The 112,000-nt window shown below is 59.7% G+C and overlaps 8 protein-coding genes, 1 long non-coding RNA gene and 2 pseudogenes across 17 annotated transcripts; 4 read left to right on the top strand and 7 right to left on the bottom strand.

Annotated features, from left to right (window-relative positions):
* Window positions 1-576: 576 nt before the first annotated feature.
* STAP2 (signal transducing adaptor family member 2) lies at window positions 577-8,462 on the top strand. 3 transcript variants are annotated; one of them, XM_043586201.1, is made up of 14 exons: window positions 577-955; window positions 2,987-3,067; window positions 3,214-3,285; window positions 3,436-3,558; window positions 4,515-4,571; window positions 5,062-5,162; window positions 5,360-5,494; window positions 6,331-6,400; window positions 6,494-6,596; window positions 6,728-6,802; window positions 7,596-7,751; window positions 7,840-7,941; window positions 8,019-8,093; window positions 8,329-8,462. In XM_043586201.1, exons 1-14 carry the CDS (start codon window positions 854-856, stop codon window positions 8,415-8,417), a joined length of 1,341 nt encoding a protein of 446 aa, XP_043442136.1. In that variant the 5' UTR covers window positions 577-853; the 3' UTR covers window positions 8,418-8,462. The 3 variants fall into 3 exon arrangements, with proteins under 3 accessions (XP_043442136.1, XP_043442139.1, XP_043442138.1); XM_043586204.1 differs by lacking the exon at window positions 2,987-3,067 and having other exon boundaries at window positions 578-955; XM_043586203.1 differs by lacking the exon at window positions 8,019-8,093 and having other exon boundaries at window positions 578-955.
* A 211-nt stretch (window positions 8,463-8,673) lies between these two features.
* On the bottom strand, window positions 8,674-20,346 carry FSD1 (fibronectin type III and SPRY domain containing 1). The gene is made up of 13 exons (XM_043586205.1): window positions 20,225-20,346; window positions 19,198-19,293; window positions 18,848-18,979; window positions 18,006-18,107; window positions 17,193-17,215; window positions 16,894-17,015; window positions 15,810-16,019; window positions 12,325-12,423; window positions 11,391-11,549; window positions 10,766-10,843; window positions 9,273-9,524; window positions 9,083-9,171; window positions 8,674-8,977 (listed from the first exon to the last, which is right to left on the bottom strand). The coding sequence occupies exons 1-13, from the start codon at window positions 20,237-20,239 to the stop codon at window positions 8,867-8,869; spliced, it is 1,488 nt and encodes a 495-aa protein (XP_043442140.1). The 5' UTR covers window positions 20,240-20,346; the 3' UTR covers window positions 8,674-8,866.
* Window positions 13,811-13,909, top strand: LOC122488833 (annotated as a pseudogene).
* Window positions 20,347-28,328: 7,982 nt separating the features above from the next.
* On the bottom strand, window positions 28,329-34,170 carry SHD (Src homology 2 domain containing transforming protein D). Its single transcript, XM_043586200.1, has 6 exons — window positions 33,125-34,170; window positions 32,050-32,155; window positions 31,773-31,961; window positions 30,649-30,772; window positions 29,650-29,769; window positions 28,329-28,716 (listed from the first exon to the last, which is right to left on the bottom strand). The coding sequence occupies exons 1-6, from the start codon at window positions 33,419-33,421 to the stop codon at window positions 28,530-28,532; spliced, it is 1,023 nt and encodes a 340-aa protein (XP_043442135.1). The 5' UTR covers window positions 33,422-34,170; the 3' UTR covers window positions 28,329-28,529.
* Window positions 34,171-40,252: 6,082 nt separating this feature from the next.
* YJU2 (YJU2 splicing factor homolog) lies at window positions 40,253-53,086 on the bottom strand. Its single transcript, XM_043586199.1, has 8 exons — window positions 52,956-53,086; window positions 51,060-51,160; window positions 49,219-49,363; window positions 47,174-47,308; window positions 44,957-45,138; window positions 43,650-43,773; window positions 41,102-41,246; window positions 40,253-40,945 (listed from the first exon to the last, which is right to left on the bottom strand). Exons 1-8 carry the CDS (start codon window positions 52,977-52,979, stop codon window positions 40,833-40,835), a joined length of 969 nt encoding a protein of 322 aa, XP_043442134.1. The 5' UTR covers window positions 52,980-53,086; the 3' UTR covers window positions 40,253-40,832.
* A 1,637-nt stretch (window positions 53,087-54,723) lies between these two features.
* EBI3 (Epstein-Barr virus induced 3) lies at window positions 54,724-61,473 on the bottom strand. Of its 2 annotated transcripts, none has more exons than XM_043586198.1 (5): window positions 60,611-61,473; window positions 59,667-59,787; window positions 58,423-58,601; window positions 57,311-57,468; window positions 54,724-55,107 (listed from the first exon to the last, which is right to left on the bottom strand). In XM_043586198.1, the coding sequence occupies exons 1-5, from the start codon at window positions 60,675-60,677 to the stop codon at window positions 54,955-54,957; spliced, it is 678 nt and encodes a 225-aa protein (XP_043442133.1). In that variant the 5' UTR covers window positions 60,678-61,473; the 3' UTR covers window positions 54,724-54,954. The 2 variants fall into 2 exon arrangements, with proteins under 2 accessions (XP_043442133.1, XP_043442132.1); XM_043586197.1 differs by having other exon boundaries at window positions 59,667-59,790; window positions 60,611-61,472.
* A 279-nt stretch (window positions 61,474-61,752) lies between these two features.
* ANKRD24 (ankyrin repeat domain 24) lies at window positions 61,753-77,817 on the bottom strand. Of its 4 annotated transcripts, XM_043586193.1 has the most exons (22): window positions 77,689-77,815; window positions 76,772-76,858; window positions 76,536-76,666; window positions 76,371-76,459; window positions 75,352-75,416; window positions 74,766-74,823; window positions 73,161-73,231; window positions 72,866-72,972; window positions 72,499-72,686; window positions 71,982-72,010; window positions 71,279-71,359; window positions 71,035-71,142; window positions 70,026-70,070; window positions 69,832-69,930; window positions 68,856-68,928; window positions 68,548-68,666; window positions 67,995-68,361; window positions 66,835-67,964; window positions 63,963-64,130; window positions 62,506-62,631; window positions 62,259-62,324; window positions 61,753-62,120 (listed from the first exon to the last, which is right to left on the bottom strand). In XM_043586193.1, exons 1-22 carry the CDS (start codon window positions 77,725-77,727, stop codon window positions 62,043-62,045), a joined length of 3,324 nt encoding a protein of 1,107 aa, XP_043442128.1. In that variant the 5' UTR covers window positions 77,728-77,815; the 3' UTR covers window positions 61,753-62,042. The 4 variants fall into 4 exon arrangements, with proteins under 4 accessions (XP_043442128.1, XP_043442126.1, XP_043442127.1 ...); XM_043586191.1 differs by having other exon boundaries at window positions 66,835-68,361; XM_043586192.1 differs by having other exon boundaries at window positions 66,835-68,361; window positions 68,877-68,928.
* Window positions 77,818-83,055: 5,238 nt separating this feature from the next.
* Window positions 83,056-86,257, bottom strand: LOC122486716. Its single transcript, XR_006298211.1, has 2 exons — window positions 85,908-86,257; window positions 83,056-84,369 (listed from the first exon to the last, which is right to left on the bottom strand). It is a non-coding gene; the product is annotated as an uncharacterized LOC122486716 (long non-coding RNA).
* A 63-nt stretch (window positions 86,258-86,320) lies between these two features.
* SIRT6 (sirtuin 6) lies at window positions 86,321-94,890 on the top strand. Its single transcript, XM_043586196.1, has 8 exons — window positions 86,321-86,756; window positions 88,526-88,653; window positions 89,019-89,201; window positions 91,376-91,435; window positions 92,967-93,062; window positions 93,145-93,225; window positions 93,731-93,854; window positions 93,972-94,890. The coding sequence occupies exons 1-8, from the start codon at window positions 86,532-86,534 to the stop codon at window positions 94,311-94,313; spliced, it is 1,239 nt and encodes a 412-aa protein (XP_043442131.1). The 5' UTR covers window positions 86,321-86,531; the 3' UTR covers window positions 94,314-94,890.
* A 686-nt stretch (window positions 94,891-95,576) lies between these two features.
* CREB3L3 (cAMP responsive element binding protein 3 like 3) lies at window positions 95,577-104,106 on the bottom strand. 3 transcript variants are annotated; one of them, XM_043586188.1, is made up of 10 exons: window positions 103,987-104,106; window positions 103,364-103,492; window positions 102,438-102,708; window positions 101,448-101,560; window positions 100,720-100,857; window positions 99,811-99,917; window positions 98,034-98,102; window positions 96,782-96,866; window positions 96,527-96,623; window positions 95,577-96,314 (listed from the first exon to the last, which is right to left on the bottom strand). In XM_043586188.1, the coding sequence occupies exons 1-10, from the start codon at window positions 104,011-104,013 to the stop codon at window positions 96,001-96,003; spliced, it is 1,350 nt and encodes a 449-aa protein (XP_043442123.1). In that variant the 5' UTR covers window positions 104,014-104,106; the 3' UTR covers window positions 95,577-96,000. The 3 variants fall into 3 exon arrangements, with proteins under 3 accessions (XP_043442123.1, XP_043442125.1, XP_043442124.1); XM_043586190.1 differs by having other exon boundaries at window positions 100,720-100,854; XM_043586189.1 differs by having other exon boundaries at window positions 102,438-102,705.
* Window positions 104,107-106,721: 2,615 nt separating this feature from the next.
* On the top strand, window positions 106,722-106,793 carry LOC122488823 (annotated as a pseudogene).
* Window positions 106,794-112,000: the final 5,207 nt, after the last annotated feature.

The raw sequence follows: 112,000 nt of genomic DNA, 5'->3' as shown, positions 1-112,000 counted from the left end.
CACCTGAAACTAATATTACTGAAATTTACATAAAAGCTTCAAAGAGTTTTTAAAATGTTTATTTGGGGGAGGGGGGCAGGGGCAAAGAGGGAGGGGAGGCAGAGGGTCCTAAGCGATCCTAAGCGGGCCCTGTGCTGACAGCAGAGAGCCAGACGCAGGGCTGGAACTCAGGAGCTGTGAGATCCTGACCTGAGCCTAAGTCCAAAGGTTAACCGACTGAGCCACCCAGGCGCCCCTTAATAGATATTAAGGCGCCCCTTAGATACATTTTTTTTAAAACTGGAGACGCCTGGGTGGCTCAGCAGTTGGTGGCTCAGTTGACTCTTGTCAAAGAGTTGACATCTCCTGTCTGCTCCCAGTGACACACAGGTGCGATTCCTATCAAAATCCCAGTAAGATTTTTTTTTTTTTTTTGGAGATTTAGGGAAGATTGGTATAGCAGGCAGGCAGCTTAAGGGGCACGCAGACCTTCATGCGATGTCCCTGTTGTGTCCTCTCTGGACACACGCACTGCCACGCGGGCACCAGGCTCCTCCCTTCTCACATCCAGACCTTTGCTTAGGCAGGTCCCTCCTCCCGGGGCGCCCTCTGCCCAGTCCCCGCTCAGCACTGAGAGCCTCCCAGTGGCTCCCTCCTCCCCAGCTCCAGCGGGCCTCCCAGACTCCTTGGGGAGACCAGAGAGGCTGGGATTTCCCTAGGACCTGCCTGGCCCAGCACCCGCCCAGCACCTGGCAGGGGAGGGAGCTGGGGAGCTGACAGAAGAAAAAATTCCCCTGGAACCGGTTTCTCTGCTTCCTGGCCCAGCTGGGGCACCCACCCCAGGGAGAGGCCAAGGCCAAAGACCCGGGCCACCATGGCCTCAGCCCTAAGCCCACCCCGGGTCCCCAAACCCAAAGGCGCTCTACCTTCACACTACTACGAGAACTTTCTGGAGAAGAAGGGACCCTGTGACCGGGTAAGGCACTGCTGGGCTCCTGGGTGGCTGCACTCACCTCTCTGAGCCTGGATCTTCACACCTGGCCGAGGGGGCGGGGTGGGTAGTGGCTGGGGCCGGGCGCCTGCTGGGGGTGCTGGAAAAGGTTCTGCCCACCCTCTGGCTGTCTCTGACTCTGGTCTATCTCTTTCTCTGTGTCTCTCCCTGCCTGTCTGCCTCCCTCTGTCTCCCTCTTGGTCTCTCTTCTCTTTCTCTTGGATACAAACAGATCGGGGACTTCCCCCAGGAAGTGGAAAACCTTCTGGCTCCCAGGTCCCAGCCCCACACTAACCTTGAGCCGAGCCTCAGCTGCGGGGGGGTCAAGGCCAGGAGAGATAGCTGAGGGGGCCGCATCTGGCAGGACCAGAGAGGGATGCAAGCCCAGTCCCTCCTTCCCTGAGGCGCCCCACCCCCCACACTTGTCTCATCTTCTGCTACAACCCCAAACACCCACCTACTGCGTTCCCTGGCCACCCCCACCGCCACTGCGGATTGCGGTCCCCTCCTCCTTTCCTTGTGCCTCCAAGTGCCCACCCCCCGCCGCCCCCCCTCAGGCCTACACACCATCTAGGCCACAGGGGTCCCCACGTCTTCCTGACTCCCAGGCCTTGTGCAAGGGACTCCCCATCGTTGTGCCTCGGTTTTCTCTATTACACAATGGGTATAGTAGGGCCGTAACCATGGTTACTGGAGAAGGGGTCTGGGGTCCTGACTCCGCAAGCACTGTTCACTGGTATTAACGCACCCAATTCTTTCAGCGGCCTCTGCGGTAGGTTCCTCTTTATCGCCATTTCATGGGTGGGGAAACTGAGGCACGGAGAGCTTAAATACCTTGTGCAATGGCGTATAGTGGGTACACGACAAAGCAGGTCTGACCTGCTGAGTTTAATCACTTACTGCTCTGCTCCCAGGGCCAAGCACATGGTCAGTCCTCAGTAAATGTCACTTAAATGTATCTACGGACAGATGGGTAGGTGGATGGATGGGTATGTCGATGGTTGGACAGACATAGAGATGGATGGGTGGCTGGGTAGATAAGTGGATGAACAGATGAATGGGCAGGCAGATGGACAGATGGATAGGTGGACTGATGATGGCTACTGGGCATCAATATGAAAACTATCCTCATTATCATTACGGACTAATGAAAGTACCTCCTCCTCCCGGAAGTCTTCCCGGATTTCCCAGTTGGAGGGCCTTTCTCCAGATCTCAAGGCCTAGGGTTTGTCCCTCTCGGGGTACTGATTACTCTTCCCTGGAAGATTTAGTATCTATGCTTTCTTTTTAGTTTTTAAACGTTTATTTATTTTTGAGAGACAGACAGTGTGTGAGTGGGGGAGGGGCAGAGAGAGAGAGAGGAGGGAGGCACAGAATCGGAAGCAGGCTCCAGGCTCCGAGGAGCTGTCAGCGCAGAGCCCGACGCGGGGCTCGAACCCACGAACTGTGAGATCGTGACCTGAGCTGAGGTTGGACGCTCAACCGACTGAGCCCCCCCAGGCGCCCGAGTATCTATGCTTTCTATATTCTTCTGGAAGACAACCTATTTAGAAACAGAAGCCATGTCCCAGGTCGTATTTAGCCTCTGCAACAGAACTGGGTGCAGAGCAGATGTTCAGGGAATATTTGCTGGGAAAAAACCAAACAAACCCATTCTCTTACCATCTGAGCTGTATCAGCCCCCTTGGACCACCAGAGAGTTAGGACATTTATAATTCAGAATCCTGGGGGCAAATCCTGAATCGGCAATAACTTCCAGAGTCCAGAACCTTGTGAAATTCTGAGACCGCAGACTCAGGCCCACAGGAGACCCCAATACATATTTACGGGGTGGACAAGGAGAAGGGGGTGTATGTGTGCGAAAATGGGTACATAGATGGGTGGGTGGGTGGACGGTTAGTTCAACTTACTCCTGGATCTCCTGCCTCTGTACACTGGCCAGGGGCGGGGCGGAGGCAGGGCGCTGCTCTGCATTCCCCATTCCATCAAGGAGGATTCTTTGGTCCTTTCTCAAAGAACAACAGATCCCCAGAAGTTGGGCCATGGATGGGGAGGGCCTCCCAGAGAAGGCGACGTTCGTTCAAAGACCCAAAGCAGGTGATGAAGGAAACTGATGATCTGGGGAAAGAGTCTCCAGGCAGAGGAAACGGCCAGTGCCAAGGTCCTGAGGCAGGAGTGGGTGCCATGGAGGTACCCGGATTTCCCTTCTCACCTCCTTCTCTTTCTCTACCTTTGGTCCCCAGGATTACAAGAAATTCTGGGCAGGCCTCAAGGGTTGCACTCTCTATTTCTATAATAGCAATCGGGACTCCCAGGTAAGGAGGGGAATGAGCTGGTCGCCCCCCCCTCCCCGCCCCCCTCCTTTGACCTCAGGGACCAAGCATAGAGGGCGGGTGTTTCGGCCAAGCCAGAGGGCCTGGGGAGCCACAAGCCTGGCGCTCAGACCCCTGCTTCCGGATCCCCAGCACGTGGAGAAGTTAGACCTAACGGCACTTGTGAAGCTCACAGATGACCCACCCTGGGGAAGCTCCCGAGACCCAGGCATCCATTTCAGCCTGGTCCTCCGGAACCAGGAGATCAGGTTCAAGGTAGGCCCCTCCCTCCTTGTCACACTTACCACTAACACACACTAGCATGGAGTCGCACGGAGGCTACCGCTGGGTTGGTGACACTGGCCGAGTCACTTGACTTCTCTAGGCCTTGGGTTCTTCGCCTGCAAAATGGGACAGTACATAGAGAGGAGCCAGAACAGCACGCCAGCCGCAAGGATGGACCCCCCCCCCCCTTCCCCGGCCATCGTTCAACCTTGCAGCTAAGGTTATCGAGCGCCTCCCGTGTGCCAGACATTCTCCCGGTTGCAGTGAACAGGACACTTAACACTCCTCCCCGTTGTGGAGTTTGCAGTCGAGCGGGGGAGGCACACAGTACACAATACGAGTGCGTAAAACGTATCTGGAGGGGCAGGCGGCAGGAGACGCTTGGAAAAAGCGCTAGGGAATGGACGCAGCGCGCTCAGGGTTACCATGTTAAACAGGGCGACCGGGGAAAGCCTCACCGAGACCCGCAGGTGAGGGAACCGGCTCGTAGATACCTGTGCAAAGGCTCGTGTGAGTCTGAAGAGCCGGGAGGAAGAAGAGGAGGGGGAGGGGGGAGGAGCGGGAGGCTGCTGGGCAGCGGGAGGGAGGGGAGAGACGGAGGGAGGAGGGCAGGGAGGGGACAGGGCGTGGGGTGCAGGGCTTTGTGGGCCCTAGGGAGGACTTGGGCTTTTACCCCAAAGCAGACGGGAGCCCGGGGAGGGTTTAGAGCATTGGAGATACAGGATCTGATTTGTATTGTTTTCAAACTTGACGCAGTAACATTAAAGAATTCTATCCCACTTTCCTGAGGACTTATGATGTCCAGACATCCTAAAGTAACCCGGGTCCCAACTCGTTTAATCTTCAAAAGAACCCTTGGAAAACAGTGGCTATTATTCCTCGTTCCCATTTCACAGATGAATTGACCGAGGCTCATCGCCATGGGCTCTTTTTCTGTCCCTCCGCAGGTAGAGAGCCTGGAGTCTCGGGAGATGTGGAAAGGCTTCATCCTGACGGTGGTAGAGGTAAGACTGGGTGCCTCCTCGGGGACCCTCTTTTCTCCTTCGACGCCACAGTCCTCAACCAGGCCCCCAGAGTCTCCTACAGGGGTCTCACGCTGGCGGCCTCTGAGCCCAACGCAGCCCGCAGCCCGCAACGGCTTCTGTTTTTGCCAACGGTGTTAAAACTGGGAAAGTGATCTGCCATTATTTAGGAGCCAGGAGTTTTTGTCAACATTCCTGATCTCTGCTTTAGTCCTTTGTCCCCTGTCTGGCCCCGCAGCCTGTAGAGTTTTGAGAGCCTACATTCGAGCATCTGATCTGTCCTTCGCCTCCCTGAAGTCTCTTCACCCCTGCCCTGAGGAGGCGCAGGGTCGCTCTGGAGCCCCCAGGCCCGGGTTCCCATCCTGGCTGCCTGGGCCCGCACCCCGACCTCAGGGTGTCCCCTCGGTGACGCGGGCACCAGCCGCCCGTGCCCTGACGTCCAGGCGCCCTCGGGTGCCTCATCGCCCCTCAGCTCCGCATCCCGTCCAACCTGACCCTGCTGCCCGGACACCTGTACATGATGGCCGAGGCCCTGGCCAAAGAGGAGGCGCGCCGCGCGCTCGAGGTGCCCTCGTGAGTGCCCCGCCGGGCCGCGCAGCCCCGGGACGGCGGCGGGCGGAGGCGCGGGGCCCGAGGGGCGGCCGGCGGGGTCTGCGGGGAATCCCGTCTTCCGGGACGAGGTCCACGTGCCGGGGGCGGGGCTCCGCGGGAGGGTGTGGCCGCGCCCCAGGGGCGGGGCCTGCGCGGAGTGAGGGACGCGTCCGCCCCAGCTGCTTCCTGAAGGTGAGCCGGCTGGAGGCGCAGCTGCTCCTGGAGCGCTACCCCGAGTGCGGAAACCTGCTGCTGCGGCCCAGCGGGGACGGAACGGGCGGCGTGTCGGTCACCACGCGCCAGACGCTCAATGGGTGCGCATGCGCGGCGCCGGGATGGGCGGAGGGACGCGGTCTCCGGGGGGCGGGGCCAGAGTTCGGTGGGGGGGGGTGGGATCCCGAGGCCGGCCCCTCCCCGGAATGGGGGGGTGGGGTCCACGCCTGGGGGCGGAGCCAAGGGCCGGACGGAGGACCCCTTTGGGGGAGTGGTTAGATCCTGAGGCGGGGGCGGGTCTCTATAGGTGAGGTCAGACCCTTGGGTGAGGATGGGCTCTTCGGGGCGGAATCGGGGCCGGGTCTGGACCTCCGGAGCAAGGAAGAAATCAAATCCAGGGGTGGTAACCAGCCCTTTGGGCGGAATCAGGACTTGTGGGTGGAGTCATAGGCCGGTCTTCCCCTTGAACCAGGGTGGTTGAATCAGGCTTTGGAGGTCCACTTTGGGGACGGATCAGAGCCTGGCCCTAAATCCTTCTTTGGGATAGCCAGGTGAAGGGTAGGGCCACATCGAAGGCGGAGTTAGAACCCACGGGCGGGGCCTCACGGAGGTGGAGCCATCAGGGAGTGGCCCTCCACATCGAAGGCGGAGTTAGAATCCATGGGGCGGGGCCAGAGGAGGGGCGGGGCCTCCCGGGGTGGCGCCATCAGGGCGCGGCCATCCTTAGGGGCAGTGCCAAGACAGCGGCGGGGTCTTCCTGGGGGGCGGGGGTGTGCAGTCAGTAGAGGGCCTGATTCTCCCGGGAGAGTCACGCCAGGTCGGGGCACGGTCACTGTGCGGAGGACCAGGTTAGCCCCTCCGTGGGGGCGGAGCCAGGACGAGGGGCGGGTTCCTCCTGGGCCTGCGCCAGCCCCCTCACTCACCACTTCCTGGGCAGGTCGTCGGTGGTCCGGCACTACAAGGTGAAGCACGAGGGCCCCAAGTATGTGATCGACGTGGAGGAGCCGGTGAGCGTTGGGCTGGGGTACTGGAAAACGCGGGGGGGGGGGGTCTGCGCCCCTTCCCCAGCAGCCCCGACTGCGACCTCTACCCGCCTCCAGTTCTCCTGCGACTCACTCGACGCAGTGGTCAACTATTTCGTGACACGCACCAAGAAATCGCTGGTGCCCTTCCTGCCAGACGAGGACTATGAGAAGGTGCTAGGTGAGTGCGGCCTCAGGGAACTCCGGGAACCCAGTACGTGCCTCTCCCTCCCCTGCCCCCCCCCCCCCACGGGGCACCCCTGGATCAACCCCCAGCCGCCGCGCCTCCTCTAGGACCACTCTCTGTTCCAGGCTACTTGGAGGCGGATAACGAGAACGGCGAGAGTGTGTGGGTGGCACGCGAGGCCCCCGCGCCCCGAGGCCCAGGTGATGCCCCCGCCCTGCAGCCACCGCTGGGCCATAGTGCAGAGAGACCTGGGACCCACATGGCGCCGCCCGTGTCCAGTCTTGGACCCAGAGTTACAAGGACCCAGAAGTTACCCAGACCCTGCCCTCCGGGTTGTGGAGCGGGGGACAGAGCTGGACACACTTCCAGCCCTGTGGGGTTGAACCTGGGGCTGAAGACAGCGGTGCCTAGAGTTGGGGAGAGAAAGGGGGGAGGCTTCCTGGAGGAGGCGCTGTTTGCTTAAGGCCTCAAAGGATTTCAGTAGGTTGAGATGGGCAATGGAGGGGATGGAGGGCTCACCTGGAGCGACATCTACCCAGAGATGGGAACCGGGGTGGCTATTGAGAAAGGGGTGGGGGGGGGGATCCCGTTTACAAGGCGGGAAGACGATGCTAGGAAGGCCTCTGGGCTGAGCAGACGCTGGGGGGCCCCTTGTGCACAGTGGGCACGAATGTGCACACATACACACACCTTAAGCCACAATCGCGTGTGTGGACACGAATGCTCACTGGCGAGCACAAATTTGGTCACGTATAGGCACGTGGGTGCACACGCTAACGCGGACAAATACTAGCACCCTCGCGGTGGCAGGCACGTATCCACGCATTCAGGTGCGCGTACAAACCCTCTGCCTGCATTCAACTGTGCAGATTCACTCGGTGTGCCAGATTATGCGACACAGGGACACAGACACCGACTCCTGGGTGAGCGTGTGTAAGAACCACGCACGCGCAGGGTCACACGCGTGAATCTGGCGACTGCGTTTCTCACCAGGTCCCGCACCCCCCTCGGGTGGCCCCAGGCAGCTGCCTCCCGTGCCCGTCACACCCGTGTCGAGCCCGAACAAGCTCACCCCACTCCCGAACGAGGATGAGAACTACGTGGTCCCCATCGCACACGCCCCAGCCGCCACCTACGTGAACGGGGACGGTAGGTGGGGGCGGGGGGGGGAGACGGGGACAGGGGAGGAGGCTGAAAGGTAGACGTGACGTGACGTGCCACACCTTTGTCCACACAGTGCCTTCCCCTAGTTGGCCGGTCATCCGGAAGCTCAAGAAGGTGGCCAAGGTTCAGGCAAAGCCTCCAAAGCTGCCAAAGCCACCCGTTGCGCCCAAGCCAGGTAGGGGTCCCGCCCCCAAGCCCTTCCCTTGTCCGGTGGAGAGCCGGCCTCAGTCCCTCCTCTGCCCCCTCCTCCAGAGCCCCAAGGCCTCAATGGCGGCCTGGCCAAGAAACCGGCGGGCAACTCAGCGCAGGCTTTCTTCCCCGCGACAGGTGAGGCGTTTGGGGGTCCGTGCGGCCGGTGACCCGTGCTGTCACGCGGGACCCACACTCCGAAGGGCCCCACGCTTGGCTTAACGCTGTGCGGTCTTGAAACCCCTCAAGGCTTTTGAATAGATTTTCATTTTTCACGGGGCCCACAGATTCTGCGGGTGGGGTGGGGGGACAGCGTGGGCTGGGGACCCCTGATGCGGCTGAAGTCCCCCCGCCCCCCCCCCCCCCCAACCAGGCCTGGCGGATTTGACCGCCGAGCTGGAAGAGAAGCTGCGGAGGAGACGGGCGCTGGAACACTCGGCCAGACACGCTGGGGACCTGTGAGCCAGAGAGGCAGACCCCCCCTCCCAGAATAAAAGCTCAAGTGACCCCAGGGCCTCTGCGTCTGGCCTGGGCGGGGGGGGGGGGCGGGAGGCAGTGGGGGTCTGGTAGACGTCTGCCCACAGCTGGCCCCTCTTAGCAAAACCTGCCACCCGGCCCTACAAGAGAAGCCCACTTTACAGCCAGGAAAGCCGAGGTCCAGAAAGGTTTGGGGCACACCCAGTGCCACCCAGCCCCAAAGAACCATCAGCACGGCCTGGCCAGTGATTGACCTTTATTAGGACGCGAGGTGGGGAGGAGGGCCCGCCCCGGGGCCCGCCGCTCCCCAGTGGTGACCCCCGCAGGAGTTAAGGCTCCAAGCAGCAAGAGAGGAGAGGGTGCTGGCTGAAACAACCGAGGCCTGGGAGGGCCCCCCCTCTGGATCAGCCGGGCGGGGTGGGCGGTCCAGGCGCCTAGGTGAGGCTAGTGTTAGAGCTGCTGGTGGCACTGCCCCGCTTCTGTAGGCAGCGCACGGAGCTGGGGACCTGCAGGCCCGTCGTCACCTGGAAACTACCGCACCACACCTGGGGCACAGGGGGAGGGGGGCAGGCGGGCTCAGGAGCAAAGCCGGCACCCGGCGCCACCACCCCCCCCCCCCCCCCCGATCCCCGCCACGGAAGGGTCCTCACCGTGAAAGCGGGCAGCAGTGGCTGTGTGAACTTGGCCTTGAAAGTGTGCAGCAGCTGTTTGGTCCGGGCATTGTAGAAGCACAGGAGGCCTGGGACGGAGGCAGAGCGACAGGGGGACCGATGAGGGGATCGTGGCAGAGGCGGGACGGGGAGAGGCGGCTAGAGACGCGGCCCGGGGCGCGGGGGTCACCTTGGTGGAAGTCACAGTGCACGCCCAGGCAGTCGGGCACGGGCGCATCCAGCACCTTGGCCTTGTTGGCGTGCTTGGCGGTGAAGCTGGCCTGTAACCAGTTGTTGACGTGCAGGCACCAGGACGCGGCTGTCTTGCCCAGCTGCTCGAAGCGGCCCAGGCTGCGGTACGCCACCCCCACGCCGAACGCCTTGCTGTCTGGCTCGAAGCGCACCTCCCAGTAATGCTCCCCGCCGTCGATCAGCGTGTCCCCTGTGGGGCGGGGTGGAGTCGGGTCCCGGGTGGCCTTGCGCCAGGGGGCGGCCACCTGGGTACTCCTCAGTCCTCGGCTACGGCTTCCGGGCCGTCCCCGGGCCTCATCCGCCTCCTCTAGATGCTCCGAGAGCCCGGATCCTCGCCAAGCCTCGGCTAATCCTTTCGGGTTCTCTGCCGGTCCAGGCTACCCGTTCCAGATACTTCCAGGCCTTAGAAGCTTCCTCCAAAGCAAACAATTCCTCCCCGTGTTCAGACACCCCTCGGTCCTCAGTTCTCTCCGACACTAGATCACCCCCAAACCCTTGCGCCTGGCGGACTCCCAAGTGTTCCCGCGGGCCTCGAATCCCACCGGAGCGCAGAGTCTCGCCGGCGTGCCGGGCCCCTCTCCTACCGCTCTGTGAATCTAGGGTCTCCCCGGACCCCCAGCCCCTGGTGGAGGCCAACTTCTTCCAGGCCCGACTGCACATCCTCTCCTGCCCCCGCCTCCCTCGCGGCCCACGGCCCTCTCCCGTCTCAGCTCCTCTCCGACCTCAGCTACTTTCCCAACCACAACCAGGCTCGTTCTTCCCAGAGGCCCCGTAGCCCCCTCTCAGGTGTCAGCCACTCTGCAGAACCCCCACCCCTCCCCCTGCTTCCTCCCCGGACCCCACCTCTCGCCAATCTCAGATGCTTTCGGGGAAAGCCCAGCTCCTCCACAGAACCCCAGCTTCTCCTCAGGTCTTGGCTTATCCCCAGGACGCGGCTACTCTCTAACCCCGCCCCTGCCCGGGTACTGCTGACCGCACTGACTCCTGCACCCCCCAGCCTCTTCTGGGAGCCCCCTTCTGGACAGCGACGATCCCCCTGAACCCTGGTTCCTCCGTGGGCCCCGTTCACTCCATCGCTAGCTGTCTCCCCACACCAGCGACTCTCTCTGGCTCCCCCACAAACCCGGCTGCCCCGTAGGTGACCATTCTTTCCAGCTAGTCCACAGACCCCAGGACGCCCCCTGGCCGACCTCCAGGCCACAGCCTCCACAAGTTCTGGCCCCCCACCCCCAGTAAGCCCACCCCCTCCCCCCTCCCCCCCGCCAGTCCTCAATTCCTCCAGCACCACATTATTGGAACCATTCCCAGAAAGCTTTGTTGGTGGCTGCCTCAGTTTCCTCAACCAAAGGAGTTCTCGCCATCCCCCACCCCCCACCATCAGGGCCCTGCCCAGAGTGTCCCCTCTGCCCTCCTGTCTTTGCCCCTCCTTACCCAGCACTGTGTAGGACTCGGCCGTGAAGCGATCCCGGCCCCCACGACCGGAGGGCATCCTCTTGGGAGACGGCACGCCTCTGTGAGTGACAGGGAGAAGGCTCAGCGCAGCCCTTACTGTCCCCACAGGAGGGTTTCCCTGGCGCCCCCCCGCCGGCTGCCGCGGTCTTCCTGTCAGTCCTTCCCAGGACTTGGTTCTTTTCACGCACTGGGCCCCTCCTTCCAGAACACGCCCAGATAGCCCTTCCTCGGCTGGAAAACTACTCAACTGTCAAAACCCAGTTAAAACTCTCTTCTTGGGGCGCCTGGGCTAGTCGGTTACGCATCTGACTTCGGTTCAGGTCGTGATCTCACGGTTCATGAGATCCAGCCCCGCGTCTGCTGTCCGCGCAGAGCCCGCTTCAGACCCTTTGTCTCCCTCTCTCTCTGCCCCTCCCCTACTTGCACGCACTCCCCTCCACCCCCCCCCCCGCCCCGAAAATAAATACACATTATAAAAACAAATCTCCTCTCCCTTCTCGGGCTCCCTCCTTCCACCCCAGCCTTGACCACGCTGGGCTCTGGGTGTCCCTGCCCCGTGGGATGTCCTCCGCCAGAAACTCAGGGAGGCCAGGGGGCAGGCTACCTGGCGGGGAGTTGACGGGAGACGCCGTGCGCCCCTTGCTGTCCTTCTCACGGGCCTTGATGTCCTGCACCTTCCCGCCCATGGCGTCCCACTCCACGGAGAGATCATCCACCCGCAGGTTCTGGTGAGATGTGGACGCGTCCAGGCGGAACATGAATGCTGGGGCCGGGCAGACGTGGGAGTCACAGAGATGGGGAAACCCGGAGAGACACAGAGAGAGAGACAGAGAGACAGACAGTGACCAAGACAAACCATGTGACAGGGACGGAGAGCAGAGAGCGACAGCAGGGACTAAGAGAAAACGAGAGAGGTTGCCGGGCTCAGAGACAGACGGATACAGAGCGACAGGCAGCAGGACGCCAAGAAAGACAAGACGGGGCAGAGCCGAGGGCCAAGGGAGTGAAGGCTGAGGGCTTGTTGCCTGAGGGTCCCCTAGGTCTGGAGCCATTTTCGAAGCACCGGTGGTGCTTCTGCTGGAGGGTAATCACAGGAAGGGGCCCGGGCTATAGCACGACAGTTAGGCCAGACTCTAGAAAGTCCTCCTCACAGAGCACACAAAGGTGTTGCTGCAAGAGAGTAAGCTCGGCCTTCACTACTGATATCCCATCCCCAATTCTAAGAGCGCTTATCTAGTTTTTAGGAGAGAGAAAGAGAGAGGGAGGGTGTGTGTGTGTGTGTGCGTGTGAAAGAGAGAGAGAGTATAAAACCCATCCAGTATAATGGGCTCAAGTGCAAAAGCAAAAAACCATGGCAGGTGTATATTAGACACTCAGGTTAAGGAAGCTACTGGGGACTAAGCTCCGAGCTTCCTGGCAGCCAGAGCAAAAAGAGTCACGGAGCCCTGATTAGAAGATGCTTATTACACACCAGTACCTGGGGCCCCAGGGCGAGGGGTTATGGAGTCACAGCCAGGGTAGGGGTGGGAACCAGTCACCTGGTGTCTCCAGGGTCACCGACTCGGAGAACTCGCCTGCAACTGCCTTATTACAGGCCTTCACACGGAAATTCATGTATTTCATGTCAAACTTGAGACCTAGGAGCAACAGAGGGATCTCAACGTGGCGTGCACTTTGAGCAAAAGGTTACAGGTCCCTGTGTCCCACGGTAGTCCCAGAACTCGTTCTAAGGAGCACCTTGCAAACGACATCTGATCCCTGAGACACCATCCTTGCCCGCATTTACCTGTGGTACTATGGGTACTTGGCTCCGCCTCCAATCCAGGCTGGCCAATCAGGATGCTTAGGGACACAGTAACAGCGATTGGTTCAGGAATGGGCACACGACCCAAACTGGCCAATCAGAAACTTCCCTGGGACTTTGGGCTGGTATTATAGGGAAGAGAGTTACTGTCTGAGGCTGGCCAGCCTGGAGGAAGCTCCTCTAGGAAAATCTGTCAGTGCATTTGGCAAGCCTCCTTCGGAATGTCGCATCCACACGCAACAAAGGCAGGGAACAAAGGCGATCGAGCCATTTGATTTGCTGGATCCCCTCGATCTCCCCATGCCTGGTTACTTAAAGATATTTCCTACTGCTAGGATATGTCCCCCGCTTTCTTTCTTTCCTTTTGGGTTCGTTTCTTCCAGTCTTCAAAAATAAAAAGCAGCTACCCAGTTGTCCTTCCCCTCAAGCTAAACCTCTTTGGAGAGCTGTCTACACCCTCACCCCTTCTCTGCTGCCTCGCTCACTCTCCCTCCTCTGGCCTTTGTCGGTCCCCCACCTCGCAGGACCTCCTGGCTGACTGACCACTCCTTCCCTCCTGGAACATTCTCTCCTTGGCAGCCACGGCACTGTCGTCTCTTGTCTCCCCCACTCTGTTTGTTCTCCCTAGGTCTTCTTTGCAGGCACTTCCATCCTCAACACCCTTAAATGTCAGGGTGACTCTGTCTGGGGCTCTTATTCGTGTCACCGTGCCCCTGTCCCCTTCTTGCACTTCAGACACCATCCGTCCACCAGAGCACCCACTGCCCAGCCCCTGGCTCAGACCGCATGCCCAGTTGCCTCCTGAGTGTTCCCCCTGGGATGCCCGTCCTCTGATCATCCCAAACAGTACTCAGCGCCCCCTGCTCTAAAACCTCCCATAGCTCCCCTTTGGCCCATTCTTCATCTCACTTCTCCCCACAGATGTTGTTCTGTCCGCAAACCTAACTTAGTTCCGGACACAAAGGTTCGCAGTGCTCGCTTCAGCAGCATGTAGACTAAAACTGGAATCACCCAGGGGCGCCTGGGTGGCTCAGTTGGTGCAACAGCTGACTCCTGACCTCGGCTCAGGTCATGATCTCACCGTGCGTGAGATCGAGCCCCGCGTCGGGCTCTGCACCGGCAGCGTGGAGCCTGCTTGGGGTTCTGTGTCTCCCTCCCTCTCTCTCTCTCTCTCTGCCCCTCCCCCACTTGCTTGAGCTCTCTGTCTCAAAATAAATAAGCTTTAGAAAAATAAAATAAAATTGGAACGATATAGAGAACGCTAGCATGGCCCCTGCAGAAGGGTGGCATGCAAATCCGGACATAAAAGGCTCAGCGCTCTGGCCTCTGAGCCCTAGATCAGGCTGTTCTGCCTAGAAGACTCTTCTCCACCCTCCCCTCCTCTGTCGGGCCTCAGCCTGGCTGCCACCTCTTCCAGATGCCCACCCAGACTGTCTCCCCCTTGTCCGGATCCCCTTCCCTGAGAGCCCAGTACATTACTCAGCCACACCACCTACTGCCCCAGAGCAGAGATTACCAACCAGAAGGCTCAGCTTCTGAAACCTGGAACCCACGTGCCTATGGGCGGTCTGGACTCACTGTGTGCCTCAGTTTCCTATTCTGCAAACTGGCAATCGCAATGCCAAATCCCAAGCAGGGGTCGCATGAGGACGCGATGAGTCGAGGCATGTACATACCAAACGCTAAACCAAACCCCTCCCGACTTGTCCAAGCAACGGAGACGACAAATGACGACACGGGTTCGATGCCTAGATGAGAGCATTCGATCCTATCGACATCACACACCTTTCAGTGGATTCAACGTCCTGCCCTGCGGAACGCACTCACTAGGAATGTTGCAAAAGGCAACAAGAGGGGGGTGGCGAGGGGGTGACGCATCAGGAAGCCTGGGATGCGACAGACCTCCACGCTGACCGTGGTGGCCGGTACCTGAACTTGCACACGGGACGAAACCGCATACGGGCGTACACACGCACGCGCACACACGGACGAAGGCACGCAACGCCAGCGAAACGCGGACCCACGAGGCTCCTGTCTGTTCCTTGGTTTAGATATCGAGCTACAGTGACGGAAGCGGCTACTGACGGATCCTGCTTCGGGTTCTGCGTCTCCTGCCCCTCCCCCACTTATGCGCTGCCTCTCTGTGTCTCTCCGGAATGAATAAGTGTTTAAAAAAATAGGGGCGCCTGGGTGGCAGAGTCGGTTAAGCGTCCGACTTCAGCCAGGTCACGATCTCGTGGTCCGTGAGTTCGAGCCCGGCGTCAGGCTCTGGGCTGATGGCTCAGACCCTGGAGCCTGTTTCTGATTCTGTGTCTCCCTCTCTCTCTGCCCCTCCCCCGTTCATGCTCTGTTCTCTCTGTCCCAAAAATAAATAAACGTTGAAAAAAAATTTTTTAAATAAAAAAAATAAATAAATAAATAAAATAAAAACAAAGCCTGGGGGAGGGGGTGGGGGGAGTGGGATATGTTTGTTTTGATTCCCCTGCAAGGGATAATAAACCAGTAGCTTCTCAGGCCCTTTTGCTGGCTGCTGGCTTTTCTTTCCTGCAATTAGCATGCTCATTAGTAACCATGCATGCTAATTACAGATAAAGAACAGGCTGATTACAGCCCAAGAGCTGTAGCGACAGTTATCTTGTGGGCACGGCTCTCCCCGCCACTGAGGATTTCCTCCGGCGCAGACGGCTGCTGAAACTCATCAGGGACCCCCGATTTTACCCTTCTGGAGACACTCCCCTTCCGGCTGGGGGGAATCCCCACGCTTTCTGCTGTCTGACGACTGCCAAGGAAATCCCCCAACACTGGGAGGATGCCAGCTCCAGGGCGGGACTGTCGCCAGTCTTGCTCACTAGGGCAAGGGCAGCACCGGCAGGCGCTCAATACCCGGAAATGAATGAATGAACGCTGCATAGGAGACGTGAGACGCCGATGGGGAACGCCTTGCCTCCCCGGGCCTCAGTCCTCTCATCTGTCAACTGGCGGTGAGACGCGTGTCCGTTGTTCGTTACGTGTGGGGCAAACATTTAGCACGGAGTAAGCCCTCCAGAAACGGCGCGGTGCCTGTCATCAATATCGTTTTTATTATTACCACTTCGTTACTCCTGATCAGCCCAGCGGGGCCCCCAGTTGACGGGGAAAAGGAGCCCGGAGGGGGCCGAGCCCAACGGGGCTGGGGGTAGGGGGCGGGGTGGGTGTCAGCAGCAGGGCTGAGCTGCTTACCGGTCAGGGTGTACTCCGTCTGCCGGATGCCCTCGATGACCATCCACGGCTGCTCCTCCTTGAGGCGGGGCGGGCCCTCGAAGTTGGTCCGCCTGTACTCCAGCACGTAGTGGTCGATCTTGCTGTCCTCGTCCGGCATGCGCCACACCAAGGTCACGCAGTTGTCTGCCACCAGGGACTCGGCCAGGTCAATCACAGGGGCGCCGGGCACTGTCCAGGACGGGGGGAGGGGGGGTCAGGTCCTTTGCCTGCAAGGGCGATCTTACAGAAACCTCACCCGCAATTGAGGCCTTCTTGGGGGCCTCCTCTGGAGCCCAACCTTGGGATCGGGGCCCCCTCCGGGCACTGGGGCCTGGGGGTGGAGCTTCCACAGGGTTTCACCAGAGTGGGGTGGTGGGGAAGAGCTTCCTCAGGGTTCAACCAACAAAGGCCTGGGCCTTCTCAGAATACCACCATTTCAGGATAACTTCTAGAATTCTCTCATAGGGGCATGGCCTTCATGGGAGGTGGGTAGGGCTTTTCAGGGCTGGGCCACCAGGAGCGGGCTTCCTCATGGCCCCCCCACCCCCCCCCACAGGCAGGGTATCCTCGTGGCCCCACTCCCGGGGGTGGGCCTCCTCGTGGCCCCACCCACACAGGCAGGCTATCATCGTGGCCCCACCTCCTGAGGCGGGCCTCCTTGTGGCCCCACCCACACAGGCCGGATATCCTCAAGCCCCCACCCCCAGGGGCAGGCCTCCTCGTGGCCCCACCCACACAGGCAGGGTATCCTCGTGGCCCCACCTCCTGGGGCGGGCCTCCTCGTGGCCCCACCCACACAGGCAGGGTATCCTCAAGGCCCCACCCATAGGGGCGGGCCTCCTCGTGGCCCCACCCACACAGGCAGGGTATCCTCAAGGCCCCACCTCCAGGGGCGGGCCTCCTCGTGGCCCCACCCACACAGGCAGGGTATCCTCGGGGCTCTACCTCCAGGAGCGGTGCCTTCGGGATTTCAACGCCAGGTTTACCCCAGCCTTTCTCAGGCTACCCTAGACTCCTGGGCCATTTCCCTGAAATCCAGGCCGGGAGAAAGCTCCCCTCTCACCAGGTAGGAACTTGAGTGCCTGTAGCATCCTGCGCTCCTGTGCAAAGTCCACCATGAGGTGACTCATGTTGTCGCTGACCTTGGCCTTCAATGACAGCCGGAAGGCAGGCGCCATCGTCACACTGCAGGGAGGAAGATGGAGGCAGCCTGCCGGCAGGCATCTCAAAAGGGCCCAGGCCTCTGAAGCGTGCGCGGGAGACCCAGTCCCCTTTGTTCTGGTTCAGTGCGCTGGGCCAAGGGACCCCACCTTCACACCAGGGACAGGGCACTGGGGTGGGAACCAGATCCCGGCATCTTACCCATCTTTGATTTGCTTGGCAGCCTAGAAAAAGGGACGGAATAAAATTCAAAGTGTTGTCTTCATTGAATCAGAAAGTCACTACACAGACAGGAAGACTGAGGCCCAGAGTGGGCCACTTGGCAAAGTCCCCCACCACTGGGGCAGAAACACTTGGCTGTGCCCCAAAGGGATAGGGGGCAAAGACAGGCTCCTACCCCCACCCCCAGTGCCCAGTATATACAGCCGGCCAACTTGGCAGATAAAAATGCAGGGTGCCCAGTTACCTCTGCGTTTCAGATAAACAAAATGATTTTTTAGTATAAATGGGCCCCATTCAATATTTGGGACATCTACTAAATATTTCATGGGATATATCATATTCAAAAATTATTCATTATTAAATTTAAATTTCAGATCAACCACAAATAAGTTAAAAAATTTTTTTTCCAGTTTATTTATTTTGAGAGAGGAGGGAGAGACAGAGCACAAGCAGGGGAGGGGCAGAGAGAAAGGGAGAGAGAGAATCCAAAGTAGGCTCTGCCCTCTCAGCACAGAGCCCGATGTGGGGCTTGAACCCACAAACCGGGAGATCATGACCTGAGCCGAAATGAAGAGTTGGATGCTCAACCCACTGAGCCCCCCAGGCGCCTTCAACCGCGAAGAATTTTTTAGTATAAGTGTGTCCCATGTGTTCTTTGGGACATACTTCTGAATGCTGCCCGGGCCACACTTATACTAAAAAGTCATTCATGGTTGATCTGAAATGCAAATTTAACCGCGTGTCCTATAGTTTAGCTTGTAGTCCCACCAGTATGGCTTCTGAGGCGCCCACCTGAGGGAAGTCGTCGCTCTCCGTGGCCTGCAGGGTCTGGTTGGCCGTCTCCAGAAGCTCCTCCGAGCTCTCCAGGGCCCGCGTGCAGGCAGCCAGCTGGTTCTACGAGTGGCATGGCATCGAGGGAAGAGACACCCCACCCCACTGCGTCAAACCCTCGCGGTCTCCCCCACTTTGCGGGATTGGGGACACCACACCTTTCTCCAACTCCGGGCTGCGGGGGGTGGGGAGGCTGCAGGGAAATCGGGGCTCACTCCCGGAAGCACAGCAGAATCACCTGGGGAATCCCTTTCTTGAAAACTCACACGCCCAGACCCCACCTGAGCCCTGGGGCCCCAACTTCTTCCACGCTGGGAAATCTGGGATGTTAGGAAGTTGTCCGGGAGGTTCTGATGCAGCCCCGGTGCCTCAGTTAGAGTCCTAGACCCCCTAGGGGCTGTACGTGGCAGGGGTGGGGGTGGGGGGTTGGCAAGAGGCGATGCTGTCGGATCTGGGGACCGGTGGGAAGGGCTGAGAAATCAGAGGCGTTGGGTGAGGACAGGAGGGGAGGAACAGCCAGACGTGGATGTGGTGAAGGAGAAGGGGGTGGGGGTGGGAGCAGGGACCGAGAGGGACAGCAGGTGGGTACAGGGATCACGGCCAGGGAAGGGGCAGAGAAGAGGCCAGGAAACAGAGGAGGTGAGGCCAAGGCCACTGGGGTGTCTGTTCTGGATCCGGGAGACACTCGGGGGCACCTCCAAGAGGCGGTGTGGGAGGTGTGGAGGGAGACCCTGAGGCCAGCCGGGCTCCGCTGAGTCTGAGGGGTGCAGTGGGGTTAGGAGCGCCCCCCCCCCCCGGCCCACCTGCAGCTCGTAGGTGCGGCTGGCACGGTCCTGCTTGATCTTCATCAACATGCCCTCCTTCAGCTCCTCCAGGAGGGAGAAGAGCGACTGGAACTCCGCCTCCAGGTCTTCCTGTACCTTGGTGGAGTTGGCCTTGGGGAGAGGTGGTGGGGTCAGGACGGCCAGGATCGGCCAAAGCCCAGGCTCAGACGGGGACACGGAGGCCTGGACGCGGCAGCCGGGCACAGTCCGACGGGCATCGGCAGCAACAGGCTGGCTAACTCCCCGCGGCTGCCCCCCCCCTCCCCAGCCCTTCTGGCCCACGAACTCCCCACCTCCTTCCGTCCCTCCTGCAGAGGGGACTTCCTCACCTCCACGTTCAGCAGCATTTGCTTGAGGGAGTAGATGAAGCTTTGAATCTCTTCATTCTTCACAGCCAGCGTGGTGATGATCTTCCGCAGAGCCTCCTGCCCCCACCCGAAGCAGGCACACGCCAAAGCCGGTAAGCCCCTTGGCCAGGCCCGGCACCCCCCCCCCCCGGCAAACTTGGGGCTCCCCACTCCGCCTTCCTGGGATCCAGGAGATGTGGGAGCCACCGTGCCAGTGAGCTTGGGCACCGCCGTGAGGCAGGCCCTGGGCGAAGCTCTGGCCCCACCTCCCCTCGCCTGGCACGTGCCCATTTGACAGGCGAGGAAACTGAGGCTCAAAAAGAGCCTCTGGGGAAGGCGCCCACCCTGGGCCGAGCCAGGTCGGCCTCAGCACAAAGCCTTCAACCTGAGGGCGGGGCGTGATCTGGGGTGAGGGGCCACCTTGGGAACAGGGATCGGGAAGAAGAAAGGAGGAACCTGGGAACGCGGGGCCAGAGGGCCCAGGCAACTGGGGAGCGGGGCAGGGAGGTCTGGGGGAGGGGACGGAGAGAAGAGAAGCCGCGTGGGAGGATCCCGCTGGGGCCTGGAGCCCTGACCCAGGCCTCCCACGGGAGGGACCCCCTCCTGGTCCCTCTTCTGGGGGTGCGGGATCGGTGGGATCACCTGTGCGGAGCCGGAGCAGCGTCCTCAGGGGCGGGGCGGGGCAGAGACCGGACACCTGGTCCGCAGTCCGCATGGAAGGCGTGGGGGATGGGTCAGGCTGGGGCTGGGATGCTGGGCGCCGGTGGGGGGCTTGGAGGGGATGCGCCTGGACCCGGGCCAAGATGATGAGAGGTCGGGGCGACGGCGGGGGGGTGGTGGGGTGCTGGGTCCCGCATCGGGGGGCTGGATCCCGGCGGGGTGGCGGCGGGGGTGGGGCCTCGGCCGCAGAGCAGCTGCGGGGGTGGGGGTGGGGGGCGCTGCGGCAGCACCTGGTCCCCTCCCCTGGTCCACCCCCGCCCCGCCCCGTCCCGCCCCGCCCCGCTCCTACCCTCTGGTCCTCCATGGCCGCGGCCCAGGTCGTCCCCGGCCCGGCCCGCGGGCCCCGCTCGCTCTTCTGGTCCTCAAGCCGCCTTTGCCGCGACCACGAGCCAATGGCCCGCCGAGCCCTCCCCGCCGCCGCCGCCGCCGCCGCCGCCGCCGCCGCGCCCCCCGTCAGCGCTCCATCACTGGCCGCAGCGCGCAGGCGCGCCCCCCGCGGCAGCCTGGGAAACGTAGTCCTGCGCTGGGGTCGCTGAGAGCCGGGGACCCCCCAGAGCCTGGGGCCGACGCCGGTCGCGATGACGGAGCTGGCGAGAGCCCGGGACTGGGAAGGAGGTTGCCTGGGTTCGACCACCCGGGTGGTGACCTCGAGCCCATCCTTCGTCCCTGTAGTGCCTCAGTCTCCGCACCCGGGCACCCACGCGATTTCGTGGCTGCTCCTCAAAGTGGAAGGCCACACCCACCCCTCCCGCGAGATCTGGCCCCTCACTGCTCACGCTCCTTGCGTCCGCTGGAAAGCCAAGGTCCAAGAGGATGGTCTCCTTCCAATGCCTTCTTTCTCTCTCCGAGAAAAATAGCCGAACTCCTATACATCCCGCAAAGCCCCGCATCGCACATCTCCGCCTCCAGCAGCCTCTCTGCCTGACCGGAATCCACAAGGCCAAGAATGTGTGTGTCCACCTTGGTCTTCCCGGCCAGCCCGGGGCCAGATCTCCCCAGGATCTCCAGCATTGCCTCTCAGCAGAGGGTGGGGGGAAGGGTAGAGTTTGAGAAAGTCCAAGGGAGGCTGGGACACTGTGTGTATCTGCTACGACAGTGTGGTCAGAGTGCCGCCGCCGCCGGGGGCCATCCTGTGGTTGACAGGAACGATTCTGGGGCGCACGCAGGCCCTCTTCTTTCCGGGTTTAAAAAGAGGTCACACTGTGGTCGGGAGCCAGACACTGAGGCCTAGGGCCTGTCCCCTCCTCCCACCCTGGCGAGTGACAGATGTAGGGCTGGGAGAAATTTCAGGGCTTATGAACCCCCTCAATTGGGCCCCCAAACTTCTCCGCAAGCTATGGGGACAGGGGAACCCCCCCCCCCGCCCTGTACCTGTTGGGGGACCTGGTACCCTCAGCACAAATCCATTCCTCTGAACCTCAAAGGACGACATTTTGGGGGCAAAATAATTGAAGCTGGGATTCTGATCTTCAATCCAGGCTCAGGCCTCTCCTGCCTGCTCCCTGCCCTCCCCCACCCCACCTGCCTCACCTAACCTTCCAACGTGTCCCCTCCCCCGGCTCAGGTGTGCTTATATAGAATCTCCCAGAAAGATTTCCATTCACTGGGACCCATTATCCCATTCACGTACCTGTGCTGCCTTTCAGATTATAAATAAATAAATAAATAACCAAACGAATCTTTGGGGAAACTGAGGCAACAGACGGGAGGAAGTGGAGCCCTTAGAAGCTTTGGTCAGCCGACTGACATCTACCGTCTGGCCTGGGCGTCACATCTGCCCCTGTGGCGGGGGCGGAGATTGTGGCCAGAGGTCTGTTGAATTGAATGGGGGGCGCGCACCAGCGAGGAGAAGGGGGGGGCCCTGATGGGCCAGGAATGGAGCCCCTCGGCACAGCGCTGGTCTTCCTGGTGCATTTCTGGGGTGAGGACGGGGGTCTCCCCCCCTCCCTCCTTCCTGTTGTCCATCACCCCCGCGGCCTGCCCTCTAGCCCAGAACCCCTGGAAACCTCTCCCTCTGCTCTGCTAGACACGGCCTGTTTCTCTCTGATACGCCGCAGAACCTTCCAAGGGTTGCAGGTTCGGGGCGACTGGGGGCTGTTGATTAAGCACCCGGCTCTCGATTTAGGCTCAGATCATGATCTCACTGTTCGTGGGATCAAGCCCCACTCATGCGCTGACAATGCGGAGCCTGCCTGGGATTGTCTCTCTCTGCCCCTCCACCCCCCTCTCAAAATACATGTATACATTTTAACAACAACAACAAAAAACGAACAAAAAAACATCACAAAACAAGGGTTGAAGGTTCTAGCAGGGATCCTCAGAGTGGGGCCCTAGGAGAACATTCACACCACGCCCTGCACACCAGTCTCTCAGCAACACGCTCCTGCGCGTTCTCTTTCTTGCCCTTGGCTGGCCTGCTGGCTTTTCTTTCTTTCTTTCTTTCTTTCTTTCTTTCTTTCTTTCTTTCTTTCTTTCTTTCTTTCTTCTTTCTTTCTTTCTTTCTTTCTTTCTTTCTTTCTTCCTTTTTTCCTTTCTTCCTTTCTTTCCCTTCCCAACATGCCCAGGTGGATCCCACCTCTGGGCCTTTGCACCTTCTGTTCCTTCCACCTGAAACACCTTTCCCCGGATTTCATCTCTCCAGCGTCAGCTGTCATGGCATCTCAAAGGCCAGGCACTTGATGCAAACGCACACATTCCGGGGGGGTCTGACGGGCACCTCACACTTCTCCTGGCCCCAAGCAAACCTTCTCTTCTCCTCCAGCCCTGCCTCTCCGCCAGTGTCCTCCATATTGGCCGAAAGCCACCTGATTCACACGGTCCCTGAGGCTAAAGCCTTGGCCATCGGCCACCTCGCCCTCTCTTGATTCAGTCCTTCTTCGGCCCTTCCGGGGGCAACCTTCAAAATCTACTCAGATTCTGTCTGCTTTTCCCCAGGGTCCAGATCCTGATGCCACTCTCCTGGGCCCTCGTCCGCAGCCAGCCCTGATCCTCCCAGCCCACACTCTGTCCTTAACCAGGGCAGTCAGGGCCACCTTTTTAACACTTAAATTGAACCCCGTTTCCTCCCTGCTCCCCGGCTTTCCCATCACACTCAGATTAAAAAGCAAACTGGAGCGCCCGGGTGGCACAGTCTGTTACATGTCCAACCTTTGATCTTGGCTCAGGTCATGATCTCATGTGGGTTCAAGTCCCGCATTGGGCTCCGTCCTGATGGCGCAGATCTGCTGGGGATTATGTCTTTCCTTCTCTCTGCCCCTCCCCTACTTGTACTCTCTCTCTCTCTCTCAAAATAAACTGTAAAAAAAAAAAAAAAAGATTAAAAAGCAAATTTCTCTGATTTCCGCATGCCCACCTGCCCACCTCAGCCAAACCCCACCTTGCGGCCTCCAAAGCCTTGTATGGGCCATCCCCTCTCTGATCCCACTTCTGCCCTGTCTCCCCCGCGCTCACTCTGTTCCGGCCACAAGGGCCTCTTCGCTCTTCCTTTAACCTCCCAGGAGTGATCGTGCCCCAGGACCTTTGCATGGACTGCGCCCTCTGCCTGGAGCGCTCTTCCTCCCTCTTTTCCTTTCTTCCCACACGACTGGCTACTTCTTACCATTCCAAACATCACCTCTTCCGAGACCACCCTCCACAACCAGATTCTCCCTCACCCCATCCTTATCCTCCATCGTGATTCTCACTGCACGACTTCCTGGGTCTCTCTCTCTGCACCCCCGAGACCGTCAGCTCCACCATGGCAGGAATGGTTGTCTGTCTCCGTCACCTCCGTGCCCGTGTCTGTGGTCTCCAGAACAGGACCCGGCACACACGGGGCAGGATTGGTGTGCCTCAGTGAGAAGTGACCTCGCAAAGATCACGTAGTGTCACCTGTGTGGGCTGAGAGAGTAAGTCCCATAAACACACACACACACACACACACACACACACAGAAAGGCCTTACTCACGCCTTGTGTCCCCTAGTCCTGCAAGGAACTGCAGGCCTCAGTGTGCAGCAGGGTCCCAAACTGCCGCAGGTGAGGGAGGACAGCCAGGTGACCTTGGCCCGCCAGGTGGTGCAGTCCCAAGCCTGGGGGCAGCAGCTCCGTGTCCGGTGGAAGAAGGACAGTGTCTTCTTGTGTGACTCACATGTCACCAAAGGCAGGTTCAGCCTGGGGGCTCTGCGGGCCCCGGTGGCAGCTTTCCTGGGAGTCGCGTGGCAACCTCAACCTGCGGGGACCTCGGGACCCTCAACGACAGCAGGGACCACACGGGCTGGGTGACCGTGGAGATTCCTGAGTTGGAGATGGCTCAGGGCAGTGGCACGAAGCGTGTGGCCGACAAAGATAGGAGAGCAAGTGAAGGGAAGACGTGGGCCCTTGGGACTTACAGCATCTTAAGGCTCTAGAATCTCAAACTCCTAGAAATCTAAATTCGAAATCCTCCAGATGGGATTCTTACAGAGATCTTGCAAACTCCAGAACATCAAATTCTAGAATCACAGAACCAAAGATATGCCGGAATGGATCATTCTAGACCAGGACTCAGAACACTTTCTGTCAAGGGCCACGGAATAATTATTTTCTGCCTTGTGGCGCTGACGTTCTCTGTTGCCCCCACTCCCGGCTGCTGTGGTAGCCGGAAAGCAGCCCTAGACTGGACATGCGTGAATGTGCGGGCCTAGGTTCCAATAAAACTTTATTTAAACACAAAAACAAAAACAGGCAGGGGGCCTAATTTGGTCCACAGTCTGCAGTTTGCTGAGCCCTCTTCCAGAATATCACAATCATAAAGACTCTTGAATATTTATAGTGCTGGAATTCAGATTAAAAACAGTCCCAGAATCTTTCTACAAATGTGTTATTAAAGTATATCCAACGTACAGATGGGGCGCCTGGCCGGTTCAGTCTGTGGTGCATGCGACTCTTTTTTTTTTTTTTTTTTTTTTTTAATTTTTAAAGTGTATTTATTTATTTTTGAGAGAGAGAGAGACAGCACGAGCGCCCCACGGAGCATGCAACTCTTGATCCTGGAGTTGTGAGTTCAAGCCCCACATTGGGCATAGAGATTACTTAATAAAAAAAATGAATAAAAATACAAGAGGGGCGCCTGGGTGGCTCAGTCGGTTGAGCATCCGACTTCGGCTCAGGTCACGATCTCACAGTTCGTGGGTTCGAGCCCCACATGGGGCTCTGTGCTGACAGTCCAGAGCCTGGAGCCTGCTTCGGATTCTGTGTCTCCTTCTCGCTCTCTGCCCCTCCCCCGCTCACGCTCTGTCTCTCAAAAGTAAATAAATGTTAAAAAAATTTATCAAGACAAATAAATAAACCTTAAAAATCAAAAATAAAAGCTCTTCAGGAAGCTGATAATGAAAACGGGTTGCGAAACACTGACATAAAGGAATAGACGATTCTGGAATCTTAGCACGGCAGTAGCTTAGATACTTTGCATAGGCTTTTAGGATTTTCCAGTCTCAGGGGGTGTAAGAGCAGGGAATTCTAGAATCCAGGTGGAAAACCATGGGCTCTCAAGGCTGGAAGGGACCTCGCAGATCAGTCAAGCCAGCTGCCTCTGGTCACAGAGGAGAAAACTGAGGCCCAGAGAAGGCTGACACACGTCCAGGCACGCGGAGCCAGCTTTCTGGAGAGCCCAGCGCATAGGCTCTCCCCACTCTGCAGGTCTCCTCGCTCTGGGCCAAGCCCTGCACGGGGCCGGGACGCTCAAGCTGACCCAGGGCTCCTGCTCTCCCGGCCTGCTCAGTTCCTGGCCCAATGCCCATTCCGCTCCCGTTGGCAGGAGGGCGGTACGTTAAGGCTGTCCTGCCTGTCCCCACCTTCTAGTAACGTGACGCCTGCGTCCAGCTCCCTACAGCCGGCTTCCCCACCCCGGAACAGCTTCTCGGCCGCCCGGAGGGACCAACACCAGTGTGAGAACACGCAAGATGAAGAGGTCAGGGGCACCGGGCCTCACGTTCATCGCAGCAACTTTGGCTGGAGTTCATATCAATTACACAGCCCTGGAAACATGGCCCCACTGGGCCGGTCACTTGCTGTGTGACCTTGGGCAGGTAACTTGACCCCTCTGTGCCTGATTCCTCAGCGATGGGTTAGGTGAGTTCGAAGTAATCATATCTACAGAGTTTATTACCGGGTCTGGAACATGATAAGTCCTCAGGAAACGTCAGCGATTATTTCGATCTGTTATGTTGATTACATTCGGCCAGACTCACAAGTTCAGGCCAGTGTAAGCTTTTTCTTTCGTTTCTTTCCTTTCTTTTTCTCTTCCCCCCCCCCCCGAAACAGAGAGAGAAAGGGGAGCTGAGGTGAGCAACACTTTTGCTCAAAGCGGGCCTGAGACCTAGTTCCCTTGTATGTAAAATAGGCTAGACACCAGGATTGAGCTCAAAACCCAGGAGTCGTGAGGGTGTCGGATCCCATCGCCGCCATGGTGGAACTCACGGTGGGGACGGTGGAGCTCACGACCAGGGGGATGGGGCTCATGGCGAGGAAAAAAAAAAAATCCATTTGGCGACTGTTTTGCAATAACCGAGCAAGACGGAGGTGGGTAGCCCCGTTTTTCAGAAGAGGAAACCGGTTCTGAGCGAGCACCTGCCCCGACTCCCGCAGCGCGGCAGGGGAGGAATCGTGAGGTCCCACGTGGGGTAGGGAGGCTGTGACCCTGAAGGGTGGAGGCTGGACCCGAAGGTGAGCACCCCCACCCCCACCCCCACCCCCGCGACACACAGGTTCCTCCTCTGCAGGCCGCCTGCTGCCCAACGCGAACCACACCTCCAGCCACCCAGGTGAGCCCCCGCCGCGAGTCCCGCCTCCAGCCCCGCCCCCTGCGCCCCCCCCGCCCCCCCATCAGGACTCCTGGTCGCGCCGCCGGTGGCAGGGGCCGTGGCCGTGGCCGCCGTCGCGCCGAGGGCCCGTGTCCGGAGCGGCCGTGGCCGCGGGCGCGGGGACTCAGGTAACCGCGCAGGTAGCCGGGAGGACGGCGGGCGGTTTCCGCCGGCGACCCTGCCCCCGCGTGGCGGAGGCGGGAACTGCAGCTACTTGGCGAGGCCGCGGCGGGCGCCCCGCCTGCCCCTTCTGGAAGGTGCGCGGGTGGGGCTGCGGGGTTGGGGGGAGAGAAGGAGAATGAAGGGAGAAGTCTGGCCCCAACACTCGCGTTCTGCAGAAGCGGAGGAAGGCTGGAGAAAGGCAGGCGGTCTCCTGTGATCTTCCCCTCTTAGTCTGTGGCATCCCTCCCCCCCCCCCCCACACCCGTGCAGGGGATCCTCTCTAGGGTAACGTCCTCTACCAGCCCCGGGGGCGCCCAGAGAAGACTGAGGCGTGGCCAGTGGAGGGGAAGGTGCTGGACATCCCCACGGAGGTCCAGACGGGTCTATTCGATCTCTTTCCCGCAGACCCCCAGACCCCCAGCCACGTTTGGCCCAGAAGCCTTGCCCCAGCCCCAGCCCCAGCCCGGGTCCCCCCCGTCTCTACAGTCGGTGTCTCCCCTGACCCACGCCCCTCTGGGCAGCAGAAGCCAAGAGGGCTCCTCGAAGCGGGAAGAGGGATCGGAACCCAGAAAACACGCCCCCCCCCCTCCGCCAGTGGCCACGTGAAAATGTGACTGATTTCCAGAAGGGGTCGGGGAGCCCAGCCGCCCAGCCCAAGACCCGTGTAGTCCTCACCATGAGGCTGGAGTCCTCCCTCGCCCTCTGGGCACTCAAAGGCTCATAAAGAAAGGAAAGGCAGATTTTGTGGTGACTTGGGGAGCGTTAAAGATATCGGAGGGGTCGTCTGGGGGCCCCTGAGCCCCAGGACGCCTGGAGGGGCCCGCTATGGTGAGGAGGCTCTGTGATGACAGGCCAGCTCCCTCCTCTTATCCTTGGAGGGTCACGTCCAATTAGCAGAGAAGTGATGCCCCCAACCTCTACCGGGCGCCTTGAGCTGGAGGCACCGCCCTCCCTGGGTAGGCTTGGAGATGGATGGCGAGGCGGGACATGGGGGTCCCTGGAATTTATCAGCCCCCGGGGGCTCTGGCTCCACCATCACCTTGAAGTGACACCAGCTGGGACCGGCTCCCCTCCCCCATTTCTGCTGTTTCCATGGGGACAGATGTCCATTCGCAGCAGCATCCGGGCCACGGCTGCCCGCCCCGGCGGAAAGGAGGGGCCGGGTGGGGGCAGGGCTGGCCCGAGAGCCTCCCCCCCTCCCTCGGTTTCTCCATCTTTGTATCTGCGCGGCATCGGCTCTCTCCGGGTTTTCATCTGACTTCATACTCACTCTCCCTGTTTCCCTCAAGCCCTCTTAGTTGTGGGCCATCCTTGTGAGCAATGCAGGCTTCACCCCCAGCCGGGGTGGGGGACACCCGTCCCCCTTCTTTCCCTGGGGCCGGGATCCCCGCCTCCCAGAAAGGACACTTGAAACGCACAATAACTTATTTATTTTCCGGGCCAGAGGAGGGCTGGGAGACGCAGTTCTGTACCCTAGAACCCGGGAGAGGGCCAAGAAGCAGCCCCGATGAAGGCCCAGGGCTTGGAGGGGCAGCGAGCGTCTCCCTCCGGCTTCCCTCCATCAGCGACTCTGGGCCCTCGCGGTGCAGGGCAGGGGCTGAAGCTCCCGGGCTCAGGGCGTCTGCACGACCACCGGGTACAGTAGGGCCAGGTGCTCCGCGCCCTGCACCGGCAGCGGCCGGGAGCTGTAATGCAGGACCAGCTCCGGGACGCTGGCGAAGGGGCCGCTGTGCTGACCCAGCACGAACTGGTTCTCACGGGTCCGTGCGAACTTCAGGTGCAGGAAGCCCTGGCTGCCCCTGGGGGACAGGCATCGCAGAGCGCCTTGATCACCCCAGACCTGCTCAGGCTCTGCGAGCCTAAAGGCAGGCTGGAACACAGGCTGCGCTTTTTCTCCAAACCTTCTGAGCCCGTGCCCTACCCTTCCGGGGCTCCCCACCGGTTAACCTTCAGTCCGGGGTCCCTCTCCTTTCTAAACTGTCTGCCCAATGGAATGACCTTGAACCTCAGAATCATTGTATCCTTAGCATGAAGGAAGCGCCCGTGGCAGGGGCAGGATTGAAACCTATTCTCCGAGCTCTCTTCAACCTTGTTCTTTTAGGGATCTCACCCTCGGATGCCCAGCAGAGTTTGGGGGCTTGTTCTAATCCGACACACTGAGAATCTTAGACACGCGCGTCGAGTCGGGATCTCCAACCGAAATGCCCATAAGGGCCACTGGGAGAGTCTGGCCCCGATGGACACAAACGGATACAATTCAACTTTTGGACTGGAGGAGTTGGAAGGAAAGGTCTGGGGGCGCCCGGGGGGCCCAGGCGGTTGAGCTGCAAGTCGATTTCGGCTCAGGTCGTGATCTCACAGCTCGTGAGCTCGAGCCCCTCGTTGGAGCCTGCTTGGGATTCTCTCATTTTTCTCTCTCTGCCCCTCCCCCGCGTGCTCTCTCTCTCTCTCTCTCTCTCTCAAAATAAATAAACTTAAAAAAAATAAAGGAAACCTCTCACCCACGCCCTCGATCTACTGGAGACCACGCCCTCTGGCCCCACAAGGCCCGCCCCACTGGTCCTATAAATCCCCTCCACTTTCCTGAATCCCGCCCTCCCCCACCCGCCACAGCCCCGAAAGCCCCGCCCACTGGCTGCTGGCGCCAGGCTTGGCTGCCACCGAATTAACCCGAAAGCCAGAGGCGGGCAGTTCTGCGACGCTCGGTCCCTCCAGGGGGGCTGGGGTCTCACCTGAGGGACAGGGAGCAGTCTTGGGGACTGGTCTCGCTGAGCCGCACGAGGTAGCTGCCTTCCTTGCAGAGCGACAGGAGGCTCTCAGCATCGGCCCGGCTCAGTGGGCCGTGGAACCACCTAGGGGGTGGGGACAGATGTCTCCTCAAGGGCCATCCCCCTTCGAACGCACCCTGGGGCCTGGTGCAGGCACAGCCGATTCAGGGACTCGTGACCTCCAGGCAAACAAGTGACAAAAACTCCCCCCGGGGTTTCTCAGGGTTAGGGTTAGGGTTAGGCAGCTGAGCCCAGGTCCACGTGGAGCCGCTCCCCCCAGTTCAACAGATACACCTGACCTTGATCCCTACAGCCTCCCCAGGCGAGGTCCCCAGTGTCCTGTGTCCCCTTCCCTAATCCCTCAAACTGAAACCACTTGCGTGGGGCTTTCACGAGACTTGCCACATCCCGTATCCCCACCCACCTGTAGCATCCTTTCTCGAATATTTCCCTGTAATGTGCTCAGGGAGAGGTTAGCGGTTGCGAGCGGGGGGCTCAAAGGCAGACGAGCGCCCAACAGACTCGGCGGTTGTTTGCATGGAAAGACCCTCCTCCCCCGGTGCCCCCTTCTTCACCAGTCAGTTCTGTGTCACGGTTTGGGAACAACCGTGATAGACACACAGGCTGGTGGCGCCCTCAGGGCTGGACTCGGCGGGCTGTTAGGGACTTCCCGGAGGAACCGCTAGGCTGGAGAGGCACGGAAAGGACCCGGACTCCCCCAGCTTGCGCGCCTAGAGGTTAAGCGACTTGCCCAAAGCTGCACAGCCAAGAGACGCAGGGCAGAGATGTGAACCCAGAATCTGATGCCAGGGGAATGACCTAGCTAGGTGTCTGTCACAGGGGCAGGCTCCGGTCCCCAGCGAAGATGGGCAGAGGAAAGAACTGAAGTGAACGAATGAGTCCTAGGAATCTGCAGCTGGTACGGGATGGGGAGGGTCCTCCAGCTGGAGCTTTCCCACTCACGGCTGTTTCTCCAGGGGCAGGGCCGGGTCCACGCGCTCTGCGGGCTGGGGGCTTCTGGATGCGGGTTTCCGGAGCTCTTTGGCTGAGCCCGGGGTCCTTTCCCACTCCGGGCCGTCAAACTGCACTGGAGGGGGGAGGGGGAGGGTTAGAGAGGAAACGGTTAAGCCCAACCCCACCCGGGAGGGGCGGGACCGGGGCAAGCCAATGCACTCTCAGTAGGGAGGCGGTGCCAGCTTGGGCAACCTATCAGAGTCCCCAGTGGGTGGGGCCGGGCTTAAGGGCTGGGGCAGGATTGGCACAGGAGCAACCAATCGGCCTTCAGAAGAAAGGGGTGTGGTCACCCAGGTGTGCCGGCTTGCAGGGGCGGGGCAGCTCCACGAGGGACCAATCCGAGAGCAAGGGGCGGGGCTAGAGGGGAGGGGTGGTCATTCTGCAGACTCTGGCCAAGTCCTGGAGCCTAGAGCCCCGCCCCCACCCAGACAGGGACAGGTAGAGTGAGGCACTGAGCCCCAGCGTCCCTCCAGGTCACACAACTTCTGGGGCCAAGCTGGGTTTGCACAACGCTCTCTGGCCCACGTTATTTTATTTCTTAAAACTGACCGTACGGTTACCCTCTTTACAGAAGAGGAAACTGAGGTCAGAGACTTGGCCATGCTTCCCCCACTCAGGACCTGACCCCAAGCCCACCTGATGACAGTTACTAAGAAACGCTACCCTCTCCCCCAAAAGCACTTTCTACCACTCGCTTCGCACGCACCCTGTTCTGTAGGTGCTAGAATGACCCCCGTTTGAGGGGTAAGGCAACTGAGACTGAAAGATAAAGTCTCAACTGAGTGACATAAACCCAGGCCTAGCCTATCCCTGCACAACACTGAGGATAAAGAGTCGGTTCCATCGCCCTCTAATGGTGTTTCTGCTCCCAAGGAAGATACAAGTTCCCCTAGGAAGAGAAATGTATGGTTATCAGTCCTTCACACTTCAGTGAGAATGAGCAAACTAGCACGGTGGCAGGCGACTGGGGTCTATTTTGTACGTGGAAACAGGGGGAAAAGACCAGATCAAGAAATGGAAGGGTGAGGACATTCAGGGCCCGTGGAAGGTCAAGGCCTGGGTCGGAGGGGCACCTGCAAACGCCTTGGAGATGTGGTCTTTCTTCCACTCCCAGGGCTGGTCATACTCATCCGCTGGCCGCTCATCCTCCTGAGGCAGCCGGCTCTGGCGAGGTCTCCTTCCAGAAGGCGGCCCATCTCCTGGCTCTCGGTCCTGCTCCTCATAGGGGGTGTCATACAGCTGCACCCCCTTGCACGGCAGTTCTGGGAGGCCGAGAACACTGGTCAGTGCCCACACCCACCAGGGATCCTGCCACCTGCCCCCCAAACTCTCACCCCCCCCCCCACTCACCGCTCACGGCCCTCTGGGCATCGTAGGGCTCCATGTAGCCATCATCTGAAGGTGGCGGATGAGGCTGGGCATCGAAGGGGTCTGAGTACTCGGTGTCGAGTTCCGACTGGAGAGAGAAGTAAGGAAGTGGCCCGAGGGGAGTGGGGAGACTGAGCCCAGCGGCGGAACCCCCTCCGGAGGGATGGCGCCCCTCTCTGAATCACCTAACCCTTCCGCTCCACGCGGCTCATTTTCGCCGGGGTTGGGAGTCCTCTCCGCCTACCCACCAGGATTTGTGCACAGACGCCAGCTTCTCCTCCTCTCTGCCTCCGTGCAGTTCTGACTCTGACACACAGCCCTGCCTCCCTCCTTCAATAATTGTTAATGCTTGTCAGATGAGGAAAGCAAGGCACAGAGAGGGTAAGTGACTTGCTAAGGGTCACACAGCAGCCGAGTAGGAAGCAGGGTTGCAGCCCAGGCTGTCGGCTTCCCGGAATCCCCGCCTCCTCCTTCCTCTCTCTTAAACCCCTGGGCTCTTCACACAGTCTCTGGCAACCCTCCTCAAATCCTCTGTCTCCACGGAGGGTTTGGGTCGGCTCCCTCATCCTCTAGGGAAAATACTGAAAAAAACATGGGCATTGGAGGCAGGTCTGGGTCAAGTTCTACTGAGCTAGGGCCCTGCAACCTTGGGCCAGATGCTTCTGTGAGCCTCAGTGTCCACTTCTGTGAAATGGGAATAATAGCGGAGGAGGGGCACTTATAGTGGTGAGGAGGTCCCAGGGCTCGGCAGGGCGGTACGGCGGTGATCCCCTCGGATCTGTTTGGGGAGCTGGGGGGGAGAGGACGAGAGGTGTGAGCAGGGGACAGGAGGACAGGGGGACAAAGCGGGGCCAGAGAGGCAGTGGGACCACCAGCGCCGTGCACCGGAAAGGGACAGATACCAAACTCCACTCAGCAGGTGGAGGACTGAGGAGGGCCTGGCTGGGGCCCTGGCCTCCCCATGAAACAAGCTTCCCCAAATCCAGGCAGCCCAGCCCGGCCCTCCCGGCCACCCGGTCTCCTGGGGCCACCCCACCTCTGGGACTCAGCCACGCACCTCTTCCCCAGGGCTGCCCAGCAAGACCTTGGCTCTGGCCATGTCTGCAGCTTCCACCTTGATGAGCCGGTGCTTGGGAGAGTCGTACTTGGCGTCTCCGAGGCCCTTCGAGTCCCCGGCGCCGGCGGGGTCCGACTCCAGGCGGCTCTCCGAGTCCTCATAGGGGTCCTCGAAGTCCAGATTCTTCTGTTCCCGGTAGGCCCTCAGGATGTCGCTCTCCGTGTAGTCGGGGGTGGGCGGCTGCGGAGGGGGCCTCCGACCGCCAAAGCTCAGGTAGTCGCGTAGCCACTTGGCCATTTGTGCGTGTGCCACGCCAAACCTGGCCACCGTCAGAGGGGGACCCACATGCCCCCTTTCTCCGAAGAGTTCCCGGGGAGGATGGGGGAGGAGACGGGTGGGGGGGAGGAGGAGGAAGAGGAGGAAGGAGAGCAAAAGTCCACCTTAGCCCGGCTCCGCAAGGACGGCGCGGAAAGGGGGCGCCCCGCAGGGCCCTGAACGCCGAGCGCCGGGTGGCCGGGCCAGGGCGAGGGGCATCCGCGGAAGCGCGCGGAGTTTCCGCGGGAAGCGCGGTTCCCGTGCGCCGCTCGGCCGCCCGCCGCCTCCGGGAAGCTCCGGGATTCCCTTCTGGGGTCTGGGGTCGGGGCAAGCGCCGCCCGCGGGCGCCCCCAGCCCCGGCTCAGCCCGGACGCCTGGGTGCTCAGCGCAGCGGGCGGGCTCCCCCGGGGCGCGGGCGCCGCGCGCAAAGTTGGGCCACGGGGACGGTGACCTCCGCGCGGCGCATCCTTTGTTGCGCTCGTCTCCGCTCCGGGGGGAGCCCGGGTCCCGCGGCCCCCGGCCCGGCCGCCTCGATCCCACCCCAGCCGCCGGCACAAAGGGAAATAAAACCTCCTCCAATCCCCCTTCACGCTTTCGGAGAGACTTTACCCGCCGCGGCCGGGAGGTGGGACTTTGGGGAGGGGGCGCGCGGGCGGACGCCCCAGCGCCTGCCGGCCCCCGGCCGCGTCCCGGGCAGCGACGTCAAGGCTTCCCCGCCTCCCCCTCCGCGGCTTCCCCCGCCCCCTCCGCTCCCCCTGCGCCCCCCTCGGAGGTGACTGAGACCTTCAGCTGTTCTGGGAGGGGAGGGGAGCCGCTGCCCGCGCTGGGAGGGGGGATGCGGGGCGGGAGTCGCGGGGCCGAGGCCGCGGCAGCTGGACACTGACCCGGAGGACCGCGGCTGGCAGGAGCGAGCGTGGAGCGCGGGAGGTGGGAACAGACGGGACTGACCTTGCTCACGAGAGCGAGAGGTGCAGAGGCGGGGGACGGGGCGGGGAGGGGGGGGCGCGGAGAGGAGGCGAGGTGGAAATTGGCCTGGAGATGGGGGTCTGGATTTGGCCGCGAGAAGGGGTGAAACTGACCGGCAGAGGGGGTGAGAGCCACCACTGTTGAGGGTTGAAATTGAGCCAGCCTCTGGCGGCGCAACTGACCAGCAGACTGTTCCAGAGGTCACTGGCTAAAATTGATATTGATGCTGCGGAAGCAGGCGAGGGGCGACGGGAAGGGACGGGGGCCTGGCGTCCCCCTCCCAAGAGGACGCTTCTCTGCACCCCCCACCCCAGGGGACCAATTGCAGCATGGGGGAAGGGGGCTGGGGCAGCTGGCCGTGGGAAGGGAGATGCTATCTGTGCCTGGCGCGTGTCCTCAGCATCTGTCCCTTTGTGGCTTCTGGGGGTGGAGGCGGGGAGGGGGACGCAGACGAGAGGGGTCTCGCCTGGCCTGGCCGCCTGTTGGCAGCTGCGGCTGTCGGGGGCCGGGAGGGGGGGTGCGGGGCGGGGGGGGGGTCGGTGAGGACGCTAAGAGGTCTGGGGCAACGGGAGCGGAGAGGTGCGCTGGCCAATTCCAGAGCAAACAGGCCTTTTCTTTCCTCACAAGGGGGCTTGCTCAGCTCCCGCTCATGGTGAAGGGAGGGGTGATCGGGAAGAACAGGACTCCGGGTTCCCTTCTCCCAGTGCCCCCCTCCCCCAGGGCGGGCAGGTGCCTGTGGCTGGGAGGGGGGTGGGGAGGATCAGAGAGAAGTCCGGAGCTGACAGTGAAAATGCCCCTGGGGAACGACAGTGGGTCGGGCAAGGTCTATGCTGTCTGCGCCTTGCTTTCCTGGTTTGAAAAGTGGGGCTTCTAACAGGAAACCCCCCAGGGAGCTCAAGGAAGGCTTGCGGGGAAAGGAGTTATTTCTTCCCCCATGGGGAAACCGAGGCACAGAGAGGGAGGGGGAGGACTTGCTCAGAGCCAGCCCGCAAGCTCATTGCCTGATTTGGTTTGGCCGGGGTGGCACTCGAGACCCAGCAGAGTGTCTTTGTGGAATTAGTGGTTCCCCATCTCCCGCCCCCATGCACACTGTTAGCCCCATTCTGCAGGCCAAGAAACTGAGATCCAGAGCTGACGAGGCAAAGCCTCTCAGCGCAGCAGAGGCCCCCAGGCATGGACCTTCCTCTTTTCTGCTTTGGCCGTGTCGCCCACATGAACCTGTTGAACTCGGTCCTCCTCCTGCAGCCCATCCGGATGCCCCCACCCCACCCCGCCCCGCCCTCTCCGATCAGCGACAAGGCAGCATCCCCCCCCAGGGACTGCCGGGGAGCACGGCGGGTAATTGTCCTGTTTTCTGTCAGCCACGAGGCAATTCCCAGCTCGGGGACGAGCCGTTGACAGATCTCATCAAATCCGAGCCCTCTCCCGGTCGGATAAATACGAGCCGTCTGAGGTATAAATATTTGAAAGGGGCCTTCTAATTACAGCGTGTGTCAGAAATAGCAATTAGAGGCCCCGGAGGCAGAATCAAACGGCGTTTGACTTTCCTGCGCTTCTGAGCTGGCTGCTCCTGGGGCCGGCCCCCGCCTCGTCCTAAGGAGAGGAGCGGGGAAGGGGTGCTGGGAGGAGGGAGGAGCGGGAGACAGTGGATGCCCACAGCCAGGCTGGGGGTCTGGCGACCTTGCGGCGTGCCCTTGAAGAGCCACATAAACTCTCAGGTTTCCGCTTTTGACTGGGAGAGGAGGGGGCCCGCTGTGTGGACAGTGGGGAGCAGGTGGGGTGGTCTGGGGGTGCCTCCCTTCCCCCAGCACCCGTGGTCCCCGAGGCAGTGTATCAGGGGCGTCTCCTGGGTGTGGCCTAGTGTCTGGAATCCCAGCCCTTCTGACCTTGGGTGGTGACCTCAACTGTTTTCCCGTCTCTGAGATGGGACAATGACCTCTGTTGAGCGCTTTCGGGACGCCGTTGGTGGCACCTTGTTTTTTTTTTTTTTTTTTTTCCTTTTGAGATACAGTTCACATACCTACGGTTTACCCACTTGGCGTGTGCGTTTCAGTTTGGGCATGTTCTCAAGATCGTGCAACCGCCAGCACGAATTCCAGAACATTCCCATCACCCCCGAAAGGAACCCCATCCCCATCAGCAGCCTCTGCCTATTCTCACCACTTCTCCGGCCCCGGCACCTCTAATGCACTTTCTGTTCCTGGGGGTGAACTGCCCTGGACATTTCACGCACAAGGAATCACACACTATGTGGCTTTTTGTGTCTGCGTCACGTTTTCAAGGCCCATCCACGTTGTAGCAGGTGTGAGCGCCTCGCTCGTCTTATGGCCAAATAATACTCTATTGCATGGCACACAGTAGGTGCTCAGTATATGCTTTAGGGGGATGGGATCTTAAGAAGCAGCCAGATGGGGCCTGGCTGGGAGCTGTCCCGTCACTCGTCTCATGGAGCAGCCAGCCTGGAGGCGGGAAGGGAGCCAAGGCACCAGGATAAGAAAGGACCCTTGGGGATGGCTCATGGGGAGGCCTAAACACTCCTACCTCAGAAGACTCAGTCTGATGGAGGATAGGTGCCTGCCTAATAGGCTCCCAGTCTGATAGGGGAGGCATGATCTGACGCTCTGAAACATTCAATCTGATGGAGGAGGTATGGCTCCGACCTCAGGGGCTTCTACTCTGATGTGAGAGACGTGGCCCTGCTTTTAGGTGCCCCTAGTCTAATGGAGGAGACAGGAGCCTGTCTTTAGGAGTCCCAATCTGATGGGGGAGGCATGGTCCCAACTTCAAAGGCCCCTAGTCTGATGGAAGAGACACAGCTGTGTCATCACGAGTGGCCAATCTGATGGGAGGGGCACGGCCCAGCCCCTGGAGGATCTGTCTGCAGGAGTCGCCGCGGAGCGTGGTCATTAAAGGTGTAGCCTTGGAGCCTTGCGGCTGCAAACCCAGGCCCTGTCCCTCGCTCATTCTGAGCCCTTGGCCAAGGAGCCTCCCCTCACGGGAATGAGCCAGTTAGAGCTTGGGAAATGGGCCCTTTGTGCAGTCCAGGCTCAGGCAGAGCGGGCTGTTTGGGGGGGGGCACCCCCACCAAGTCCTCTGATGTACCGCAGCCCCCAGGGGATTGATGGAGGAGATTCCGGATGAGGCCTGACAGCTCCCCAGGATGACAGACACGGAGCTAGTGAGCGAGCAAGCGAGCGCGTGGGGAAAGGGGGAAGGGCAGGCTCTGGAGAGCAGGAGGGGGGGTGCAGGGGGTGTGGGGGAGAGGGGGCGGGTCGAGGCTCTGCAGGATCCGAGCACACACATACACCAGACACAGATGCACGCTATCCTTCTGCCGCTGGACCCTGGGCACCCCCACGGGAACCGGGGCCAAGAGCAGACCTGCTCCCAGGCCAAAGGGTGGGAGAACGAGGCGTGAAGGTCTGCAGGGAAATAGAAGAAAGATCCAGCGAAGTGGGGGTGGGGAGGGGTTACAGAGCAGGCAGAACTGCGGGCCTCCGCTCCCTCCTCTGTGAATGGGGAGACACCCACTTAGGCCACAAACATCTATTGAGCGCCTACTTAGTGCCAGGATGGTCTTAGGTGCTGGGGATACACCCGTCCACACAGCTACCCTTGCAAAGCTCATTGTTGACAGGGCGCCTGGCAGGTAGACCCTCGGCGGACCTCCAGTGACCCCAAGCTGCTGGTGGTCACAGCCGTGTGTAATCCCCTTTCCGTGAACGTGGCCGAAACCTGCGGCTTGCTTGCGGCCAGCGTGACAGGGCAAAGGTGATGGGATACCACTTCTCAAAGACTCCTGTTGTGGTGGCTTTCTGAAGCCAGCTGTCGGAGGTCCCTGTAGCCAAGCGCCCTGAGGGTGGCCTCCGCCCAAGAGCCCGTGAGGAGCCAGATCCTGCCAACAGCCACGTGAGCGGGCTTGGAAGGGGATCCTGCCCCAGACGGGCCTTCAGATGAGACCGCAGCCCCGACCAACATCTCAGTTGCGGCCACGAGACCCTGAAGCAGAGAACCCGGCAGAACCACACCCACATTTCTGTTGTTTTCAGCTGCTACCTTTTGAGAGATCTTGTTAGGCGGCGTTAGCATATACGGGGGGTGGTGGGTAATAAACACACCTCAGGCCGGCAACCCCTCAGGCCGCCATCTCGCCCTGCTGAGTGTTCGCCCAGAGTTATCACTGCCTCCGGCACACACATATTTCCTTTCATATCTTATTGTTATATTTAGGTGGGTTTACTATCTTATCCCCCATCTTCCAAAAATAATGTCACCGTTATCAGTGGGGACTGTTTTTTCTTCACTGCCATTGTCCCAGTGCCTGAAACAGATCTGGGCACAAAGTAGGTGCTCAAAAACAAAACAAACAAACAAAAAGGTACGTGAGCTCAGAAACTTAAATGAGTAAATCTGCCCAACAGCTTAGCACGGGTTTAGCAAACGGTGAGTCCTTCACAAACGTTCGCTACCATGACTCACCCAACCGGATCCCGTGTACTCCGTCCGGTGCGCCACTGAGAAGAGGGTGGCTGGCGGCCGTCCTCGGGGGGACTTCGGGCAGCAGGGCCGCGGGCACAGCGTGAGCCTGGAGATCGGGGTGTGGAGGGGTCCCGGCCACCCTCCCGTGGAGGCTGGGGGAGCAGAGCAGGAAGTGCAGAGCTGGGTGACCCAGGCAGGGGTGGGCTGACCTGGTGGCTTTGCGGGTCAGAGTCCCTGTCCTCCCTACGCAACTCGGCCACTGCAGAGCGAAGCAGCCATGTTACGTGTCAATAACACTTTATTTACAAAACTAGGCTGTGGGCCGCGTTTGGCCCACCGACCGTAGCTCGCTAACGTAGGCGGTAGGATGGAGTCGATACTCTTAACCCTGGTAGCCGATGGCACGTGTATGTGGCTACAAGTAGGGTGGCCCCAGAACGGGGACGTCTGCAAGGAGGAATCGGAGCGAACCAGAGAGGCCCAGCCTCCTGCCCCCTTCCGGCTGGACGGTTTACTCTCACCGCTGGTCTGAACAGGCACGTCGCGGGCGTCACGGGCGTCGCGGAGTGTGGGGAAAGCAGGCAGGGGTGTGCTAGTAAGCGCCTCGCAGCCGGCCTCTGGCGGGGGTGTGCAGCTTCCCAGCACGCGTGGACTTCCGGGGTGTAAATGCTCCAGCCACGGCCGAGTTCAAGCCACAGACGCGACGTGGCGGCGGCGGGTGGAACTGGGAGCCGGGCGCCTTCTCGCCAGGCGCGGGTGAGCAGGCTCCCGCCCACCCCCGGCCCGGTCTTCACAGCGGAGGCCCCCGGGTCCTGATCGGAAGCCCTGGCTGGGTCCCAGTTCACCTCAAGTCACACGAAAGCACAGAAACCATTGTAGGAAAGCAGAAAGCAGACCCCCAAAGCGGGGGCTTTTCCGGGCGCCTGGGTGGCTCCCGCGGTGGTGATCTCACGGTTTGTGGGTTCGAACCCCGTGTCTGGCTCTGGGCGGACAGCTCAGAGCCTGCTTGGGGTTCTGTGTGTGTGTGTGTGTGTGTGTGTCTCTCTCTCTGCCCCTCCACCGCTCGTGTTCTCTCGCTCTCTCTCAAAAGTAAACATTAGAAGAATTTTTTTAATTAAAAGAAAAAGTGGGGGCTTTTCATCTCGCAAACAGCCAGAAGCACAAAGCCTCATTATCAAATGCCGAGTGAACGAGTGGGAGGAGGGCTGACGTCAGCGACCCCGGGAGGAGCGGCAGGAGAGATGGGGGAGGGGGGGGGGGGTGTCAGGTTGTGAAGGAACCTGGTGGGAACACAGGACCTTCGACTAGACGAGGCTGAAGTGGAAGAGAATTACACCAGAGTTGACAGCCGGCAGCCTTGAAAGAACGTGAGCTTTGGAACCAGGTTTACTAGTTACGTGACCATGTCAGCTATCTAGTGCTACATAACAAATCATCCCCAAACTCAGGCCGATCAACAAACCCCGATCGACTCATAGCTTCTGAGAGCCAGGCGCCCACGCTGGCCATGTGTGCTCCCGCGGCGGAAGTGCCCAGGCCAGGCGGCAGCTTCCTTACACTGGTTTGCAGGTTTCTTGGCAGGAGGGGGCGGAGCTAGCGCGTGGGCGGGGCCAACGGGGGCGGGCCCCAAACACCGCCCACCCCTCCCTGCCATCCAAGGGAGGCCGGGGAGTACCACAAAAGGCTGTTCCAGGGATGCCACAGCCCCGGAAGGAGGGCCAGGAGGGTGGCAGCGTGAGCCAGGGACCTCGAGGTCCCTGAAGGCTGGTAGGTGGGGGGACAGGGGAGAAACCGAGTCCGGGGGTGGAAGCCCTCGCTGGCCCGACCAGCCTCTGAGGACATTTGTGTTTGTCCGCTCATGGTCCTGGTTGGTGCCAAGGCCTCCTGCCGACCAGCAGCTGACTATGGACACGTGACCTTGACCCGGAGAAGGGCCTGGGCAGGGGTCTCAGCTGCTGCCGCTGCTGTCCTCGCTGTCCGAATATGCTCCCAGCTGGCTCAGGGAGGAGGTGCCAGGCGTCCAGGGTGCAGGGTCAGCCGCCTTCCCGCTCTTCCTGGGGCCTGGGAGAGAGGCGAGAGCTCCTGGTAGGGGGCGCCCCTCCCTCGCCCCCCTCCGCGGGTTCCCAGCGCGCGGCGGCAGCAGCACTGGGGGCGCTGCTGCCACCTGGCGGCCCTCTGAGGCGCCGCGCTCCGATCCCGGGACCCCGGAGCACCTACCGGGGGTGGGTGACGCCTGGCCCTGCCTGGTGCTGCGACCCGGGTCTGTTTTCTTCACCACGACTAGGCCTGACAGCGGGGGCCTGTTGCCAAGGGTGCCGACGCTCCGTTCCCAGCTCTCCGCCTTCCTCTTGGCTTTTGGAGCCTGGGGGTAAGCGGAGGGGACACGAGTGGGTGAGCTGTCCCAGATCCCCCCTTCTCCGGCACATCCTAAGTCACACACCTTCTCACCTCCGTGCCTTTACTCACTCCGTTCCCTCCACCTGCCATGCACCTTTTCCTCTAATGCATTTGGCGAACTCCTACTCACCCTTCAAGACCCACCCAAGTACTGGCTCCTCTGGGAAACCTTTCTCCACAGTTCAAGCTCAAGTGAGTGCTGTATTTCCACGCCCCCAGCACCCTTTCACCCTTTACTGCCTCATTACGTATCCCCCCCATCCATCCATGCTGTGGGTTCCTGTCCTGTTCACAACTGGGTCCACAGTGCCACACGTAATTCTTGGCAGGAAGATGCTCTATCAATATGTTTGATGGAAAGAGGGGAAACGGAGGCACCCACTTTCGGGACTAGTTAGGGGAAGGCAGAAAGGGGCTCAGCCAGCCTCACATCCAGCTCTTCAATCGTACCGGGAGGAACCCCTTTTGTCAGTTATGTTGAAACAGAGAAACGAATCCCCTGGATCAGGAGGTCCTGTCTGAGCCTGGCGCTGGAGCTGCCCTCGCGGGGCCCACCATCTGAGGGAGGACGGAGGAGGGACAAGAGTAGGTCGCCAGGACAACACCCGTCTTGACAGAAGGACATCAGCGTGGTGCGACAGTGGAGGGAGCGGCAGCCGCTGTTGACAGGGCGGTGGGGACAGGTCTCCTCAGAGAGGGGACCCGGGCTGACGACAGAGCGAGGAGGAGGAGCTACAGGCAGAGATGCGAAGGGGCCCTCGGGCAGCCCTGTTGCCATCTGCGTGCTGCCCAGGGCCCCGAGAGTGGCGACCGACCAGGACAGACGCGGCCCAGCGGGGGACAGGGCAGCTTTCTGACCCGGCATCACTGAACGGTCTCACGCGGCCCCCACAGCAGGCCGGCGCTTGTGAGCACTCGTTCGAAACCCGTCCCTGCCAGCCGCGCTCACTGCCCCTAAACTGAACCAAGAACACAGGGACGGACAGATGAGCTTCCGTTAAGGGTCTCGGTGAAGGTTTGGGAAGTCTTGACGGAGGCATATTGTGCAAAAGGAAAGTCGGTTGTCACACTAGGTGTGAACGAGACACCTGTGACGGGGCTGGGGGGGACGGGACATCAATGAAGCCTTCAAAGATTAACGGATGACAGGGCACGACCTCCAGAGCCATTCACTCTGCTGACAGTCAGGGGCAACTCAGCGGGAGCATGGCTACCCCACGGAAAGACTACCTTTCCCATCCTCCTTTGCAGCAGGATGTGGTCAGGTGACTCGGCTCTGACCAATGGGATGTGAGCAGCAGGATGTGCAGAACCCAGGGTGCAGCCGCCCTGAACGTCCCCCTCCCCTGCCCGCCCCTCTCCTCTCTGGCCAGGATGTGAAGGTGGCACTGAGACACCATGCAATGAGGGCACCCCCCCCCACCCCCGCCGACAGCAGAACCAGGAAGAAGGCAGGTGCCTGGGCCCCGTGCTGTGGGGCCACCTTCCCTGCCCGGATGGCTGTGCACAACTGTCACTGGAGAGAAAAGTAACCCCTGTGCAGTTGAAACCCTTGTTACCTGGGGTCCTATCCACTGGCGGGGCTTGCAATCTAGTAACCTGGACCATGGATACGTTTAAATGAAAATAAACGATTTCCCTCATTAACCCCCTTCTTCAGTTAACAGACCAGAGTGGCCTAGGGGCGCCTGGGCGGCTCAGTCGGTTAAACGTCCGACTTTGGCTCAGGTCACGATCTCACGGTTCGTGAGTTCGAGCCCGGCGTTGGGCTCTGTGCTGACAGCTCGGAGCCTGCAGCCTGTTTCAGATTCTGTGTCTCCCTCTCTCTCTGCCCCTCCCCTGCTCACGCGCTGCCTCTTGTCTCTCAAGAATAAATAAACATTAAAAAAAAAAAAAAAGAGTGGCCTTGACCTTGGCGGATAAGACAGCTGTGGTGCAAAGTCCACCTGCCACACCCTTCTCTCCCCTCCTTCGCCAGCACGGGCCGCCTACAGGCCGCAGTTCCCGGGCTCTCTGCAGCTGGGCTCTCTGCAGCTCCGTGAGGCCAGGAGATTAGTCCAGCCAATGAACTTCGAGCGGCTGACAGGCAAACATCGGTGTTCTTAGGTCTCCACCTTTGAGGGTCTCGCTTGTTTCAGCGGCTGAAGCAGCGGCCGGTAAAGCAGAGCCAGTCTTGACCGTGAAGTTTTACCGGCACGTGACCACGGCCACTCATTCCCGCAAGATCCAGGGCTGTTTGGGGCTGCGACGGCGGACTTGAGCCCTTACGACACACGCAGTCTGGCCTTTGGAGACCAGGTTAGGCCGACCCCTGGCTCACCCTCTCAGATTAACCCGAGAACATGCGGAGGTCCGGGCGTGCACTCACCTCCTCCAGGATGGCGGTGGGGTTGGGCCGCGGGGCCAGGCGCGGCGGGGCAGGAGGAGCAGCGTCCTCTTCTGAATCCGAGTCCTCCAACAGCCTTCGTTTCCGGGCTTCCTCCACCAGGGCCCTGTGGGACGGCACGTGTGCCTGGGATGTCCCGCCGGGGCACGCTGCCCCTCCTGACATCGGTGAGTGCCGGAGGCGGGGTGGGGGCACACAAATGCCTTAAAAACAACCTTCTCTGGGGGTGCCGCGTGGCTCAGTGTGTTGAGCATCCGGCTCTTGTTCTCGGCTCAGGTCGTGATCTCGGTGAGATCGAGCCCCGCGTCGGGCTCGGCACTGAGTATGGAGCCTGCTTGGGATTCGCTCTCTCCCTCTCACTGCCCCTCCCCTGCTTGTGCTCCCTCTGTCTCTCAAAATAAATACACATTAAAAAAAAAAAAAATCTCGGGGCGCCTGGGTGGCGCAGTCGGTTAAGCGTCCGACTTCAGCCAGGTCACGATCTCGCGGTCCGGGAGTTCGAGCCCCGCGTTGGGCTCTGGGCTGATGGCTCAGAGCCTGGAGCCTGTTTCCGATTCTGTGTCTCCCTCTCTCTCTGCCCCTCCCCCGTTCATGCTCTGTCTCTCTCTGTCCCAAAAATAAATGAACGTTGAAAAAAAAAAATTAAAAAAAAAAAATCTCTGTCCACTGAGGGCAGCGAGTGGTTAAGTGCTTGGCCGATGGCACCAGCCACCTGAACCCGAACCCTGGCCGGGTGACTCGGTCGGGACCGCGCCTGGAGCGCCCCACGCCGCAGTCCTTCGACTGCCAGAACGATCAGAACGACCTCAAACCGGTGCCCGGCACTCAGCAAGTGTCGAATAAACATACACCCTTCTCACTGCGGATCACCGTATCGCCGACCTGCCCACGCCACGGGGACCTACTCCGTGCCCCTGTCCCAGGCCCTGCGAATGCAGACACCCAGCCACCTCAGATGCTGGAGGCGGGAGGGAGGGAGGCCATTAACCGGGAGACGGTGAGTCAGCGAGAAGGCTCCACGGTGGTAGGTGCCGTGCACAAAGCGTGAACACAGCAGGCCGGGCCTGAGGCTCCTCCTGGCAGATCACCAAACCTGGGCGGGGCCTTGGGGACCCCGACACAGATGCCCTGAGAAAGTGAGACGCGGGGGGGATGGGGGAAGCCTCCCGGAGAAGGCGGCCCTTGAGGGAGCCCGGGAAGACCTGGAAGGGGGGTGTTCCAGGCAGAGGGAGAGCCGGAGGTGGGTCAGAGCACCCTGGCCCCCGCCCGGCCCCGCCCGGCCGACTCACGCGGTCTCCCTTTCGTCCTCCTCCTGCTCCCGCTTCTGCCTCTCCTCCTCGGACAGGCGGTGCTGCCGCAGCATGGCCTCAAAGTCCACGTGCGCCTGCCGCTGGTTCAGGTCCTTGAGCTCCTGCAGGTTCTCCAGCACCTCCATTTCCAGCTTGGAGTCCTTGGTTCGGTTCTCCAGCACCTGGCGGGCAGGACACGGGCTGTGTGCAGCTGCTGGGGCCGTGGGGCTCGGCACCCGCCAGGGAGAGACCCCCACCCCGCCTCCATCCACAGCGCCCGCTCGGGGGCCTCCTGCCCAAGCTGCACCCATCTCACAGCTCCGAACACTGAGGCCCGGGCATGGCTGGTCAGTGGTGGGGCCAGTCGGCCTCGGCTGCCAGCCTGGCTCCAGCATGAAATGATATACAGTGAAGAGGAGGGGCGCCCGGCCGGCCCAGTCAGTGGGGCGGGCGGCTGGATGTCAGGGTCGGGACCTGAACCCCTGTGCTGGGCACGGAGCCCACTTAAAAAAATAGTTACAAAAAAGGTTAAAAACAGACACCCTGAGCCACTGTTGTGTGCCGGGCTGAGATGTTTCCAAACGGAAGGTCACTTAATCCTTGCGATAGCTTCGTTTATGTCGAGGCTCGGAGGGGCAAGGCCAGCCCACGTCTCCCAGACAGGGGCGTCTGGAGCCGGGCACAGCCGGGTGTGGGGCCCGCCCTTGGCCGCTTCCTGGCCGCGTGACCCTGTGCTGAGCCTTTGGGAAGTGGCGGTCCTGGGGGTTTCAAAGTATATCCCCCGATTCTTCGAGGTTCCTCCCTTGAAAGAGCAGAGCCTGAATTCCCTTCCCGCGAGTGTGGGCCGGACTCTGTGACCCGCTCCTAGGGAGCAGAGCATGACGGAATGATGGCCTGTCGCTCTGAGAGCGGCTCCTTTCCCACTTTTCTGGATCCCTCGCTTTGGGGAGGGCGGTGCTGCGTTGTGCGGGTGCTCAGTGTTGGGGGGGGGGGGCTCGGGCAGTGCAGTGGAGGGGCCCGCGTGGCAGGGACGGAGGCCCCTGCCAGCTCCCTGAGGGCGCCAGCATGGAAACAGCCCCTCTGGTCTCGGTCGAGCCTTCAGAAGATGTGGCTTGACCGGGACTTCATGAGACACCCCGGGCCAGAGCCCCCCACCCTGGCTCAGCTCCCTGGGGCTCCTGACCCTCAGAAACTGTAGGATCACAGATGTTTCTTAGGTAAAGTTGCAGTTTGGGGGCGGCTCGCTAGGCTGTAACCCCCGGGGCCAGTGTGGCCGGACAAGGATGGACGCGACCACGCAGGCAGCTCCGGGCACACGGCAGCCCCTGCAGAGCCTGCCTCCCCGCCCCCGCCACCCTGCTGAACCCGTCGCCTCAGGTCCCCCGCGGCAGCTCAGAAACCTGGCAGAGGGGCGCAGGAATAGTCGGCATCATGCGGGTTGGGGAGATCGGAAGGGGCACAGATGCTCTCTTTTCTCTGAGAAAGACAACACAAGGCACAGGGAGGCCAAGTGCCTTGCCCAAGGCCACACAGCCAGCGAACATTCAAGAGAACGGTGCCTCCCACGCTTCTGGGCTCCACGGCCCGCGGTCATAGGAGCCTCCTGCGTGAACACGGCGCCTTGTGTTCTCCAGTCCGACCTCCTGCCTCCCTGTGCCACCTTCTTCTGGCTGCATGACCATCTGCCACCAGCTCAGTGGCTTAAAACAGCACGAATCTCCCCGTCTGCCCGCTAGCATGGGCCAGGAGGCCGGTGCCGCGCGGCCCGGCTGGGTTCTCCGGCGGGGTTTCACCAGGCTGATGGCAAGGCCCAGTGGTCTCATCGGGGGCCCAGGCTGCTCTTCTGAGCTCGCTCAGGCCGCTGGCGGAATCGGTTTCCTTGCGGCCGAGGGACTGAGGGCCCCGCTGTCTTGCTGGCTGTTGGACGGGGGGCTGCTCCCAGCTCCTGGGGGCCGCCCACTGCTGCCCGCCAGGTGGCCCCCGCTCCGGGCTTGCTCCCACACGTGGCCCAAGTGCTCCGGACCCAGATCAGGGGGCTCGGGCGGCAGGGCAGGCCCTGGACGAGCTCTCTTCCCTGAGGGTGACTGGCAGCCAATCGAACAACCGGATCCCAGGAGTCGGGTCCCGTACACGCAGCCCCGGGACCGCGCAGGGTGCGCGAGCGGCAGGGAGGGGGTGGCGGGGGCGACCTGGAGGGCCGCGGCCCGGGGGCTCTACCTTCATGGGGTTGTTCAGCTCCTCGTCTTCCCGCTCCTTCTGCACCCGCTTCTCCTCCTCCTCCAGGAGCTTCTCCGCCTGGAAGTTCCGGGTGGCCCCGTGCTCCATGCTGTAGTCGGTGTTCTCTGGGTCTGTCTGTAAGGCGGGGGGAGTGGGGGGGGGGGGGGGGAGGACAGACGTCAGTCCTGTGTCCTTGGGCGTCAAGAGATCCTGCCAGCCCACAGCCCGGGACACCTTCTGTCATGCTTCACTCCTTCTCCAGCCTGTTCTTTTCTTTTGTTTCCTTTTTTTAAAAAGTTTATTTACTTATTGAGCTAGTTAGTTTATTTTGGGAGAGAGAGAGAAAACTAGAGGAAGAGGAGAAAGAGGGAGAGAGAGAGAATCCCAAGCAGGCTCCAGGCTCCGAGCTGTCAACACAGAGACCGACGACGCGGGGTTTGAACTCACGAACCCTGAGATCATGACCTGAGCCGACGTCGGACGCTTAACCGGCTGAGCCGCTCGGGCGCCCCTCCCTTCCTTAACACTCGGCTCGTTTGGTGCTTTCTAGAGCTCCTGTCCCCTTTGCCAAAAGTGCCAAATTCTGTAGCCTGGACCTTCACACCTCTCTCTACCCGCCCTCTGCCCCCCTGCCGCCCTGCACACGGTTGCAAATACGAGTCTCTGGGTCTTTGCGCGCAGCCGGTCTTCCTGTCTGCTGTGTGCATGTGCGCGCGCACGTATGTATCTGCTGTGTGTGTGCGCGCCTTTCACAATTCTAAATCACATATCGCGTCCGTGCACAGCGTGCACCTGCCCGCATTGATAAAACGGAGAGAGGGAGGAGATGTAAGCTGGGCTCCTGGACGAGACCCCCGCGCTGGAAAGGTGGCATTGGGGAAAACGCGGAAATCTACATGGCGTCCCGAAATCTGTTGGCTTCCGACTGCGACGGAGGCCCGGGGAAGCGGGGGGCGCTGCCGGGCGGGGAAGCTGGTGCGGGGCAGACGGGACGCGCTGGGCCGGCCAGGCCGCTCCTGGGTGTCTCCCAGTATCCCAAATAAGCGCCGCAGCGCTAAGCCAAAGAGGGCCGGGTAGAGGGTGATCGCTCCGCGCGTGCGCGCGCAGCACTTCTCCTGGACGCCGTACAAGAAACCTCCGAGCGACCGTTTCCACGCACGGGGCCCGGCCGGGCAGAGGAGGGGACCCGATCTGCGGGTGCGGGGCCTGTACTCCCGTCTGAGCTGTGTCTACCTCACACGGGGACGCGCCCGCCCTCCACGTCCCCCTCGCTACGCAATCGCCTGAAATTCTCCACCAGGAAGCCCGGTTTCTAACATTTTGCCACAGTGCCTCTGGTCTTGAAACAAACTCATACTGGGGCGCCTGCGTGGCTCGGCCAGTCGAGCGTCCGACTCTTGATGTCGGTGGGGGTCGTGATCTCACAGCGCGTGCGTGGGTGGGAGCCCCGCATCCGGCTCCGCGACGTCAGCGCTGGGGGTGGGGTGGGGGGGGGGCCCTGCTTGGGATTCCCTTTCTCTGCCTCTCCCCTGGAGCCTGCTTTGGATTCTGTGTCTCCCTCCCTGTCTGCCCCTCCCCTGCTCATATTCTGTCTCTCTCTCTCTCTCTCTCTCTCTCTCTCAAAAATAAAGGTTAAAAAAATATTTTTTAATACAAAGTCATCAAAATATGTAATTCTTTCAATGTCGTTTTTCTTCATTTTTACCCAAATCTTGTTCATTAAACCCAAAGGGAAGAACGTATGGGGAGAAGACAGTACGTCAGGGCGTGAAGAGAGCGCGGGAGGCTCTCCTCGTCCTCTCCCCAAAGCCTGGCACAGTCGTGATGGTTACCGGCCGCGCCACTCCTCACCGCATGGTCACCGAGTCCCTCCTTACTGTACATGTGGGTGGCTTCTGCGTTTCTGCCCCTACGAACGATGCTGCCGTGAACAACCCCCCAAAATGCCTCCGTTTCCTGGGGATAAAGTGAAAGGGGGACCCCCTGCGGGGAGAGGACGGGCCGGGAGCCCCCGAGGGGGCAGGGCCAGCCCGGCTGGCGTCTACCTTGAAGGTGATCTCTGCCAGGCACCGCGTGCACTTGATGTAGAAGCGGAAGATGGGCAGGCCCAGGTAGGCCTCATTCTGCACCGTCTCCTTGCGCGCGTTGAATTTCTTGCCCTTGTAGATGTATTCCCCGCACGTCTTACACCTGTGGGGCGGGACAGAGGGCCTTGTGCCATCTCGGTACCCAGGTTCCTGCGGTCGGATGCTCGGGCATTCTGGCGGATGGCTGCTTGCATACCTCCAGGGACGGGGAGCTCCCTCCCTCCCACGGCAGCCTGCCTCAGACGCCCCCCGTCTTGCCCGTTCTTCCTCCTACCTGCCTGGGTCTTGGTTCCCAGGGTCCCCTTCTGGGGAAGCACCCGGACGATCCAGGCGCTCTGAGACGCGCCGGTCACCCGCTCCCAGAAGCCTGGCTGGCGCTCACGGGGCATCCTAGCCTCCACAAGGTTCGGAGCCACCAGGAGGGAAGCCACAGGAGCCACACGGAAGCTCCCGCCAGCCTGCCCTCACCCAGGCCCCGTGCTCCCCAGGCGCAGCACCCCGGCCTCCTGACGGTTCCTACAAATACCCCCAGCTCGGGCCGCCTCCGGGCCTCTGCCCTGCACTTCAGAACCCAGGACACCCTTCACCTTTCAGACCCCAGCCCTGCTGGCGTGTCTTCTGACGTGTCCCTGACCACATCAGCTACGCAGCCTCCCTTCCTGCCACCTACTCAGTCACCCTCCCTCATGCCTGATTCACACGTCGTCCCATGTACACCGGGCGTGAATGTGCCCGAACACTGGGTTATTATCTCCACCCCTTCTGACTGTGGGCTCCGCGGGCCAGGGGCTCTGCCGGTCTCCTTCCCCGCAGCATCCCTGGGGCCCAGCCTGGGCCCTGGCACACAGCAGGCACCCAGAGTGATTGTTGAATTAAAAACAAAACGAATGAACGAAGGAGAGCGAGAAACAGACTAACAATACATAAACGCTGAATTTCACTCAACCAGGGGTCTGTGATGGTCGGGATATCTAACTTCTACGTGCGGAAACGTGAAAATCTGTAGGACTCAGCATTGGGGAGGCGGTCGCTGGGAAGCAGGGCAGAGGGCAAGATCTGGGGACCGTGAGGGAGAGGGGATCACGGAAGGGGTCAGATGGGGGGGCAGGAGGGCCTCTCCGAGGAGGTGAGATTTTTTTTTAAGATTTAATTAAAATAAGTAAATGATTAATTTTTTGAGAGAGGGAGGGCGAAAGTGAGCAAGGAGCAGAGAGAGAGAGAAGCAGGGCTCACCCCAAGTGGGGATCGAGCTCACCCGACACGGGGCGTGAAGTCACGAACCCTGAAATCATACCCTGAGCCGAAGTCAGATGCTTAACCGACTGAGCCACCCGTGTGCCCCAAAGATTTCTTGCTTTTTTAATATTCATATTTTTAAGCTACTTATTATTTTTTTGTTATTCTCTACACCCAATGTGGGGCTCAAACTCACAACCCTGAGATCAACAGTCGCATGCTTTACGGACTGAGCCAGCCACGCGTCCCTGAGGGGGAGAGATTTAAGCCAAGACCTGAAGCGTGAAGAAGCACCAGCCACGTGAGAGAAGAAGGAAGAGGGTTCCAGGCAGAAGGAACAGCCCGTGCAAAGGTCCTGGGGTATGAAGGAGCGTGGCTGTTGTGAGGAGGTGAATTAGTACCCAGGGCCCCATCTCCGCTTAATACACTTAACTACCAATGATCAAGATCCAGGGGGGTTAATCCTGAACTTTGAGGAAGGTGACAGCTGGTCGAGTCACGTACTCACTGGGATGTCACGTGGGGGGGCACATGAAGAGGCGCACGGGGGGCGGGGCACTCACCTCATGTTGAAGGGAGCCATCAACCTCACCACGTACTGCCGATCTTTGGGGAGCTTGAGCTTGGGGATCTTTGACGGGTCAAAGTCGGGCGGGTAGTATTTCTGTGGGAAGTGAAAGCACCAGGGAGCTGTTTGAGCCACAGGGAAGGGCTCTGGGGACCGCCAGACCCAGGTCCCCAGGACCGCCCTGGGGTTTGATGACTTCGAGTGACGGCTCCTAGGACTCCGCGTACGCTCGTACTTGTGACAACCACTCGTTACGGCAAAAGGACACAGAGAGAAATCAGCAAAGGAAACAGGGTGTGTGTGTTGGGGGGGGCGGCCCGGGGAGACTAGACACACTGTTCCAGGGTCTTCTCCCAACGGGCTCACACAGGACGTGCTTGATTACCCCAGTAATGAAATATGACAACACACGTGAGACGGTGTCTCCCACGGAAGCTCACGGGGACCCAGTGCCCAGGGTTTTCGCTGAGGGAAGGTCACGCAGGCCCCACGGCCTCGCAGGTTCTGACGTTCTAGACTCCAGTTGGAGGGCCCACGCGCAGCGTAAACCACGTTGCTCGTACAGAGTTTGAGCCCCGGGAACCATTCTCATCAGGGAACAGTGGGAACCAGCCTGAGATTCAAGTTCCCGGATGCCAGCCAAGGTCCACCCTCGCCAGCCAGACTTTCTGAGGATAGCAGCCTCAGTTCTGCTGTCTTAACTCCGGCACGGGAGGCTGAGGCAGGGCGTACGGGGAAGGCAGTTTGGGGTTGTAAAAACAACTTCAACGGACAATCAGAAAACACAGCAGCTTGTGTTCTGGGCACCTACTAGGCGCCAGATGCCACGTGGAGCACTTTACCTGCCAAGTCCCACAGAATCCTTGCAAAGACTCTAGGAGACGGGGTGCGACGTACCCATTTCACAGAGGAGGAAACTGAGTCCCTGCGGGGACAGGACTCTGGGGGTAACAGTGGTACAGTGGTGCATAGGTTACGGATCCAGGGACCTGGGTTGGACTCCCCCACCCCGTGGCTATCACCCCTCTCTCTGGGTCTCATTCTCATCTGAACGGACATAACCCGCCACCTCCTTGATGCGATGTGCGTGCCGCTAGCGCAACGGCCGGCGCACAGAACTATCCACCAGTAAATTAGAGAAACGGTTCCCAGTTGGATCCTCAGGATGGAAGGACTTTCAGGGACACGAAGTCCAGCACCTGAACTGGACTGCGACGGGGCTGGGGGTGCATTCCTAACATGAATGTTTAAAAGATTAGAGCGCTGAGCCGCAGGAAGGAGCATCAAACCGACCCGGCAGATCTGGGCTCTTGGCCTGACATCCTGGACCTACCCCCCCCCCGCCCCCAGGCTGGGGAGCTCACCCCCTGACATTCCTGAGGGGTGGGGGGTGGGGACAGGAACTCGGAATTCAAGAGCTCTCTTTTCCAGAAGCCGCATCCTGACTTCTGAGCCCCCCTCCACCTCACAAAAGTCCCCGTTTCACAATACAGTTAGGAGGCTCCCCCACCAGCAGAACGGGAGGGCTGAGCAAAGCCAGACCCGTATGTGGGCGGGGCTTCCGGGAGCCACGGCCCTGGGGCGTGGCGTGGGGAAAACACCGATACTCTTCAAGGCGAAAGCCCCCCTCCCAGGGGAAATGATTGGCTAATTCCCTTCGGAACATCCAATCAGAGGACGTGACCTGGTAAATAGCCTAAGCTCCGCCCCCAAACACCGCGAAGGCCCACCCCTCACGGAAGGTGATTGGGAGGTGTCTGAAAGCCACGCCCTGCGGAAGATCGTTGGAGAAAAGAAAAAGGTTCCAATAGGAAAGTACAGGAAGCCCACCTAGGCCGGAGCTCCGAGATGTCCCCTCTCGGGTAGAAAGCCCCAGTCACCAAATACTTACGTTTAAAACTTTTCGCTCCGACATCTTTGCCTCCTACTCCTCCCACAAGGGCCAGAGGACCGCTTAGGCTCGGTGTTCGCCGAACTTCCTTAACCGTCCCTCGTATTTCCGCTGACGTCACTTCCTTCATTCTATTATTGGTTGGAGCATACGCAGGTTCCCTTTTCATTGGCTCAGATCCCCGCCTGTCAAGACCCGACTCCGGCTATCCCTTCTTCCGAGTTGCAACCTCGGTAGTTGGCAACAAAAGCTCCGGGAGCCGGTTGATTGGAAGTTCAAGGCAGGCGCTCCGCCCCCTAGAGGTGACCAGGAGCTCCTAAATATTCGGTCGGGACGCGCCGTGGCCGCTGCTGGAGTCATTCCCTACTGTTTGCTCTTTCTTGGAGCGAGTACCGAGGTCGGCGTTGAGCGCTTAGGCTGTGTGTTGGGCTGCGGGGACCCACACGTGTTCCCGTGCCGCTCACCTGGGGACTGGGGTCAGCGCCCCCAGGCTGCACGTGTCCGCAGAGGAGCACCCTGGACGCCACCCCGCCCAAGTTTACCTGGAGTCCCCGGCAGACACTCAGAGACCAGGCTCCACACCCTCCTCCCCTGCGCGCGCGCGCACACACACACACACACCAGCTCCCACACCCATCTCCCCTGCACATGCAGGCACACCAGCTCCAAAGCCACCTGCCCTGCACACACCAGAGACACAGACACACATGCACGCACACCAGCTCCCGTATACACATCCCCTGCACACACATACACCAGTTCCCACACCCAAACACCTGGTAAGGGATCTGGGGATGGTGCAACAGGGCAGTGTTGGGACAGTGGAAAGAAGGGCTCCCTGAGATGGTGTATGAGCCTCCTGTCGCTGCTGCGAGGTTATTATCACAAGCTCCCTGTCCTAAAACCACACACGTTTACTAGCCTGCAGTTCGGAGGTCAGAAGTCTAAAGTGGATGGGAGGAGGGCTCCAGGGCAGAATGTGTTTCCTTGACTTTTCCAATTTCCAGGGGCCACCCACATTCCCCAGCTCATGGCCTGGCATCACTCTGGCCTCTGCTTCTGTTGTCACATCACCTTTTCTCTCTCCCTCTGGCCCTTGTCATTATCCTGGGGCCCCCTGGATCATCCAGGATAACCCGCCTCGATATTCATTAACTTAATAAAAGATGCTTAATCGTCAAATTAAGGATTCTCATGATTCTTAATCACACCTGCAAAGTCCCTTTTGCCATGGTAGGTACTGTATTCACAGATTCTGGGCATTAGGGGTTGGGTATCTTTGGGGGGCCATGACTTTGCTGGCCATAGACCACGTGGTCAGGAAAGACTTCTCCGAGGTGACCTCTGAGTGAAATTTACAAACAAGACCGTGGATTTTCTCTGGTCTTCGGTGGGCAAGGCTTTGCCCCCTCCTAGAGGTATGTCATTTTTGTGTCCCAGATTCATGTCATTTTTGTGTCCATCCACAATGAGGCTCACCCCCAGGCAGCTTTTCAGGAGGTAGGCGGTCTGAACGCCTGAACTGAACGGATTCCACCCTCTATCCCAGGCAGAACCCCTGCCCCCAGCCCCAGGACTCCGCCATCCCCAGGCTCTGCCTCCGTTCCAGCCCTGACCCCATTCATAGGAGCTGGGAGTCGCTGTGTGTGTGTCCCACTCCATTCTCTCCTCTCTGGGTCTCATCTGGGTCTACTGAAGGAAGGGAGGAGGAATCCTCATTCCAGCAACAACAGTCTTTTTCTAGTTAAACAATAAAAAACATCACACGTTCACAGTTCAAAAAGCCCTGTACTGGGGTCTAAGAAAGAAGTACATCCCCATTTCACAGATTGACAAACTGAGGCTCGGGGCGGGGGGGGCAAAGTGATTTGTCCACAGTGGCCCAGCCACTCAGCAGCAGCGAATCCAGGCCAGTTGGGTCCCATCCGCGGCAGTGGGGGAGGGGGAGGGTTGGACGTCAAGGACCCAGCCCCTCCTCTGGGGCTTCTAGAAAGCCCCGCTACTTGCCCCAGATCATGGAGGCAGTGGCAGGGAGACTCCAATCACTCACTTCCCCATAGTCGGTGAGGTCCTGAGCGGCCACCTGGATGCAGTACTTGGCCTGGGGCCTCAATGCCCTGAGGGTGAAGGATGTGGCTTCAATGGGCCCCACCTGAGAGCAGAAAAGAGGGCCAGGTCAGTGGGAAGGACAAGGCTGGGCGGGGCCGCTGTGCACAGAACTGCAAGACCCAGACCCTCACCCAATCCAAAAAACACGTCCTCTGCGGCCTCCTCCACCGCGTTGGGCCTTCCCCATCCCTGGCCCCAGAGCCGCCGGTTCAGGATTCCTTGGGGGCCTGCACGGGCCCCCAGGCTGTCTCAGCAGCCAAACCCCAGCACCCCACTCCTCCTCCGGGCTCCCTCCTGGCCCCCTGGGTTAACCTTGTTTGTAAGTTTTCGGTATCTTCCGATTCGAGATCTTCAACATCTTGCTGACCAGGGTCAGCCGAGTCTCAGAGTTCGCAAGCAGGCCAGGAGCCTGCCTCTCCCGTACAAACCCACAAACCCGCCGATTGGACTCGATTGGACTCACACCCCTCTTCCTCTCTCTTTCAAGCCGACACTCCCCCTGCCTCAAAGCCTCTGGGGTGGGTGCAGCCCAGAGCCCTTCAGACTCGCCAACCCCGAGCTGTCTGCCTCGTCCTGCCTTGCCTTTCCGTGGAAATCCCAACAGAGGCACAGCCGGGCTCCTGTTTCTGCCTCCTGACCGTCCTGATGTTGCCCCAGGGCCCCCCTCTGTCGGGAAATCTACTAAATCTTCTTGCCGAGGCACTGACCTCTCCACATCCTCACTCGGCCACCTCCGTAGACGACAACCCGTGGGCACGAGGGAGGCACGCACTCAGCAATTCTCTGGCCTGATATTCCCACCCTCCCTCCCAGAGCCGGCCCTTTCTTCCTGCCGGGTCCCCCTCATCCTCAAGGACGACCCATCCCAGCCCCCAGAGGCAACCTCCTAGCCCCAGACCTGACTGGCTCCCTCTGGGCTCTGCCCTGACCTGTCCTGATGGTCGCCGGATGCGGTGACTGACATTTTGCATTTAGATTCATTAAAGGTTGCGCAACTTTGCGAATACACTCAAAGCCACAGGCTACGTATAGCGTTGTGCACTTTAAAACGGCGAGTTTTATGGCATGCAAATTCTGTCTCAGTTTTAAGGATTGCGAAAATATTTAAAATAAAATTAATGAACACTAAATAAAACTTAAAAGCCAGTTCCTTAGCGGGAAGCCTGGGTGGCTCAGTCGGTTAAGCATCTGACTCTGATGTCAGCTCAGGTCACGATCTCACCGGTTTGGGAGCTGGAGCCCCGTCCCCCGTCGGGCTCCTGACTGACCCTGCGGAGCCTGCTTGGGATTCTCTCTCCTCGCTCTCTCTGCCCCTTCCCAACTCGCGCGTGCATAGCCTTCCTCTCCCTCTCAAAATAAATAAATAAACTTAAAAAAAAAAAAGGCCAGATCCTTGTCTACCCCCCCCCCCCCCTTGCAGTCACGTGTGGTTCGTGGTACAATTTGGGTGCAGACGGAGAACATTTCCGTCTTCCCGGAAAGGCCTAAGAGACGGGACTGAAGAAGCCCTGAGCTCCTGGTCCCCGCATCCGAGGCTGTCTGGTACACAGCTGACCTTCTCAGTACCCTGCCCTTACTTGTTTGTTCACTTTGTAAAAATGCAAAACAACCGATTTGTTTTCAAGCAAGGTGAGAGTCACATGACATGAAATTCACCCATCCAAAGATACCATCCAGCGGCACTGAGTCCCTTCCCACTGTTGTGCAACCGTCAACTCTCGTTCCAGAACATCCCAACACCCCAAAAGGAAGCCATGTGCTCATCAGCAACCTCCCCCACCCCGCGCCCCCCCACCCCCCCCAGCCCCGGGCAGGCACGAGCCCCCTTCCCGTCCGTGGATGAGCCTGTTCTGGACGTTTCACCCACGTGGGCTCGCACCACGTGGCCCCTCGTGTCTGGTTCCCTCCCTGCGCGGCGGGTGGGGGCGCCTCGCTCCTGCTCGCGACCCAGGGAGGGGCGCGTGCGCGGTGGACGCCTGTGTTTCTCTAATTCATCCGTTGACATTCGGGCAGTTTCCACGCTTCGGCTGTTGTGAACGGCGCTGCCGTGGACGTGTATGTGCGAAGATTTGTTCGAGTTCCCATCGGCCGTCCCTTTGGGTAGACAGCCAGGAGTCCAATCCCGGGGCTGCCCCCAAGTGGCGCCCTGGCTGCGTTTGAGGCCCCAGCGCACGCCTGCTCCCGCCTGCTCCCGCGGTGCCCTCTACCCGGGAACCACCCTCCCCTCCTCCCCTCGTCCTCCTCACCTGGCGGAAGCGAGCAGATCTGTGATGCTTGTATCGGATCCAGTACTTGAGTGAGAAGGTCTCCGGGAAGGGCCAGGACCGGGGGGGCTCCCACTGCACCCACAGCCGCTGCCCAGGGATGGGGCTCAGGCGGACGCCTTCTGGAGGGTCCGGTTTGACTGATGGGCGAGCAGGATGCGGGGTCAGGAAGGGATGGCAGATTCCCTCCTTCACGCAATCAGATGCTTATCGACGGTGAGCCTGTTCTGGACATTTCCCATAAAGGGAATCCCACCCTATGTGGCCTCTCGTGTCTTTTTTTTTTTTTTTTTTTGAGAGACGGAAAGAGACAGTGTCAATGGGGGAGAGGCAGGGAGAGGGGGAGAGAGAGAGAGGAAATATCTCAAGCAGGCGCCACATCCAGCGCTGAGCCCAACGGGGGTGCTCAATCTCACAACAGCGCGATCATGACCTGAGCCGAACTCAAGAGTCAAACACTTAACTGCGTGAGCCCCCCTGGTGACCCTAGACTTTCTTATTAACCACCAGCAACATATGAGGGTTTGCAATCCGACAATGTGCTCGGAGAGTTGGCGGGGGTGGGAGGAGCTCACTGAGGAGATGAGTAGAGGCCTGAAGGAGGTGAGGGAATGAACTCCCCCAGAGAGATCTGGGGGAAGAGGATTCCGGGCAGAGGGCACAGACAGTGCAAAGGTCCTGGGGCAGGACCTGCCTGGTGTGTTGGAGGGACAGAGGAGGTGTGTGTGGCTGCAGTAGAAGGAGTGAGGAGGAGAGAGGGAGGAGGGCAGGGAGGGGATGGGGCAGGTGCGCAGGGCCCTGGGGATCCAGGGGAGGAGGGCTTGGGAGTCCTGGAGGGCTGTGGGCAGAGGAGGGCTGGACCCGACTCGGAGGCTCGTGTGCACCCTCTGGTGGCCACTGTGGGGAGGACGGACTGTGGGGGTGAGGGCTGGAGTCTGGGACCCCAGGATGGGGAAAAGTGGGTCTCTTCTCGAAGAAATACCAAGGTGGGGCTGATGGGACCCAGGATGGGTGACAGGAGGTGGGTGGTGAGAGGGGGGAGGGGCAGGAGCAAGCTGATGGCCTCCACACCCCCCATCGCTGCCCACACTCACTGATGTGTTCCGGAACAAAGGGCACGAAGCTGCTGCTGGTGCCCCGGGGCTGCACAGCCGTGACGTTGAGTATGTATGGCACCATGGAAAACATCTGGACGTCTGGGATGGTGCAGCTGGTGGCCTCTGGTGTCGGCTGGAGGCAGGGCCGGCTCTCCCCGTGGGCAGCCACGCCCAGCCTGGACACGCAGGGACAGTATGAGGGCCTCGGCCCTTCCTGCCGGCCCGCCCGTGCCCTGGACCCCGTGTGGACAGCACTCGAGGACCACGGGCTGGGATCCTGCTGTTGGCTGGGTGACCCTGAGGGAGCCGTTCGCCCCAACATCGCAGAGCCTGTGGTGACCCAGGGCCAAGGGTAACGCCCCACAGGGAGACGCTAGGGTACAGATGCTACAGGCTTCTGGAATGTCAAAGTTCCAGCCTTAGAATTCCAATATCCCAAGGTCTATGGAATCACAGGTTTGGAAATAAGAAGATTCTGATTCTGCGGAGTTCTGAGGCCCTGAGACTTCAGACTCCAGAGACATTCCAGAACATTCCAGAGCCTTCCAGAAAATTCCACGGGCTCCGACCGCGCTGTTGGACGCAGCGGTCACCGGCCATGAGTGGCTCTCCACCATCTGAAACATGGCTGGTGCAACCGAGGGTGTCTTTCTAATTTATTTCATCTACCCTCAACGTCAAGTTCCCAGTTGGGTGAATCGATTTTCCCAGCCACAAATTTTATAAAACATAACCAGAGACCGAGAATTTCCAGTGAATGTTTAGCACGTGAGTTGAAAAGTGCTATAAGTGTAAAATGCATGTGGAATTTCAAAGACTAAGCATAAAAAGGATGTGAACTATCTCCTTAATGTTTAAAATATTGACTACACGTTCAAATAATTATTCTTGAATCCTCTTAAGTAATATTAACTTCTGTCATAAATGTAAATACATGGATCGTACATAAGCATGTTAAATTACATCCCATCGTATTAAATGAGAAGTCCTCGGGATATTTAGACGTTACCGAAGTAAAAATACCAAAGTCAACTTCACAATTTCCCTTTCCTTTTTAAACGTGGCTTCTCGAAGATTTTAAACAAGGCACGTGACTCACAATCTGTATTTTAGGAAGTGTATTTCCCCTAGCTGGTGCTGCTCCAGAGTCCCGAGGGTTTCAGGTCTCCCTAAGCCTCCAGCTGTCCTGGTCTCAGGGCCAGCAGGAAACCACCCCCTGGAGGCCCCCCTAGCACTCTGACCTGTACGTGGCAATGAAGGAAGTGGGCCTGGTGGGGAGCGGAGAGGCCGGCAGGGTCCAGATGCAATCCACGGCGATTGGGTACCTAGAGGCCCAGCACCGCACCCTGGGCTGGGTGGGGGCTGCTGGGGCCCCGGAGGGAGAGGGAGCAGGGTGAGCTTTCAAAGTCACCCTGGGGATGGTCCGAGCCCTACTGTGTGCCTGGCGCCAGCCTCCCCGCCAGGCACACAGTAGGTGCCTAATAAAGGTTTGTGAAATGAATGAATGAGTGTGTGAGTGAAAGGCACCTGCCTCATCTCCCACCTTCTCTAGCACCTGGGAAGGAAGTATTAGCCCATTTTCCAGATGGGGAGACTGAGGTTTATTTTTTTTTTTAATTTTTTAATGTTTTATTTATTTTTGAGAGACAGGGCGCAAGTGGGGGAGGGGCAGAGAGAAGGAAGGAGACACAGAATCCCAAGCAGGTTCCGGGCTCCCGAGCTGTCAGCACAGAGCCTGACGGCGGGGCTCGAACCCACGAACTATGAGATCATGACCTGAGCCGAAGCCGGACGCTCAACCGACTGAGCCGCCCAGGCGCCCCAGACTGAGGTTTAAGGAGCCTCAAAGGGGACCTGGGTGGCCCCTCCCGTAACAACTTTGTTTCGAAGCAAGTGAAATGGATGCTATAATTAAAACGTCTCTTGTTCCCTCCCTCCCTGCGTCTCTCTCCCTCCATCCAAGCAGTGGCTGCCGCTTCCTGGTGCCACTTTGCGGTGGGACTCATCCTGTGTCTCAGTTTCCCCATCCGTGCAATGGGATGGTAATGCCCTCCCCCCCGCACCGGGTATCCAGTAGGTGTGTGAGCTCCCACCCCAGCTCAGAATGTTCCATGGCAGGCAACCTCCAGGCCCCAGGGAACGTCCCTCTGCCCTGGCCTCCCAGGCCCCCGGGGGTCCCACATACCTTCTCTCCCGATGCAGGGTGAGCAGCCCACACAGAGGGCGAGCACCAGAAGGAGTCTTGAGGCCATGACTCCGCGGGCTCTGCTGTCGTGAGCTGGGGCAGGAGCACCTTGGGGAGGCAGGGGACTGCAGTCCCACCCGAGGGGGGGAAGCACAGCCCCCGGTCAAAGCCCCAGCTTCTCCTTCCCCAGGTATGACCCCCCCACCCAGTTGGCGGGGCCAGTGGAGAGCTGAGCAGGGGCTGGGGCGGCGGCGGTGGCGGAGGAGGTCCCTTCACTATCGCGGCCACCAGCGGGGCTCTGGAGGCCCCGAGGGTGCGGGCAGGAGAGGAGGCCACGAAAGAGAGAAGTGGAGACCCCGTGGCCTTTCCCACAACAGCCCGGCTGCCAGTCCTTCCTTCCGCCTGCAGCGAGGACGGGACGGGGAAACCCCCGGAGGGGGACAATGCCATGGAGAAGGATGAGAAAGGAACACTGTGGGGAGGGACACGGGGACACACACAGAGAGGAGAGAGCAAGACACAGAGATGGGAGACCGTGAGACAGGGGCGGAAACAGAGGAGAGACACAGAGACAGAGACAGACAGAGACCTAGGGAAGGAGACAGGCTGAAGAGAGGCCCGACCACAGTGGTGGGGACCCACCCTGGCCAGGGCTCCACACTCCAGGCCACAGAGAGACAGAAACGCAGGCCCCGGGGAGGCAGCCCCCACCTGCGGACCTTATCGGAGCCACAGGGACGCCAAGGGACAGGCTGAGCCCCTACAGACATGGTGCCTTCCCTGGACACCCAAGGAAACCCCCGGGACAAGCCACACTCCTGCCTCCCCTGCCTTAGCTAGAAAGATCCAAGAAACCCCAGGGGATTTCTGGGGATTTGCCAGGGGCAGGGAGGCTGGGGGTGGGATGCCCCCAGCAAGGCCAGATTCAGGGTGAGGAAAGTGACACAGGACGGGCAGCCGCGGGTCCTGTCTTCACTTGACATCTGGGTGGTTTTTCATCATGAGCTTCGACACCACGAACACAGCGTTCCTTCCGGGGACCATGTGGTTGGCGCGGGGGGGTGAGCACCTCACCTCCTCATCCCTGCTTGTGGCCACCCTCCCCTCCCTGAGGGGGGCAGCGATCAGGCCACACACTTTCATCCTTGGCTCCAAGAGCTTTTATTTCTGGGGTCCGGGGTGCTGCCTGGCTACGGGACAGACAGGACAGATAGGACGCGGGAGAGGGGACCACAGATTCTCCGGTGGGGGCGGGGGACGGTCAGGGTTGGCCTTGACACTGGCCAGTGTGTGCAGGGGGGGCAGTGGGGCAGTGGACACAGCCAGGGGCGGTCGGGAAGGCCCAGGCTGGTCTGCGAGTTAGGGGGGCCAGTGTGGGAGCCCGGACACCCCTGCGCGGGGCCTGGTGGGCGGAAGGCCAGTGTTCTGATGCTCAGCGGCCCTGAGCCTGAAGCCTCTGCATCTGTAGGATCTGGCTCAGAATCTGCTGCACATCTTCGTCCATCTGACCCTGGGGGTGGGGGGGCCGGGGTGGGGAGGGGGCGGAGAGAGAGCCTGGGCACTCCCCGTCTTCCTGTTCCCTCCCTCCCTACCCCTGGAGGCCCGGAAGCTCTCCCCCCACCAGCCTCCCCCTGGAGGCGAGACTCACCTGAATAGCATACAGGAGGTGGCTCCTATACAAGGCCACCACTGCGCTGTGGTCCCTGGCAGCCTGCTGTGGGTATGGGGGAGGGGGGCTCAGAAAGCGGGACCCACCCTCCCCAAGAACATGCCCCACTGCGCCCTGGAGACCCAGAGCCCCCGCACCAGGGTGACAGCTGCTAAAATGCTGAATAATGTTCCTCCCATGCCCGCCGGCCCGTCCCTCTCCCGGGATCCCTGCCCTGTGCCCTCACCTCCAGCTGCTCCTGTAGAGCCTTAACCTGGCCACGGAGGGCCTCCACCTCCGAGAGGCCTGGGGCAGCCGGCTGGTCCTTCAGGGCCTCCTTGAGGCTGAAGACTTCCTTGGACAGCTCTGTAATCTGGGGGGGGGGGCATGGGGGGCATCAAGGCACCCTGAGCCTGGGCGGGCGTGGGGGTGGGGGGCTTTGGACCTCTCCAGGGCGGCCAAAAGCAGCCTGGCCTGGGGGGCCGGTGGCGCTGGGCCAGGCAGCCACCTGGGTTTGGGTCCCCTCCCTATTCCCTTCTTGCAGGAGATCTCGGGAAGATGACTCAACCCCTCCGAGCCTCAGTTTCCTGCTCTGTAAAGTAAGGGGAGTCACAATTCTCACCTTGGAGGGTCACTGTGATTCTGAACAGAGGTTAAGTCTAAACTCTGCCTGGCAAACAACAGGTGCTCAATAAATGCAGAGCTGTACTATTCTACTATGGATCAGAGGTTCTCAACCAGGGGGGCCATTCTGCCCCCAGGGGACTCCAGGAGATGTCTGGGGACATCTGTGGTTGTCACACCAGGGGTGCTTCTGGCATGGAGGGGGTGGAAGCCAGGGATGCTGCTCAGCCCCCACGGCACGCAGGACAGCTCCCCGGTGACCCGTCCTGAGTGTCACCAGTGCGGAGAGGGACAGACCCTGCAACAAATCCACCATAATCTGTACCACAATTTTATTTTCATTTTGCAAGAGGCAGTATTGGGCTCAGAGAGGTCGACTGACTTGTTCAAGGCCACACAGCGAGCTAGGGCTGGGTGACCTGGTGCCAATGCACCTGGGGCTCTGGGAGTCACATCCGCTGTCCAGTGACACGATGTGAGACTTTGAGCCACTCACTTTGCCTCTCAGAGCTTCGGCTTGCTCATCGAGAAAACGGGAATAAGGATGCCTTCTGGCTTTTGGGATTAGAAGGGAAGGAAAAGTGATGGTGTGTGAAAACCGCTCCACCCAATAGCCACAGGCTGCTGTTAGCCATCATTGTTCTGGTCCCGGGACCAGAACATCTGGTCCCAAGACCAGAACTTGGGAACCTGGGTTCAAACGCTGCCCGAACCACTGCATGGCTGTGTGACCTCGGGCAAGTGGCATCACCTCTCTGTGCCTCATTTCCGCAAATGGGGACAATAAAAGCATCAATCTTATGGGAAGTTGATATGAGGATTAAATGCGTCGTCCATGTCAAAGGCATGGCAGGGGGCCCAGCATGCGGTAAGTGCTCCATAAATGTTACTGTAGTTATAATTCATAGTTACAACAGTAGCCCGTGTGTCTGAGTTGTGCCCTCCCTTCTCTGTGCCTCAGTCTCCCATCTGGAAAATGGGATGATCTCCCAAGACTCTTTCATCTGGGACATTCTTGGATTTCCCCCAACCTCTGTTGAGTGGGAACCCCTCAAGTGAGCACAGGAGAAGGGGACGCACCTTCTTGTCCTTTTCCTTGGCCATATCCAGGGCCTCCTGGGCACGGCTCTGGGCCTGGCGTGCCCGCTCGGCCTCGGTGCGGAGCCCCCTCAGTTGCTGCTCTGCCGTGGCCAGCTGGGCCTCGGCCGCGTGACGTTCACTCTTCATGAATAACGCCTCCCTCTGGACCTGCAGCCCAAGCCCATGTGTGACCACAAGGACACGTGGATCCCAGATGCCTGGAACCCAGAGTCTTCTGATGCTTCTATTCTGGCCTGAGGACAGTCAAGCCCGTTTTGACCTTGAGGACTTTGACTCAGGGGAGTTTGGGGTTCTTCCTGGGCACCAGGCACTTTCTGACTCTGCCAGAGACTTCTGACCTGCGAGCTGTGTGGCCTTAGACAACTGACTTAACTTCTTTGTGTCTCAGTTTCCTCATATGTAAAATACGGGTAATAACAACCCCCACTTCACAGAGTGATAACGGGGATAAAATGAACAAATACAGGAGATCTGCTCAGAATAGCACCTGGCACACAGGAAGTGCTATATTTGACTTGTTGTGCTGTCGTCATTACTGATGCTCCTTTCTCGTTCCGTGTCGTGAAGGATTATAGATTTCTTACAACAGGAAAGAAAACCAGAAGACTTTGGACGAAAAGCAAACCCACATCCAAACGATGACTGCATTTTCGCAAAAATACCAAGATCGGAGCAATGTCAGCTTCACAAAAACTGGTCGTGGGCTGGAGGCTGGGAGAACTTTGGCCTTTATAGAAATATTGGCTCCAGGGGAACAAGGATAATAGGTAGAGGTTCTACTAAGTACAGACTGGCTACACTTTAACAATTAAAAAAGAAAAATCAGAGGTGTCTGGGTGGCTCAGTCGGTTAAGTGACCGACTTCGGTTCAGGTCATGATCCCACGGTTCGTGAGTTCGAGCCCCGCGTCAGGCTCTGTGCTGACAGCTCAGGGCCTGGGACCTGCTTCAGATTCTGTGTCTCCCTCTCTCTCTGCCCCTCCCCTCCTCACATTCTCTCTGTCTCTCTCTCTCAAAAATAAACATTAAAAATTTTTTTAAATCTTTTTCTTGGAAAAATAATACTTATGGCTGCCACTATGGATCTCTTATACCATCATATATAGATTAAACTATTTCATTTTCACGTGAGGACTCAAAAGTATTATGATCTCTGTTGTAGGGATAAGTGAGCAGAGGCATGGAAAGGAAAATGCTCTCCTGACAACAACCAGTGAATGTGGGCTTATTCACATGTTTTGTTATAACACCTACCAGTTTTTTTGGTTTTGCTTTTTTTTTTTTTTAAATTTTTTTTTAACGTTTATTTATTTTTGGGACAGAGAGAGACAGAGCATGAACGGGGGAGGGGCAGAGAGAGAGGGAGACACAGAATCGGAAACAGGCTCCAGGCTCTGAGCCATCAGCCCAGAGCCTGACGCGGGGCTCGAACTCCCGGACCGCGAGATCGTGACCTGGCTGAAGTCGGACGCTTAACCGACTGCGCCACCCAGGCGCCCCTGTTTTTGCTTTTTTAAAAGAAGAGATGGAATTAAATGTCCACCACCAGGGACAAAAAATATTCCCTGGCCTTAAGAAAAGCAACAATAACTCAGCACCAAAATCTACTGGGCTCAAAATATTAGATGAAACACATCTCTGGGCAGGGGCGCCTGGGTGGCTCAATCAGTCAAGCTTCTGATTCTTGGTCTTGGCTCATCATGATCTCATGGTTTGTGAGTTTGAACCCCACCTTGGGCTTTGTGCTGACAGCTTGGGATTCCTGCTTTCCCTCTCTCTGCCCCTCTCCCAGTCACTCTCTCTTTGCCTCTCGCAAAATAAATAAGTGAAGTGAAAAAAAGCCTCTGGGTGTAACATCCTCCTGCTTTCGGGCTTAAGCATTGAGAACGATCATAAAACGACAAGCTGTAAACAGCCCGCCGGGAACCACAGGATGTTTTGAACCAGCGGGGAAGATGGACGTCAGGTAAAACCGTCAGGGGTTACAAAACAAAGAGGGGGCCCCAATCCCTGCCTCACACCATACACACCGTTCAAAGATGAAGGGTAAATGTGACTGGAATTAAAGCAATAACGTTTCTGAGAGACACTGTGACCTTGGGTGCACGGAGGTTTCATACACAAACCACAGAGAGCCCTAACCTTTCAAAAAATGATGGGGCTGGCGGCTCAGCCGGTGAAGCGCCCGACTTTGGCTCAGGTCACGATCTCCTAGTTTGTGGGATCGAGTCCTGCATTGAGCTGTTTGCTGTCGGCACAGAGCCTGCTTCAGATCCTCTGTCCCCCCCTCTTTCTGCCCCTCCCCTGCTTGCACTCTGTCTCTCTCTCAAACGTAAGTAAACATTTTTTTTTAATTTAATTTAATTTTTTTTTTAATTTTTTTTTCAACGTTTATTTATTTTTGGGACAGAGAGATACAGAGCATGAACGGGCGAGGGGCAGAGAGGGAGACACAGAATCAGAAACAGGCTCCAGGCTCTGAGCCATCAGCCCAGAGCCCGACGCGGGGCTCGAACTCACGGACCGCGAGATCGCGACCTGGCTGAAGTCGGACGCTTAACCGACTGCGCCACCCAGGCGCCCCCCTTTTTTTTTTTAATTTTAAAAAGAAAAGGAAATCAAAAAAAAGAAAAGAAAAATGATGGGGTCAAAATGGCCCAAAGGTTTTTAAAAAGACACACAACCGGAACCACCCAAGAGATCTGAACGGCTGCAGGGTCGGCCATCCACCTGGAAACGCCGCCGACGGGGTCAAGGGTCTATAGGATTGAAACCAATGGGGTGGCCACGCCCCGCGGCTGCAGGTCAGACTGCCAAGGCCAGGGGGGTGGGGGTGCGGCGGCCGCGCTCACCTGGAACACCTCAGCGCTGGTTTTCTCGTGCCGTCGTGCCAGCTCCTCCAGCTGCCCCTCCAGCCGGGCCACGTCGGCCTGCAAGGCGGCCACCACGCGCTCGTGCTCCAGGCGGGCCACGCTCCCCGCGCGCTCGCGCTCCAGCTCGGCGCGCAGCCGGGCGGCCTCCTTGCCGGTGGCCACCACCTCCTGCTCCAGGCCGGCCGCCCGGCCCCGCAGCTCCAGGGCCTCCTCCTGCAGCCGGTGGTGCTCGGAGGCCGGCACGGCCGACTGACGCAGGGCCTCGGAGGCCTCCCGCAGCTCCGCCAGGCCCCGCCGGGCCTCCTCGCAGGCCGCCGCCAGCTCGGCCGCCCGGGCCTCGGCCGCATCCCGCGCGCGGCCCAGCTCCGCAGCCACCGCCCGCTGCTGTTCCCCGGCGGCCGTGGCGGTGGCCAGCTGCTCGCGGAGCACCTGCAGCTCCCGGCTCTGCTCCAGCCGCACCTCCTCCCGCCGGGCCAGCTCTGCCCGCAGGCCCCGGGCCTCCTCCTCGGCCAGCAGGCGGCCAGCGCGGGCCTCGTCCAGCCGGGCCGAGGTCGCCTCCAGCTCCCGGAGCCGGGAGTCCCGGACTCGGAGGTCCTCGCGGGCCTGCTCCAGGGCGGCTCGCAGCTGGACCGCGTCCCCGCCGCCGCCGCCGCCGCCGCCCGAGGCTCCGCCACCCTCAGCCTCGCGCATCCGCTCCCGGAGCCGGCCAGCCTCGGCCTCCGCGGCCTGGCGCTTGCCGTGGGCCGCCTCCAGCTCGGCGGCCGCCTCCCGCTCCCGTTGCCGCAGTGCCTCCTCCAAGCCACGGATCCTGGTCTCCAGCTCCGCTTGCAGCTGTTCGGAGGCCTCCGCAGCACCAGGGTGCAGGACGGCGCCCAGGGGGCCCCTCGGGGCTGTGGCCTCCACGTGGGTGGTCTCTGTGCCCGGAAGCTCCGCCTCCACCTCACCCACTCCGTTGGCCTTCATCTCTGCTTCCTCGGCTTTTGGCTTTGTGGCCTCGGCTTCGGGGTTTCCTCCCTCTTCTGGGGCCTCTGTTTCTGCAGCCTCGCCCCCCGTGGATCTTGTTTCTGTGGCCTCGGCATCTGTGGGTTTTGTTTCCGTGGCCTCGGCGCCTGTGGGTTTTGGTTCCGTGGCCTCGGCGCCTGTGGGTTTTGTTTCCGTGGCCTCGGCCCCCGTGGATGCCGCTTCCACGGTTTCATCTCCTGCAGCCCCGTTGTCTGTGGCCTCGGCTCCGTCAACTTTGGTTCCCGGAGCCGTGGTGCCATTAAGCTCCATTTCCATCGGCCCGTCCCTGGTGGTCTTGACTCCCGTGCCCTTGCCCTCCCCAGGGGCCGCCTCCTCTTCTCCAGGGCCGCGCTGTGCTTCCTGTCGCTCCAGTGCCCGCAGGGCGTCGGCGTGCCGCCTGCGGAGCTGGTCAAACTCAGCCCGGAGAGAGTCATAGAGGGCCAGGGGGATGACCTCGGCTGACCCGTTTACCTCCATCTCATCCTTCTCAAAGCTCTCCAGGATCTGGGAGGTGGTAGCAGGGAGCCTGTGGGAGCTTGGGGCCGCGGGGGCACGAGTGGCCTTGCCGCCACCTTCCCTGCCCACAGACTCAGCCACATGCCCACGCTGACCCCCGCCTCCCCCTGGGGACAATCCCTGGGGTCCTCAGATCTGTCCCCACCCCACCCTCCGGTGCCACACTTTCCCCACCTGGACCTTCTCCATCAGCTCCTGGTTTTGTCTGGTGAGTGCAGCCACTTGCTCCCGCAGTGAGGCCAAGAGCTCCTGGGCCGAGGGGCTTAGCCGTTTGGAGAGCAGAGCCTCGGCCCCTGGTGGGCGCACAGAGTCAGCCCCAAGGGTCCTGGGCCACAGGGACGGGAGCTGGGGGTCTGGAGCGGTGGAGGAGGGCCGACCTCCCTCCCAGCTTCAAACTCTCTCCATGCCTGGGGGTCAAGGCCCCGTTTCCCGGGGACCCCAGGGACAAGGTGGGCAGGGAGGGAGGACGGGGTGGGGCTCACCTGGAAAGTCAGACAGTTCACCTTCCTCATCCTGCAGGGTGGCCACGTCATAGCTCGTGTTCTCCCGCTCATTCTGGGGGGAGGGACGGGGTCCAGCTTGGGTCCTGTCCTCCTCCCCACCCCAAATTCAGAGTGGACAGGGGTGTCCACATCTCCCACACTCCCCCGGGGCATCAGACGGAATCTGTTTGGCCCACGGAGTTTACTCAGTGCCTACTGTGTGCCGTGGGGCTACGCTGGGCCCCCGGGGAGAAGCGGCGATCAGCCCCGCCGCTGCCCAAACACGCGACCACAGCCCACTGACTGGAGTCGTATGTGCGGCCTGGGTGTGTGGGCTGTGTCCTCACAGGGTCTGGAGTCCACGCTGGGGTCACGTGTCTGCGCGCGAGTCCCGAATCAGGTGGCTCAGGGTTTGTGGGTCTGTGGTGAGCATGTGCGTGTGGCGTGGCCCCCCCGCTTCTCCCGTGTGAGCTCCTGGGATACGTGTGATTTTGTGCTTGTGTTTTAGTCTGGTGTGTCCGTGAATGTTTCAACGTGTGCGTGTCCGCGTGCGCGGGCATGCTTGTGCACGTACCTATGTTTGCGAATGGACGCATTTTGGAGAATACACGTGCGTGTACACGGACCTGTGGCCCTGTCGTCCGCGTGTGATTGGATGAGAAGCGTCTGTTGGGCACACGTCGAGGGTGTACAGGGTGCGTGTGTGATTATGCATTCACAGACGTTTTGCTGTGGTTGCCAGCTTTACGGGCAGGGCCACGTGCGGATGACCGTGGTCGTTCACCTCCGTGCGTACAGGCTACGCGTTTTGGGACGTGTCCGTTTTGTGTCCGGACGTGTGTCTGTGGGCGTGTGGCCTGTGATGGCACGTCTGCGCCGCGTTTGATGTGCGCGTGTATATGTATTGGTGTGGTTGTCCTGTAGCCGCAGCTGGAGAGGCCCCGCCCACCTCCGGCAGGGGCGAGGCCCCGCCCACCTCCAGCAGGGACAGCCTGCTCTGCAAACTCTCCACCTCGCGTCCCAGGCTCTCCTTCTCTTCCTGTTTCTCCGCCAGCAGCTGCTGCAGCTCTTGTACCTGGAAGGAGGGCAGTGGGGGGGCTCGGCCAGCCTCCAGGAGGAGTCGCCGGGGGGCGGCTGGCGGGGCTGGCTCTCCCCACAGCTCCCACCTACCTGTCTCTCCAGGCTGTGTAGGGAGCTGGCCTCTGTCTCCGGCAGCTGACGGGAAGAAGAGGGGACGGGGCTCGAATCCGGGTAGAAGGACCTCCCCTCCCCGCCTCTGCTTAGTAGCCCTCCATCCCGACCGCAGACGTCCGTTGTGTCACCTCCTGCGCACCCGGCACCGCTCTGCCCCCTGACTCATCACGAAGTGTTTATTCAGTGTCAGACCCCGTTTGGGGCCGCTCATTCATTCACTGCCTCACTCAAATATTCGCTCATCCAAAAAATATTCATCAAACGTCTTCTGTGAGCCCATCCCGGTCAACCATGGCTCTGCTCACAGGCTTATAGTCAAATGGGTGACCATGAATAAAATGTACGTCAGGTCCAATAGCAGTAAGCACTTTGAATAGAAATAAAGGAAACTCAGGGCGCCTGGGGGGCTCAGTCATTTGAGCGTCCAACTCTTGGTTTCGGCTCAGGTCACGATCTCGTGGTTTGTGGGATCGAGCCCCACATCGGGCTCTGTGCTGACAGTGAGGAGACTGCTTGGGATTCTCTCTCCCTCTCTCTCTCTCCCTTCCTCCCTCACTCACACATGCCCGCTCTCACTCTCTTTTTCAAAATAAATAAATAAACATTAAAAAAAAAAAAAAAGAAAGAAAAAATGAAGGGAACTGGGAAGTGAGTCCGGGGCGTCACAATTTTATATAAGGTGGACAGGGAAGGTGTCTTTGGCAAGAGGTTTCTGAGCAAAGACCCAAAGGAAAAGAGGAAGGAAGCCACAGGAACATCTGGAGGAAGCGTGTTCCAAGCAGAGGGCTCAGCACGTGCAAAGGTCCTGGGGCAAGACCAGGCCTGGCGTGTTGGAGGAGCCACAAGGAGGCCCGTGTGGCTGGAGCAGAGTGAGTGAGGGGGGAGGGAGGGAGGAGGGAGCTAGGAGAGAGAGGGGGAGTCTTCCCCACAAAACTGCACTCCACCCCAGGCTGAGCCCCAGGCCTGTGTCTCTGGGGCCTCTCACCTCCTGTTTCCTCCGTTCCTGGTGCTGTTCCAGGCCCCGGATCTTCTGCAGCAGGCGGCCCCTCTCCTGGCGCAGCCGCACGATCTCCTCGTAGGCATCGCGATCATCCTGTTCCCCCCAACCCGGGGACCCGCCACCTTCACATGAGGCCCAAGGGCTGTCCCCTCCCATATCTGAGCCAGACCTTGTCCCCACCGCCCCCCGCCCGCCCCTGTTCCGCCCCCACAGCCAGGACATCTCTCACCGGCATGGGGATGCTGGCAGGGGGCTGAGGCGCTTTCCGCTTCTTGGGGGCCCCTCGCTTTTCGTGGCTGCACACAGAGTTCTGGGGGAAGGGGTGGAGGAAGCCCGTGGGGAACCTGCCAGCCTCTCACCCGAAGACACCAGGCCAGCAGGGCCCCGCTATCCGCCATCGACCTCAGCCCTTGCCCTCACTTCCCGTGTGAGCCCGAGCAAGACCCTGCCTCTCCCCGGTCCTCACTTATCCCAGCATAAAAGGGGCCACATCTCCAGAGAGTTCCAGACCTTATGCTTTACTCTCAGCGTCTCTTTGCGCCTCGGTACTTGGTACCAGACCAAATTGTCTACAAGTTCCCTTTCCCCGTGGAGCTGAGATGATATACGGCTGGGAGAGAGAAAGAGGCCGGACTTGCCTCCTTCCCCGACTTCACCAAACTCGGTTCCCTCTACCACGCCGCCCCAGCCCCATGATTTGGCCCCGTCCCCCCCCCCCCCCCAGTGTTCTCACGCACTTCTGAGAGTTATGCTGTCGATGCTGCTATCACTTGGTAACAGCATACCCTGAAGGAAGCATTCATCCCAAACAGGTCTTCCTAGGTCACAACCCTGGGACAGAAGTCCACCTCTTCTCTCCCCAGAAAGCTTGGGACAAGGGGGAAGGTAGCGTGTGCAGGGGGACGACTCATTCACTGCTTAGGGATCCATACCTGAGATGATGCCTCGCCTGAGTCATCCTCTAGGAGGGCAGGGAAGAGAGGGAAGCAGGGTCAGGCACTCTGTTTTAGGGACTCTCTTCCCAGCCCTAGGAAGGGCACTAGCGAGCCCAAGGGACTTACGGCAGGGGTGGGCTCCCAATTCCCCAAGAGTCAGGACTTTTCAAGTAGGACTCGACTATGTTTGCAGCTGCTGATAGGAGGGACCTTGAAACTCTCAAAAGGGGAAGACAGGGGCACCTCCAGGATGGGGCAGGTACGGGGTGCCAATTCTTAGGAAAGGCAAATATCCGAGCATAAGGATGACCCAGGAAAGCAGAGTGGACCCCCCAGATTAGTCTAAAAGCTCCGGGGACCCTCGAAACTGTTCTGAGCAGCATCGGCGGAGGCATGCTTCTATGATGCAGTAAAGAGAGATACCTTGAAACTGTCTCCAGCGGACAAAGGGAAGGAGATTCGCTTTGGCCGGGACCTGGGGGGGGGGGGGGGAGGGCGGGGCGGGGGTGCATACCACTGGGTGGTGAGGGGCGCTGAGCTGCCTCCTGCAGGAGGTGCAGGATGAGTTTGTCTCCCGCCAGGGCGCCGTAGTGGGCAGCATCCTGGCCCAGGGCGTCGGTGATGCCCGGCTGGGCCCCGCCCTGAAGCAGCACCTCCACTGTTTCGGGGCTGGCCCCCTCACAGGCCAGCATCAGGGCTGTCCTACCAGGAGAGGGGGCTGCTGAGGAAGCGAGGGCATTCTCAAACCCCCAGGCCCTCCTCCATACCCAGGCTGCGTGGGGGAGGGGAAGAGGCAACTAGATCCCCCACCCGCAGAGGCTAAGAGACTTGCCCAAGGTCACACGGCATACAACGGGCCAACTGGGATGGGAGATACTCACCTGCCCTGCAGATCCTGGTCATTTGCGGCAGCCCCCTGCTGCAGGAGGAGGCGGCACAGATCTGTGTGACACATCTGAGCGGCTATGATAAGGGGCGTTGTACCTGACTGGTGGGAACCAGGGGAAGGACGAGACAAAATGTGAGAGGCCGACCTTGGGAGGTAGGGAAGCCCATACGACTGCCCCTGAACTTCACTCCAGACCCTTTTGACGCTTTTTAACGGGCGCCCGGGATGCCGCCACTTGGTGACAGCGTACCTCAAGTACAGTGCCCAAAAAGTTCCCGGAGGCTCACCCGATCTCGGGGACTCAGATGTGCCTTGAAAGAGCAGAGGATTTCTGAGCAGGAAATGCAACCACCAGCCGCTGGAAAAAGAGGGAGGGTAGGTAGGGCAAGGTTTAGACATTTTTTGGGGGGGGCGGGCCTTCTGCCTGGTGTGATTCTTATCCCTTATTTTGTGACAGAAGTTCCTACCTTCCCTGGGAGGGCAACAGCAAAGGTACGCCTCCCTATTTTACAGATGAGGAAACTGAGGCCCACCCAGGTGCACGGTCAGCCAGTAGGGTAAGAGACAGAGCTAGGATCAGGTCTGCTAATTCCCTGTCCCAAGTTCCTGCCACATCCCACCATGGCTCTTTTTTAAGGTGGAAGTCTGGACTCTTTTTACGCATTTCCTCTCTTCGCTTTAGCCAGCAGTACGTGCCTACCATGGGCCAAGCCTCATACAGAGACTGGCAACGTTCACTGGAGGGATCAGACGTCAGCTGAGCCTGGGCAGGCTTCCTGGGGTTTGATCTGGGTTCTGAGTCTCGAAGGTGAAAAGGGTAGAGGTTTCTTAGGAGCCGTGAAGCGAGAAACGGCCTTGTAAGGTCAAGGAAGGGGGAGACTATGCGTCCAGAGCCGCAAAGGAGGAAGGGTTTCATGCCATCACTAGAAATGTCAACAAGAGGGGCGCCTGGGGGGCTCAGTCGGTCAAGGCTCGGGTCATGATCTCACAGTTCATGAGTTCGAGCCCCGCGTGGGGCTCTGTGCTGACAGCTGAGAGCCTGCTTGGGATTCTCTCTCTCCCTCTCTCTCTCTCTCTCTCTCTCTCTCTCTCTGTCCTTCCCCCACCTTCTCTCTCTCAAAAAAGAAAGAAAGAAAGAAATGTCAAGAAGACCTAACTGATTATCTGCTGTGTGCTCGAGGGGGTACGGCATTTGGTTTTCTGCTGCAATCCCAGCGCTTAGAACAGAGCCTGACACATCGCAGGAACTTAAATATTTATTGAATGAAATAACCGGCTGAGCTTCCACAGTGTGACCACTAGGTGGCAGCACACGCCAACTGCCCGGAAGTTTCAACCCACGATTAAAACCCCCAAAGCAAATCCCAGCTTATTCTGTGTTTCCAAAAGGTCAGGCATTTCTTGAGTCATGAGCGAAAGTCATTCCCTGATCTCATGGGCATGGTGGACAGAGGCCGGGTTGGGTTCTGGTTCAAGCGGGCGGGTCCCTTGGCCTCCCTCAGGAAGGAGTTTGCATTCAATGACTATGAACTATGCTTGGATCTTTGCCCTTCCTGAGACTCCCTAGGAAAGTACATTCTGGTCACTGTCCTTACCACCACCATCGTTCTCGCCCAGGCCTGGTGCTTGGGGGTCAGACAGCCTGAGTCTTCCCCGCTTTCTCGTGGCTGAGCCTCAACCACCTTGCCAGTCCGATGGGGTGACTGGGGCTCAAAGTGTTCCTGAGGATTAATGCAGAGCCCGGGGACTCGCGCACAGCAGGGACTCGGTGAGGAAAAAGGAGGAAGGAGGCAGAACGCTCACGGCCAGTCCCCCAGGACCCGGAGTAGAATAATCCCAAGCCCAGCACCCTCTGGGTCATGGTGGGCAGGGCAAAGCTGGGCTGCACCCACCTGCATGATGCAGGGCTGTCCATCCACTGCTGTCCACGATATCCACGACGCAGGACGCCTGGGGAGGGAGGGGTGTGGGTCGTTGGAGGCTCTCCAGGAACTGGGACCCGCCCCTTCTTGGGCTCTGCTGTATTTCAGGCTCCCTACCTATCTCTTCCCTCCCCTGTGCCCGCTCCGCGGACCCCACCTCCTCATGGACTCCCAAGTGACTCTCTTCGCTTTTTCACGAAATTTGGTGACAGAGGGACTCATTGGGAGGTCAGGAGCAGCTGGGGGCTCGGGGGCTTGACGAGAGCTCCGAGAGTGGCTGTAGCCACCACCTAGGGTTTGAGGAGAAGCTGGGGCTCAGGAGATACCTGGTGTTGGGAGCATATCTCGGGTGTGTGAAGTATCCGGACACTCAGGGAGTATCTGGTTGTCCAGGGAGTAGCTGGGGCTCAGGAGCAAAGGAGGCTAAGACACACCCAGGATTCAGGGAGTATCTGGTGGTGGGGGGTCCGGTTCAGGGAACTGCTAGACGTCAGGGGTAGCCAGGGGAAGGGAGTATCTCCATTAGGGGAGTATCTGACACGAGGGGGTAAATGACCTGTAGCAGCTGCTCCAAGCACTGTGGGTGCCCATACTTGGCCGCCAGGTGGAGGGCATTGTAACCTGAAAGGCAGGGAGGGTTCGCTAGGGTTCCACATACTCAAGGAGCTTCTGGTTGCTCCCCAAATCTGTGTCAACTATCTGCGAGGACTTTCTGTGTCCCGTCAACGCCCCAAACCCCAAGTACTTCTCCAAACCGTGCTACTCCCCGTAGCTGGAGACTCTCCAGGGGCCAGCTAGTCTGTGTCCCAGACATTCTCATCTCGACTATACTCCACACCCTCCCACTTCTCAGGCCCTATTGCCCCAGCCACGATCCATGTCCCCAGCCCCTCCTCCCCATGTCCCCAGCCACCCTCCGTGCTGGACAACATGCAGCTCCAGCCCTGTCCCTCAGAATCCCCGCTGTTGCGTATGCTCCCGCTAATCCACAAACCCTTGCTATCCCACGGGCGGCCTGTGCCTCCTACGATGTCCCGAAGTTTCAGCCAGGGCTATGCTCCCCCCCTAGTTACTTCCAGAGCCCCAGCCACTCCCTTTGGCCACGCCTTCTGTATCAGACATTCCCTCAGAGCCCTCGTTAAGTCATACACCCAGACTCTCCTTTGGTTCCAGCTCCTCCCAGCTACCCCTAAACCCCAGCTACTCCCCATACGTCAGATACTACCTCCCCCTTCCCCCCCCAATTCTACTTGTTATTCTCCCGTCCCCAGGTACTTCTCAAGCTCAGGGAATCCTCTGTTCCAGCTAATTCCTCTGCCTTCACCACTATCTGAGTCCTGGCCACTTCCCGCCCACGAGCTGTCGACTCACCTTGATTGGTGACAGCTACAGAGTCTTTTTTCTTGTTCACTGCAGCCTGACAAGTCCCTGTGCCTCCCGGGGTGGGGGGCACTGAACGGAACCCCCGCTTTTTCAGCAGGTCGCTGAAGCCAGGGAGCGGGACCTGAGTGGACCTGCGGGCTGAGCCCCCGGTCTGAGCTCCTCATCCCTCCCCCGGGGCCCAGCAGGCAGTACCTGCCCCATCGGTGCTCATGACGTTGGAGCCCTGTGCCAGCATCACCTCTAGGCAGCTGGCTGCTCCCCGCATGGCAGCCAGGTGGAATCTGGAGGTCGGAGGCCAGGGATCAGCTGCAGGATGGCCGCCCCTCATCCCTCCACCCCCAGGGTGTGGGCACTCACGCGGACTTGCCCTCGGGGTCCAGCTTCGTGGGCACCAGCCCCTTGCGGGTGATGAGAGCGGCCACCCGTGCAGCGTCGTCATTCTCCACCGCCTGTAGCAGTCGCTCGTCACTTTTGCCCCACTCCTGGCTCTACAGGGCACACCCAGAGGAGAGTGGGGCCAGGCGACCGCGGCCCCCTCCCTGCTCCCCCCTGGCCGGGGCTCCAGGCTTCACTGCCTGCCCTTGGGCACTTGCCTGGCGCCTGCCTCTGGCGGCCGGCTTCGGGATGGGGCAGGGGCCACAGGGCGGGCAGGAGCCAAGGTCAGCGGGGCTGAGCCGCAGCTGCAGGGGGAGGTAGTCCTGGGCGGGGGTCTGAGACAGCGTCCCCCAAGCCTACATCCCCCAGCGTCTGCTCCCAGGTCCATACGACAGCCATCACCATCCTTGTCCCATTAAATCCCCCCTCCCCCCGCATCTTTCCAGAAATTGTCCCCAGCCAGCCCTTTAGTGAAAGCCACCTTTCCAAACATCACCCCCACCTCCAAAATCTGCCCATGGGAACCCCTAAAAGGGTCCCTTTAAATGCCTTCCAGAACCATCTGTCATCTATCCTTCTTAAACTGTCCCTGAAATGCCACAATTGTCCCCTAAATGTCCCAAGATCCGTGCTCTAAACAACCGTAGCGTGAAATACATTCCAAAACGTCTTCCCCAAATTTCCGAAGTGTCTCCAAAATCATCCCCCCAAATGACCCCAACATCTGGCCTAAAAATGTCCTTCCAAAAATATCCCTCGAATGTTCTCTGAAATTATACTCCAAACGTCACTATATTTTCCCGAAAATAGTTCCTTAAAACATAGTCCAAATTATCCCCTCAAATGAACTCACCCCAAACGGGTCCCCGAAACCGTCCCTCCAAATGCCCTCTACATTTTCCAGTGTCCCCTTCTGTTCTCAAAGCTGCCTCCCCAAACATCCCCATGTCTCCCCAAATATCCATCCCTCGACCTCTGCCCCCCTCCTCCCGCACCCCCCCTCACTGCCGGTCCTTCCCGGGTCTGGGGGCGGGGGTCCGGTCCTGGCCCAGCCAGGGGCGGGGAGGGGCGGGCAGGGAGGGGAGAGTTAGGGCCCGAGCCCCGCCCGCTCCCGCGCCCCCTCCCCTGGCCCTACCGCGCAGGAGGCGGCGGCGCACACGCACAGCTGCTTCATGGCGGCCAGGGCGCCAGGTGCCCGGCTCGGTGCTCCGGGAGGCCACCGGGCCGGAGCGGGGGGTTGGGAGGGGGGCCCGAAGGGAGGGGCAGGAACGCCCGCGGGAGGGGCTGGAGGGGGCCGGAGAGAGGGACAGGGGGCCGGGGGGAAGGGCTGGAGGGGGCCTGGGCGGGGCAGGGGGCGTCAGGGGGGTCGGGCGGAGGGAGGGGCCAGAGGTGACTGGGGGGAGGGGCTGGGGGGGGTCTGGGCGGGGCTTGGAGGGGTGAGGGTCCGGAGTGCCCGCGCGCCGCGCCCCCTCCCGGAGACCCCGCCCCCAACGGTAGGGGTCGTGCTGGGGAGAGGCTGGAGGAACCGGGAGGGAAGGGCTGGAAGGACCCGGAGGGAGGGGTGGAGGCCTCCGGAGGGAGGGGCTGAAGGGGCCCGGGGGTGGGGCTGGAAGGGCACGGGGGGCGGGGCTGGAGGGGGTCTGGGGGCGGGGCTGGAGGGGTGAGGGTCCGGAGTGCCCGAGCTCCACCGCCCTGCCCGTGCGCCCCGCCCTCTCCCGGAGACCCCGCCTCCACGGTAGGGGTCGTGCCGGGGCGGGGCTGGAGGAGGCCGGGGGCGGAGCTGGAAGGACCCGGCGGGAGGGGCTGGAGGAGTCAGGGTCCGGGGTGCCCGCGCGCCCCGCCCCCTCCCGGAGGCCCCGCCCCCACGGTAGGGCTCGTGCTGGGGGCGGGGGGCGGGGGGGGCTAGGCTCTGGGGGCGCAGTGCCGCCCAGGCACTCACTACCTGACTTTCCTGCCGCGAGGGGGATGCGGCGAACGAGGCCCGCCTCCCTCGCCCCCGCGGGCTCCCACTGGATCTCCAGGGATCCGCCTGCGTCGTCTCCGCCTCGTCTGAGCTGGCTGCGGGTCGCGGGTGAGTCCGGCCTGAGCCCTCTCGGCGGACGCAGCTTCCCACTGCTGCCTGGCCATCATTCATTCATTCACTCTTGCACCCGTGGGACCCAGCAGTCTGACGAACTTGAATTTGAATCCAGGGCTCTGCACCGCGGCCCCTCACATTTAACGCCTGTGCGACCCAGTCAAGGTACTTACCTGCTTTGGACATCGCCTTCCTCATCTGGAAAATGGGGTTCAAAACAAACAGTAGCTACTACACGGGGTGTTAGCCAGAGGACTAATGAGGTACTCTGTGCAAAGCTCTCACTGGTGCCCGGTACGCGCGATAAACACGGATTCGTTCGTCAAAGGTGTGCTTGCGCCCATGTGCATGTCTAATGCTGAATCCTGGGACACAGGCCATAGTAGGTGGTCAGTTAAATCACTGGAAAGCAGAGTGGACACAGCTCCTCCCAAGGGGCTGGTAGGGTCTGTGTTCGCTGGTTGTTTTCTCAGACTGCGAGCCCCCTGACCGCAGGGCCAGGCTGAGGCCTCCCTGGCACAGACCTGGCACCCCGGGGTGGGGTGGGACAGTTGATAAACGTTTGCTGAGTGAATGAATGACTCACAAGGCCCTCTGGGCCATGTGAATTTCATTTACTGACTCTACTTGTCCTACCGGGATGCCTGGTACTGCACTGGGCCTGGCGCCCAGTGGTGACAAGACAGATGCCGCTGTTATCACTGGGATCCCTGGGGAGACAGGTACACCCATGGATTGATGAACCAGGGTGATTGGGGCTGCGATGGGGGCAGTCCAGGCCAGCTGGGAGCTCAGAGAGGACTCCTGACCCTGGGGAGTCTGGGAGGGCTTCCTAGAAGAGAGGGCATCTGAGCTGAAACTTAGAGGACGGCCAGGATCCCCCCGAGTTAGGGGGTGGCAAGGACAAGATCACGTTCAGGAGGAATCGTGAAGTTATCGCTCGCCTCAACCAGCCCAGTTACCTGTGCCCTGATCCAGGACCAGCTGGATGAGGGTCATAACTGAAGGGTAGGGCAGAGGAAGAGGGGTGTCCCTGGGAGGAGGGGGAAACCAGGAATGTGGGACATCAGGGGAGCCACTAAAGGTTCCAAAATGGCCCACCATGTTGATGTGGCTGCAAATTCACAAAGGGGCCAGCAGAGGTGGGGAGGGGGGGGAGGACACAGGGATGAGAGGGGAGAGTAGGGGTGAGTATAGCGATGGCCTTCTGGGACCTGAGTTTAGCAGCAGTGACTGCAGACAGGAGGAGGGGGCTTGAGTCCAGCTTGGTCATGTTCTGCACACTGTGTGACTTTGGCCTAGGCACGCTCCTTCTCTGGGTCTCAGTTCCCCAACCGCCAGATGGGACAACAGACGGCATAAAGCCGGGTTCCTCCACTCAGGCACTGCGGGCATTTCAGGGCCAGATCGTTCTCTGCTGGGGGGCTGGCATGGGTGCCGTGGGGGCTGAGCAGCATCCCTGGCCCCCACCCACTTGAAGCCAGGAGCACCCCCCAGTGCGACCACCACAGATGTCCCCAGACGTGGCTCGGGAGGCAAGATCTGTCTGGCATTCTTCTTAGACACCTTTGCGCAGGAGGAAGGAGAGGTGGGGCAGGAAGATGGAGGGTTTGGTAATAAGCAGTTGGGGAGGGGTGGGTGTTGAGGGCTCCTGTCTCTCGCACCCAACCCACCAGCCAACCCTGCAAACTCGATCAACGCACCCAATCTTGCCTGTGGGCCAGCCCTGTCGCTGGAGGCTCCATCTGGGGATACCTCCTCCCTGGTCTCCTAGCCCCTGCCCTTGTCTCCCAGCTTCCTAAAAAGCCCCAGTCGGCTCCCATCTTCCTCCTGCTCAAAAGCCTCCACAACCTCAGTAAAATCCAGACTGCTCTCAGGGCCCAAGAGGTTCTACAGAAACTGGTCCCCGGGACCAAATCCCAGCCCCCCTCCCCCAGTTTCCTGTGGCCCAAGAGCTAAGAATAGTTTTTACACTTCTAAGTGGCTGGGGGGAAAAAAAGATCAAAAGGAGAGGCATATCTTGTGATGTGATGCTTGACAATGACATGAAATTCACATTGCGTGTCCATAAATAAAAGTTTGCTTGGGGCGGAGCCAGGCCCATCCATTCCGAGCAGCCAATGGCTGCTCTCAAGCTGCATTGGCAGAATTGAGGTCTGAGGGCCCTTGAAGACAAAAATATCACGGCCTGGCCCTTCACGGGGAGAGTCTGCCCACCCCTGCTCTACACAGTACCCCCTGGCAACTTCCTGGGCCCATCTCCCCTCCATTTCCTCCGGTCAGACCCATCACAGTGGCCTCCTTTCTGGTTCTGGCCTCGGCGCTCACAGTGCCCTCTGCCTGGAGCACCTTCCCTCCCCCACGGTCTACAAGGCCTCTTCCTCTCCTACCGACCGCACTGGGCAGCACCCGAAGAGGGTTTATTAGCAGTTTTGTTTTTTTTTTTCCTCCCTGTTACTAGCTGATGCCACACTGCGAACCTTCCGAATACATTGTTTCCCTTTGGTCTAACCCCGCCCCCTAGGATGTCAGTTCCGCACCGGCAGGGATCTTTGTCCACCTCAGTCGCTACTGTATCCGCAGCTGATACAGGTAGGGATTTTGCAAGGCCTGGTGCAAGATGAACATGCGGGGGGCCTCCTGTTCCAAAATCATTAAGAGTTTCAAGATGGCGAGAAGAGAGCAGTAAACCAAACTGGGGCCCTTCTGAGTGAGGGTCTGCGAAGCTGGCCCTCATCTCCAGTGTCTACAACAGGGACTGGCGCATAGTAGGTGCCCCATCAATGTCTGTTGAAGGAATTAAAGAAATAGTGACCCTGGGGAATGAACACGCGAGACAGACTTTCCAGGAAGCCTTGAGGAACTGGGGATCTATGGGTTTCTAGAAACTCCAATCTTCTTGCTTGTGGGATTTTTCTAAAACTTGAAATAAGGGAGAGGCAGGGGGGGAAGCCCAGGACTAGGCTCACGGCTCCCAGTTAAATTCCATCTTACAGATAGAAAAACTGAGGCCCGGAAGGGTTCCAAGAAGGCTCAGAGCGGGTATCAGGATGTGTTGGGGCCTTGGAGAAAAGGCTGCTATTAAAGAAGCGGAGGGGGCGGGGGGCGACTGGGTGGCTCAGTGGATTGGGCCTCCCACTTCAGCTCAGGTCAGGATCTCACAGTCTGTGAGTTCGAGCCCCGCGTCGGGCTCTGTGCTGACCACTCAGAGCCTGGAACCTGCTTCGGATAGTGTCTCCCTCTCTCTCTGCCCCTCCCCTGCTCATGCCCTGTCTCTGTCTCAAAAATAAATAAAAACATTTAAAAAATAATAAAGAAGCAGAAGGGGCCGGGTGCTTGGGTGGCTCAGTCAGTCGAGCATCCGACTTTCACTCAGGTGATGATCTCACCGTTCGGTTCCTGAGTTCGGGCCCTGCATCAGGCTCTCTGCTGTCCGTGGCACAGCCCGCTTGGGATCCTCTGTCCCCCCTCTCTCCCCGCCCCTCCTCCGCTCACGCTCTCTCTCAAAAATAGGCATTAAAAAAAAAAAAGTAGCAGCAGCAGAAAGGAGTGGGGAAGGACTGAGCAAGAGGGTGGTGGCTGGACGGTGTCCTGAGAATTGGGAATGAAAAGCCCCCAGAGACAACGGGGGGGGGGGGGAGGGGGTGTCTGTGCGTCTGCAGTCACGAAGTCACGGGTGTTTGCTTTCTTCCCTCAGGGGAGCGGGCAGAACAAAAGCTGAACTTGACTCCAGCTGTCTGCCCAGAAACTGGAGCCTCCGGTGGAGGGAGGGACAGCGAGATGCCCGGTGGGGGGGATGGAGCACAAGCTTCTCCCCCTTCAGCCCCCCTGCCGCCCTCCCGCCCCTCCCGCCTCTCTCCGCAGGCTCCTCCCTGCCTCCCAGACACCACCCCCACCCCCACGCACCCGGTCTGAGGTTTCTAACACCTGTCTGCCCTCCACCACTCACCCCCATACCTGTGTGAGACCCCTAACACACCCACTTCCCAAATGAGGAGTCTGGGTTTGCTTTCTGTCTTTTTTTTTTTAAACTGCACAAAGTTTTTGAAGCATTTGATTTTGATAGAATTTGCCTTTCGAAATTAAACGATTATACGCTTTGGTTTACCACCGGCTACAACATCTCAGGAGTTCTTGGGGGGTAAGCGTGAACAGTCCAACTTAGGAACTGACTCCCAAACAGGATGAAGAATTTTAGGATCCTTCCACAATGAATCAGGCTGACTCCGGGCCACATTTGATAGGGGCTAATGAGCCATTTATTCCTGTCTCTGGGTCTCTGTCTCTGGGTCTCCCTCTCTCTCTGCCCCTCCCCTGCTCGCGCTCTGTCCTTCACTCTCTCAAAGATAAATAAACGTTAAAAAAAAAAAAAAAGATAAATAAAACCCAAGCTAGGTGAAATAAATAAAAACAAATCCACTGACGTTACATTTGAACTTTTAAAAATTAAATGCAAATAAATGAAAGGAAAAGGGACGTTAAGCTTAATAACTAACAAATGAATAAGGTCAGTTGGGAAAACTGAGGGGGCCACAGGGGACTGGTGACAGGCCCGCAGTCACCCAGCTAGTCAAGCAGAGCCAGCTGACCTGGGTCTCTGTCCTGTGACTGGGAGAGGCGAATTAACCTCTCCAGACTTTGGTTTCTTCCTGTGGCGAGTGTGAAGTCAAACGTGACCAAGGCCAGGCACGAAAGGGTGTTCTAAGCCTAGATTCTCTCAGTCTGTGCCCTGGACTTGGGGGGAGGGAGTCAGGGAGGAGTGAGTAGGACTGAAGACAAAGCATCTCTCCTGGGGAGTTCACGGTCCAAGGAATGGCTGCATGGGGAGCCAGCTCGGGCCCACCTCAGGGCCTTTGCACTGCCTGCTTCCTCTGCCCGGGATGCAATTCTTGGAATATGTGCACGCAATTCCCTCCCTCTTTCCCTTCTAATCTTCGCTCGAATATCAGCTCCTTGCTGAGGCCTTTCTTGACAACTTGCTTTAAAACTGCAGCCATCTCCCCTGCCCTAGATGCTCCAGTCCCCTTTCCTTTTCTTGGTCTCTGTGGCCCCAAACATGCCTTTTCAGCTGTTTATCCTGTTTAGTACCCATCACCCCCCACTCAGCTGTCCGCTCCACCGGGGGCAGGGATTTCCTCAACGCCCACCACAGCGCCTCCTGCAAGCATTTGCTGAACGAACCCCTCAAAAGCAAGAGATGGGGGTCCCCCAGGCAAGTGAGTCCTCAGAAAAGCAAGCGGTCACTGGAGCTTGGGAGAATGGAGATTCTTCGGGACAAAGAAGAGTGTTACTGAAGCCAAACAGGGTGGGGGCCGTGGAGGGTCGGACAGGCAGCGATGCAGGAGAGGGCTTCCTGGTGGAGGGAACAGGAGGGGCTGGAAACTGAACAGGAAGCAGTGGGGACATGAGGACAGCAGGGGGCAGTAGACAGGAAAGGGAGGAGAGGGGAGAGAAGCCAAAGGGGGGATTTGAACCTGTGGGTGGTGAGGAACCACAGGAGGGTCGGAACAGGGAGGGGGGTGGCCTGGTCCCTACTGAAGCCGCCAAAAGGATGTGATGAGGGGCAGAGGACAATGCTCCAAAGGCCGAGGGGCTCCTCGGCCAGGCCCCGGGGCACAGGGGCCTGAAGATGGGGGGCACCTAGCATCTCAGCGGCCTCAGACTCACCTCCGTCTTCTTAAATCGTGCCCGCAGGGTCTTCATGGCCAGCGTCTGGCGTTTCTCCTCAGCCCAGGCCACCTGGGAAAGCACCAGAGTGGGGTGGGAATGAGGGACCCCGTGAGCAGGAGGGCCATAGCATATAGTAGGTGTGCAGGAAACGCACCTGCTGAAGCAGCTCAAGCCTTTTCCAGTCTCCAAGCTCTCATCTGTGTGGTTATTCCTGCACGGGGTGCCGGTTTTTCTCCATTCTCTCTGGTAAGCTCCTATTCACCCCTCACAGCCCATTTCCAAAATCCCGTGTTCTGATGAGCTTTGTCTGTCGTCCACAGGCCGAACTCTAACTCCCCCAACTGGGTTCCCCTACCCCTAGTTGGGTCCCTTCCTCTGCCCCAGCCCTGGCTTCGTAGGCTGGAAGTGGTCTGGGCTGGTACCCTGGGGGCCAGGCCCGGAGCTGAGGCCTCTTAGCACAAAGGCTTGTTTGGGATTCCTTCCTCTTTTGAGTGGGATTTCTTTTTTTAAGTTTATTTATTTAGAGAGAGAGAGGGAGGGAGGGAGAGAATCCCAGGCAGGCGCCGCGCGGCCAGCGTGCAGCCCGACGCGGGGCTTGATCCCGTGTACTGCGGGGTCGTGACCTGAGCCAAAGTCACGCGTCGGAGGCTTAACCAACCGAACCACCCAGCCGCCCCGAGTGGGATTTTTTGAAGGCATGTCCCACACCCATCCATCCTGCCTGTGAATTCTCGAAGCCATCCTCCCATCTGTCTACTCACCCATCCATCCACCCCCCCACCCATGCATTCATCCGCACTGTACTCAGCCCACCCTTTCTCTTCTGCCTCTGTCTCAATCAAACCTAGAGCAGGAGGTAATAAGAGAGCCAAGGGGAGTCCACAGGTTGCCAGGGCAGGAGGGAAGCCATGGGCTTGGGGGACGAGAGTGGCTTTCTGGAAGAGGGGATGATCTATAAAGCAGGACCTAGTGGCCAGGCAGGAGGCTGAGCAGGGCGGCAGCCGTTAAAAGGTAAGTGCCCTAGAGAGTGCAAAGGCTGGGAAGTGGGAAGTGTGTGTGTGTGTGTGTGTGTGTGTGTGTGTGTGTGTGTGTGAGGGTGTCTGGGTAGCTCCGCAGCACAGCTAGGACATACACACACACCTCTCCTTTCTCCCACACACCAGGGCTCCAAGGCAAGAGGCTGAGGCCCTAAGGGGGGGGGGTCTCCATCCCAAGCTTCCCTCACTTCCTCCTCTCCTACCTCCAGCAACGCCAGTGACTCCAGCTCTCGGCCTCCGCGCCCACGGCGGGCTCCAGTTACCTGCTCCCAGCCGGGCCACCAGTCACACCGGCAGCTCCAAGCGCTCGGCTCTGACACCCGATCGGCTCTGAGGGCAGCCGCCCCAGGGGGCCGGGGGTGAACAGAGGGAGGAGACAAGCCGGCTGCGGGGCTGCCTGCTGGCCAACGAGCTCAGGCGGGAAGACACCTACTGTTCTCTCACCACCCTCCACCTCTCCTCCTAGCCTTTGTCCTCGCTTGTGTCTTCGCCAGCAGCGCCCTTTCTGCGCCCCATGTCACTCCCAACCGGCTCACTCGCCCCATCTCATTTCTGCTCGCTCCTACTCACTCTCTGGATCTTTGCTGCAACACCGCCTCCTCCAGGAAGCCTTCCCGGAGGCACCCAGGCTGAGCTCCCTTATGGCTCGGGGCCCTCATGGCACCTTAATCGGACTAAGTCACCACTGCCCGGTCACTTGTGTCCATCTTCGCCACAAGGTGCCGCCTTTGCTCCCCGGTGTTTCCCGGGCACTCAGTAGGTGCTCAACACGTGTTTCTTAAATGCATCCTCAAGGCCACCAGCCCCAGTGGCCTTGAGCAGTTTCTCTAGCGGTGCACCAGTCCGGCTGGGTGGAGACTGTCACCCACCTGGATAACGTTCGGGTAATTCAGGGCGGCGTCCAAGACCCTCCCACATGCCCCCCCGCCCCCCCCCCCCGCACACAAACGCGGGGTGTTCGTGACTTTGTAAACTTCTGAAATGTGCAGCAGACAGAGCCTTGACTAGAAGCACGAGCTCCCTGTCGTCCCGAGAGGCGTGGGGACCTCAATTTACTCATTTGCAAAAAGAAGAAAGGGGAGCACCGGCCGCTCGTGCCCCTCACTTCAGAGGTGACTGCAGAACTCTCACGTGGACGGCTGGCCCCGTTTCCCGCTACCTAAGGAAGCGGGCTCCTCTTTGCCAGCAGTTGAGATGGCGCCTGCGGCGTCAACGCGAGGCGCATGCGCCTTGGAGGGAGCGGCTGGCCGCGCAGGGCGGAACGCGGCTCCTCCTTCCTCCCCGCCCTGCCCCGTTTCCGGCGGAAGCGGCCTCAACAAGAGAAACTTTATTGTTCCCGTTGGGGCGGCGAGGATGTCGGTGAATTACGCGGCGGGACTGTCGCCGTACGCGGACAAGGGCAAGTGTGGCCTCCCCGAGGTGAGCGCGGCCCGGCGTCCCGAAGGCCGCCCCCAGCGCCACGGGCTGGGCGGGGCCGGGCAGCAGCGGGGCATTGTGGGAATATCGGGAGGCACTGAGGCTAGACAATGGGAGGGACTTCCCAGTGGGGAGGGGGCGGGAAGTGACGCCCCCTGCTCTCCCGGGGACTGGAACACCCCTCCACCCCCAGCCCCGGGTCGGCCCGGCGGGATAGAGGGAGGGACCCGCGTCGGTGGAAAGTCCTCAAGTTCTCTGATGGGGGAAGCCAGGGACGGAGTTGCTGGCGGAAGGCACCGCAGGGGCGAAGGCGAGATGGAAATAAACACGCTTGGGGACCAAACTAGGCCACAGAGGTTTCCAGAGCCAGGGCCGGAGGGGCCTCACGTGCCGGGCTGGGGAGCTGACACTTTATCCTGGGGGTGGTGGACAAGGGTTCTAGGCGGGATGATCACGTGTCAGAAAAGACCCCTTCGCCCACTGCAGGACTTGGGGCGAGTCCTTCCCTCTGGGTCCCCTCTCCCCTTCTGGAAGCTGGTGGGGGGAAGATTGCCTCCATCCCCCAAAGGCTGGTCTGTGAGGTATTTAATAGCCCTCAGAATCCCTCCGGAAGTCCCTCTCCTCTTCCCGCCAGTCCATTAGCTGGATTCCACAAACATTTATGGGGCGCCTACTGTGCACCAGGCACTTCCTAGGCCCTGGGGCCCCAGTAGGGACCGAGACAGACAAAAACTCCTCATTCTAGAGGGGAGACAGACAAAGGGCAAGTCAATGCAAGAAGTCAGATGATAGGAAGCTTCAGAGAGACCAGTAAGGCTGGGAGTCGCGAGGAGAGCCGGGGCTGCGTTGCAACCAGGGCCCAGGAGGCACCACTCAGATGACTTCTGTTTTCTCCATTTTTTTTTTTTTTTTTTTGTTATTGTGTCGAAACACACAACGTGAGAGGTACCGTCTTAGCCATGTTTTAAGTACACAGCTCAGTGGTACTGAATACGTTCATGCTGTTGTGCAACCACCCCCACCACCCGTCTCCAGAACTTTCCATCGCCCAAAACTGAGACTCTGTCCCCATGAAGCACTGACTCCCCGCCCCCTGCCCCACCCCTGGCTCCCACCATCTGCTCTCTGTCTCTGTGGACGGGACTCCTCTAGGGACCCCCTGTGAGTGGGGTCGCGCAGCGTCCTTCCGTGTCTGGCTTCTCCAGATCCATGCACGTGGTGACAGGTGTCAGGAGGTCCTTCCTTTTGGAGGCTGGATCATATTCCAGTGTGTGGATGGACCGCACTGTGTTTATCCTTCATCCGTCGGTGGACACTGGGGTTGACTCCATGTTGTCGCGGTTGTAAATGATGCTGCCATGAACGTGGGTGTGCAAGTGAGAGGACTTCTCAGCCAAGACCTAAAGGGGATGAGGGAAGAGCCATGTGGGAGAATTCCAGGCAGAGGGCACAGCCTGTGCAAAGGTCCTGAGGCAGCACCAGACCCAGTGCGTTGGGAGGAAAAGTGAGGAGGCCCCGAGTGGCTGCAGCAGAGAGGGGGAGGAGTTGGGCAGGTCGTGTAAGGCCTCGGGCCACTGGGAGGACTTAGGTTTCTACCCTGAGGGATGCAGGAGCCCTGGAGGCCTGTGGGCAGAGGAGGGACATGAGAACAAGCCACCTTTTCCAATCACTTCTCCGCCCTGGGCAAGGCAGGGGCATCCCCATCTGTGGCTAGCAGCCTTGCCACAATGGGACATGTTTTGACCCCTCCCTTCTGCTCTGTCCCCGGACAGATCTTCGACCCCCCGGAGGAGTTGGAGCGGAAGGTGCGGGAGCTGGCGCAGCTGGTCTGGCAGTCCTCCAGTGTGGTGTTCCACACGGGGGCCGGCATCAGCACCGCCTCGGGCATCCCCGACTTCAGGTCTGTGGGCACGAAGGGGAGGTTGAGGCAGCACCTGCTGCCATCCCCCCCTGGGGGATGTCGGCTGGGAAAGACCCTGCCCTTACAGATGTGTCCCTTTAAGTGGCGCCACATTCCACTCACACCCCATTGGCCAGAGTGTGGTCACCTGACCCCACCTAGCTGCAAGGGATCCTGGGGAATGTAGTCTTTTGCCTGGGCTCGCTGGCCCTGCCTGCCTATTGGGATCCTCTTACCTTAGAAGATGGGAGGATTGGTACTAGGGGTAATCAGCTCCTAATGCAAGTATTTTTCTCTCTTTTCTCTCTTTTCCTGTCTCCCTGATCCCTGAACTCTCCATGTCTCTCCCTGCCTGCCACCTTCAGGGGCCCCCACGGCGTCTGGACGATGGAGGAGCGGGGCCTGGCCCCCAAATTCGACACCACCTTCGAGAGCGCGCGGCCCACGAAGACCCACATGGCACTGGTGCAGCTGGAGCGCGTGGGCCTCCTGTGCTTCCTGGTCAGCCAGAACGTGGACGGGCTGCACGTGCGCTCTGGCTTCCCCAGGTGACGCCCGGGTCCGGCCCCGCGCTCTCCGGGCCTCGGTTTCCTCATCTGTAAGAGGGGGGGTTTTGATGGGCCGATGCAGGGGGGCAGCCGGGAGCAGCGCTGGGCACTGGGTGGGAGCCCAGAAACCAGAGCTGTCCTGTGTCATCAGAGCTGCCCGGGCACAGATCGAGAATTGGGGTGCCCTTTCCCGGTCCCGGGGGATGATTCCAGCCCTGACCGCTCGGGGCCTCCGGCGGCCCGGACTGTGGCCCAGACTGCCCTCGGGTCCTCAGCTGCCAGCCCCACAGCCTGGCCATGGGCCGCTATGACATCCCCCTCGGGGCGAGGCCGGGGGAAATTGGGCGTGGGGAGGAGGGTGCTGAGAATTTAGAATGTTCGTAGTTGGGTTTTCATATCCCTCGTTACTGCCTCCATAGTGAACGTGAACCCTAGTAGGGCAAAGGACTGACTTTTCTTTAGGTGTTTTTTTTTTTTTTAAGTGTATTCATTTATGTTGAGAGAGAGTGAGTGAGTGGGGGAGGGGAAGAGAGCGAGGAGGAGAGAGAGAATCCCAAGCAGGCTCCACACTCAGTGCAGAGCCCGGCGAGGGGCTCGAACTCACAAACCGTGAGATCATGACCTGAGCTGAAATCAAGTCAGACGCTTAATTGACTGAGCCACCCAGGAGCCCCCCTCCCCCACCCCCGGCCCCCAAAGATAAAATTTCTCTAGAAGTCCGGCAGTTCTCACAACCTAGAGATGTTGCCACGTTTGGGGACTTCACCCTTTCGACATGTAAGTACCTCAGGAACTAACTAAGCCTCCAGCCCCCTCTGGCTCAGGGTTGCCGTCGGGCTCCGGTCTGGGCCGGAACCAGTGGCGTCTTATCCTTTGGGTCAGACCGATCTACTGGGCACGTGGCTACAGGCCTGCCCCTCGGGACCTGTGTAGACATTTCTAGAAACAGAAGCAAACGGGAGGATAGGGCTTTTACGGGCATATGGGGAAAGCCGGCGACATCTGTGTCCCCAAACAGCCGGACAGCATGGTAGGGTGGGGGCGCGTCGGCAGATCGGGAGTGGGGCACAGCCACCCGCTGGCACGCTCCTTCCCAGAGGCGGAGGGCAGCGCCTTGGGGTGGGCCGGCAGGAGTCCACTTGGGGACCGCAGTGCCTCCGACCTCCTGCACCGTGGATTGCACACCCGCGTGCGCCCGGCCATCCCTGGCACCCACCACCCACGCCTTCACTGCGTCACCGGGCTGTGTGTGTGTGTGTGTGTGTGTGTGTGTGTGTGTTGGAGGAGGAGGAAGCACTAATCCCCCAGCACCCAGTGTGTGCAGACAGGAGCAAAATGGGCCACAGCCAACAACTATTTTGCCCAGCGCCGACCGTGTGCCACATGCTATTCCAGACATGGGACACAGAGTACACAGGACAGACAGAAGCTCTACCCTCCCGGGAATCATCTAGGAGGGAGGAAACAGGCAGAAGACGAGACAAATCAGCCAAGTAAATTCTGTGTCAGGCGGTGATCCTTGCCATGGAACCAAAGGGGAAAGTTGGGCGGGAGTTGAAGCCTCGACCAGGTAGGTCAGGGAGGCTGTGACATTTGAGAGGTGACAGAGGGAGCCGGGGGACGAGCCTTCCAGGTCTGATCATTGTTCTTCCAAATAACCCAGAAGTTGGACACTGTGGTCCCATTTCACAGATGGGGACTGAGGCCCAGAGAGGCTAAGCGGCCTGCCCAAGGTCACACAGCTGGGAAGCCAAGGGAACCCTGAATTGCCCCCACATTCCTCTGCCTCCCAAGTCCAGGCCCCTGGGCCACCCATCGCCGCCTCAGGCTTTTGATTTGCAAACTGGGGATTAAAATTTCTGTCCTGCAGCCCCGGTGACACTTGGTGGTTCCAACACAATTGTGGATGGCTTTTGTGAAGGGAATGGTCTGCCCATGTGCAGAGGTAGGGCCAGCCATGAGGGCCAACAGTCCCTCCGGCCCAGAGAGGTTGGGCCATCTGTAAGGCTGTGGATGGTGGGGTCAGCAGCCAGAGGCACTGGAAGGAGGGAATCTGCTGATCCTAAGGTTGGAGCTTAGGGAAGGCTTCCTGGAGGAGGAGGGCTCGGTGCTCTGCCCGAAGCCTCAGGAACCAGAATCCCGTGCCATGGCCAAGTGGCTCTCTCCTTCCGTAGGGACAAGCTGGCGGAGCTTCACGGAAACATGTTCGTGGAGGAATGCGCCAAGTGTAAGACGTGAGTACCACCGGAGGGCGGGGAGGCGTGGACAGCCCGGGCCGCTTCCTGCTTCGCTTCCCATCACAAGGAAGGGCCTTGTGAGTCGCTTCTGACGTTGCCAGGGACCCAGGGAGGGGCAGGGCTGGGGCCTGAGCCTCAAGCCTGTGAGGCTGGGGGCACGAGTTCCTCCTGGAGAGGGACGTTCGTCCCCTGCACCCGTAACAGACAGCCAGAGGCTGAAAGGCGTAAAACAGAAATCTGTCGGTTCTCAGCCTGATAATTTTTTTTTAATGTTTTATTTTTGAGAGAGAGAGAGAGAGAGAGTGCGAGCAAGGGAGGGGCAGAGAGAGAGGGAGACACAGAATCCGAAGCAGGCTCCATCCAGGCTCCGAGCTGTCAGCACAGAGCCCGACACGGGGCTCGAACCCACGAACCGTGAGATCGTGACCTGAGCCGATCTCTGGTGCTCAACCGACTGAGCCACCCAGGGGCCCCACAGCTCCCAGCCTGGAAGCTAGAAGTCCAGAAGGGAGGCTGTGGGGGAGGCTCCTTCCTGCCTCCTCGTGTTTTCTGGATGTTTCTCACAGTCCTTGGCTAACCACCCGCCTTCCTCCGTTGTCACGTGGCCTCCTCGCTGTGTGTCTGGGTCTGTCACAGGGGCATCAGTCCTGTTAGACTGAGACCACTCTACCCCAGTGTGGCCTCATCCTGACTCACAAGAATAGTACAATGAACCCCTACCTCGCCTAGACCAGGGCTCAGCGAGCTTTTCCTGTAAAGGGCCAGACGGTAAAATGTGTTCAGCTTCGTGGCCCAGACAGTGCCTCTCACGACTGTGGGCTCTCACGAGAGCCGCCACGGACCACACACGAAGGAATGGGCGTGGCCGTGTGCCGATAAAGCTTTATCCGCGGAAGCAGGAGGCTGAGGGCCAGATTCCACCCACAGGGCCGTAGTTCGCTGACCCCGACTAGATCCGACAACTGTTAACGTTTCGCCACACTTTGTTGGTTACTTGCTGTGCTGTTGAGGGGTAAGTGGCAGACCGCCTCGCCCACGACCCCAGGCCCCCGAGACTCTACCTCCCTCCCAGGAGCTGCGCTCTCCCGTTGGCGCGGCCGCAGCGAGCTGTAAAGGAAGTCAGGGTCGTGCGATCACTCGATCACTCAGGGCCTGGCCCGGGTTCCCAGTGGCTTCTGGTTTTTGTGTTTCCTCGTCCGGGATCCCGCCCAGGGTCACTCACGCTTTGCATGTCGTCATCGCGTCTCTTCAGGCTCCTCTGTCTGGGACGCTCCCTGCCCCTTCTGCTTCCACGCTGTTGGCTTTGGGGTGCGGCCCGGCCAGCTGTTTTGTGGAAGGCCCCCGTCCCCTGCTCTGGGTTTGCGGGATGCCTTCTCGCGCTTAGAGTCAGCCGTGCGGCCCCCCCGCCACTCCCCTGGGACAACAGCTCCCCCCAAAGGAACAAGAGTGGGACCCCTGAGCGGGTGCCCCGGGAGCAGGTGGTGGGCTGACCCGACCCCTGCGGGTCCCCCTTCCTCCCCCGACACAGGCAGTATGTCCGGGACACCGTCGTGGGCAGCATGGGCCTCAAGGCCACGGGCCGGCTCTGCACCGTGGCCAAGGCCAGGGGGCTGCGTGCTTGCAGGTGAGTGACCCTTTGCTGCACCCGGGCTCCAGGGGAGGGTGCGCGTCTCCGTCTGACCCCCATCCCCCCCCCCCCCCCGCAGGGGCGAGCTGAAGGACACCGTCCTGGACTGGGAAGACGCCCTGCCTGACCGGGACCTCACCCTCGCCGACGAGGCCAGCAGGTCTGACCCCACGTGAGCCCAGACCGCGAGGTTCCAGCACGGGAGGGAGCCATCAGGAAAGGCTTCCCCGAAAGGGGTGGCCGCACCCTCGCTGGGCCTCACTGGCCCCATTGGTGACAGAGCCTTCTCACACCCTGTACGCCAGTCTCATGCGACGGGCAGGGAAACAGGCTTCAGCAAGCGGACGCCTCTGGCCCATGAGTCCCAAGCATCGGAGGTCACGCCCGCATCAGCAGCCCTGCTTCTGGCCGGGTGGGGAGGCTGCTCCGGGAGGACGGGAAGCTGGCACAGGTTGTGGGCGCCCTTGAGAGCAGAGAAGGGTGTGGAGCGAGCTGCCCAGGCTGGTCTGGGCGTGTTCCGGACACCAGGCGGCTGGTGGAGCACTGGGGCTCGAGCCAGGAGGGGCTGGCGGCCTCTCGCGCCTTGTGGGACAGGAGTAGGGCTGCCGAGACCTTTGTGGGGGGGGGGGGGGTGGAGGGGCTCAGTCTCACCCTTCTTGTCCCAGGAACGCAGACCTGTCCATCACTCTGGGCACCTCCCTGCAAATCCGGCCCAGCGGGAACCTCCCACTCGCCACCAAGCGCCGAGGAGGTCGACTGGTCATTGTCAACCTTCAGCCCACCAAGCACGTACGTGCTGAGCCCACCCTGATGTACCCCCTGCTCCAGCCTCCTCCTCTCCAGACCCCTGCCTAAGCCCGGCCTGTCTTTGCACCCTGCCCCCCCCTCCCCCCCCCCCCCCCGCAGGACCGCCACGCCGACCTGCGTATCCATGGCTACGTGGATGAGGTCATGACCAGGCTCATGGAGCACCTGGGCCTGGAGATCCCCACCTGGGACGGCCCTCGAGTGCTGGAGAGGGCGCTGCCCCCCCTGCCTCGCCCGCCTGCCCCCAAGCTGGAGCCCAAGGAGGAGGCCCCCACCCAGCTCAATGGCCCAGCACCCGCCAGCCCCAAGCCGGAGCCCTCCGCGGAGCCCTGTACCCAGCACAACGGCTCTGGGCCTACCAGCCCCAAGAGGGAGCCTCTGGACAGTCCCGCACCCCACAGGCCCCCCAAGAGGGTGAAGGCTGAAGCGGTTCCCAGCTGACCAGGGGCCCCGGGGAGGGTGGGGCTTTTTGTAGAGACCATGAGTCATCTTTTCTTACTGTTCTCACTTTGTTACTTTCACCTGCCCTTGCGGGTGGGGGGCAACCTCAGGGTGCTGAGAGCTGGGCTCCAGGCCCCAGGGCAGGCCCACCCCCCACTGCCTGTCTCTTTATCTCGAGGGGCCTGTGGTGTGGGCCTGGGGAGGAGCATTTTCACCCTGGACGCTGACCTTGGAGCTGACCCCCAGGCACCTGCTCCTCCCTGTGCCCCAGCCCCTGACTCAGGATGCTCTGGGGAGGTGTAGCCAGGCCCTCCCTAGTTCCCAGCCTAAGCAAGAGTTAACTCCCTCTGCCCGGGGCCCTCACACTCCCCATCCCCTGCCTCCCCCAAATCGCCTTCGTGATCCCTCCGGGAGGTAAGGGGGGGCAGAGCCACCTTTTCGGAGCCAGACTTCTTGGGGGCACAGACAGTAGGGGCTTGCACTGCCTTTGGGGCTAGAGGGAAAAAGAGGCGTGTCCACCTGGTTCCTCCAGACTTCCAGAAAAGTCTTCAATGCAATAAAAGCAGAAATTCTTGCATCTGAGTCTGTGTTTAACATCCACGACTTTGTGCCGGGTCCTAGTCCCGGGGAGAGCGGGGCAGGGGGTGCAGAATGCATGGTCCCCTTGCCCCCTGTGGAGTCTGCCTGGGCCTCCCTGCAATCCAGGCCTGGGGGGGGGGGCGTGGAGGAGGGGGAGGGCAATACCGCAGCGGGGAGCCCCTGGCGCCCTCTGTGATTATATACTCCTGTGCGTGGTTTCTAGATATTTTCCCCCCACTGCTAGACTGTGAGCCCCTTGATGAGAGCTGCCAGTGGCCTTGGGCCTCGTTCGCAGCCCGCCCCCCACCTCCCCGCACCTGCGCAAAGCGGGTGGGGCGGGGCGCATTAGGAGAGCGCGGGCACAGCCGGGTTCCGGTGAGATCCCTTCACTTCCGATGCCTCGGTCTCCTCATCCGTAGATGAGCGAGGTGGGCAGCTGCCCTAGATCATCCGAGGACGCGATGAAGGGCCTCCTGAGGCCCCCAGAGACCTCGGGTTCCAGGCGCGCCGCGCTCACCGCTCGAGGCCGCTCTCCAAGGTGCTGAAGACACTCCCGGCGCCTGGCCGGCAGCCTTTCCACCCTGGGGGGGGCGGGGGGGCCGCACCCCACTCCCCCTTCCGAGGCTGGCCCAGACGCTCCTTCCAAGAGCCGAGGAGCCCTAGACAACGCTTTGTGCCAACGTGTTCTGCCAAAATACTTTATTAAGGATCACTGCAATCTTAGAAAAGAGGCGCAGCTGTGGGCTGCGGTTCTGGGGCCAGGGTCCCCGCAGACTCAGCCAAGTGTGCAGGGGACAGGAAGGAGTCCCGGGGCAGGGGAGCTGTCGAGGCGTGGTGTGCGCGTGTGTCTGTCTGAGTCTGTGGATCACTCTGTATGTGTCCGTTCCTTTCTTTGCCTGGGTGTGTATTTCTCGGGCTCCGTGGCCCTGCGCTTGTCCTGTGTCTGAGCGTGTCCTGTGTGTGCCTGGGTCCGCGGGTGTGTGGCTGTGACTTTGTGACATCTCCATCCTGGCACTTCCGCCAGGGTCTCACCTCTCACCCCCCTGCCCGTTGCTGTCCACAGAAGGGCCCTTAAGCAGAGAGGCCCGGGGGCACGTCCGGAGGGTGCTCACAGCTCCTCCCCTGCTGCCTCCAATCCCCCGCGCCCAGGGCTGAGCGCTGGCTCAGGGGCAGTCCAGTCCAGCAGGGTGGCCCGGTTCAGCTTCTCCGTCGAGTTGTCTGCGATCAGGGTCGAGTTGTCCAACTCCTCCGTCAAGTTGTCCAGAGCCGACTTGCCCTGAGATTCCCAGTCTGCCCTGGGGCTGCCTGGAGACCCTTCCTGGGACGCGCCTGCTTTGGGCCGTGGTCCTGGGACCTCGGAGCCTGGTGTGGCGTCGGGGGCCACACGGGACGCAGCGTCGTTGTGCAAAGTTCTGGAGAAAACTGAGCAAGGGTTGGGAGGGTCACGAGGGACGGGCTTGGGGACTGGAGTCCCTCCGTTCTCTGACCCCAGTCTCAGGGAGTAGCAGCAAGGAGCCCCCCCCCCCCCCGCCAAGCCCCAGAGGCCCAGTACAGGGGCTTAGGGAACCCAGGGGATTGTGTCCACGGTGCAGCCCAGAGGGGTTCTGAGGGCACAGCTTCCCCGGCCCACCGACCTCGAACGGGCGCGTAGTCTCCGGCGCTCTCGGCTTTGTTGGCGACAAAAGGGCTAATGGAGGGCAGGACGATGAGGGCAAAGGAGAGCAGCAGGACCTGGCGGAGACGGGGGAGGTCACCCCACCCCTCCCCCACCCTGTGAGCAGAGACACCGAGGCCCAGAGGACACCGGGGGCTCACGCCGCGTTCGTCTCTCCACCCAGACCCCTTTGCCAAGGCCGAGGACGCCCGTCACGCTGGGGACCAGCACTTACCGCTATGCAGGTGCCCGTCTGGGCCGACTTGCTGGTGGACTGGACCACGATGGCCTGGAGCTTCTTCAGCTCCTCCAAGAGGGACCTTGGCAGGAATGGGCAGGCCTTGGCTGAGCCCCCCGAGGCCGTGATCTGGGGTCCCCCCAGCCCGGCTGACGTCTGGATCCCATCCATCCCTCCTGGCCCCGCTGGTCTTTAAAGTCCCAGACTCTCCCTCGTCGTTCAACAAATCTCCCTGCACATCCCACCCACTTGAACCCACCCACTTCTCTGCCACCCCACCCCCGTGACCCGGGCTGCCACTATCTCTCACCAAAATGCCGACCCCAGCCTCTACTCTGGACCCCCAAGGCCTCTCTTGCTCCCCTGGGGTTCACGCTCCAAGCAGCAGCCAGACGGCACTTTTCAGACGTGAGCAGGCTTCTCTCGACCCTCCCAGGGCTCCCACGCCCCTGGGGTCAAAGCCCAAGTCCTCCTCGTGGCCCCCAAAGCCCCCCGCATGACCTGCTCCACTCCCTACCTGCCCTCTCCTCCTCCTCCTTCTCTCTCCCCCTCGTTTACTCTGCTGCAGCCACTCGGGCCTCCTGGCTGTTCCTCCAACACGTCACACCCAATTCTGCCCCAGGACCTTTGCACAGGCTGGTTCCCTCTGCACCAAGGACATTAGTCCCCCAGATCCTTTGGTAGCTGGTTCTTTCTCATCCATCAGGTCTCATCTCAAAAGCCATCACATCTGACCTCCCTGCCCAGAGTAGCGCCACCCCCCCACCCCCACTCGCTCTCCGGGGCCTTAACCTTGCTTCACTCTTCTCCTCAGTGGCTATCGCTATGTGAATTATCTTTTACGTATTTCCCTTTGTCTTGAGTCTGTCTCCCACCAGACCATGAGTTCTTTAAGTAGGGAGCCTGTCTGTGCAGTGCTGTGGTTCCAGGGCCCAGAACTACGCCTGGCACAGAAGAGAGGCTAAACAAATATTGAATAGACGGCCGCGCCTCTTAGAGCCGCACTCGGTTCTCCAGCACACCGTGCTTCCGGCCTCTGGCCATTCGTCTGCCGTTTCCTCCACCGCAAACGCCTTTCCCCGACTCCAAGTGCCCTCCTCCATGCAGCCCGCACCCTTGCTAGGTGGAGCCCCTACCCCCTGCTCTGCTTTGCCATCACAGAGGCTGTCCCCCACGTTGTCCACCCCTCCTGCAAGGGACGCTGGGGGCCGGCTCCCCTGTCCTCTCCCATAGCTGGACCGAGACTCACAGGTTCTGCTTCTCCAGATGCAAGACCTTCCTCTGAAGCTCCTGGTTCTGGGCAGTGCAGGCTGACATCCTGCAGGGACAATGCCACAGTGACCTCCAGAACCCGTGCGTCACCAACTAGCTCGGCTGACGTCTCCCTGGGGGGGCCCATTTTACAGGCAGGGGACCCAAGGCCAGAGAGGGGAAGTCACTCATCCAAAGCCACCCAGCAAGTCTGTGGACAGGGCCCAGATCTGAACCCAGCTCTGCCTGGCTCCCAGGCCCCACGTCTGCACTGATGTGGGGGCATCGCTCCAGTCTGTGCCCCGAGGACGGGCCGTGGAATGCCAAACTCGGGCAGCGATGCTTCCAGAAGACTGAGTGGGAGGGTGATGGGGAGTCCACGGGGAGCCAGGTTACAGTCCTCACCCTCCCTTGTGACCTCAAGCCGCTCTGCTCTCTGACCTCAGTCCCCTCACCTGTAAAAAGTGGCTACGATTACCCAGTTCACAGAGCATTTGGGAGAACAACACGACATAAAGCTGATCAGGGGCTTCGCAGATTGCATCTGAGGACTAAGACAATGGTGACGAGTCCATCCGGGGGCTCCCGGATCCAGGCTGGGGGACCCATGTTTCCCACCTGTATCCATATGTGGGCGTGGTCTGGCCCCAGACCACCCAGATGTGGGACTGAAATACTCAAATTCCCGCATGACGATATGTCCCAGCCAAGAGAGTACACCCCCCCCCCCCGCCCCACGGAAAGGCCCTCCTTCTGGATGACTCATGGGATAAAAATAAGAATCCAGGACATAAGTTAGAGAAGATTCAAGGGCCAGATGGTAATGGCCCTTGTGTAATTGTGTAATCACGATTCGAGAGGTGCGGCTAACACAGTGCGGAGAGGGACGGACCTTCACCAACCTTTACTCAGCTCAACAAGCTGGACGCACACGTGTTGAAAGTTCGCAAGAGAGCAACATAGCAACCCCCCCTCCAAAATCAAACATCAAGGTGGGGGGGGGGGCATACCAAATCTAAGAGCAGAAGTGGAAGAATACAAAAGTACAGGTGGGTAGGAGGTAAAAGCCAGAAAGCCACGCTTTGAAAAGAATAAATAAGTCTCTGGCAAGATTAACCAAGAAGGCAGGGGCGCCTGGGTGGCTCCGTCGGTTGAGCGTCCCCCTTCGGCTCAGGTCAAGATCTCACGGTTTGTGGGTTCGAGACCCGGGGCGTCGGGCTCTGTGCGGGCAGCTCGGAGCCTGGAGCCTGCTTCGGATTCTGGGTCTCCCTGTGTCCCCCTGGCCCTCCCCTGCCGACAGCACAGAGCCTAGCAAACCAAAACGAGAGAACTGGGAACCACTGGATGTCGACACATTTGCAGTGAGCAGCTTCCCGGACAAGTACGGCATCCCAAAACTGACTTGGGAAGAAAAAGAAGACCCAGGTAGACCTGTAACCTTCCGTCAGGCCACTCCCGGCTTAGAGAGTGGGTAAGCACCCCAGCTCCAGGCAGAGCCCCACGGCAAGATGGGTAATACATCCTCCTTTCTTGGTGCCTCACGTTCCAGGGGATAAAGGGACCCCGAGCCTGACCGCTGGCATCTCCGGGCGGGCATCTTCCCACGCTTGTAATTCACATGACAAATGACCTCTCCCCGAGAGAGAAAGGAAACCTCTCATTTTGTCAGGCCCCCCCCCCCCCACACTGTGACCTTAGCCCCATTGCACGGCTCTCCCTGGGTCTCGGTCCCCTTCCCGCACCCCAGAAGGGCACCCCGGGGGCCCCAGCCTTACCGAGTTTCCAGGCCATCAATATATTCCTTCTTCTTTTTCCGGCTCTCTTGGGCCGACTGCTTGTTCCGGATTTTCCGGCGGATTTTTTTCAGCGCTCGCTCTTCATACTGCACAGTGACATGGTGGGGTGGGGGGAGGGTCCACCCTGTTGTCTGGCCCCCATGACCTCACCCCTGCTCCTGGGGGGGGGGGGGAGCCCTCCCAGACCCAGGGAGCTGGGGGCAGACTCCCCATGACTCGAAGACCGCTTTCGTCCCCCTGAACTCGTGCAAAGTCTCCGGGGTGGGCGGGGGCGGGGGTGGGGGGGTCCCGGGTCCTGAGAATTTTCCCGGATCCCAGTCCCAGGTAGGAACCGGCGGCCACACTCTGAGCGCTGGTGCCAGTGCGCCACCTTCTGGCCATGCCTGGGCACGGCGCCTTTCTGGGGGCCCGCGGATGTTCCGGTGGCGATGGCGAACCCAGGTCTTGACATTGGGCGAAACGGGCTGGGCGGGGGCTGCGGGCGGAAGGGTGGGCGTGGGGGGGGGGGGGGGCACGGCCATGGAAATCGTGTGTGAACACTCCTGGCCAGAGACATTTTAGCGACCGATCCAAGCCTTCGCAAAAATGCAGCGCGCGGCCCAATCGAAGTCCGCGTGCAGGTCGTGGGTTGGGGGAGGGGGCACAGGTCACCCCTTTGGGGAGCTCCGGCCTGCAAGGGGCTACGAGGCAGCGCGAAAGGCACAAGGCGGCCCCCCGGGGCCCAAACCGCTGCCCCCCGAAAGGCCACCCTTGGCCCCCCCAGGTGTGGGGCTCTGCCCGCTGAGCTGGGCCCAAGGGCGAATTTCCGGGCTCCAGGGACGGACGCGTCCTAACACTCGAGGGCGGGTGGCCGCAGAAAAGGGGGCGAGGCCCGGGGCCAGGGCTCACCTTGGTGAGGGGCAGCTGGGTGGGCAGGGTGAGGCCTTCTTTGGCCAGAAGCTTCTTCTCGTCCTCCGTCAGCACCAGCTCCTGGCAGTGCTGGGTCGCAGGCCGGGGCAGGTGAGGGGCCCCCGGGTGATGCTGCTGCTGCTGGGGGGGGGGGGGGCGGGAGGGGGACACGGCTGTGGGGGCAGGGAAACCGCCTCCCGGGAGCGAACGAGACACCGGACCTGGGGCCCTATGGGCGCGTCTGCCGTGGGGCCCCCGCTGGCCCCGGGGCCGCAGAGAGCGAGCTCCAGCCCCCAGAGCCGGCACTTCCGCATCCGGGAACCCAGTGGGCGAAACAGCTTCCGGCCGCGGCGCGGGTCGCGATCTCGCGGTTCGCGGGTTCGAGCCCCGCGTCCGGTTCCCAGGCTGGCAGCCCAGAGCCCGCTTGCGATTCTCTCTCTCCCTCTGCCCCTCTCCCCTGCCCTCTCTCTCTCTCTGTCTCCGATAATAATAATAACGGGAAAAGATGACGCATTTAAGGCATTTAAAAGAGTGTCTGGCCCGTGGTAGGTACTTGGTAAGTTTCAGCCGTTTTAAAAAACGTTATGACGACGACCGTGGCGGCAAGCGCCCCACCCCGTGTGTGACTCAGTCTTCCCGTCTCCGAAATGGGAGGCGTCGGGGCCCTACGAACCCCCGGCAGCCCCGCAAGGGCTGAAGTTCCGGGGCGTGGGGTCCGGGCTGCTCACCAGGTCGCCGCCGCCGCCCGAGAGGAGGAGGTCTTTCACCGTGAGGCTGCAGCTCGAAGGCAGGTCGGCCAACTCAGCCCGCTCCTCACGACGGAGGCCCTGGCTCCACATTTCTGAGCAGGGCAGATGGAGACAAAGACGCGGAGGGGTCACGCGCGCGGGCCCCTGAGCTCCCCGCTTCTACCTGCCTCCTCCAGCAAGGCCGCCAGGATTGACCGCAACGCGCTAGGGCCCCAAGGCCCCGGGTTGAGGGGAGCATCCCCGACCGGTGCCTCGGTCTTCCCGCCGATGGAAAACGGGAAGCCGACTCATCAGGACGTTGTTGAGGGACCCGTTGCCAAGCCAGGAGGGACCGGCTGTTACTGGCCAGGGTTACAGGCTAGGTCTCCAGCCGGCTTGGCCTTATCTCCCCCTGGTCCTTGCCCAGGTCTGATTCACCTGCGGCTCCCTCCCCCTGGCACCCGGCACGCTGGAGGCAAGGTGCTCCCCAGAGCACAGACTTCGGGGTGGCTCAGCTCTCGGCTCTTATCCCGACTGTGCAGAGCTGTGTGGCCTTGGTGAAGTGACCAAACCTCTCTGAGCTTCCGTTTTGTTAACTCTCCAGCGAGTCTAATAAGAGCTGAAGGGACAGAGGACGGCCCTGCCGGCGGGGAGGGGTGTCTTCCGCATCAGGCCAGCTTTCCCCAGATCCAGGAGGGGAGCGTCTGAGGCCTGGGGTCCCCGGACCTCACGCCCTGTCTGTCACTGAACGTCTACTATGGTCCTGGCATCGACGTACAGAGATGAGGTTGGAAGCGTGGCATCTGGAGCGGGAGCCAGGCTGCGGGGGCTGCGCCCCAGCTCAGCAGCCGTGACTCACGGCCTCACCTCACGGGGACTCCATTTCACCGTCCGGGAAATGGGCCCATGACAGCGTCTATTTCAGAGGGCGAGTGTGGGCGCCCAGCGCCTGGCACGGGCAAGGGCAGTGAACAAGGAAGGAGGACCCACCCAAGTCTATGGCCACAGACGCGTCCAGCACTTGGGCCACGGGTCCGGGGGGCCCGGCGAGGCAGGGGGCTCCCGGGTGGTAGGAGGGGCAGCCCGCGGGGGTGGTGGCTGCCCCACTGCGTGGAGGGGTGTCCTGGGAGTCGGAGGGCAGGTCTTCAGAGATGCCACTGTCACTGGCTGCAGGAGACCAGATCGGGGAGGTGGGCACCGAGTCTCCAGAAGCCAGGATGGAGTTGAGGAAATCATCTGAGTCTGGGCCTGGCAGGACCTGCTGGGGCAGAGAGAGAAGGGTGGGCATTACAACCTCTATGCGGGGGGCGCCCGGGGGGCCCAGTCGGTTGGGCGTCCGACTTCGGCTCAGGTCACGATCTCGCGGTCTGTGAGTTCGAGCCCCGCGTCGGGCTCTGTGCTGATGGCTCAGATTCTGTGTCTCCCTCTCTCTCTGCTCCTCCCTTGTAGCACTCCGTCTCTCTCTCTGTCTCTCTTTCTCTCTCTCAAAAATAAACAGACATTAAAAAAAATTTTTTTTTAAACCCTCTTTGCTTTGTTCCCGATTGCTGTGTGACCGAGCAAGCCGCTGATCCTCTCTGGGCCGCACTTACCCTTTCTGCCAGACAGACGAGCTAAGGCTCCTTCCTCTGGGGTTGTTGGAGCCTCAACACAATCTCGTAGCACGGGTACCACCCGAGGCACAAGCCCCGGGTTGGAGTTCAAACCCACCCCCAAACTGCTGTGTGACCCTGGACGAGTTACTGCCCGTCTCTGGGCCTTGGCTTCTCCACCTGTAAGAAGCTAATGTCAGCCACCCCTTAGGGTGGCTGAGAGGTTCAGCACAAGGATGTGCTTTGCCAAGAGTGGGCGCCGTGAGCCCTGAACGCTGCACGAAGCTGAGCGAGGCTACGGTCTGAGGCCTGGCGTGCCCTCACCTGGTCCTCGAGGTGGCCCCAGTCCTCGCCCAGCTCTACGTGTCTCAGGATGCCGTCCTGATGGTCAAACAGCAGGTCCAGGAGCTCCAGGCTGCCAATGGGGCCCATGGGACCGGTGGAGGAAGCCATCTGGGGCAAAGAGGGGACAGGCATGAGGGTCACACAGCCCCCTCTCCTCCCACCTCCCCCCCTCAAGTCCCCGCCCCCCACCCCCCCTCAGCCCCCGGGCTCAGCCCACCGCTGCCCTTGGAGTTTCCTTCTCCAGAAGGGCCAGGAGCTGACACGGGCTTCCTCAGGGCATGGGAGCCGATTTCTTTAAAAGTTCTAGAAGGTGCAGGCACGGGGGCGGGGGGGGGGGGGGGAGGGGAGCAGCCTGGTCGACCCCTGGGGGGCCGATGAAACTAGTTCCCTCTCCCCCCCTGCCCATCCCTACTCTCCCCTCCCAGAGGAAAGACAAGGGCAGCCCCAGGATGGAGGCCGGACTTCCGCTGTGACGCGCTCTCTCCGAGCCCCGGTCTTCCCATCCGTGCAATGGGGGCGTGAGGCTCCTTCCACGACTGGGAGTCTGGGGAGGGTTTCCTGGCTGAGACCTCCCTCCCCCGTGGCCCCCGGGCACGGCTCACCTTTCCAGCTGCTAAATCCCCATTCATGAGGCCGGCCAGCTCTGCCTCCAGCCGCCTCCTGAGTCCGCCGAGATCTGGAGCTCACCCCACAACCGGGCTCCCAGGCTCCCCGCGCTCCTCTCTCCGGCTCTGTAACCGCCCCCAAAAGATGCTGAAATAGCGTGGGGAGGTCCCGGCCCCGTCCCCGGGTGCCGATTGGGGGACAGGCACGACGGACAGGGTTCAGGGCCAGTGGCACCAGGGCAGGCTGGGGGAAGGGAGGGAAGACCGTTATCTTGATGTTTTGTGCTTTCCTGGCCTGCAGTGGGCAAAGGCCAAAGTCTGGGGTGCCTCAGCTTTGCCATGACCTCTCCCCTACTTCCAGGGACTGTTTCTCCTCTGAGTCCCGGGACGCTGGGCTCCAGGAGAGCCCAGGGCCCCTGACTGGGTCCGGTCCACCCTCGGGACAGAACAGAGCCAAGAGGCACGGCCCAGGCCTTTGCTGAAGTCGCCCCCTCCTGCCAGAAGCTGCTTTCCCTCGGGGGCTGGCAACCTCCTACCCACCCTCCAAGCCCTCCACAGACAAACTTGAGCAGCGCCCCCCCCCCCCCGTTCCTTCTAGAATCTTCTATGGGTCATTTACTCACTGAATGTGGATTGAGCCAAACTGGTTCCCACCCCAGGGCCTTTGCACTGACTGTTCCCACCGCCCAGGACTAACTCCCCTCCCCTCCCCCTCTGACTCTGGACTGTCTTCACAGGTTCGTAAATGTTCGATGATTTGTGAACCAGCCCAGATGGCTGAGAGGCGGTGGGTGACCCCTGCCCCCAACAGAGGAGCCCTGCCCCATGGCTCTTCGTGACATCACGGTTGTCACGGAACCCCCTCACCGTTCGAAATTTTCTCGTCTGTTTCCCTGGTTTTTTGTCTTCCTTCATTTCTCCCCTCCCCCCACCCCCCCAGGGCCTTGTGGGCTAGAATGGAGTTTCTTTGGTTCTCTGCTGGGCCCCCAGCATCTAGGAAAGTGCCCGGTACACAGTGGTGCTCAATCAGCTCTCGCTCACGGAGCGCCTCCTGCGTGCCCACCACTTTTAAAAGTGAGCTCTGAACCCAGTGTGGGGGCTTTTGCACTCAGGACCCCAAGATCAGGAGCTACGTGCTCTACCGACGGAGCCAGCCAGGCAACCCCTTAAGATGGTGACATTTAAGTACAACCCTGAAGGACGAGAAAGAGCCAGCCATGGGAAGATCTGGGGGAAAGGTGTTTCCGGCTGAAGAAACAGCACATGCAAAGGTCCTGGGGTAGTACCTGGGCAGGCCTGTTGGGGGGAACAGGGAGGAAGCCCGTGTGACTGGAGCAGGGGGAGAGAGGGAGGAGGGGAGGGCAGGGAGGGGATGCGGGGATCAGGGAGCCTTGGGGGGTAGCTACCGTGAAGGATTTTGTTTATACTCAATACAGCAGGAAGGTGTTGGGAGCTCAGTGAATGGAGGACTAAAGTGAGCCTCTGTATGCCAGGCGCGACGTTAGGCACTAGGGTCACGGGGTAACTAAAACACCCTCCTTGCTTCCAAGAAATTCCCCTCCCAGTGTGTTTTTTTCTCAACGGACCAATCATCATTTATTCACGGAACAAACATTTCACGAGGGCCTACTACGTGCCATGCGGACGTGGTACAGCAGCTGTTCCCCCAGGGCACAGGGGACCACGTCTGGGGATGCCTCTGGCTGGAAGGACAGGGGAGCTCCCGGCACGGAGGGGGGGGGGTGGGGCCGGGGAAGCTGTTCAGTCCTTCCCCCTGCCCCAGGCAGTGATCCAGCCCCCACCCCGGTGGCATTGGCGGGGGAGGGGGATGTCTCTGAATCACCGTCCCCTCTGGTCCCGCCGGTGCCCTTATCTCCCTAAGCCTCCCAATGTTTCTCACTTCCTCTCTGCCTCTGTAACCACCGCGTTGGCTTTTTTAAGGGCCGTGTTTGGCTTCGCTTGGCTTTAGTGATCCCCAGTCATGATATTTATTCGGCCTCTGCTGTATAAGGCGCTTTCCCTACACAGCAGGTGCATGAAGCGGGTGAGGTTCGACTTGTAGCTTCTCCTGCCTCTGCGACCCTCAGGACCCTCAGGACCTCGGTGCCCTGGAGACAGAGCTCTCCCTCCTCCTCCTGGTATCCAAACCCGCCCGAGGGGGGGGGGGGTCTGGCCGCACTCACTCCCCCCTCCCTGTAGATTTAGACCCCGGAGGGCCCCTCCCCAGGATATTTGTGTTAAAAAAAATTTTTGTTTTTATAATTATGGACTTTAGAAGGCGTTTATATGCCCCAATGAAGAGCTATCTGAACAAGTATAAGATAAGGCTGGGCCGGACTCTGACGTGACCTTCCCACAGTGGAGTCCGCATGGCTGATGGGGGTCATATCTACCCGGTTTGGGAAATTGGGTGGCTGGACGCGCCTGTCCCTGATGACTCAGCAATTTCGCTCCTGGGGGTTTGTCTGAGAGCGACGCAGACCTGTGTTCGCGGCAAGAAAGGGACGTTCCCGCCAAGACCGGAACGTGAACGTGTGAAGGTCCGTAGCAGCTTGACGCAGAGTTGTCCTGGGCGGGAGGCAAGTCAAATGCCCGGGGGTAAGGGAATGAGCAAGCGGGCCGAGCCAAGCGACGCGGGGCTGCTCAGCCATAGGAGGGGACGCGGCACGATATTTTTTTTAAATTTTTATTATTATTATTATTATTATTATTTTTAATAAAAGTAAAAATCCGTGCTCGCCTCGTGTACTAAAATCAGAACGATACAGAGAAGATTAGCATGGCCCCTGAGCCAGGATAACACAACCGGTTTTCAGCCCCCCCCCCCCCCCCCCCCCCCCCCCCCCCCCCCCCCCCCCCCCCCCCCCCCCCCCCCCCCCCCCCCCCCCCCCCCCCCCCCCCCCCCCCCCCCCCCCCCCCCCCCCCCCGTGAAGACAATACCCTCCCCGAGGAAAATGCACCAGGTTAGTGAAAAAGGATGGTGCGGGACACAGGACGCCCTGCGTGAGTGAAAAAAAGGAGACGTGAATACAGACGCCCCTTTGCGGGAAGGTTATAGACCACCCCGGGAGGAGGTGGGACTTGGGACAGCTTTCAGGGCTGGGCGCGCTCCCGGAGGAGAAGGGCTTTCTAGGCCTCACCACGAACGCTCTCCGAATCCGAACCCACGTACCAGTGGCGCAGCTTCCGAGGAAATACAATTGCAATTTTTTTTTTTGTTTTGTTTAAGGAGAAAAACCGTCACGAACCGAGGATCACGCCTTCTCCCCAGCGTTTTCAAGTTTTCTGATGCAGAGGCAGCAGGTATTCGAGTTAGCAGTTAAGAGATGCTTTTCCTGTCGCCGTGAATCGCTTCACCTGTGTCCCCAAAGCCCAGCGTTCCCACGTTCCCACGGGGGCTCAATGCCGCCCTTGTAACGTTCTGCAAAGAAGGAAATGCCTGTCTTTCACCACGATTGCTTTCTCCTGGTGTGAACGCTAAAGGGTCAATGATTGCCGGCCGAGCCCCGCCAGGAGGTAGTTCCCCCAGATCCGTGTCTTTCTCAGGGATCCCTCTGCCTTTCCATCCCCGAGGTTTCCTTGGGTGGTTTCCAACGGTGCCGAGGGAACATGCGCGCGAAGCTCTTTGTGCTAATTCTAACTAAAGTGTGAATGACTGACACCCGGTTCACGCATTCCTTTTTCTTGGGAACAGATACATTTTCTAGTGGGGTCTGGAGGAATTGTAGCTCAAGTCCGGATTAGCTCTTAGGTTCTTGCCCCGGGGCAGAATTCATCCCGCCCCCCCCCACCCCCGTGTTTGTTACCTATAAATAGTTCTAGTAAAAGGCGAATAACTGATATCGAGCTCGTATATCCCTTTTTGTGGGAGCATTTACGTTTTCTCATGGAACTTGAAGGCAATGTAACTCCAAGATTAGCTCTTAGCTTTCCTCCCAGGGCAAAAGTCACCCCTCTCGGGTGTTACTTAGGTATAACTAGATCCAGTTCAAATATGATGACAGATGTTAGGTGGGTACATTGTTTCTCCTGGGAACATTTACATTCTCCATCGCAGCTCAGATCTGTATCAGCCCTTAATGTTTTGCCCAAGGCAAATCCTTCCCTCTGTGCGTTTCTTTCTTTTTTCTCCTTTTCCTTTTCTTTTTCTTAGAGAGAGAGAATGTGAGTGGGGGAGAGGAGCAGAGGGAGACAGAGAGAGAGAGAGAGAGAATCGCAAGCCAACTCCACGCTCGGTGCAGAGCTGGCTGCGGGGCTCGAACCCACGACCCTGGGACCATGACCTGAGCCGAAATCAAGAGTCAGGACACCCAACCAACCGAGCCACCCAGGTGCCCCAGGGAACTCTTGAAGTTGAGAAAATGTTACCCGTTTCATCGGCAGCCTGAGGACAGGTCCGCAGGAGGAAGTATGATACAGCGGGGAGGAACCCAGGGTTTGGAATCAGATGGGCCAGCGAGTGCGTGAACTCTACCTTCCCTCCTCACAAGGGTTGTGGGAGCCCCGGGGGGAGTCACTTCACTCCGAACCTCCTCTTTCCCCATCTGTAGAATGGCTACGCCGGGCACGCCGGGGATGCCAAGCTGTACGGAATGTAGGTTTGGGGCTGCCGGCCGTCGTGGCCCCACGCTGGGAGGCTGGGAGAATGCGGCCCGCCCAGAACACAGCAGAGCAGCTAGAGGGTAATCGAGCCCCGACAGCACGGCCCGATGTCCTGGATCCAGCCATACCTGAAATCCCATGCTGGGCTCCAGACGCAGGGCAGCCCTGTGAGCCGGTGGATTCTCTTTTGGCTGAAAGTTTCGAGTTGATTTTCAGACCCTTGCACGGCAGGGAGGGGAGTATGACAGGACGCTATTCACTTTCGCTACTTAATTCTGCCCACAGAGCTCTCCCCGACTGGAACCGGACGCTGGAGTGTGGATCACGGCGACCCGCGTCAGCACCCTCTCCTTAGGTGTCTGCTCCCTGCTCTCACCCGTCTGCCTCTGCCTCGTCCTTTCACAACTAGACCGAGCCCCCTGAAGGCGGTCTTCTCATCTCCCCCCGACACTACTCAGGGCATGATGGGTACCCAAGAAGCTCTGGCAAGTTCTGAATCTGCCGAAAAGGTTCTTTCCTACTCACACCCCTTTGGGTTATTTTTCCTCCCTGTTTCTTGACCGTCAAGGTCCCATAACTGAATTACTGCCAGTCTAATCTCCTGGCATGAGATTAACGTTCATTTGTAGCCGAGCCTGTGCAATTGCTTAAATCATATAAAAAAATAAAATAAAATAAAATAAAATAAAATAAAATAAAATAAAATAAAATAAAATAAAGTAAAGTAAATTAAAGTAAAGTAAAGTAAAGTAAAATAAAATAATAAAATAAATCATAACATAAGTTTAGACATTTCCCGAATGTCGGCCCCTTACCCCCTTCCATTAACATCCCACTTGCCCATACTTATTTTTATCTCTGTGGGCTTTGCTCATGTTCATTAAAATCCACCCGTGAAGGCAGCTTTGCCTTCAAAACACATTCATTCTTTGCCTGCCGCGTTCTTGGGTCCTCGTCCTATGACGCGACAGTCCTTACAGGGACTCCACACCGGCCTCACACTCATGCGGCTTCGTCCTGCCTCAGGGCCTTTGCACTTGCTGTCCTCGCTTCCTGGAATTCCTTTTCCCAGATCTCCCTGTGGCTGGCTCCTTTCACCTTCGGATTTCTGCTCCAATTCACCTCCTCCGTGAAGCCCCCTTGACCACCTTCTTTAAAATTGCAATTCCCCTCCCCCTCAGTCTCCATCCCCCATCCTGCTTTATGTTTCTTCGCAGCAACTTACGATCATCCGACACACCACAGATTTTATTTATTTATCAGGGCACGCATTCATTCAACAACCGTTTATTGAGTATCTGTGCCAGGCACAGAGACACATCCTGGGGGATACAAATATTCATTGTTTGGGGCGCTTGGGTGGATCTGTCGGTTAGGCATCCAACTTTGGCTCAGGTCATGATCTCACAGCTTGTGGGTTCGAGCCCCGTGTCAGGCTCTGTGCTGACAGCTGGGACCCTGGAGCCTGCTTCGGATTCTGTGTCTCCTTGTCTCTCTGCCCCTCCCCTGCTTGTGCTCTGCCTCTCTCTCTCTCTCAAAAATAAACATTAAAACATTAAAATATATATATTCATTGTTTTAGTAACAAAGAATGTCATTTAAAAAACACTTTTTTTTTTTTAGTTTATTTATTTTTGAGAGAGAGAGAGAGAGAGAGAGAGTCGGAGCAGGGGAGGGGCAGACAGAGTATCCCAAACAGGCTCCGTGCTATTACTGTGGACCCCGATGCAGGGCCCGATGTGGGGCTCGATCTCACAACCGTGAGATCATGATCTGAGCTGAAATCAAGAGTCAGACGCTGAACCGACCGAGCCCCCTTCCCCCCCAAGGTGTCCCAACAAAAATGCCTTTGGATCTTCTTCTGCATCAACATCGGTCCAGGTCCTAAAGAAAGAGGAGTGAAGAGCTAGAAAGTCTCCAGCTAGGACTGTCTGCTAAACTGTGACGAGACCTGTGTCCGCATTCAGTGTCCCCAGCGCCTGGCACACAGGAGCCACCTGATCGGTGCTCGTAGAAGAAACAACCAAAGATGTATAAACAGAATCACAGAGCTTAGTGCCCGGTTGACAGACTAGAGCCCGTGGGCCCGTTCCGGCCCTCGTGTGTTTTTTGTAAATAAAGCTTTATTGGCACATAGCCATGCCCTTTGGTTTGCTTGTTGTTTATGGCGGCTTTCATGCTACAATGTCAGAGTTGAGTCATTGCAGCAGAAAATATTTGCTATCTGGCCCTGTAATTCACAGGTTTCGTGGATGAGACCGGCGTGGCCCCACACGCGGGGATCACGTCACACGGTCATCGGAGCACCCGAAGTATACAGGGTGACTGACAAAGTGACGTTGAAATATTATTCCACTGTGATTAATTTACATGTGAAAACCTATACTCAGTTCCGTTCACGGACCGCTGTTAGTACCTATGGAACGGCTTCGGTGCACGAACCGACATTTTTTTTTTTATTTTTATTTTTTTATTTAAAAAAAATTTTTTTAATGTTTATTTATTTTTGACAGAAAGAGAGAGAGAGGGACAGCGCATGAGCAGGGGAGGGGCAGAGAGAGAGGGAGACACAGAATCCCAAGCGGGCTCCGGGCTCTGAGCCATCAGCACAGAGCCCGATGCGGGGCTCGAAGTCGTGAGCTGTGAGATCGTGACCTGAGCTGAAGTCAGAGGCTTAACCGCCTGAGCCACCCAGGCGCCCCAGCAGGCTATATTATTAAATCGAAACTTAGTTTTACTTTGTGCTGTTTATACGTAGCTGCTAGAAATTTTCACAGGACTCGTGAATATTTTTTTAGGTTTATTTATTTTGAGGGGGGGGGGCGAGGGAGGGGCAGAGAGAGAGGAAGACACAGAGAATCCCAAGCAGGCTCTGTGCTGTCAGTGCAGAGCCTGATGCAGGGATCAACCTCACAAACCGTGAGATCACGACCTGAGCTGAAACCAAGAGCCGGAGGCTTGACCAACTGACCCCCCCCGGGGCGCCCCTGACACATGATGCGTGACTGTTCCACGAGGCGGTGCTGGGCCAGGGCAGAGCTCGGCTTCACATCCTTGCCGTGCAGCTGTGTGACTGCGGGCCAATGACTCTGCCTCTCCCTGCCTCAGTTTCCTTGTCTGTGAAAGGCGGTAAAGGCCCTCCTCACACCGAGGTGTTGGCAGGAGCCCATAAATGAAAGCATGTGAGGGGCTAAGAAGGAACCTCCACGGACCCAGGTCCCCAAACCTGTGCTCTGTGTGTCAGTTTCCATCACGAACAGTACGTGCACCCGTAAGGAACCCGTCGTGCTCCAAACCCGGGACACGCGGGCAGAAGCCTGCCTGGCACTTTCCGGCCGCCTTGGCCCTTTGGCCTCAACACAGATCTGCTCAGGACAGCGGGTCCCGTTTTGCACACGAGGACCGAAGG

This window comes from Prionailurus bengalensis, chromosome A2, assembly GCF_016509475.1.
Source record: "Prionailurus bengalensis isolate Pbe53 chromosome A2, Fcat_Pben_1.1_paternal_pri, whole genome shotgun sequence".
NCBI classification, from domain to species: Eukaryota; Metazoa; Chordata; class Mammalia; order Carnivora; family Felidae; genus Prionailurus; species Prionailurus bengalensis.
Note: the sequence above shows the minus strand (reverse complement) of the source record. Positions and strands in the feature narration are given on the sequence as shown.

Coding starts and splice junctions, on each gene's coding strand:
- SHD (XM_043586200.1), bottom strand. CDS start 33,421: ATGGCCAAGTGGCTACGCGACTACCTGAGCTTTGGCGGTCGGAGGCCC. Junction 32,156..33,124: donor TGGGCAGCCCTGGGGAAGAG/GTGCGTGGCTGA, acceptor TTCTCTCTCCAG/TCGGAACTCGACACCGAGTA. Junction 31,962..32,049: donor TGCCCAGAGGGCCGTGAGCG/GTGAGTGGGGGG, acceptor TCGGCCTCCCAG/AACTGCCGTGCAAGGGGGTG.
- FSD1 (XM_043586205.1), bottom strand. Junction 17,216..18,005: donor AGAGCGACGACTTCCCTCAG/GTGGGCGCCTCA, acceptor CCCTTTTTCTAG/GCTGCCAAGCAAATCAAAGA. Junction 9,172..9,272: donor GCACTGTGACTTCCACCAAG/GTGACCCCCGCG, acceptor CCTCCGTCCCAG/GCCTCCTGTGCTTCTACAAT.
- STAP2 (XM_043586201.1), top strand. CDS start 854: ATGGCCTCAGCCCTAAGCCCACCCCGGGTCCCCAAACCCAAAGGCGCT. Junction 5,163..5,359: donor CGCGCGCTCGAGGTGCCCTC/GTGAGTGCCCCG, acceptor CGTCCGCCCCAG/CTGCTTCCTGAAGGTGAGCC. Junction 7,942..8,018: donor ACCCGTTGCGCCCAAGCCAG/GTAGGGGTCCCG, acceptor CCCCTCCTCCAG/AGCCCCAAGGCCTCAATGGC.
- SIRT6 (XM_043586196.1), top strand. CDS start 86,532: ATGGCGCCTGCGGCGTCAACGCGAGGCGCATGCGCCTTGGAGGGAGCG. Junction 91,436..92,966: donor GAATGCGCCAAGTGTAAGAC/GTGAGTACCACC, acceptor CCCCCGACACAG/GCAGTATGTCCGGGACACCG. Junction 93,855..93,971: donor ACCTTCAGCCCACCAAGCAC/GTACGTGCTGAG, acceptor CCCCCCCCGCAG/GACCGCCACGCCGACCTGCG.
- YJU2 (XM_043586199.1), bottom strand. CDS start 52,979: ATGTCGGAGCGAAAAGTTTTAAAC. Junction 45,139..47,173: donor AGCTGAACAACCCCATGAAG/GTAGAGCCCCCG, acceptor CCTGCCCGCCAG/GTGCTGGAGAACCGAACCAA. Junction 43,774..44,956: donor GAGGACGAAAGGGAGACCGC/GTGAGTCGGCCG, acceptor GCCGTCCCACAG/GGCCCTGGTGGAGGAAGCCC.
- ANKRD24 (XM_043586191.1), bottom strand. CDS start 77,727: ATGAAGCAGCTGTGCGTGTGCGCCGCCGCCTCCTGCGCG. Junction 73,232..74,765: donor GACAGCCCTGCATCATGCAG/GTGGGTGCAGCC, acceptor CTCTTTTTCCAG/CGGCTGGTGGTTGCATTTCC. Junction 71,143..71,278: donor CTGCCAGCATCCCCATGCCG/GTGAGAGATGTC, acceptor TGGGGGGAACAG/GATGATCGCGATGCCTACGA.
- EBI3 (XM_043586197.1), bottom strand. CDS start 60,677: ATGGCCTCAAGACTCCTTCTGGTGCTCGCCCTCTGTGTGGGCTGCTCA. Junction 58,602..59,666: donor TCCTTCATTGCCACGTACAG/GTCAGAGTGCTA, acceptor CTGCGTGTCCAG/GCTGGGCGTGGCTGCCCACG. Junction 55,108..57,310: donor GATCTGCTCGCTTCCGCCAG/GTGAGGAGGACG, acceptor TTCTGCTCTCAG/GTGGGGCCCATTGAAGCCAC.
- CREB3L3 (XM_043586188.1), bottom strand. CDS start 104,013: ATGAATGGGGATTTAGCAGCTGGAAAG. Junction 99,918..100,719: donor CCCAGCTGCCCCTCACCAAG/GTGAGCCCTGGC, acceptor GTCACTGTGCAG/TATGAAGAGCGAGCGCTGAA. Junction 96,624..96,781: donor AGACGGGCACCTGCATAGCG/GTAAGTGCTGGT, acceptor CGTCTCCGCCAG/GTCCTGCTGCTCTCCTTTGC.